This window comes from Cyprinus carpio, chromosome A19 (genome assembly GCF_018340385.1).
Source record: "Cyprinus carpio isolate SPL01 chromosome A19, ASM1834038v1, whole genome shotgun sequence".
In the NCBI taxonomy this organism is placed as follows: domain Eukaryota; kingdom Metazoa; phylum Chordata; class Actinopteri; order Cypriniformes; family Cyprinidae; genus Cyprinus; species Cyprinus carpio.
This window is the reverse complement of record NC_056590.1, coordinates 15,208,832-15,317,618: the sequence shown is the minus strand read 5'-3', so window position 1 is coordinate 15,317,618 and position 108,787 is coordinate 15,208,832. Positions and strand designations below refer to the sequence as shown.

Here is a 108,787-nt window from a genome sequence, read left to right as displayed (position 1 = left end):
AAGAATAAAGACATATTTTAAGGGCATATTATTACAATTATTATTATTTCAAAATGTATATTTAACTGTGATTAACCTGTAATTCATTAATAACATTAATAAAATGAATAATTGCTTCTATTACCCTCATTTGTAAGTCGCTTTGGATAAAAGCATCTTCTAAATAATTAAACGTAAATGTATAAATTATACAATACATTTTATGAAGTTGTACCAAGGCCATCTGAGAGTGTGGGGTCCATGTGTCAGAAAATATTCCCCTTTAAACCAAAATAAAGTTCAGTAACAAAGAGCACAGACTGACAGTGAATTGTCCATGAGTTTTTATTTAACCTTAAGTACAAATTGAAAAAAGTAAATAAAAAAACAAAACAAAAAACAAATTAAAACAGGCAATATAACCAACATGAAAGATGCAATGCTAATAAATTAACTCGCCTGACTGTGAGCAAATCTCTCATATTGTAAAAAAAAAAAAAATCTGAATAAAATACATCGTAAGGCCATAAAAACTTAACAACCGCCGTTTTTTTATTTTTTAAATTTTTGTTTGTTGAAAACACCCGACTTGGTTTTCATTAAATACTCCTAAAACAGTTCAGTCTTCTGTTAAGGACAACCACCAACAAACTGGATTATAGTTTTATTTTCCTTGACAGTCACCACTGGCAAGCTCAGTGCAACATGAGTAGCTACTACAATGTTGAATTTTCAGTAATGAAAATGTAAAAACTTTTTTTTTTTTGTGAAAGTATTTTTTCCCTTTTCTTTAAAAAATTAAACCTAAAAAAAACAAAACTAGGAGGAAATCGCAACTCCATATCTTAGTCCTCAGTGATGTAAGCAGCACTTAAAATTTATACACATTACCAGAGCAACCCTGTACGTATCAAACTCCCACAGCTGAAGAAACTGAAATGTAAGGCTTTTCTTCATCTGACATCATCCATTTATCTGTCCTTTCCTTCTGTCACTCCAACAAAGGCTCAAGTATTAAAGACATTTACAAGTTTATGTACAAAAAGGTGATTTTCTTACGTTTCTTTAAAACAATGATACTTCTGCAAAAAGGAAAAGACAGAACAAAATAAAACAATAATAACAATAAAAGAAAAAAATGGACTTGTATTTCACATTTTACACCCTCTGAATAGTGGCTCTAAATTGACATTAGACATCAGAACAAAGGAGAAAATAAAAAGTCAAAAACACAAAATATAATAATTACAATAATATAATATAATAATTAATGTTAACTGGTACAGATGAATCGAAGTCTGGAAGAATGGAATGTTGAAACGATTGCACATCTAGAAGCGGAGAAAGCCTCTGGCTTCTTCCGTCCTGTGGGATAAGAAGGCTAGCGAACAGCACTTCTTTTTATTATCTTTTTTTTGTATTGATATACGAAAACAAAACAAACAAACAAACAAAAAGAAAAAACAACAGCACCAAAATAAAGAAAGATCTCCATGCTAAACATCAGGCACAGTTATCGCTCGTAAGCGTCAGCGTGGGAGGAACCCCTCTCACTGCCGGGACAGGACCCACTCATTCAATCCCTAACACCCACTTCCTCAAGTACAGCCCGACCCGCTGCCAAGGAAACCAATGTTCCCCCGAATCCACAGAAGAAAGTGTGAAATTAAAACCAGTCGAAATAAAAACAAACAGTACTTCCTCTTCTTTAGAGTCTTCCTCTAAAACAAGCAAAATTTCAAGTGTTTACTGTCTTTAGAGCTGCGTCTTCCGCAGAGGAGCTGCATGGGGACTAAATGAATTCAGATCAAAACAAATGTGATGTCATAAAACAAAATGAAACAAAACAAGCTTAAACACACACACACACAAAACAAAAACAAAACAAAACAAAAAAAAAAGCAAACACCAAAACTAAACCAAAATGAAACAATAAACAAAAACAAAACAAAACAAACACTAAAACAAAAAAAAACTATAAACAAAAAAAACACCAAAACAAAAAGCAAAGCAAACAGCAAAACAAAACCCAAATGAAACAATGAACACAAACAAAATAAAACAAAAGGTTCTTGGGCAGCTCCATCGAGCACCAACATTCGAAGGAAAGGGGCCTGGAAAAACGAGGAGAGAAGCACCCATTTGTCCCAAGGTTCACAGTTCAGGAGGAGCGTGTGTGTGCAGTCAATGGGGCCGAAGACGAGGAGGAAGAGGGTTCAAGCAGAAAGGATGACATCATACTCACACCTTTCAGTGAAATGCACACCTGGGACCATATCTCTTAATGCTATCAAACATCTGGTGAATACAAACTAGTGCGCTAGTGCAAAAAAGGCAGCCTCCTTTCCACACAGGAAACTCTGCCCTGCTATGTGGGTGATCAAAGACACAAATGATATGAAGAGAGGGAGAGGAAATCGATTGGTTGACGTAGGCGGCCGGGCGGTGTTTCTCACGAGACAGCAGCGGCGGTGGCACTTTTGGACAGGTGGGTCGGCAGGTGGGTCAGGGACAGCTCCATGGTGGATCTCTTGCGGGGGCCACGCTTGGCGGGCGGTTTGGTGGGGCTGGAGCCGTTACAGCCGTCTGCTGCGCTTCTCACCAGGGCTTTACCACACACCTGATTCACCAAACTGTTGATCTGCTCCTGAGGGAACAAACAGAGACAAAGACAGTGAGAGACCATTGTGAAAAAGGTGACATGACATACTTTGTTATTGCAGTCCTTGTCAATCCCTTTGGCTAATTTTTTGAAACAGTCTCAGCATTCAAACTGTGAATGCAATTGTCTAAAGTAGCAAACCAAAACAATTCATTTATGCTTCAAAACCCAGTTATTTTGTCAGTAAAAGAACCGAAATTTATATATATATATATATATATAAATTTCATTTTTGTTCTACTTTATTGTCTACTTTACACTAAGTTTGAAACAATGTTTTTTTCATTTTTGTTCTACTTTATTGTCTACTTTACACTAAGTTTGAAACAATGTTTTTGAAAGAAGTCTCTTATGGGCACCAAGACTGTATTTATTTGATTAAAAAATGCACTATAAACAATTATTTTGAATAATATTTCGCAATATTACTGTTTTCAATTTGAATATATTTTTAAAATGTAATTTATTCCTGTGATCAAAGCTGAATTTTCAGCATCATTACTCCAGTCTTCAGTGTCTCTTGATCCTTCAGAAATCATTCTGATATGCTGATTTGGTGTTTAATTGTATTGATTGTTAATGGTGCTCAATTAATACATTTTTTATTATCAGTGTTTTTGCTGCTTAACATTTTTGTGTAAACTGTGACATGTTTTTTAGGATTCTTGGTTAAACTGAAAGTTCACAAGAACAGCATTTATTTGAAATAGAAATCTTTTCATTTGAGAATCGAACAAAAGCAAACGACAAAAACTGTAATACAACACTGAACCCACATTAACTCTTTTGCATGTGGACATATGTTTCCCAAACGTTTTTCACTATGCCAGAGCACAATATATTTTATGAAGGGACAGCAACAGTCCATTTAGGAGGGTTGTTGAACCCTGAAGGGTCCTTTAAGCAGAAGCATCTCAACAGCTCCCCCTGCAGGCATGTTTCTTATCATGTGTCTTACCTCATCATAGCGGTACATCATCTTGAGGCCTCGGCAGCTTTTGTGTTTCTCCACATAGTGCAGCGCACACTCCAGACAGAAAACCACATTTTCATTCTCCTGCACCACCTGCAGCATTAACAACAACCATTAGCTCAATTAAAATCATTTTCAACGCTCAGTAATTCTTCTGTCAGTGATGACTGAATGTGAATTATCAGCACTGGAGGTAAATTACAGCTGTGACCCAAATCTAGAACTGTGTAGAACACAAGATTATACAGTACAATGCACACAGACAAAACTACTATGAAACTCAGTGTTTTACTAAGAAAAAAGCACATTAAATAACACTGTAGTATAGATTTAATACATATACTGTAGGCGTTACTGTGATTTGTAGTATAGTGCAGTATTGCATAGATCAGTGGTTCTTAACCTTGTTGACACCAAGGCCCACATTGTCAAAGACAACATTATAGACTGTACTGACTTCTAAAGTACACTATAGTTTTTACACTAAGCATACTATTCATCCTAAATAGTGAAATGAATCGGTGCATCCGACAGCATGTTGAGAATAGTGTGTCAAATGCTTTGTTGGTAAAGTATATACTATGTTGAGATCTACAGTACAGTTTAAACTGAGCTGAATCTCACCATAGATAGGTAGCAGAGGTGCTGGCACGTTTGGCAGCGTCTCTCGGATGACTCCAGCGCCAGCCACTTGCGGGGTTTCTTCCTGGTGTCAGCGGGTGATTGGTTGTTGTCGTGAGTGCAGTAGCGTGCGGAGGAGAGCAGCCCTGCTTCATACAGATCCTGCCTTTGCTTCATCTCTATGTTCCTGTAGGACAGGAGCATTCAATTCCAGTTAGAGGACCACGATTTCCTTGCCAGGTCCAGACAATACTTTTTTTTGGAATAGTTTTTAATTTTATTCTGGGCAGCAGTAATGCTTTGTAAAAGAAAAAAATCCTAAAGAGTCAAAACAGTCATCAGAGATGAGGATATTGGGCTCCCAAAACCAAAGCAGTGGTGTCTGAGAATTTAATGAGTTGGGCCGAACATCGGGGTGGGTTTCCAGTGCTCACCTGAGATCTTTGAGAAGATTAGAGATTGTACTGAGCACAAGTCTGTTTTCTCGTTTGGCCTCGGCTGTGGCGATCTGGTAAAGTAGCTTCTCCATAGAGAAGGGTTTTGCTATGTGCCTGCATTTCAGGTCCTGCAAGACAAGAGCAAACATGTAGAGCGTCTTCTTAACATCTCCTACTGAATGTCTATAGGTCCAACAGGCGGATGTGGAAATGTGAAAGACTCACCTTAGCAGCCTCGTAGCCCAGGTTCATCCACTGTGGTGTGGCAAAGTGCACAGTTTCAGACACACTGTAGCCACAGCACACCCTGGACACGAACGCACCGGGGAAGACCACCACAAACTCTCCGCTCTGCTGGACCGTACGGTGGACCTTGATCCCCTCACGACAAAGCACCTCTGGAGAAATCTGGAGAAAAGCAGAGACATGCATGTTTATGTTCTGTGGATGCAATGAAATACAACTGCAAATGCTATTTTTATTTACAATATCTTACCATAATGTTCTTCTCCAGCATTTCCAGTCCCGGCGTGCCGTTGGCCTGTAGCAGTGTGTGCACCACTTTATCAAGCTTAGTCTTTTCCTCAGCAGGAATAGAATACCTGCAATGGGACGGGCAGAATTTCCTGTCAGTGTCATTATTTGGTTGACATAAGACAACAGCGCTGTCTGCCGGCTTCTAAACCAGCTTTGTTGCCATGGAAACAGGCCTTGGCTTTATTATGAGTCATGCACATAAAAAAACAAAAGCAAAAAACAAACAAACAGCTGATGCTCACATATGTGGAATGCACAGTGTAAGTGACTGCGTGTTTTACAGAGTACTGCGCCCACTAGAGGAGCTGATCTTTACAACACAGCTGAGTTAGGAAAGACATTAGCAAAATGTACAATTTTACACTGAGATGACATTTAGTCAACAGTGTTACTGTTAACAAACTATTAAAAATTATTTTGGCAATCAAAATAAAATAAAATAAAATAACTTGGCAACTAACTGAAATAAGTAAGTTTAAGATGAAGTACTAAAATTACTAAAACTGATAAAAATCACAAAAACACAACAAAATTACTTAAACTTTAAAATGAAAACTGAAAAATAAAAACACATTCATAATGTTTTTAAATAATACTAAAATTACACGGAATGTATCTAGAAATAAATAATGAACAAGATTCAAAACAAAATGCAATTGTATACAAAGGAACAATCTATTTGTAAATTGTACAATGTTGTACAATTTGTTACGTTTTTGGACCTTTGATAGTTATATATATAAAAAAAAAAAAAAAAGGTAAATGGTAAAAAATATTTGTTATTATTGAAATATCATATAATTAATTATACAATATGTAAAATATCTATTTCATTATGTAAAACAGTAACATGACCAATGTACACTGTATCAGCAATATTTAAAATTTCATGAAAATAATATATATATATATATATATATGTGTATAGATATATATATATATATATGTGTGTATATATATATATATATATATACTGTATATGTGTGTGAGTGTGTGTGTGTGTGTGTGTGTGTGTGTGTGTGTTATATCCAAATATTTAATCATAAAAAAAATCAACAAAAATTAAATACACAAAATATATTAGACAGTACCTGTAAAAATGAATGTATCTAATGTTGTTACACACATCATCTAACAGCCCAGTGCTGGTTTATGGGGCACGTTCAATTCAATTATTTTAATTCATTAATCAATTTCTAAATTCATTTCTAGACAGTACCTGGGAACAAACACTCACCAAATGCAATCAGCACCAGTGTGTAAGTAATCAATGTATGGAAGGCGGTTTTGGTCTTGTGACCAGCATGAGGTAGAAAAGACCATGCCGATGTTCAGCCAGGGAATAGTCACCCCTGTGAGAGAGAAAGAGAAAGAGAGACAGAGAGGGGGTGATGACTTATTCAGCAAAGGAGCTTTACATGATGTGGAGAGAAGTGTACTTCCTGCTACTGACAACAACAGTGGACTCACCAGGCACAGCACCAAGATGGCGCAGAATGGATCCAGAGTTATTGGGAAGGACATTGAGGTTCCATCCATGCCTGCAGCGACAGAGAGAAAAAGGTAGCTTATAATAGCATCATTTTTATAAACGGCAATACATCCTCCCATCATGCCTTTAATTCATCTCAAATGAAAGCAGCTCTTACTTGGAGAAGGGTTCGGACTTGCATACAGGGAAGCCGCTTCCATGTGTGTTTGTGTCCACTTTCCCATAATGCACTGCTACATGGCAGTCCCTCTGCTCCACTATCCGCCAATAATCTTGCTATATAAAGAAAAGCAGGACAGATGGAGATGAAGAGAAAAGGCAGGAAATAAGGAAAGGATACAAGGATACAACCGTCACAGGATATGCTTATAAAATATGAAACTCAGAAAGTACATGCTATTTAAAGACAATTTGTCTTAGAGCAGCTATTATTATACCTCAGAAATACTGGTCACTAGGGTCGACATTTTACACCAATAATGTAGTAACATATTACACTGTACACATTTACATCTGGCGAATGGTTAAAATACAGGAAGTGGTTTGTGTGTACCTCAACTTCAGCAGCCCCAGGCTCTTTGTTGAAGCACATCATCATAGTATTTCTTGCTATTCTGTAAAAGGTGGTCAAAGATACCGATCTCCCCTGGAAAAAAAACAATAAACAGTAAGAAAAATGGCAAAATAATCAGTTTATTTGGTAGCCATCTCTCAAAAGCAAGCTTACAATAACATGACATCTGTCAAATTACTATTAAGTTCTGTCTTATGGTACCATAAATGTGGCTTCTCCTGCTTAAATTAAGGCTAAAACTTGTTTTTATGAGTTGGTTGAGGTGATAGACGTGCTTTTTGTTATCTTTTATTTGAATGGCAGTACTTTCTTTCCGTCTTATAAATAACTATCAAGAGAAGTGTTGCAGTTTTACCCAGTCATTGTTTCCCAAGTTGTCCATCACAAATTACCACACAACCTGAAAAATGCTCACTCTTCGCACTGATAACTATAGACAGAGACAATTTCCAGGTACCGCACTGGAGATGAAGAAAGTGCAGTGTGTGTGTGTGTGTGTGTGAGGAGCTGAGCTGTGACCTATATTCAGAAACCATTCTGTGAAGAGGCCCACTCTCACCGTCCCGCCCAGTAGAGTGTGTTACCTCAGACAACAACACCCAGACAGACAGACGGGGTGCTATAAGAGACAGCAGGGTATTTTTATAGGGCTGGTGAGGCAGAAGGAGTCACCTTACATAGACTATAGCTAAGACCTCAGACTCACGTACACCAGGAGCTGAGGGCCTGGGAACAAACCCTCTCACGCAACAGCCACTCTCACCGATACCACCCACCCAGTCACAGTTCTCTCTTTCCTTTACCACCAGTCCTCTCTCAAACACAAGAACCACACAAACTCTGCCCCATTTTTCTGCTTCACTTTTTATATTGTAATCTACATATGTTCAACTGCAGCATGCTAACCAAAATTAAACCTCACAAGTGACTGAATTTAAACACTCTTTATGGGCAGCAGACAGGCTGTGCGAAAAGTGCTCTTCACCTGAACCACACACACAAAAAAGTTATTTAATTTGACAGCTGATTCTAAAACAGCATCATGCTAGCATGCTAAGCTAATAAATTGACATTCTAATCAACACAAATGCATTGCATACATAAATGCTACGTATGTTTTAAAACAAAATGTATAAAATGAAAAGTCTCTGTAGATAAATGCACAGACAAAAAAAAACAAAAAAAAAACGTGCATACACTACTGAGACTAATTGTGGCCGAGATGGGATCTCAGAGCACTATAATTTAGCTTCAAGTCGGGAGCACGCCTATGATGTCTAAAACATTGCCTAGGCAGGCAACTCAATAGAGTTTGTAATAGATATATGTTGTTTTGTACCTCTAAATCTGTCTGAGGAACAAAATAGACCCTCATACTGAAGCTTAGCAAGTCATAGCTCTGAAATGAAGCTCAGATCTGTGATGCAGAGCACAGCATAGAGACACATCCATCAACCAACATCGGCAGCATTAAAACCCAAAACACATCACGTATTGAGCCTTCCTCCTTTTTTTCCCAGCAGTGTGGCTCTGTGTTCAGTGTACACGCAAACATAGTCATCACGCTTGAAATTCTGGCACATTCTCTGGCAGCTCAGCGGTGAGCTCTCTATGCTCTTTCTAAACACTTCATTACCTGAGGAAATGGCACATCTGCCAGTCTGAGTGAATATAGTGAATAAAAGAAGTTTGACACATAAAACTGCCAATTCCAAAAGGAAACACAATGACGTTAAGTTGTTGATGAGCTTTATGACTGCCATTATCAAAGCAGTAGGTGCATCTATCACATCCCTTACCTTGTATATACATTTGTGCTGGTCACTGAGAACACCTTCATCTTCTGCCTCCTCTTCTGTCTCATCAATGTCCACTTTTTCCCCTTTCTTTTCCTGAGCAAACAGTCTGCGGCGGCCGGCCTGCCGGTGGGTGTCTGGCTCTTTGTGATTGCGGAACCCATTGCGGTGGTTGAGGCCGGTGAGCCCATTCTTGGGTTCGTAACGGGGAAGAGCCAGAGTCCGCTGGCCATTATCCAAGTGGCCCTCCAGGGGTCCCCGTTTGCGTTCCAGAGCTTCCTTTTCTGCCAGCACCTCCTGCTCCAGTTGCCGGTGCTCTTCGGTAGAGAGCAAGTCATAAGAGAGCAGGTACTGTAGGTAGGCCTCCTGGAGCTTGGCCAGACGGTCCTGTGCTGATTTGGGAATGCGAAGCAGGTCGGCCAACCGACTCCATTTTTTTAGGTCCATCACCTGCTGCATTCCACCCATGTCGCAGACCAGCACGGAAAAACGAGCCAGATCTACTTCACAGCCACCTGAAGGGGCGACAATGAGAGGGAAGAGATGATTGTGAATGTTTAATGCACTGTACATTTGGAAAGTATATTAAGAGTTAATGTATCGTTTCCAAACATAACTCAACTAAACCACTGGACACACTGTACCATCAGCTGCCAAATGAGTATTGACAGCTCCAGAATTAAAATTCATTACATTTCACAGCTCATTAATTCTCTAAATATGTTAGCAGAAAAATGGTGTGGCATCTTTATTTGTCTTTTGAAACATAAAAAAAAACATAACGACTGGAGAAAGTGAGCTAAGGAACTGAGGAAGCGTGAGCACCAACAAAGTGTTTAAAACTCTCGCAGGAATTATTGCAGCATACTGGCGGCATTCTAACAGGCTCAATAAACATTTATTTCAACCGTATATTCTGACTGGAGCCTCAAACAGCACACAGGATTCTGAAGTAAAGCAATGGTGCAGGGCTGCTTTAAAACCTCGTAAACTTAACTGTGCTCGACAAGTTCTGGAGAAATGGGTTTTTGGGGATTGGTTTGACATATGGTTTACCAACTCCTGGCAGACAAGAGACTTGACAACATATCTTAAGATTGGACCATGAGACTGTTCACTGGTCGGGTTTACATACAAATTGTCTCTCACCCCTTTATTCACAAAAAAAAACATTGACAGGCTGATATGCAATTATATTTCACATGCACAGGGCAACAGAGCTACAGTAATTTCTGCAACTGTAACTGAAGTGCATGAATGGGCAATGGCGCTCCTGAAGGGCCACTGTTTGCAAACATATGAAGCCCACACCAGTCTAAAAATTATCCTGAGAAGTTATCTTGTTTAGATTGTTCAGGTAGGTTTGATTAGAGTTGGAGCTAAAATCTGCAGTGCACTGACCCCTCCATAAGCAGAGTTGCCCTATAACAGGGTTCCTCAAATCCAACCCTGGAGGGTGACAGCCCTGCAGAGCTTAACTCCAATCCCAAACATACATACTGGAGCAAGCTAAATAAGGTCTTCAGAGTTATTAGAAAATTGCAGGTAGGAAAAGTTTGTGCTAAAACTGTGGACCTGTAGATTTAAGGAACTCTATACCAACAAAAGCAGTTGTAATCATAAAGTTTTAAGTGGACTCACCTATAAGCGGTGGCTCGTCCATTGAGATGCCCTGAGATTTGAGGTGCTTCTTAATGCAGGCCAGTTTCTGAACATTGGGGCCCCAGCGCCGACCCAGCTTGTGGATGCGCTGAACCTGTGTCACAAAACGCATATCGTCGTTGAGTTTGCACTCTGGCCTCCAGTCAGGAGGAGGCAACACTCTACACAGTCCAGACGACTCTGCCCGTTCCCGAACTGAGTCAAGGTACACCAAAGGGTCCTGAAACTCCCTGGAGCTGGGCTTGAAAATGGGCACCTCCCCCAGGGACCCCCACCCTGCCCTTCTCCTCTCCCGTTCCCTGTCTCTGTCCGGCCGAGGTGGAGGCGTGTGTGTGGGCTCTGCTGGTTTGAAGGATTTGCTGGCTGAGGTAGTGGATGTGGTTCGGTTGAGGGCCGGGTTAGTTTGGGCCCTCTGCTGTGCTTGTCTGATGAACATCAGTTTGCCAGCAGAGGCGCGTTTGGGTCGCAGCCGTGCTGGCTCAGGGGTAGCGGCGTTCTGGGGCATGGCTGGGGAGGCAGGAGCAGCAGGGGGTGACGGAGGAGGGGCAGGACCCATTTTGTGAGTAGGGAAGGCAGCCATTTCAGTGATACTGTGTGCAATAGTGACGGTGTTAGGGGACTTGAACTGACCCAGGGCCTTCTTGCTGCGAGTTTCCAGTGGGCTAGTCTGCAGTTTAGCTTTCTTAACTTCAGAAACAGGCAGCTTAGTCTTAACCTCGTCACTCTCAGTTCCAGCTCCAAGAATCGTAATGGCATCACTTCTGCGTTTAGAGTTCCGCAGTCCCTGCCGCACTTGCCGGCCATCTTCTTCCTCTTCCCTGGCACTGTGGCGTCCATTGAGCCTGCCATTAGGCCGACCCCCGTTAGTCATCTTATGCACCCCGTTCGATAATAGCACCTGTTTGCGGGTTTTTGCATTGATACTTTGGGCTTTTCCTGAGTGAGAGAGCTGGGGCCGGCCACGGCCGTTGCTGGTTGGATGATGAGAATGATGGTGGTGGTTGTTGCTGCAAGCACGAAGTCCAGCAGAAGCAGCGTGCTTGCTGTGGTTGAGTTTGGCTTTCTTAACCAGTTCTCGTTTTGCTTTGGTGTAGGTGACGTGGCCCTTGGTCACGGTGGCTGTGTACTTCACAGTTTTAGACGGCAGATGGAAGTCTTTCGACTTTTTGGCACCAGCCTTATGCGTGCCGACTGATGATGCCCGTGTGAATCCATTTACTTTCGAGACCTAAAGTGAAAAGAAGATATCATCATGTTACATAAAGTGGATCAATGCAACTTACTAAGAAACTGTGAGAATTCTCAAACAGTCCCCTCAATCCTGACTGCAAAGAATAATCTCCTAATGTCTATTTGCATACTGAGTCAGTCACAGTGCATGTCTCGGCTCACACAATAACACAGACCACAACAGAGCTACAAAAACCCCAAACCAGAGAAAACAGCAGGGAAGAAAGAGGGAGGGGAAGTGTACTAGATAGAGGGAGAGAAGAGAGAGAGAAATGTTTTATTCAGTGCCAACAGCTGCAAAACAATCCTTAGAAGTAAAGTTTAATCATAAAATCCCATTCAAGTACCAATTCATAGTTGGCTTTATACAGCATAAAGTTTTTTCAAATTTGGCTTTAACGCCCCAAATAAAAGGAGCTGTGCTTTCAGCTGATCTGAGGCCTCCAATGTACTTCACAGCAGAGCAGATGCAGCTTGGGTTATGCCCGGCCTCTCATTGTTTAACAGCTGCCACGGGAATTAGACTATGCCAGGCTACAAACATATTCAGCCTCACTTTTCTCTTCACATTGTTTTCTTTGGCTCTGTTTTTATAGCAAGGCAGAAAGGATCTGATTTCCTATGTGTGTGATCTCACAAAGCCAAGAAAAGAAGATGCAGCCGGAGGGTTTTAGTGGGCTAAAACTCCAGGTGAAATAATCATGATGTGCTTCCTGACATCAGTAGACTCTCATTGCACGGGAAGGATGAGTTCTGACATTTGATTAAATTCCTCGACAAGCCTTTAATCAACCAATGCAATAGCACATGGATGATGCAGTCAGGTACGCAAAAATTGTTTTTTCTTTGCACATTTGTGGTGAATAGTATATAATGGTATTTATGGCAATGCCAATAGCTCTATGCTGGGTCTCTATCTCATTTCAACTAAAGGAAAAGTTAGGAGCTAAGAAAAAGTGACGACAGAAATTGTATTTAGTGGATGGTTTGATAAAAATCACATTTTTAAAATCTCTTTATCTTTATCTTTTTATGTGCTGCAGGAATGATGTTAATTACTGATTAATTAATGATGCTCCTAATAAAGTAACTGCCATATAATTATATTTTTACTTGCATTTGGCTTTTGACAAGTGCTAGCTACACAGAGTTTTTCCACCAAACAAAAGATTGCACAATTAAAATGGTGCTTTTGTCAAAATGTGAATTATAACACCTGATATAAAGGGGTTGGTTTAATTGTGCTGTTTTGATTTTTATGTGAAGCCTCTTGTGATGCATTCATGCTCTGTGAATAGGTCTTCTTTAGATGTTGTGCCACACCCTCTCACATCCCTCCCCATCCCTCCCACTTTATTTCTCTCTCTCTTTAAAGTCTCCAGATGCATTTAAATAACAGCGTCCAGACTGCAGTGATCTCTGGGCCAGAGGTTCGCTGACGGACAGATGAGGAGATTGCTGAGTGTTTTTGAAGTAAGACATCGGCTGTATTGTATTCCTATCAGGTGCAGCAAAACAACAAAGAGAGGCTATTAAAAGATAAGGGGGACTGAAATGTGACTCTCCATCAATCGCTTCCCCTTGTCTGCGCTTAAAAAAAAAACAGCAGGAGGGAGAGGGGGAGAATATAAAAGAAAGCGACAGACTCCAGCCCCAGAGGCAGGCATGATGGATGCTCTCTGCAGGTAGAGTAAGCAAATGTAGCATGATGTCAGCTGCGGCCATGTCTATGTAGTCCCCCGTCATCGCACCCACCCCCTTTTGAAATAACACGTCAGTGGTCTACGGCACGCCCCATCCCATCTGCAGGGCTCTGAGAGTGCAGAATGTGATCATAATGATAATCCCACTCAGCATAACGTGCCGGATGCTGAGTAGAGCTTGTGCGGCGACACGTAGTGCAATGAGTGCTGCGACCACTAGAGGGCTCACTGATCCCAGAACACTGCCCGAGGGTGCAGACGAGCCCTGCCATATGCTGCCAGCTATTATAAAGACTGCCTGAAAATGTGGAGGAGAGAGAGAAACCACATAGGCAAGAGAACACAGGTCACTGACCTGTCCCCGTGGGCAACCTCTTGAAACCAGGGGAAACAGAGCAGGCTAGAAGAAACAAGGAAGGAGGCAAGCAAAGAGAATGGAAGGAAGGATGGAACAGTTAAAAGGCAGCTGACCAAAGACGTGCAATCAAATTGGCTTAACAGCCAGTAACAAAAATAAGAGAACACACACAGACAGAGGCCAGGCCAGCTCTCTGAAGTGGATCGTGGTCGCATGTGAGCATGAGGGAAGACAGATGACATCATGTGTTGCTATAGGCCAGCTGCAGCATAGCAAAAGATTTAACTGAGAACATCTGCAGAGCTGCAGCCCACACTTCACACACACACTACACAGTGTACAGTGTCAATGAAATGTAGGTTTGCTTCCTTTTTATGTTTTACTGTAAATATTATTTATTTATTTATTTAAATGGAGAAGGGGGGTGGGGTTCAACCCACTTTCTCTTTTGAAACAAACACAGCCAAGTACCCACCTCTTAAAAGGACAAGAAAACTTCAAAGACAAAACCAAAATATCAAAAAGACACATTCATAACTGCAATGGATAAAATGAAACAAATAAATAGAATGTAACTCGGGATAACAATGCATGAGATCTCTCTTCTTCCCAGATCAAGTTATTTTTTTTCCTAAAAAATAAATAAAAGGAATAAATTCCAATTAAACAATGAAGTATAAACCCTTATTCAGCTCATGTGCAATGGATCATGCTCACGCCAGAGCTCTTCAACACATAAACACCCTTCAGAAAATTTGCTTTTAGAGAGAGAGAGGGGTCAACAGCTGTCTAATAGATTCTCACAGTATTGTGGATCATGCTGCATCTATCAGTGCTGTTTATTGTTTTAAGTATATGAGTGGCAATGTGCTTATGTGTTATGTGTGTGTCAGCATAATAACAGACTTTATCTGACTCAAGGGTTTAATGTTGGGTCAGTCATTGCAGTTAAACTGTTAAACCGCCACTGCTTCATGCCGATTCATCAGAAAGATTAAAACAGGAGTTCTCAAGCTAAGCCCACACTTCTCATTTTGTATATATATAAAAAAAGTCTGAGCAAATTTTACAAGAAGATTTGTACACTTTTTTATGAAAACATTTAAAAATATATTCTCCTGTATTTCACACAAAGAAGAAAGTCATACAGGTTTGGAATGGGGTCAGTAATTGAATTTTCATATTTGAGTGAACTATCCCTCATCTGTGACTTTTTTTTTTTTTTTTTGAGCTCATCTTTGCCTCTGGATCATGTTACAGTCTATATTTTAAACACATGAAGCTGCATGATTTATTTTTAGATATCTAACTTGTACAACCCCAAGGCAGAGAATCTCAAGATTAAAGTGTCAATGGCATAAAAAAGAGAGAAAGAAAGAGAGAAACTGAGAGGCTGATGAGTTGAGAGGTGATCTGTCTCTCCCTGCTCTCTGAGGTTCATTGTGCACTTAATCAGTTTTGGTGCACTCAAAGACGACATGCTCATTAGTATCGGAGATGATGGTGGTCTGATTGTCTGCAAGCCACACTGGGATGGATGTTCCCTCCTAACCGGCAGATCCAGTATAATTCTCACTGTGTAATATGACTTAATGTGGCCAATCACTGCACTCTATGACCCACCTTCCCATGATCCCTGCTCATACTGACACGAGATGGACATGAAGGGTTGTACCTGCTTGCGGAGTTCCTCTGCGGCTCGTCTGTAGTTGTGGCCGTTGGTGTTTTGGCTCTTGGCTGTGGCCGCAGTGTGCTTGTGGGAGATCTCACCAGATGCATCACATCCCTCACTGCGATCTCTTCCCGCAGATGACTCTCTGCCTCTGGATCTGGGAGTGAGCTCTTTGTCCTTGTGTACCTTAAGGCCATTCAATACTGCAGGAAAAAAAATAAATAAATATATATATATATATATATATATATATATATATATATATATATATATATATATATATATATATATATAAAAAAAAAACACAGGGTTAATAAATTACACAAAATAATATTTTTTAATTGCAAAGATAAATCAAAATATTGCATTGCATTTTCTTGTCAGTTACATTTTTCATTCAATTCTTGCATCCTATATAGCTTTCTGGGTGACATGCTAGATTTGCACACTGTATGCATGTCCTACAGTATCCCATGATGCAATGCACTCAAACTGACATTCTATTTCTAGTGTGAAGGATGAACCAGATGGATGGCTAAAACATGGGATTGATAATGCTAAATAATCATTCAGTACTTTGATGCCATGTGACGACAAAGTAGCATACTACTGTTATACACATTTATTATGAGTGCAATGCCACAAAATGCACAGTCTACAGCTGCAACAGAAACAAAACCGTTACAGAGAAAGAGCTCTGACAGACATGGGAGTGACAGAAATGCACAGACAAAAAACAATTGTCAGCACTTTTGAACTTATAAGTCCTGAGCAAGTTGAAATCAAGTGTAGACTTAACTATTTACATTTATCAAAGCAATATGCAAAACAAAACAAAACTTAAACACAAAACAAAAGACCAAAAGCCAAACCAAACAAAACAATAAGAACAACACAAAACAAAACGAAGAACAACACAAAACAAAAAAGCCAAAATAAATAAATAATAATAATAATAAACTTGCTCCCTTTCATCTGTGAGTTTGTTTTGAGTTAGTTTTTAATGCATTAGTACATGTACTTTCTCTACAGATAATGCTGAAAGAAAAAAAAACCGTGTTCTGCGTTTTTGGACAGGGTAGTCTGTCTGATATCAGGCCCTCTGGACAGCTCTAATTAAGACATATTCAAACTGCTCTATGTATTTATGACTGCTCACTTTAATTTTACAGTGTTTAAATATCAACAGGAGGCAGAGCATGTCAGCGAGGTAGAAACGGATGGGCTTTCGTACTGTAAGGCTTGGAACTGCTACCGACAGCTGAACTCAATAAAAGGTGTTTAATTTAGAAATGTAAACACGCCTCTGGGTTACTGAGGTTCAGCGAATGAAAGCCGAGCACTGTGGTCTCTCCCACTCTGAGACACACACAGAGAGAGAGAGACTGGGGCATTGCCTGTGCTCCATATTAAAGTGTCACTTCTGACATGGGCCAACTCAGACAATGGGCTGCGTCCAGGCACCGGATAGGTTGAGGATAGGCAGCATGAGAGACAGAGAGAGAGAGAGAGAGAGAGAGAGAGAGAGAGCAATGTGGGCCAGGGGCTTTTTTATATATAGATGCCAGCTTGATGTTCTGATTAAAGACACTTTAACCCACTCAATTTGACAGGCGCTTGGCTTTCAATTATCTGCTGACAGACTATTTTTATTTGATACCATGTTTCATTAAGGCACGCTCCCATAATCCCTTGCTGCCCCTCTTTAAACTCACACAGCATCTATTGGGAGCATCAACGAAGTGTTCAAACTGTCTTACAAGGCTGTCTTTCCTTCATTTGTTGTGGGGGTGTGTGAGTGTGTGTAGCGTACAGCGACGTGTTGCCCACCGTTACTCTGCACAGCTGTGAGCTGAATGCATAAACACCTTGTTACTGCCTTCCCTACTAAAGTGATAATTGGAGTGGAAAGATGGAAGCGTCATGTCCCACTCCAACACAACATTCCCATCTCAACACAAGAAGCAGCAAGTCTCTCTCTCTCTCTCTTCATATGTACAGCTTGCACAAGACATTTACACTATTGTTCAAAAGTTTGGGGTCGGTAGGATTATTTTTAATGTTTTTGAGTCTTGCATACTCACAAAAACTGTATTTGCTTCAACAAAAATACTTGAAATTAAAAAAGGTGAATATTTTGTTTAATAATGTTTCAAATAAAAGTTTTCTATTCTAATATATTTGTAATTTATTCTTATGATGCAAAGCTGAATTTTCAGCATCATTACTCCTGTCCTCACGGTCACTAGATCCTTCAGAAATGATTCATCATTTCGAGAATCATTTATTATCATTATGAATGTTGAAAAGTGAGTGCTGCTTAATATTTTTGTGAAAATGGAGATACATTTGGTTTTTCAAGGTTCTTTGATGAAGAGAAAGTTCAAAAGAACATAATTTATTTCAAAAAGCTACCGTTTATAAATGTATTCACTGTCAATTTTACCAATTTATTGCATGTTTGCGGAATGAAAAATTTAATTTCTGTAAGAAAGAAGAAGAAAAAAGAACTTTTAACAGTGGTGTATATTGACTAGGTAGAATAGGTTAATATAAGAGCTGGACTAATTAATTGCCTTTTATTTGCTATTTTAAGATTATAGGCCATTTTGAGCAATTTGTCTCAAGTCTGAACTTGTTTTCACTCTTAATTCTTACCGAATCCGTTAATCTTGCCAGACGGTTTACCCTTCTTGGGCGTAGACTGGCATGATGTAGATGCCACACTGGGTGGTTTCTCTTCCTCAGTTTCATCTTCATCATCCAGATCCTCCTCATCCTGAGAGCAGCCGAAGTAGGCCATGTTACCGGGTAATGCCGGTGAGCCTGAGAGGCGAGAGAGAAACAGATACAGAAAGTGTTAAAGGAAGCCGCAGACCCAGTGCATTAACTGAGCAGTGGCCAAAGAAAATGGGATAAACCGGCACAACTCTGTAATCTCAGTTTCTACTGCAACCGTAATCCTCTCAAAATCAGCTGCTGCTCTGGATGAGATTAGAGACTGTTGCAGCCTAAGAATCCTAAATACATTACACTCCTCTGTTTCTGTGTGTGGAGATCTGGAGCCACGAGTGAATGCGTCTAACTGCCTTTTCTCTTCAAGAGAAACTATGTTTTAAAACACACCAGCTGATAACCAGCAGCATACTGCAAGATTACAGCCCCATGTGAGGAGGACCATAATAAACCACTGCTTCTGGATCAGACAAAGCTTGAAAGCTGAAAAGTTTTGTGCGATACACAAACAAACAAATAATAATAATGGCATGAAACAAAAACAAAACCAAAACACAAAACCAAATCAAACAAAAAAACTAACAAAATAAATTTAAACTAAACTAAACAAACAAAAACAAAACCAAATCAAACAAAAACAAAGCCAAAACCAAATCAAACAAATACAAAACAAAACAAAAACAAATCAAACAAGAACAAATCAATTAATCAGTCAGTCAGTCTCTGTCAGTCTAACTATATTGTTTTATTTTTTCAATCGCTCTCTCTCTCTCTCTCTCTCTCTCTCTCTCTCTCTCTAAACACAGTTTTAATTAATTCCAACTTATTTAATTAATTATATACTTATTATTAATGTATTAACCAATGTGTTTAAACCTGCACTACTGCATGTCTGTGATTCGTCCGGACCACACCGGGCAACAATTATCATTATAGTGCTGTTCTCCGCCAGCCTCATGAATGAAACATGAGTGCGAATGTGCACTCGTTAACTCTCTATTAACGTGAAGCTGCAGCCGGCGCGGCTGCGGTGGTGATGTCACTGCGTACATGCAGCATTTGACATGCCACATTAATGCTTATGGTCTGTGTGACAACATTTATAATAGCAATGGAGACAGGTTGACTGTTTAGGGAACAAATAAAATGACTGACAGAAGTACAAACTTAATGAGGTGCTATTAAATGGATGGCTGTAAAAGGGCTGAGAGACGTAGATGGCCAGAACACTGAGTCACTGGAGTTCACATGAGAGTGTTGAAATGGTTTCTTGTTACTGCTCACTAAAATGGTAACCCTTTACAATAAGGTTTCATTTGTTAACATTAGTTTACTGCATTAATTATCATTAACTTACAGTATAAAATACTTCTAAAGCATTTATTAATTTTAGTTAATATGAATTTCAACATTTACTAATTAAGACCTGTATCTGTTAATATTATTTCACGGACCTGTACTAACATGAATTAACAATGATCAGTTGTATTTTTATTAACTAACATAAACAGAGATATTAATAAATAAATACTATAACAACTGCATTGGTCGTTGTTTATTAATATTAGTTCATGCATTAACTAACATTAACAAATATAAAAATATTCAAAATACTTTATAAAAATAAATTAAAGTTATACAGAAATAGAAAAAAATTACAAATGTTTAAAAAAGCACATAGAAATACTAAAATTATAATAAAAACAAATATGAAAATATAAAAAGTAAAAAAAAGAAAAAAAGCTTATATAGAATATTATACTAATACAGAGCAAAACAAAGCAAATACATAATAATTACTACATAAAAACAACACTAAAATAATGCCTTTACCTTAAAAAACATCAAATAATAAAATAAAATAAAATAAAATAAAATAAAATAAAATAAAATAAAATAAAATAAAACCTTACATATATTTGAGTTAATAAGAATCAATGTAATATTGTTTATGTTATTGCACCTAATTTATAAAAATCAACCAATTAAAATCGGATATTAGCCAATAAAAGGATTCTTACTGGTAGAAAACTGATAAAATGTTGAGGTAAAATATATAAATAATCTGAAATATTTACTCTGATACCCTCATATTCACCTCATACTCCAAGGATTATCAGTCATATAGTACAATGCCATTTGTGAGTTCAGAAAGAACTCCTAATAAAGACATGGCTAATAAATTCAACTGGCTAACATTTAAAACAGGATTACAGCCTACAGGACTACAGATTCGAAACAAAGCCACTTTGATGGTTACTCCATATGGCACCAGATAAACAAATATTACAGGATCAACTTTCAGTCTTAACACAATTCAGTCATAAACAAACAAACCAGGCACCTCAAGTTATTAAGAAAATGGCTGCCATTATCATTACCTCTCATTACTCTCATACTGTGGAAGTAAAAGGTCAAAAAGCCAATAGCTCACAGACCTGAAGGTCATCCAGGGTCATGAAAGGGGGTGGGAAACCGCTGAGCTTTCCCCATTTTTCCCCCACCTTTAGATTTGACTATATCTGTTTCATACTCCCCCCGAATGAGTCCCCGGTTCAGGCTCTCCCCACAGTGAGGTTTACTGAGTGCCCCAGGGAATGCTGGGTAGGGTGTAGCCCAACTAAAGCTCACAATCACTGGCGTCAGGGGTGCACAAACTGGATTTTTGATTGCAATCATGCATTGTCTGTCATGCCTTCTTCCCTCAAAGAAGGGAAGAAATCTAAATCTGTCATCTCCCGCAGAGAAAGAAAATAAAAAAACAGACCATTCCCAATCTCCAATTATGCATACTCTCATATTCACAGGCTGACACAGATCATAATTAAAGATGAAGGCATCCATTACAATTGTCATTTTTAATTCAAGCACAGACATAATTAAAACTGAAGTGTTCTACTCCAGATGCTCTTCTTTTGTCCCGTTTTATAAAGCCAAAGAGGTTCAAATTAAATCTCAAGGAGAACCAATCAAAATCTGGCTGAGTAGCAGCTCTTGCTCTGATTGGATGGCTGGTTGCCGTGCGGACTGTTTTGATCAGACACATGGTTAGAGGGAGTGAGGAAGTATCTTCAAAGAGATAGTTCACCCACAAATAAAAATTCTGTCATTTCCTCAGCCTCATGTCGTTCCAGACCAGAATGACTTTCTTTCTTTCATGGAACACGGAACAAAAGGTGAGAGCTTTAAAAAAAACTTTCCCGCTCTTTTCCATAGACTACAAATAAACATACCCATGTGAGAAAGAAGTGTGCTTAACTGTAATGTGTACTTGTAACGTACTTAAAATCTTAAACATATTAATAAATAAATAAAATTAAGCACAATTAAGCACACATTTAAAAATGTACTTTGTCAAATAAAAAAAAATAAAAAAAAAGTTTTTACCTAAATTACATTTTCAATAATTGTTTTAATATTGTTTTTAAGCTTTAAAGTACACTTAAACTGATGTGTTGACTAACATACTAAAGCACATGCAAATTACTTGATCATAATTGAAACTGTATGCTTTCCAATATTACTTTCAAAATTAATATATTTTATTTATATATTTAACCTCATCACCACAAATGTGTGATTAAAAAAAGTTACACATTAGAACCATAATATACATACAAAAAAAAAAACATTTTCATTCAAATGCTTTTAATATGAAATTAAATGTAAACAAAAATAAAATTCAATTCAAACGCTTTTAATACTAAATAAAAACAATCTATACAAAACTAACAATAAACACATTAAGTGTCTGTAAACATTACATTCAATTCACACATAAGTATAATCTTTTAAAGCATGCTATTTCTGTATATAAATAATCTTTAAAAAACTGCTAAAATGCACATCTCACATGTCCCACATGATTTGCGTGCTAATTCCAAATCATTACATAATAATTTAAAGTTAATATTAACTGAAAACTGTCTCATTGTCCATTACGCACATGCTGTACACATTTGGCATAGTGTCACTGATGTCAAACTGACTTTCAGTGAACAACTTCACTCCACATTGAAAAACAAAGTCATACATGTTTGAAAAAGCATGAGGGTGAGTAAATGATGAGAAGGTGATTTGTATCCCTTTTATAGGTGTACGGGTCGCCCAGGTTGAGATATTGACCCAAGGTTGTCAGGGATCCTGTCACCTTACACGGCAGTAGAGTGGAGGGCACTACTGTACATCCCCTCTATGTGACGGTATATGGTAGTGTGTAATGCACTAGAGTGCGGCGAGAGAGGAGAATAAGAGGGGACATTAAAAACATTGTCTCTGGGCTGCGGCGGCAGCAAGAATGCGAGGGGATTATGGATTATATCTCCTCTAATTTACATTCCTGAATGTCTGCAAATCCATTAAACCAGTTTGCCCTATGCTTGAGGAGTCGCCGGGAGAATTTAATCAGCCTGCCGCCCCACCGCCAAGCCGCACACGTCAGCGCACTTAATTGAATTGAAATCAGCTATCTTTGTTCTTTCATAGCACACAGCGCCAGTACAACAGCTTCACGCCGACACACGTGGCTGTGGTTTGAATGCGGCTGCCGTGGCTCGAGAGACGTAAATAAGGACTTTAGGACAATCAACGATATCCAAGAGACACAGGAATTGAACTAAATACTCATGAGGACATTCAAAGGGACATAAAAATTCAGTTACAGCTGCCTGTTATGTAACACGGGCAATAGAGTACGTTATTCATTTACCCATATCTCCTTACCTACTCGAGTTCACATCATGAGTCAGGGTTTCAGCATGTTTAAGGAAACAATTTAATAATGCTTTTTAATAATAAGTTAATACACATTTTGTGTACACAAAATAAAAATAAATAATTTAAAACATTTAGCAAATTAAAAAAAAATGTTTTATTATATGTTTTAGCACCATATTTATTTGGTAAAAAAAAAAAAAATTCTATATAGATTTGATGGAATATAATAATATGTGTGCCAGTATATAAATCCAAATTAATTTAACAGCAATATTTACCTACACACTAAAACATTTTATCTCATGTGTAGTACAAGGTTACAGAGGGATTTCTGCTAACAGTTTTCACATAAACAATTCACTGGAACAGTTCACTGAAATGTGTAATATGAAAAGAAAAACTGATTCTCAAAAATGACTTTCCAGCTCTATCTGTGGAGGAGAATTACAATAAGAAATGTCTTCTATCATTAAGACCTCCAAAATAATGTTTAAGACCATTAAGACTACTAATGTTGAGATTTTATATACTATTAAAGACACCGAGGACTTACAGGCCATAGAGGATATCACATGCATGGATTTCATCTGCAAAGATGTCTCGATTGTTTTAAATCTTTATGTGTGTGTAGTAGATTTCCCTCAGACTGCTCAAATACATGTACAGTACATACACATGCAGGAACTTTCCTCCTGCATTGTGTTTAATTCCTGCATTGTGTCTGCAGCCCATTACTTAACATCTAATGACTTTATATCTCAAAAGGTAGAGTCCAAGAGATTTTTTTTTTTTTTTTTTTTAAGACAGAAAAACTTTTCTTTTGAGAAAACCGTCAGAGATTTCACAACGTCACATTAATCACAGCCTGCACTCCACTCTACACGCACACGGCGGTCTGGTTAAATACTTTCTCTGTGTCAGATAAAAGCTGCGTTTCGCTGGCAGTCAGCCATAACTGAGCTATTGTAGGACTGCCCATTTGACCCTGGCTATATTTACCCAGAATCCATTGATCTGTATTTACCCATCCTCTCTATCTCAACCCCTCCGAAAGATCAACACTGTCTGCTCATGACCGGCTCTCCTGATGCCTGGAACAGACATGCCAAAGTAAAGAGCCCTCTGGAAGATATTGAATGTCAATTCTTTATAAGATAAACCGACACATGATGTGATAACAACTCTCTACTTCTCATAACACCAGTGTACTGTAATGCTATTTGGACAACATTACGCTCCACACAGACTGGCCTCAGCAGGGGAGTATCATTTATAAATCATACCACTAGGAGGCTGGTGTATGGTTAGTGAGGTGCGGCCCATCATCTAATTACCGCTGTGGAAAAAAACAGCTATGAGAGTCACTGAGAGTTGAGGCTGATACGTAACACCCTAAAAGCATGGTTTTGGCCTCTCCCTGACCTCACACACCTGGCCAAGTCAAGTTACAGCCAAGTCCGAGAAGACCTGAGCTGACCCGTTTGTGTACATATGGGGCATAACGCATCTGATACAGCTAGCTAATGTTTCATACGGCACCGTTACTCACACAATCACCTGATAAAGTGATTAAAAGACTACTTTTATAGAATGCAATGGCCATAAATTTTGGCCCATGGACATTTTGTTTTTGGAAAGCATGTTAAAGGATATTTCTGGGCTGCTATTCTGAAATCCCAGGGAGGAAGGAAAGTTTATACTGAAATGAGGCAGTCTAAACCATCTCCCGCAAGGTTTAAGTATTATGTTGTAAAAACTCCGGCCAACGAATAAATTCAAGGTCCAGCAAGCTTTCATTTTTTAGGTTTTTGAATGGTACAAACGGAACATTCTGCTTCCACTTTTCCTACCTTTTACACATCTCAGGACATGCATGAAATGGGAAAGAAACATTTCTTTAAAAAAAAAAAAAATTAAATAAAATTTGAAAAACTGCAGACTACACTTCTGATCCTAGTAAATGAATTTAAAGAGTCAAATAAATACTTATGTTCAATAAAAAGGCCCTCACATAAAGTCTACAAACAGCTGAGAGTAGACAATCAAAATCTATTGACATTTTTGCAGTTTCTGGCCTGATTTGAGAGGAAAATACACAGAATGGATTGAAATGTGTTAAACGTCTAAAACCAAGTTCTAATTGAGCTGAAAACATTAAATATTTTATAAATTCATTTGAAAGTGATAGGGTAATAGGGTTAATAATGTAAATAATGTTTAGTTTCTTGCACAGACTAATTACTTTGCTTCATAAGACCCAGATTCTGCATGAATTGGCAGTGAGGCTCCATGTTACCCTGAAGACTTTAGTTTTAACTGTTCTGTGGTTAAATATTTAAGCTTCACTCTATAGAAACACTGTGTACTAACCTTGAAAGTAGGAGGTACCCATAAATCCCATGTGAAAGGCATAGCCTGGTTCATGAGAGGTGGGTGTGTTTGTTGAAGTGTGTGTCCGTGGCACTTCAGGCTGATAACACCTTCATTATTCAACATGAAACGGCTGGTGTGATACCTCCTAACTTTGAAAGTCAATGTTTGTTCAGTAAGTGCACTGGAGTTCAGGTGCCATGAAGGCCACCTCCACCTCTGCCATAACACCAGACAACGGTGCTGTGGTTTAGATCATTTACCTGGACACCAGGTGAGCAGGACAGAGGTGTCAGGCGAAGGCTGTATGAAAGGTTATTATCATTACAAAAACAAAAATAAGTTATCAGTTTTTATAACTAAACTAAAAACTGAAGTTCACAAAATGACACAAACAAAAAGCAAACAAATGAACAAAAGGTGAAAGAATAAATAAAATAAACAAAAATACTACTTCATATTTTTAGTCAATGCTGAGTCGTCTGATTTAATTAATTTCCCAAACCTGAATTATGACTATGACATGTGATGTTCAGGGGGCAAGTAAATCTAACACTGATGAAACAAGAATAATTAACTGCAAAAAGAATATTGGTTACAGCATATAATGGCTCAGCTCACTTTGTGAAACGCTGCAAAGCCAACACAAAACACATTAGTCTTGTTTAGTTGATCTGAACTGTATAGGGTCTAAACAGCCTCAAAAATAACTCCTGAATATTTTCCAATTAGTCATGCTGTAAACTTGGCAAATTCAGTGACTAGTTGCTCCTTAGAGTGGATTCTGTCCATGCTGCTGGAAACCCTATAATGATGGTAGTTACAATTTACTGCTAAATGTAGCGGCAATCACACATTTATAGCACATTTAATTGCCCGCAAGGACTGCAGTGCACCATGTTAATTCTTCAACTTTGATTGTATTATTTTGTTTGTAATGGTGCAGTTTCTAATAATGCATCGTAGTCAGTACATATTGTGTTGCTATATTAGAAGAAATTACTAAAATTATCCTGGAACAAGAACAAAAAATAAATGCATGCACCATTAAAACCAAGTATAACTTCTTTTTAAAAATAAATAAATAAATAAATAAATAAAAAGGGTCAAAACTATAACAAATCTGTAGGCGAGGAAGGAGAGACATTGAAAAATGAGGCAATACCTCGAAGACATATGAATGTGAGGAAGTCTTCTGTCTTGGGCTTGCGTCTGGAGAGGAATGTGATATGTGTGAGCGGCATGGGCCGAGAAGGGTCAGACATCTTCACCGGCGTGGTGCTGGGAGAGTTGGGTTGAGACTGAGCAAACTTCCTCTGTGCATGCAGTCTGGGCCTAAGAGAGAGAATGGAAACAATAGATTTTAAATATGCTTGTGTTCCATCATATAATGGAGAGTTTATGGGCACATTAGAAAAACTTTTCTTCTGAAAATCCCCACTTGGCACTGGGACTCGGATAATGCTGCCCAGAGCAATAAATTCATCTTAACGCATTTGCTCTTGTGATGGTAAAACTCCACTCGGGGCTTGCTGTTGCCATGACTAATTCAGTCGATCTGGAACCCATTCAAACACGTTTTTGGTCTGATTAGCACACAAGAGCTGCTACTTCTGATAGTTATCCAAATGCTGTTAACTGTCTTGAGGACTGGAACAATACAGGCTACAAATTCAGAGACATTCACCCATGTTTAACCTAGTTAAACTGATGAAAAACTGTGAAAATGGGTAAAATATGGAAAGGTGGCCTTAAGGTTTCGATGGTGCATCATTTATTTATTTATTTATTTAAAGTTTTCATAAAAATCTAACAATGTTTCCAAGAAGGGAAACAGCTAAGAAACCTTATACAAGAATATTTTTTATAATGGACCTCTTCTGTCTGTCAGGTATGGATGTCCCTTTCCACTATGGAATAAATCAATCAATAAAAAGAGAAAAATTCTGAGAAAAAAAACCCCAGAATTTTAAGATATAAAGGTAGAATAATGAGACTTGCAATTCTGAGAAAATTCTCAGAAAAATTCTGAGCAGCAGCTGATTACTGATAAATGCTACTAAGGATAAATCAAATTGCCAACTTTCAAGGCCTCTCACACTCACTCATCACAGCTTCTCTTGGAGACGTCTAAATCTCTGACTCCACATTTCAGTTCAACTCTCCCCATGAAACAGCATGGAATACTAAAAACAGTGGAAAGTCGTACGCCTCAATTCCTCCTCCACCCTCCGCATGCTGCCAGAGGAGGCACGCGTGTACGCACTTTCCATTTCAGCAGCATTTACCCACACGCACTCCCATCAGTCCAAGCCTGATGTTTGCTGCCAAATATGTTCTCCTCACACACAGTAAAAAAATAAATAAATAAGGGGGATGGGTAAAAGACAAACATCATTCACTCCTTTACAAATTAATCTCATTCAATCAGAGGACCGTGCCTGAGATGGCATGCCAAACCCCAGCAGCTTTGACAAATCCGCAACGGCATCGCTAATCAATTCTCACCAGTGCTGTGTTCAGCAGACAGATTGTTTCTCTCTTTTTTCTTTTACAGTCTCTCATGGCTGTGACTGATGGCACAGGCACCGCCACTATGCAGCAAAAAAAAAATAAAAAAAAATGGAGAAACTCTGCAACTTCTGTTCACATCTATTTGATGTCAAGCAAAAACAGACACTCTGGCTTGAAATCTTAAATTTGTGGTTCAAAAAACATTACTGAAGCAATTATTGAAGTAATTGTAAGACACTCCTTTTTGTAATCCCAAAGGTCCGAATGCCAGGAATAAAGCTATAGATGAAAAACTACCAAATTGTGATGGTGAATGCTGAGGATCTGGCGATTAAAAGTGCTGAAGTCTGGAAGAAGACAAAGGGGGAGAAAAATCCTCACAGACTTGGATATTAACAAGAAATTACAATGAACTGTAGTTTATTTACAGGGGAAAAAATTTAAGTGTACAAAAGAATAAAACACAACAAACTTGTTATGTTTCAAAAAGACACATAATCACTCTCTAAACTGGCATCATCTGTTCAAATGAGGTGTGCAGCTCCACACCCAAACACTGACTTTAATTAATGGAGATTACACATGCAAAAGGTTCATCATAACATTGGAGATCACTGGAGGACTAGATGACAGATGAATGAGATTTCAGCCAACAAACACAAGAGTAAAAACCCTAGCCTTTAAAACGTTGCTGCTAGATATTCAACAAAGCACTTACAAGCCAGCCAGCTGCCCCATTACTTATTGATTGCTAAAGTGTTTCAGGCAGAGGTGTAACCTCATTTAGATTGGTACAGGGGAGAATTCATACTTTGCAGGAGAAATAAAGAAAACAATCTTTTTTTTCTCGCAATGGTTTTCATAAGAAACCTAAATATTTTTAGGAGCTGAAAACTGCTGCTTTAGAAGTATTTACGCGACTAAGCACCATAGTTGTTCTGATGCAGCTGTTCAAGAAAAAAAATAGATCCAGTAAAACAACGAAGGATGTCACGGTTCATCGAGTCAGTCTAGACTGCTCTGAATCTCAGAGACGGCCTGCTTTTATTGGACAATTTATCCTATCTGTTCCTCATTACAGGGTATAATGGCCAACTGTTTGGCATGCAAGCATCCAGTGACAGAGATAGAGGTGCATGCTGGGATAGCAGACATGACCGTAATAACTACACAATATACAGAGAGCATTTTGAAATTTAATGCATGTCTGTTACCACATCTATATAGTCTAAACACCCTCACATGATATAAACTCAAATAGATGAGGGAGACACACAATACGTTTAGTTCACACAGGAATGGGAAAATTTCCTGGGATATTGTTTGGCTTCATGCAAATGAGTGAGTTCTTTGAAAAGAGAATGACTATGATAACATCTGATGACTCTTATACTCTTAAAACGAAATACATTAATAGATTGCTCTGTTCCAAAACCTAGCGAGTTCCCTAAACAGCTTTTAAAGGCATTGTAGGCACTCAAAATGCAAATGCTGTTCCAAAAGGTAGGAAGCAACATTATTCTACTTTCTAAGATACCTAATTTTGGCCAAATTCTAAGACAGAAACCGAGAATCTTTTGGGAGACAATCACAGAATGCATTGCACCGAACTCAATGAAGACAAATATATGTATTTCTTCAAATGCTGAAAAGTCTTGACAAAAATAGTAGCATCCCATTAAATTGGACTTTTCTAGCCTCCTTGCTAAATTCAAACTTTATTGGAATCATACGAGTCAAATGCTATTCATGTGGCACAAGGCATTATTGCATATGTAGAGTCTTCAATTCAGCACCTTGTGAAGGTTCGTTAGAAGGCAGTGACCTAAGTAGGCAGCACATAAACTTGTTAGGTTTTAGAGAGTTACAGTGTTTTCAAGCTCTACATATTTTCCCAGGACTATCTGCATGAGTTGTGGCTGTCCCAAATTATAACGTGTCTGTACAAATTCATGATGCGCTCCAAATAAAACCAGGCTCCAAACAAACTTTGTTTCAACTTCAAGACTCTCCTGTCAACCAGGGAACAATGATATATTGAACCTTCTGTATTTCTCAGAGAGAGGCTGTCTGTAAATTGCAACATGAGTGATGAAGGGTGGAGATGGGATCTAACCACATCCTCCAGACAGGATGGGTAAAGAGGGGCCATGAGAATGACTGATCTGGGCATTCCGGTTCCGCTGGTCTTAACCTTCCTCAGTGGGCGAGAGACACCGCAACACAATAGCCCCATGGAGCTTCCCAGCCTGTGCACTCCTTAATGGGACAGATATGGGTTCTCTTACAATGCTAGTCTTTTAACAAGAAGCTCATGCATAATTTACAGCTGATAAAAACCACAACGGGGTAAGGTCACTCCAGGAACTAGGGCTCTGATCCTATTACCATTTAGCTCATGGTGAAAACCCATGATGAAGACCTGTGACTAAGGTCAATTTTAAAGGGTAATGGGTGCATTTATGTTAATCTCTCTAATTGTATAAACAGAAATGACTAGAAGGCATCCAGGAATTTCAATATTTCCACCTCCAGTGTAAAAGTGTAATCCTCCAAATCCGCCTCTAGCTTCTATGTATCTTTCCCTCCAAATTCTGCCACTGTTTTCAAAATATCTACCTGCAAATTTGCCTCCAGTTTAATGCATTTGTTTACAAATCAGCCTACAGTTTAGGGTATCTATACAACAAATCAGCTTACAGCCTTCAAGTTACCACTTCCAACCGATTGGTCTATAGTTTTCAAGGTCTATGCCTCCAAGTCAGTCTACAGATTTCAAGTTACCACCTCCAACCAACTGGTCTTTAGTTTTCCAGGTCTATTCCTCCAAGTCAGTCTACAGATTTCAAGTTCTATGCCTCCAAGTTGGTCAACAGTTTTCAAGGTCTATGCCTCCAAAATCAGTCTACGGATTTTAAGGCCTATGCTTCCAAGTTGGTCAACAGTTGTCAAGGTATCTGCCTCCAAATCAGTCTCGGATTTCAAGTTACTGCCTGAAATGTACTCTACCATTCTCAAGGTCTATGCCTCCGACTCTACAGCAGAGGTCTTCAACTTTGCTTCTGGAGACTCACTGCCCTGCAGAGTTTACCTCCAGTTCTAATCAAACACACCTAAAACAGCTAACCAAGGTCTTAAGGATCACTAGGTTGGAAATAAATTTTGCAGGAAAGTGGGTCTCCAGGAGCAGGGTTGAAGACCTAGGGTCAGTAGTTTTGGTCCAATGTACCTGCATCCAATCTGCCTTAAGTTTTTATTGTATCTGCATTCAAATGATGTTTCCAGTGTCAAAGTACAGTATCTGCCTCAAGTTTCAATGCATCTGCCTCCAGCTTCTGTGGTGCTTAAGATACAGGTACAACAAAGGGGTCAGAGTAAATCAGACCTCCTGTAGATCAGCCCAGCTGGAGAGAGCCAGAGAGAAGTGGAGTGAAAAAGCGAATGGGCAGTCAAGTGAAACAACAAAAAGGGGGGAAAAGCGAAGGACGAACACCTGCTGGGAGGTGCAGAGGGAGGTATTATGGCAGGATGTCCCAATTCATCCTCCTCTAATCCCTGTGCCTCGCCCTTCAAAAAACACCAAGCTCTGATGTTACATGTGGAGCTCTTCTGTATCATTGATTAGCTTTCAGGACAACGGCAAGAGAGAGGAGTTGGGTTTGATCCATTGGAAAGGAAACAGTGACTGGATCCTTGGGGCTCATAGGAGGTTAAGAAAGGTGGGGTGACAAAATGCTTTGGTAACCTTTATGTTACATTTCTTTACATGCAACAGCTGTTGTGAGCTGGAGTGAGGAATCAAAGGACACAATGTGATGATTATAAATGAAATATATGGATGAGATCTAATATCATGGTGGCATGTAGGAACACACATGGTTACTGGTTTACATTGCATGCAATTACATGAAGCATGTTCATGTTTAATCATTTGCATGTTGAAAAGTTTTCCAAAGTTTCCTCCACTTGATCTGCCTCCAATCACAGGAGGCAGTCACAACCTCTAACATTAAATAACCAAAGCTGTCCCTTGTGCATCAGCAGTAGAATCTTAAACACAAGCCTCTTCTGAGTGGCCAGTTGTGTTCTTTGATCTCTGTTGGTGTGATGTGAAATATTTGGTAATGTGATCTCTCTCCACAGTCCTGAGTATACAGCATGAAGTTCAAGTAAAATTGGTACTGCATGCACTCTGGGATTCTAGTGTGTGCAGTTGTTTTTAAGGCTGACTCACCTCTAAAAGAGCACCAAATTGTGCCAAACAGGAGAAGTTGGGGGGCTTCCACAAACAAAAGCACATTGGCGGTGCCAGGGGTAAAAGGGACAACCCCTCAGATGTCAGCACCTTCCCTCCCCCCTCAAGATCCCACAGCATCAAAGCATTCCACAGCGGCTGGAGTCACTCCTAATCTCAACAGCAGGCTCTAGCTCTCCCCGGATCAGATGAGTGGAGCAGGGGAGAAGCTCGCAGGGAGGGAGAAAGAGATGAATGATTGCAGGAGAGAGATGGATGGAGCCGTGAAGAGAGGGCAGGCACTGATAGACCCCGGGGGCAGAGATGTTTGAGTTTTAAGAGGGAAGAGTGGGGAGGAGGGGTGTATAAACCCTTTGTGTGCAACACTGATTCATTCGGTCTGTTTTCAGTCATATGCATGTATTAACATGGAGGCAACTTTAAGATAACAGGATGAAAAGCACAGCCCTCATGGATCCAACAAGGTGATATATAGAAAAAGAATGATCTAAATAACAGTAAGTAAAGGTATATTTTGATGTGTTGGTATGATATCTCAGACTCAGAGTCCATAGAGAGACATTTTAGATTAGATTAGATTTAGATTAATTTGGACAAAACTGTAATTTGGGCCTCATCTTAAGCCTTACTTTACTGATAAATCCTATAATCTTTCGATATTCTGAAAATGACCATACCATGATGTGATGCTATGCTGTGACTGCCAAATAGACGTTCTTAATGCTTAGCATACGCAACACTGCTTTGTGCTGTTTGTGTAATATGCCATCTATTTGGCTTGCATTTTTAGAGCTAAACAAGCACTGTAGACTGACTGTGATCTCTAACATAGTTTACTTAGTTTCTAATAGTTCAAATCTGCTCAGTACACATCCCATCATCGTTAAATCCATCTTCCATCATGTCCAGCTGCTCTGTTCTATAAAGGCTTCAGTAAAATTGAACACACACAAACAATTGTCAATCAAAAAAAAATTTTTTTTATTCTCTCTCTCTCTCTCTCTCTCTCTCTCTCTCTCTCTCTCTCTCTCTCTCTATATATATATATAAACGAAGGGAAGGGTGAAAATATTTTATAATGTATGATGACTGTTTGACAATTTTTCAGTCAAACATATTTCATTCTCTCGCTGACTTGCTGTTTCTAGTACACATGCTAACTCTCTCTCTCCCGCTCCCTTTTTTGCTCTCTGCTAAAGCTAAACAGCTCCAGATGGGCCACATGGTCCTGATAAACTCTCCCAGCAGCCTCTGCCAGTGCAGAGCAGCTGGCTCTGAGAGCGCGGTGAAGAGCCAGCGGCACATGTGCCGAGCAGCCCACGGCAGCCAAGAGAGCGCAGGGGGATCCCTGATTCTGGGTCATTCATGAGCCTGCTCTAATAAACAGTGCTGAAATGATAATCGCTACAAAACTGTGACAAAGCAGAACCACAAAGCGTGGATTGGGTTAGATGGTCAATAAAAAATTGAGTAAATATTTGTGAACGAATTGTTCTTTTAAATTAGCTCTTTGTAATGATTGAGTCAATTTGCAAAGCATTTCTAAATCACTCATCTGTAACAGTTTTATTTGAAAGTAAAACTGTGAGGTGGAAAACACAAAGTGTGGTGATTTAATTTTATTTGAGAGAACATTCAGTATTATATGTTTTTGAAAGAAGTCTCTTATGTGCACCAAGGCTGGATTTATTTGAAGAAATATACAGTAAAAACAGTAATATTGTGAAATATTATTACAATTCTTTTTCTATTTGAATATATTTTACAATGTAATTTATTCCTGTGATGCAGTGCTGGATTTTCAGCATCATTACTCCAGTCTACAGTTTCACATGGTCCTTCAGAATTCATTCTAATAGGCTGATTTGATGCTCAAGAAACATTTATTATTATCAATTATGAAAACAGTTTTTGCAGCTTAATATTTTTGTGGAAAATTATATATATATTTTTTAATTTACATAATAAAATTTTCTATAAAAATTTTTTAAAAAAATCTTAAAAATTACTTTACATACACCAAAAATACTCCAAAAAGTATTAATAGAAAAAATATACAGGTCTTTACAGTTATTTTCGATACTCCAAAAAGTATAAATAGAAAAAATAAATTGTAAAAAAAATCATGCTGACCCCAAACTTTTAAAAGGTAATGTAAATGTTAACTAAATCTCAAATATTTCCCATTTTATTCCTCTGAGACAATAATGAGATCTGAGACACTGAGATCCAGTAAAAAGTCTAGTGAAAGAAAATAAACTACCAACATTCAAACAAAAAACAAAATTGATTTTGATGTCCTTCACCTGAGGAGCACTCTATTTTAGACATGCACAAAAAACTTTGGACCTGCAAACACAATCCAGCTTATTTTTGGATTTTGGTATTGGACTGACTTTTAACCTTGCACCCTACCGATCTGCCTTCATATATCAGCTCATTAGTCAGTTGTGACCAAGGACGTGGGGTCACAGAGGTCACGAGGAGAAAAATACAAACCTGACCCCTCAGCGGTCAACTATAAATACCAACATTCATCACAAAAAAATTACATTAACATGCACCTCAGGAGAATAACAATATGGATTTTTGAAACACAAAGCTCTTAGCATCTAAACACACTTAGATATTCAATTATAAAGGTAGACATCTTTAAGCCATCATGTTTTAGTTTAAGTGCACTGCAGCACCACAAAACATTCAACCACTAAAAGCCTGATATCAGCTGTCTTCTCTCAGCACCACACTAATTTTACATCAGCTTCTAAGAACATTAGCCTGGCAGTAAGAAACTTAAAGCAGCTGTAAGCCTTGCTAACTTCTTCCCATTACTGCTCTCCAAAGCTCCAGAACATTTGACAAATGCTTTCTGATTGGCTGTCAATAATCCTTTATTTTATATATTTATTTATTTAATTTACTTTTTTTTTCCTATGGCAGCTTTACAGTCAAATTAAAAATTATATAAAATAAACTTTTAAAATACATATTGTATTGCAGTTAGCTGCCAAAGCAACATAAAAATTTTTTACTAAAACAACTAAAATTTAAAAACAATTTACTGTGTGCACATTTCAATCATAAATTAAATTTCATATATTTTTCTGTTCTACCTACCCTTTTGGGTTTTTTTGGTTTCAGGAATATCTGTTTCACTCTGAACATGTCACAGCACCGAAATAAAATGGGCTGGAAAAAACGTTTCACAATGATTTGTCTGGAAACATGCAGAGGCCAAGTCAAATCTCAGTCAACATCATATTTCAAACTGTAAATATAAAAGAGCAGCGCTTGACCAAGAACAGTAATACATTCTGTCATTTAAACCCAGCTAAGTGTAAAACCAGAAACTCCTGAATTTTCATTTCAGCCATAAACTGTGTTTTCTATTTACAGGCCTATTTTATAAATCCGTAGCTTTAAATGCAATGGTAAGTGTGTTTACATGATTTATGGGCTTCTGGAGTTATTTATAACCGAAGCAGCACTCACATTCACTCTGGGAGGTGTTACTATAAAGTTCCTGCGTGATGATGCGTTTCCAGAACTGCTGCTGGACAGATGCCCACAGGACACCAGTCTGCATACTTAATGCAGTCGCTTATGATTTCATTGAAGGCCACTGAAGGCTGTTTTGTTGCGTAATTGAAAACGTGAGCTGCTGAGGCTGTGGAGGGGAAAGAAAGAAACAGAGAGAGATACCAGCACTCCTAAAAAATCCCTGTCTAAATCCCGTGCACCCACTTAAGATGTTTGTCACTCTTTATACAGGGCTGCAACTTAACCCAGCCAGTGTGGTTTAACAATAGAGCAGACGTGTTGTGCTCAGACAGGTGGTCTAGACTGGCACCGAGCCAGACGCTGAGGGCCCAAGCCACCCTCCCCTCTGTTTTAACACTTACGTCTATCCCTCATGTATGATGTCACACATACACACCAAAACACTCACACACACCTCTGCTCCACATCTCAGAGCTCCTATAAAACCCCACAACAAAAAAATGAAGAAAGGAGCTTTTCATGCACAAAATCAGACTCAGAGATTTCTGCTGGATCATCTCTAGTGTTTTGCCTACTGGTATAAAGTCTGATCCAGTTTGGCTTGAACTGCCGCCTTAAACAGAAAGAGACCATCTGTCTTTATTTACTCACCCTCATGACCATCCAAACCTATATGACTTTCATTCTTCTGAGGCACACAAAAGAAGACATTTAGATAATTGTCTCAGTGGGGTTTTTTGTCTATACAATGGAAGTCAATGGTCACCAAAATTGTTTGCTTACCAACATTCTTCAAAGTATATTCCTTTGTTTTCTACAGAATTAGGAACAACATGAGGGGGAGTAAATAATGACAATTTTCATTTTTGAGTGAACTATCTCTTTAAGAATAGATAAATCTTAATTATACCACAATAAATGCAGCAAATTGGTAGATATGGTAGCATTTTATTCAGAACAAAATGATAGATGCAAACCTCAGTACAGGCAATACCAAAATAAAAAGTGTGACATTTAAAAAAAAACAAACAAACATGTGTGGTCAGTTTGCATCAGTCTAGACACAGCACTTCACGGATAAAAAACTAAATATGACGTATCTCAAACTAAGACTAGTTCTTCTTGGCTAATCACAGCAGCCTGGCACCTTGTGATCACAACTTTGTTGTACAGTAGACTGACAAAAACCTGAGCAACATGAATCCTGGAATCTGCATAAAGTCAGCCAATCAGATTGAACTTTTCGGTGTTTGTTGTCAATACACATCATATGGTCCATGAAGACTAAGACTGTATCTCTAACTTGCAGCCAGACCACTGTGGGGAATCACAAATGGATTTTTGGAATTCTGGATTAACCTGATGAATAACCTATGTACGAACCCGAGAATTCAAACACGCATGTGCACATACATGCACATGGACGCACACACACACACTTGGAGGAGATGCTGCAGGAACACACACTCTCACACAACCTACACTACCATTCAAATGTCTGAGGTCTCAAAGCTTTTTTTTTTTTTGGTAAAGGAATTAATATTTTTTATTCATCAAGGATGCATAAAATTGAAAAGCGATAGTAAAGTCATTGATAAAGCTACAAAAGAACTAGAATTAAAACTGTTATTTTAAACTTCAAAATTCTATTCAAAGAATCCTGAAGAAAATGTAGATTGGTTTCCACAATAATCAAATAATAATCAGCACAACTGTTTTTTAACAATGATAATAAGAAACATTTCTTACTAACTTCTTAATAATAAGAATAAAAAACATTTCTTTATAATAACAAACATGAGACTCTGAAGACTGGATAAGAGCAGCACAGGCATTCGGATAAATTTCTTTTTAAATATCTTTTTGTGTTACAGAGAAGAAGAAAAAATAATTTGTGTTTGGAACAACATGAGGGTGAGCAAATGACTAGATTTTAATTTTTGGATGAACTATCCCTTTAAGAGCAGTGTTCATAACTCAGAGGTATTGCCAAAATAAACCCAAAACACAGCTAATGGAGCATGGCTGCCATTCAACACAGCTTTCAACTTGGCAAAAGACAGCAATCAGAGCGACCGCAAAAGCATATATAGAAAAGCATACATGCAGAGGTGAATTCATCTCACTTAAACTATCAGTAACATTAAAATGACATGCCCTAACACACTTGAGATTATGGCCCACTGCTTCTACTTATCCAGCCTCAGCCAATCGGCAGCCACGATTGTCTGCTGTGCAAATACCTCAACCTGAGTCCTCAAACACAGGACATTCCTGCTCTGTGAATCAGCTGGAGTTTGGAGCCAAACGGCCTACCTGAGAGTCGTCTTCTCACGCTATACCTCTCAATTCATCTCTGCGTATGGCTCTAAAAACATGAGTCACACTCCAATCATGCTTAATCACCTCACTCGTCGCAGATATTGATCTGCCGTACCATTAGAGTGGATTGTGTAGTATAGTATGTAGCGCAACCAGCAGATTTAGAGGAAAATCAATACAGCTATTATAAAGCTATGTGTACTGAACGCATGATCGGCCATATCTGCATGAACAGAGGCATTTTAAAGTGGATGGGAGACAGAAAAAAAAGGAGCATGCAATGTGTATACTCTGCATAGTATCTTCTCCCAAAATCCTGTGATGGCAAAGCTGAATTTTTAGCATCATTACTCCAGTTTTCAGTGTCACATGATCCGTCAGAAATCATTCTAATATGCTGATTTGCTGCTCAAGAAACACTGTATTTCATATATTTCTCAATTTAAGCACTAATATAAGCATAAAGTGGAAAAAAAGTCCAAATTGCGAGATATAAAGTCAGAATTCTCCCTTTTTTTCAGAGTTTGTATCTCACAGTTTTGAGTTTAAATCTGGCAAAGAAAAATGACAGAATTAAGAGACCAAAAGTAACAATTATTTATTTACATAATAATTTATTTATTATTCTGTGGTGGAAACTGGCTTCTTGAATACATGCATATAACTTGACAAAACCTTTGAGTGTTATATTGTAACACTTAACCTGGGTGCAATGTGCTGCCATGGCAAGGCTGTAGTTTAATGTCTATAGAGTTGCACTGGTGAACATTGACACAAATAGTGTGAAAGGGCCTTAAGAAACACACTAGAATTTTTTCTTAACACACCAAGAGTAAAGAAATAGTGTAAAGGTGGCACTGGCCCAACACAAAAGAGTAGTTTGGCAGCAACTGCACAGCCACTAGACAAACAATTGGAACGATCCTCTCTTTAAGAAGAGTTCTCAAACAAGTAAACACAAATATAAGCTAAAAAGACAGGCCTCTTCAGCACCTGCCATGTTTGGTGCCCCCCTTGTCTCTTCTAACTGGGGTTTTGTGTGTATTCAGCACATCTAGGCAACTGCGATTTTAATCGAGGAATGGGAAGTTGCCATTTTGACACTTGGCAGAACTTGGAGGCCTCTCTATTTCTCAATCCTGGGAATGCAAACAGCAATCGTCTCCCAAACGGCTTTCCACATCCCTCCTCCTGCAACCTGGCCAACCCCTGCACCTGTGCCTCTGTCTGTCTCTCCTCCCGTTCCTTCTCTGTCTTTCTTTACTGTAGGCCAGGTGTGAGAGATGTTGGCACTGCCTCAATCAGACGCCTTGTTGTCATCTTATGCAGGCAGCAGATGCCTAAGAAGTTGCCCATCATGCACACACACCCAAGCACACAAACTTCCAACACATGCAAAAATCCAATAGAGCACCAAATATTGGGAAAGGAGTGATTAATTAAAGGAAAAGCTGTATTATTATATTATTCAATTAAATTCTGCCCTAGGTCTTCTCAGCTCACAAGAGAAGTAATGATGTCATGTTTGTGAACAAATCACTATTTTGAGTTAGAATGATTCATTCGTTAATCAAAATGATGAGTTTCTTGAATTCAACTCACTGATTCAATGATCTGATAAGTAGCTCCCCAAGTAACATCTCACAGGAAGAGAGGAATACAACAACTGTAACATCTGTGTGTTCCTCACAGAAATCTTTTTTTTTTTTTGTGTCTCTGTCATTTTGAAGCTTGAAAGTTGAAATTCATTCTAATTGCATGAAAAAATTCCGACATTTTTCAAAAATTATCCTTCTGTTTTTTTGAAGAAAGAAGTCATGCAGGTTTAGATCAACATGAGGGAGAGTACATGCAAACTTTTATTTTTGAGTGAACTGTCCCTTTAAAAGCCCGCTCTTGTGTGCAGGCAGAGCAAAGCTCTCAATGGCCCACAATGCTTTACCGTTTATACTGCATCTGCTGCTCTCTACTTCTTTGTGCTTACTTAAATCTCTGCACTGCCCGTCTCGCCTCTTTCACCTCCCACTCACTCCACGTAAAGCTGTTCTAATGATGATGTCTCCAGGACATCGCTCCGATTAATGATTATAAGAGGGTATTAAGTGACAGGTAAACCAGCAGCAGGTGCTTTATGCCTGCACACACACGCCGTCTCTCTCAATCTCCCATAGGTGCTTGCGGCTTGACAGAAGGTCTCTGTGAATGTTTCTTTCAGGAGGGGGTTGAAACGGACATCTGCTGGGGTCTGGCCGCTGTGGTGTGGAAGCGCTGCGTTGTGTGCCGTTTGTTGGGCGCTGGGCAGCGGCGTCTGCGCTCAGAGCTGTTTTGTTCCCTTGATTAATTCAGACTCTCCAGAGGAAGAAAAGCCTCTTCAGTGGGCCTACGCAACTGTTTATAAAGGGGTTTATGGCACGCCATGAAAGTTGTGCCATTAAACAGCGGGCTTGATGAATAGGTCTTCCATAATGCTAATGCCACCCATCTATATGAATGTGTGATTGAGCATTGACAGTGGCCATACACTCAGACCAAAGTCAAATCCTGTTTGATAGGAGATGAGTGACTTAAAAATGAATAACACGGCAAAGAGCTCAAATACCCAGTTATAATGCCAAGTGCAACATAAAAAAAGGGAGTTAGAATAAGGCTAACGCTGAGACAGCTGCCATGTAGGTAAAATACATAATTTTTAATAATTTTTTATCAGTACTTTTCAACATTGTATGAAATATATTTACTGTCGAAATTTCTACATCAGCCATCTCGGACGATTTTATTTCATTGCACTTTCTCCATTGCGTTTTGGGACTGGATTGACTGTGAAGTATAGAATGCATAATGTTCTCAAACGACTTTGATCCATTCACAAATTGGACATGACTACATCTCTCATAAACGCAATAAAGAGAACTAGTGTCGAGTTCAAGTCTTTAAGCAATTGAGTTAAAGTGGGAGACCTTTATTATCAAGGTCTTAATTTTATGTTGTTACTTATTTTTGACAGTATTTTCTTATTTTTGAAGGTATTCAATTGTACTCAATAAAAAGTCCAAGATTTCAATGTCAAGCTCAAATCCACCCAAGTGCATCTGAGTCTTAATTTATTCATAATTGCAGTCCGAGTCCAAGCACCCCAACTCTAATAAGAGCTATGGTGGATATTAAAGAAAAATTACTTAAAGTTTGCCCTGTTTATCTAACAAAGCTATCAGATCGCTTCAAAAGACTTGGAATAGTGTAAGAGTCTACTACTTTTATGATGCTTTTTTGTCGTTTTTGAAACTTGAAAGCTTCAATCTTCATCCATTGTAAATTCAGGGAAAGGAACAACCAGTATATTATTCTCAATTTCTCCTCAGAAGAGTACCACAGAAGAAATAAAGCCATATGGATTTAAAACAATGCTCTAATGATGAGAGAAATTTCCTTTTGGCTGAACTATTCCTTTGAGTCCTACAATTCCAATAAATATCACACACAATACAAAACAGGATGCTTTGCAAGAGTCCAAACCCAACCAGGACATTTGATGAAAAATATGAATCAACAGAGACCACCGAAAGTGTATTACAAGCTCAGTATGGCAGAGGAAATTAGCAGTTTATTATTTTTCTATTGAAAAAGACCCGTCACTGGTTTTTCTCACCATTTTCCAGGCAGCGTCGGCCTCAAAGGCACAGCTCAAAAAAAAAAATAAATAAAACAATTTTGTCTATTATGCTTCTTCTCAAAGCAGCTTGAATCCTCTCTCTCTCTCTCTTCAGAGCTTTTCCAAATCACAGATTACAACATCCTAAGAAATTAGATGCTGAATGGTTAATTACTGACTGCACTTGGACATATTAACTCTGCTGCTTATAATTAATCATTAAAAATGTTTAAGCATGTCTTAAAGTGACTAATTAAAACCAACCATGACAGCAATTCATTTCAAAGAATTACCACTTGTTATAAGGTCCTCCGACTCCTTTTAATGAAACCGTTTTTTTTTTTTTAAGCTTTTTTTTATTATTCTGACTGTCATTTTCTGCTAAATAAAGCCAGAAATAGAAACAAATGGGGAAATTAAAAACAGGAAGGCTGACATATTCAGTAAGTGAAACATCTCAGTCTGAGAAAACCACGCTAATAATGCCATCCGTTTTCATACTCTCTTCTTCAGCTGTCTTTGAAAGTGCAGTCTCAGCTCGAGTTACCCGCCAGGGTATCCAACCAACTCTTTAACATTGACCTCTGAGAGAGCAAGAGTGGGTCACTCACCTCTTTTTGGCTGGGCAGTCCTCTGAGTACTCGCTGCTTCCATCTGTACTCTGAGAGCAAGACCCGTCCCCTTTATGTCCTCCTTTAGACACACATCCATTCAGCTGCCTGTTTGACAAGGAAGCTGTAGAGAAAGATAGAAACAGCAAAAACCTGAGAAACAGTAACAACCTCCTGATGCAGCATGTCAAGTAATCAAGTTTAAGATGAAATGTCATCACCACAGTGTGGTTTTGCTTTAATAATGCAATGCAACACTGAAATGGAGTATGAGCAAATGGAAAAAGAAAGATGGTTTACTTCAAAGTGCAACCATAGACAGAGAGAGAAAGATGGAGGCTGAAAAGTGACGACTTAAACTTAACATTCAGTGTGAATTAGTTGTTGGTAGACTTTGTTTTGATGCAAATTTTTACATTAAAAAAGTTTAAACTGAAACACTCTGGTCTGCAGTAAGTGGGATTTCAACAAATAAGGTTCACACTTTATTTTAACAGGTCCAATTCCTGCTATTAACAAACCATCAACTATGATTTTGCCTCAATAAATTCCTAATTGGCTGCTTATTAATATTTAGTAAGGTAGTTGTTAAGTTTAGGTATTGAGTAGGATTAGGGATGTAGAATATGGTCATGCAGAATACGTTCTATAAAAACAAAAATAAACAGGCCAATATGTTAATAATAGGCATGCTAATAAGCAACTAGTTAATAGTGAGAATTGGTCCCTACTAAAGTGTTATCCAAATAAGTTAGCAAAGAAAAGTGAAAATAATTAATTAAATATTTTGCATTAAAAGAAAGATATTTATTCTGGTTTCTGGACAGTCCGGTGAGTTACACCCGGTGTGAACAGCATTTAAAACAAGGAAACCTGTAACGCAATGTCTAAAGAGCTCTGGATGTTAACACTAGAACATCCGGAATTACGGAGTTAAATCTGCATTTATACAGCTCAGCTAATTTAATTTCTGTGTTTAGTAACATTCATTAAGCGGATATCCAGAATCATCAAACACTCCCAGAGCTGGACCTCAAATCTCCAAAAACAGCTGCAGAACAGAGACTACAATAAAGCTGCATTCCAACACATACATGAAAAGCTATAAAAATGCTTCTCTCTCATATACGGACCAATATGGCTGGACTTCAAAGCATCCAAGCAAAGTCCTAAGAGGTCTATTCTCATGGGACAAAACATTGTCTTTGAGAAAATTGAACCGTTTAACTCCAAAAAGAAAAGCAGAAAACAACGTGTCCTATAGTCAAAACTGGTCATTTAAAACAACTCTTCGATTGCAAGAGCAAACAAGCTCGTGAGCCGCTGCCTTCATCACAACATGGGAAGCCAAAACCCGAGAGAGCCGGCCAAGCCAAGCCGACGTGGGTGGAGAGGGATCAGATGTAAACAGCTTAACGCAGGCTGCTCGCTTCCCGCGCCGTTTTTTACATATGTTGGTCTCACTTGAGTGGCTGTGTGAAAGACAGTCAGAGTCCAGCGGAGCCAAATGTCCTGTCTCTCTCTCTCTCTCTCACTCTGTTTCTCTCTCTCTCTACAGGCCGGGAGAGCATGTGAGGGTTTATCAACTGTCTGTCCTTCAGGGCCTCTAATCATATTTATGCATGTTTAACTAAGCCCATCACCTCGCTGCGTTCACCTCCTGGTTTACACAGAGAGCGAGATGTAACTTGAGCAGTGTGGTGTTATGATGTGTGACCCAATAGTTAATTCTGAATACAAACCAATGGAGAAATATGGTATATGAGTGTCCAATCACAGATCAGATGCTCAGAGTGTAATTGTAACAACACAAAACACATCTACACTGAATTATGACAAATACTTATTGTACTCAATCTGTTGTCTGATCGATAGTTTATATATATATATATATATATATATATATATATATATATATATATATATATATATATATATATATATATATATATATATATTAACAAGTATTATTCTAAAACCATTCAGGTCGTAGTTTACGTCTTTTTGCTGGGAATAGTGAAAAGAGAACGTAAGAATAGATTTACTGGAATGAAGTTTTACTTGATTATCCAAACACAATTTCTTTAGATTCATGATAAATTATGACTATCAAATATGATCATCTATCTTTTGAGGAATGTTTATTTGTTCACTGTATTGCATTGCATTACATTTTGACCCCCACAAAAACTACACGGCTTTGAACATAAAAGTAAGCATTCAAATATCATCTTACTAAGAAGGAAATATAGAGTGACAGCTGATAGCTATATGCATTTTATGTAAGCTAGGGTGACCAAACGTGCCATTTTCCCAGGACACGTCTTGGCCAGGATTTCTATATTGCCTAAAATATCCATGTTTTGGCTTTGTTTGCGCTGTGCAGACCAATTGTTGTATGACAAAGAACCGTGAGAGCTCTAGAGAGCAGACGGCTTCTTGTGCTTTTGAATCGCTCTCACGGTACTTTGATGTCATACACCCAATCGTTATGCTCAGTGCTGCTTCAAGTCCAACACTAATATCTACACGTATTTGCATCGTTTTGACCGTTTTCTGTAGATCCCACCTTCTCAGCACCACGATTGGTCGATTACGTACAATGTCTGCATGTTATTGGTCAAACGATCATTACCTTCATTAAGTATGAAAACAGGAAACCAAAGCTGAAACCTGGATATTTTAGGCAATATAGAAATCCTGGCCAGACCGTGTCCTGGCAAAATGGCATGTTTGGTCACCCTATATAAGCAGTCTGCTATGAAATTTTTGTAAATTATGACTGCTTGACTAATATTGCAAGTGGGCTCTTGTGCGAAAATAAATGTTACATAAAGCATACGTCTCCTTTAATAAGAGCATGTCTGGCCTGTGGTGGCAGACGCAGTTGCTTTGGCCAAAATAGGCTGTTTTTGTCCCCTTAAAGCTGCCTCAAAATGGACGCCAGTGCCACATTGTTTGGAACACAAAAGCTAAAAACACGTCCCCTGACGGTCCCCTTTTGTCTGCTCTGCCAGCTGAGCTGGGAAACGATGGGCTTCAGGAGCAGGGCAGCCAAGTAGTGATCTGCAGCCACATGGAGTTTGGTTCCCTCAGCCTCTCCATTACTCATGGATCTGTGCATTGACTGTAATGAGCTTCATTTCAGATGGTCTGAGATTATGGAAACAAAACAAAAATCATACAAAACGAAATGCAGAAAAACCAAACCGACCCCCCCCCCCCCCAAAAAACATAACACTGTCCTTATATACAGTTGTCAAAAAGTCACAATCTGGAAGAGTGGTTTAGCAAGGGAGAAAAAAAAGCTGACACAATGAAAAACAAGATGATGATAGAGCAGAAAAAAGTTTGTATACAGACCAATAATTTTTTTAAAAGAAACTGCTAATGCGGCTCTCGCTCCATAACTCCTCCCATCTTGTGTTGTTGACTGATTTCTCTTGAGCAGTAAAAATCATCAGTGATTGCTAACACACAGACAGAACCTAAATCTGACGCTGATCCTTTCGAGTTAAAACACGCTTTGCTTGTGTCTGTTGAGCATTTGCATCTGTGAACAAAGTCTTCATGCATCACCCTTCGTTAAACACCCTGTGTTCAAAGGGATTAGCGTTACCTGAGGTAGCAACGCAACGTAACACATACAATAACAAGAAAACAAGATTAAGGGCTGTTGTCATAAAAGCTTATCATCAGTTTAATAGTTTATTCAAAGAGTGTATATCTAACCACCTGCTGTAGTGTCAACAGAAACCCCTTCAGCTTGAGTCTCGCTGCATGTTTATATGTGGAGCGAGAGGTTTGTGTTTGAACTCCTGCTGTTTTTAGAGTCACTGGGATGAGATTACCTGTCACCAGCCGACCACATGGCAGCTACTCTGATGTTGAGAAATTTGTTTGCAAACAAAATAAGGTTGTGAGAGAATACAGGCCATTTAATATGCTGTTCGTGGGCATCAATCATTTAGCAGACGAAACATAGACAAAGTTTGAAAATATCTAAAGTCTTTCAAAAATATTTACATTAGACAACAAACTGTTGTTAAAATAAGACCTGAGCTAGGACATTAAAAGTGACATGAAACAGCGTTTGCAACAATTTCACCTATGTGATCTCAAATATTTGTGTAACAGGACACTTAGTCTGTAATTTGTTATTTTAATACATTATGGTATACAAAGTGGACTATTTCTCACAGCCTTGTTTCATTCACATCAATTAAATTATGCAGTCTACACTAAGTAAAGAGAAGCGTCCTATCACTCCTGACATGAGCTATCAATTGGTGAAAGGTAATAGTCTCATTTCTGTTGTATTTTTTTATGTTCGTTTCTGTTTCCCAATTGAGTGATAAAATGGAAAAGCCCACATCAAGAGGAGGCTTTCCCCCTCGTCTCTGTCTGGCTGTGCAGACTCATATGTATGAGGCCTGTTCTTTGTTCCCTGTAGTGACTCAGAGCTCTTTTTAGTGAAAGCTCTGGCTTTCTGAAGCCGTGTGAAGTGAAGTCCCAGACTGTCAGACACACAGCTATCAGACGACTTCCAGAGCTCTGAAGTAACCTGGATCATATGGCACTTTTACACATATACTCACTGGAAACTTCCTTAGGAGCTTCCTTTGACAAAACAAAAGTAGATCAAATCAAATCAAACCAATCTTTGCACTGTACTCAAAGAGAAAGTGCTAAATCAATGTCTGGGTTTTGGCTTTGTTTTGCTATCGATGTTCTCTCTATGGTCCTCATACATTGCATATGCACATATTTGTATTGCTTTGACTGTTCTCTGTAGATCCCAACTTCTGGCATGTCACGACTGGTCGATTATGTACGATGCAGGCACGCTATCGGTCAAACTATTTTTCAGTCATTACCTTCAGCCAGTATGAAAACAATAGAAAAACAAAGCTAAATCCTTGACATTTTAGGCAATTTAGAAATCCTGGCCAAGACATGTTCAGGAAAAAGAGGATATATGGTCACCCTATATAAAAGTGCTGGTAACACACTTGTCCAGCAGGTGAAAAACTGAACAAAAACGTGCCTGTGTACAGTTTACCAAGCTATTACCCTGAGTGTTTCAATGCTTTGTGAAGAAAAGAATGAAAAACTCTGAAAGTGTGTCTTACCATTAGGCCCTTTTCCTCCGTTGCTGAGGTCGTCACAGAGCTGGCGCTTTTGAGCGCTCTTGAACTCCTTCAGCGAGAGATAGAGCACCTTCCGCACCACTCGCTCCTCCGACCAGGGCATCCCATCGTTATCATCCTGTAAAGAGAAAGCAGATAAGCACTATTGTAGAAAACTCATCAGCACTCAAGACACTGACAAACTTAAATGCAACTGCTTGAGGAAACAAATAAAATCAATCTACAGCACTTTTCATGTAACGAGATCACACTTAAATTCACACAAACACACACTTCCCTGCCAAATATCAAATGCTGTTATTGTGATGGTTCATGATGACTTCATTTTCCCTCTACTCTAGTATCAATGACTTGTTTGATCTTGGACTATTTCAAAAACTGCATCACCTTTTAGAGAGATTTTAAGAATGGAACAAAGAAAACAAGGTCTTCCATTCCAAATAAATTACAGTTTCCTTTCCAGACAACAGTCCTTGATAACAATTCTGAATCTATCTATAGAATAATTTTCCACACAGGTCAGGTTCTCACAGGAGTTCTATAAATAACAAAAGTGTGCTGTAGGAGTTGTTAATTTTATTCATTAAACCATTTTTAATAAATAGTAGTAGTGCACTAGTCAAAAACAAAAGCAATTTAAATATAAATATTAAATTAAAAAGAGAAGATAAAAAGAAACATGTTTAAATACAGCGAGTATGTAAGTTCTATCAGTGGAATTCATCTGTAGATGAGGTTAAAGACACTGATGGTAGCAAATAACCGCATTATGTTGACATTCAAAGAGCCAGTTAAAATGTTATTTCCCACACAGACAATAACAGTTTCCTCTCTCTCTCTCTTTCTCTCTCGGAGCACTCGTCTCGAGAGGGGAACTACAGACATTCCTGTGCTGTGGTGGTGGGGGAGTTGTGTTTCTCACAGTTACTGTACTGAAGGAGAAGCACACCCGTTAGACAGCTACAAAAACTCAAAAATAGTAACAAAGTAATGAAGCCTTCTACATGTGAATAAAAGAGTCAAAAAGAAGACAATGCCACATGATAAAAAAAAAAGTCTAACCTTGGTTAATTGTTACTAAACTTAATCCTGGAAAGAGATCTCCGCATGTGATGTTTTAATGCCAGAAAATAATAATAATAATAATAATAAATTGTTCTGGAAACGCAAGTGGTGTTTGCCTGTGCAAAACTTGCCTCCACAGTGCTAGGTGGTTTTCAAAGTGATTCTAAGCCTTTGCGAAGGACCAAAGGCACATTGGGCCTAAATATTTGAATTGCATATAAATGTATTTGAATTGCAAATAAACTTTCCAACCATTTCCAACTATTTTCCTGTTTGACTCTATAAAGCTGCTTTGACACAACCAGTATTGTATAAAGCACAATACAAATAAAGGTGACTTGACATCGACCACAGTTTTAACAAACGGATAAACTTAACATGATGCATATTTGTCAGGCATACATAAATTAAACATGTACATTTCTGTAACAGTACCAACACACTGGATGTTTTAAATGCACAATAACTAAGTTTATATTTATCATCGATATATCCAATTTGTTTCAATTTCATACATGAATAATGCTTGTTCCACAGCTAGTCGTGTTTTAACCATGTTCTTTTTCTATTTAACTGAATGAATGTATTTGTTTTCACAATAAATTGATTTATACTGATTCTAAGCAAGTAAAGTCATTCAGTATTGTATAGTATTGTATTGTAATTTGAACGGTTATTTAAATAAATTCAAATAGTTCATAATAAATTATATCATGACATTTTTGAGAGCTGAAACCATACCTGTTTATTTCCAGTTTAATTTATGTAAGATGTATGCACTTAGTTTATGTTAAAATTGTGTAATACAAATGGATAAAGGAATTTTAGGTCTAAATATTGTGTCTCTCTCTCTCTCTCTTTGAGTTCTCGAAAAAATTTTTAAAACATATCAAGTCAATGAACTGCAAGGTTTGAGGTATCATTTATGATTGTTTCACAGAGTATAATACTTAAGGTTACAAAATTATTAAAATCCTTATCACTAAGTTACTAAAACAGTAAACACTTCCTCAAGCATCACTAACAGTAAAAGTTCCTGCGCTACACATGACTTTTGTCCATTTAATGATTTTGAGACCTAAAACTGGACAAATCTGGAGGAATTGCCCAATTAGAAGCTAGGGTTTGCATGGTGGCATTGTCTCCTGAGGGGTTAAGCAGAAGGTGGGGCTTAGGGAAACAAAAGGCATGGGAGTGTGTGCGTGTGCGAGTTCCTGTGCGGGGGCTGACACTGACAGGTAAACATCAGATCTCCCAACAGACATGTCAACACACACACACACACACACACACCTCGAGACTGCTCTACGCACTGATGCGCTGCAGAAGCCTGACAGCGGCTGATTGGGCGTATGGTGTGTGAAACCACCAGAGCACCTCGTTAGAGACACACACACCTGCAGACGTGAACGCACGCACAGACAGACAGAGCACAGCTCAAAATAGCCTGCATGCAAAGCCGCAGCTCAACCACAGAGCTGTTCTCACATACACCAGAATAAGCAAGCGATACAATGCGTCAGTTTTGAGAATTAACTACATATTATTGCTATAATGCAGCGCGCTTGGGTCCTTTGCCAAGAGACGGCAATAATTTCAGCGTACGAGTGCGCGTAGAGCGCTCCGCGCAGACGGCGAGGTGGGCTGAAGCGCTCAGAGGCGTGATGCTGTCACTGGATCCCAGGAGCACAATCCAGCAGGCTGCCGTGTAGGCAGCAATTACCCCGCGCTCACTATCACCTCGCGGTCTGGCGCCGTGCCAGCGCTGTTCTCTGGATAGAGTAGGTTCTCACACACCTCTCCCTCTAAAAAAAATTATAAAACAAAACAAACTCCTCTTTCAACCATGAACACTTTGCCTTGAAGTTTGTTTTCTTTTTTCCCTTTCCACCCTCCTCTCCGTCCCCCCTTCCCTCAAAGCTTGGCAAGCCGCCACAATTATTTCCTTCTTGCGCTACATATAGCATTCCAGCTCGGGGGAAAAATGCTGTGCTGGATACTGGCGTCAACAGAGCTGTAGGAGCGCAGCACAGCTCGCTAGCCTGCAATAAAAACCACGATCAGAAGAATGGAACAGTCATATTACTAGGGATGCATCGACCAACAGATCGGTATCGGCCGATATATGTTAATTTTTACTGTCATCGTTATTGACCCGAGAAGAACATTTGGACGATTTCTTAAAGCCAATAAAAAATGCATTATTTTCTTCTGAGAGACTTCAGATGCACACCGTTCACCATGATGGTTTGGAACTGCTTGAAATATGATTGCAATACAGTTAAGAGCAACATGTGCTGGGCAAGTCTGTCATATAGGCTACATAAAACTATAATGAGAACATCACTGCAAAATAATGTTATAGGTTTTTTTTGCGCGTAATTGATACAGGAAAGCACATCCACAAACCTTCAAGGCTGTCACAGTTAAGTTTGCTTGTGCATTTGTGGTGTTTTGTGCAATTGTATGTTGTCCTACTGTGTTTATTCTATGCACATATGTCTGATTTATCTAATACTGAATGCTTTTGGTTAAGTTAATAGAGAGTTAATAAAGCACAGTTTACCAGTAATCATCTTCAGCTCAGCTCATGCAGCTCAAACAGCATAGAATTAATGAATAGCGATTATGATTGGGGCTGTCATATAACATTATAATGAGAACACTATTATAATAAAACGTTGTGAATTTTTTGGTTTAATTCACCATGTTTTGGTGTATTGTTATGAGAAGAGAGCATCCACCTAATTTAGTTAGAGTTCACTTGTGCATTTCCCTGTTGAAAAAAAAAAAAACAGCATATGCTCGTTAGGTATGTTTTGAAGCATGGCTGCTGGTTTAAGATGGTCTTAGCAGGTCATGAGCTGGTTTAAGCTGGTCATGTGCTGGTCCTAAGCAACTAGCTCCTGCTTCAGGACCAGCTTAGGACCAGCATATGACCAGCTTTAACCAGCATAAACCAGCAGTCATGCTTCAAAACATACCTAACCAGCATATGCTATTGTTTTCATCAAATAGTCATCCAGCGTCATGTCAGAACAGTTTGAAGAGAATCTTGCTGAGCAAGTAAGTTGTTTAATTAAACTATCAACATGTTTATAGCTAGCTAACTGAACAACATATCTGATTCAACAGAATTTGAAGGTCACTCCATTGCACACTGGGTTGCCACAATAATGCAACAATGCAATGCGTGTTAAAATATACTCGACACTCTAGTTTAATCAGTTATACCTTCTAGAAAGAAACTGCATAGAAACTGGAGTGATGAAACTTTCTGGTGCACGCATGTGAAGCATTATTCACAAATGCTATCAAATGAAGTATACTTTGAAAAGCAATACGTTCAGTTTAAACAGAAGTACAATTTGGACTTAAGAATCAAATACAAGAAGCTAATCTGCCCATAACATGCACAAACACATACACACACACAAACTTGTCAAACTAAATGTGTCACAAAGACAAGCATCAGAAAGCTGCTTCTGGCAGTTAGCGTGACAATGCCAGGCTCATTCATATACTGGCAGAGCTGGTTGGCAGCACCGGTACTCAGATGTGACGAGACACCGAAAGCTGGCACCAGCTAAGAGACGCCACTTACCCACAGCACACGTATGAACACTCACCCTGCCTCCCAAAACCCCTCTGCCCCATCCCAAAGGAGCTCGGAGCCTCATTAATGAGCACCAGGAGCACATGGGTGTGTGACAGAGCGAGGAGAAGTGTCTCTCGTTCACAAACACTCATGCATACACACACCCATCACATAGATGGCCCAAGTGGGACTCAGGGCTCCTAACATACTTAAAGCATTCCAAATGAGGGAATACACAATGAGGATGCAAGATCCCCACCAGTCTATGAGACACCAGACATGTGACATTACTTGCTCTAAATGCAAAGTTTCTTTTCGAAAAGGTTTAGAAAGCCAACGGAGGCTAAACTGAATACAGAGCATCTGTCTGTAACCACCATTGAACATGCATTTCCTGTACAGCCTGAGAAACTTCCCTTTTTATTACAATCTTTTGTGCAAACATCCCCTCCAGACAGGTTGTTCAGCAGCATTAGCAAACCATGAGTGTGACTAAACTTTGCACCACGTGCACACACCACAATAGATAAGGTAAAGGTCTGTTGGCCTTTAAAGACTGACTAGTTGATTAACGAAGTTGACTAATTTTAACCTTTCTGATCATGCTTTAGCGTGTTAACGGTAACAATCAGACAACAATCCACCAAGCATGCATCCCCTTGTTTCCACAATAAAACAACTTAACATTTTCCGGAAAAACTTTAATGAAATGGCTCTAAAAAATGGTGCATCCATTAAGTACATCAGGCATCCAGAGTGTAGCAATTATCCAATTATCCAACACAGTCTTTGCCTTAGAAACCTGAAATCTTTACATCTACCAAGGTTTCAGTCAATCATATTGTAAAGAGAATGTACTGTACATCATACCGACACTGAAAGGAGCATGAGCAAACAAAAGATAAATTCCTTTATTTGCATGTGGGAAGTTCATACTGAACGTCTTCTTTCCCAGATGAATACGTAATGACAATGGATTCATTAGCAGGCAGGCAGTCCATACTCTCGCGAGAGGCTCTTTTAGAAGAGTACTGGAAGCCTGTTCGTATGAACGATGCTAAATATAGTCACACAGTCCTGGATTTCATCAACAAAGAATGTAGGCCACGTGCTAACCATGATCTTTCTCTTAACATCAAAAAAATTTGTTATAACACAAATTCCTTGAAAAATTCAAAGCAAGAGAGGGGGAAAACAAGGATAGGAGAGATGGCCTTCAAGAGCAAAAATATTAAAGCACTTCTTCCTTTCTCTACACATGTCCTCCAGATGCTGGAGGAGGAAAAGAAACAAGCACACACAGCGGTATTTGCCAGAGATTTGGGTCAGCACTGCAGAGCGTAAGTCTGTGCGTGCTGGGTTTGCCGTAAGCTGATTGAAGGTGATTGGTTGGAGAGCGAAGCATGGCTAGAGTCAGCCATGACAAGAAAGTGCTTTTGTTTTGTTTGTTCTGAGTAAAATCCATATAGGGGACAAGAGAGAGAAAGAGAGGTTGTCCGGTGTGGGAGGCCAACAGAGGCAGCACATTACACCCTCTACCTCAGTGCATTGGAATGTCTGCGCAACACGACCACTGCAGAGCCAAGGGTCCTTAGGGTCTGTCCTTTTAAAAAGTATTACTTTCTCTCCTGGGCTCCCACTTTAACCCCTTTGCAACTGACAATAACAAGATGAGATCACTCCCATTGCAATCACAGAGTGCACTGAAACCAAGACTTACTTAGCTGGATCGTGATCCTCGGGAAGCAATTTGAAACCTTGCATTTTTGCTCATAGTTAAGCATCCACACTGTGGCAGAATACATGGCTTCCTTTAAAAGCTCATCAATGGAGAAATTTACTTTTAGAAATAAGTCTTTCAATATGAGTCAGGAACTACTCAAACATTTTGAGGATCAAGTGGAAAGGGGGAAGTGTAGGCCCAAGAACTCTCAAGGTACTCATACCTGCTCAAATTTAAAGATCCGTGATTCCTTGAAAGTCATTCTGTCCTGTAGGTATGCTTGCAGGGTGGTGAAAACAATTCTGTGTGTCAAGACAGAAACACTGTTATTTTCTCTCTCTGTTCCGCTGATCAGCTCGTCACTGGCGATGTGCCGCAGGCAGTCCACAGATGGACAGCACAACCAAGCTCGACATGCTTGAGTGACAATTTGCCATCACCAGTCATTGGCGTCAAGTGAGAAACAACGGCCAAAATGAAATAGTTTTATAAGAGAGCTGTGTGTTTTGTTTTTACAGAAATAAAATAAATGCCAGGCTGAATTGCAGGTTATTGGAGAGAGCTGGCCACCTTCAGAGCTACAGCTGGCCCAATAAAAAGAGGCTTTAACAACAAAACTCTACACACAATGGCCCTGGACTGGGGCCCCACTTCTGCTAGCGAACGAGGCCAGGCTTTTGCTGATGAATTAACACAACAGATCTGTACAACAGCGGCCTCAGAAAAAGCAGATAGGATTGCAAGAGAGATAAAATGTGAGAGGAAAACAAGATGGGAAGAAATACAGCCAGAGAGATACGGCATCTAGACAACGTTTGAGATTATGCTTAGTCGTATGGCAGTAAATCAAAGATTGTATAGGCCAGGGGTTTCCAATCCTGTTCCTGAAGGGCTACCTTACTACAACTTTTAGTTCTAAACCTAACTTAACACACCTGAACCAGCTAATCAAGGTCTGCCAGGCTATATCCGAAAACACCCCATATACCCTCATTCACTGTTCCCTACCTCAGTCACTCTACCTCAGGTGCAATTTTGGACACAGCCCTGACTTTTCTGTTATCAGTTATCCTCTTGTCATTCCAAACCCATAAGACTCATTCAAATTCCTCACACTAATGACCTTGCTTAGAGTTATACAACATTATCATATAACACAATTCAAAATTTTCCACTACTTTACTATTACTACAAGCAATTGATTCATTTATTTAAAGGGGTCATATGATGCAATTTCAATTTTTCCTGTCTTTTTGGAGTGTTACAAGCTCTTGGTGCATAAAGAAGATCTGTAAAGTTGCAAAGACTAAAGTCTCAAACCCAAAGAGATATTCTTTATAAAAGTTAAGACTCGTACACGCCCTCCTAAAACGCCTCATTTAAACATGCCCCACATGTCTATGTCACAATGTGGGAAGATTTGCATAACGCCTAAATGTTCACGCAAAGAAAGAAGGCATAACTTTTATGCTCGCTGTTGCTGCTGCTGGAGACGCTGTGTCTGGTCTTCCAAAAGAGGACACAATTAGAAATCAGTGGTTAAGTTGTATACAACAATGTTCCAGAACCCAAATATTCAGATGTGTTCAGTGCATTTTACGGAGAACTGTTTCCTGATCCTGGGAGAGTAGACTACAATGCCGGCTGTTCTGATTCACAGTCTGTAAGTAGCCTACGTTTACATATTTAAAGGATTTGCCACTGGCATTTCAAAAACGAGTTTTGAGCAGTGTAGAGTACCGCTTGTTGTTTGTCGTTTCTCCGATCACAAATGTAGACATGGTTTTATGTTTGCGTGGCGCGATGCAACCCAATGTGTAAAAAGACAGTATAAGTCAGCGTTTCTCAATTCCAGTCCTTGCGCCCCCCTGCTCTGCACATTTTGTATGTTTCTCTTATGTCTTCAGACAATTGTTCTATTCAAACATTAGCGCCCTGCGAAGTAGACATCACAGGATATTACACCATAATTCCAGTTCGAAGGGAACGGATATGTTACATTGAAAGTGCATTGAAGTGTGCGAGACGTGAATTTAAATTGTATTTATTTACAGAGGTATATGATGTCACACTTGTCTGTGTGTGAAGATGTTGTGAAGCGTAAATCCGTGAATGAAGTTCCGAAGTGAAGTAAACTTCAACAGATTTCCACTGCTCAGGGAGTAGGGAGCAATGAATACTGTGTAGGGACCATGTCAATCGGAACACAGTTCATGCACAGAGCTCACTTCTAACGAGCTGATTATCTGAATCAGGTGTGTTAACAAAGAGAGACATGCAAAATATGCAGAGCTGGGGGGCACAAGGACTGGAACTGAGAACCACTAGTATTGTCATTATAATCCGTAATTATGTCCCCACTGGATGCAACAAATGCTCGTTTATTACGGGTTTTTGTCTCGGCACTCCGGGACACACAGCATCACAGTATAGTAAGGGGCGTAACATTTCCGTCACACGCTTGAGGTATTCGGCCAATCACAATGCACTGGATAGCTGGCCAATCAGCATACACCTATATTTTCAGAACGATGAGCTTTGTAAAAATCGATGCGTTTCAGAAAGGCGGGGCATAGAGGAGAAACAATAATGTACAGTATGTGGAAAATAATGCTATTTTTGAAACTGGGCCCAAACCAAACTTCCTTTAAAAGCTTACTTAGACACATAAAGAGGGTTAGTTCAATCTAACTCTCTGTTGTGGTTCATGAAATGTCTTAACGGCCTAGTAGAGCTAAATGAAGGATATTAATGCAGGGTAACTCTAACCAAACACTCTCCTTCAGTGTGAGTCTGAGCAGGCCTGATATCTGTCACAGCCTGCAGGAGACCACACACCTAAAGAAGCATGCAAGCATGCAAGGACCATTTGTTTAAAGGGATAACACCATACAGTCAGGAGCAATTAGGAATGACCAAAATTAAACCATACTGCAGAAACAGGAAGGAGAGCTCTGAATCAGCTTGGAGAGCATGTGGTCCTCCTGAACTTTCTCAAATCAAACAGTTCAGTGACTTCCCGACCTGGACACGAATGATTGTTTATTTGATGAAGGAATTTTGGTGTCTGAGGTAACATTCAACTTAGCACAATGGCCTTGTGACCAAGCTCCTCAAATGTGATGTCATATCATTTGACTAAAGAGAATTCAAGACCATAAGTCTACTCTCCTACACACACAGAATGCAAACCAGCTACTCAGAAAAGACGGTAATTACAAGGAGAAGGCTAAATGAGTTTTCCACACAGGCATGTAGAAACGGCTCCAAAGTTTCCCAAAAGGGTTGAAGAACCCAAACCAGGTTAACTTGATCTAATAAAATAGCTGAGTCTTTGAAGACACCAACCACACTGCAGTTTCTTTTTTCCTACCTTTCCCACAAAATTTACATTTTGGACAGCATGACCGCAGAATTCAGAGCAAAATTTGCCTGCTCAACTTTACCACAGAGCAAATGAGATTGGCATCAGTTATTTTGTGGGACCAATTTTATATATTTGAGATAAATCAGGTAGGCCCAGATGGGATCTGCTGAGTTTTTTTCCACATTTTGTAAGGTGATTTTGGGGAAAATGCATTTCAAAATTTGATTAATCAAAACAGCTAATTTTGGGGAAGTGCAGCACTTGTGTAAATGATGACTATTCAATTTCTGCTGAAATCGACATGACTTTCTGTAGATTTCAGCATGTGCAGATTTTTAACGTTTAGTCATGTACTCACAAACCACACAGAGTGTTCAAGAGCAGATCATGTGTGTTTAAAGTGAACAGAATACCACACACACACACACACAGATGAGCAAAGTGTGTGAGTGTTGTTGAAAAAGGAAGCGGCATGTGACTAGGAGGAAACCCCACACATTAGACGTGGTAAAGCATGAGAGATCTCAGAGCTCACAGTCTTACTGGATCAATACACTCAACACCAGCAGAATGAGAGAAGATTATAATGCAGCTTTCTCTGACTAACACACACACACACCTCAGTTCTTTAAAAGCAAAAGATTACTCATAGCACAGATACGTTTCCATAGAACATCAACGTAATGTTTTTACAAAGCATTCGTGTTTTCACTAACGACACTACTGTGGCTGTTGTTACTTTGGAACAAATGTAGCTGTTGCTAAGGTTTGGTCACTTATTAATGTTAAGGCAGGGCTTAGCAAACAGTCAACCAACCAAGTACGGCCAAGAAATCCAAACACACACACACACACAAAGTTGTGTCCTCATGTGGTCACCGTAGGGGGTTAAAGTCTGTCTGACTCTGCCTGTGTGTGTGTGTGTGTGAGATGACATTTGTGGAGAAAACGCCCTGTGGAGATGGTGCAGAGATCAGCCTTATGAAACTGGAGAGTTCCTGCGGAACTGTGTGAAGTCTTAATGCGGCTCTGCTAAACACGTTTACAGCACCACACCGCAACCAAACACTCCCAGGCCCCCACCTCTCCACCCCTTTAACACCACTTTTCCTCAATTTATAAAACCTCTCCTTCACATTCTGCATTTCTTTCTTTTGATGAGAGATCATCTAATGGATCTGATAGGTCGCCCCACAGCCTGTGCAAGCCTTTAATAAATAAACGCAGAGATTGCTCCACTGCCGCAGCAGTTTGAGAGGAACAAAGCAGAAATCAAGGAATGTAATCAGCACGGAGGGATTTTAGAGGAAATGCAACTCTTGTTTCTCCTGGGTGGCACAGGAAGATGTATACAAACCCACAACAGCCATGCCACCCACCCTAACACAAACACACACAGATGGAAGGAAAACAGATTTTCAAGTGTGTGAACCAGTTTGAAGGCGGAGCTTCATTGACTGACAAAAGCATCATGCCGATTCAGCTTCCAAAAACATTTGGCTGAAATGCCCCCTAAAATACTAAAAAGAAGACTAAGCAAAAACAAAACAAAATTTAAAAAAAACAAAAAAACTTTATTTTTTATTTTTCTGAAAGACATTGGAAAGTGCCCACTAAAAATAAAAATTAGACAAAACAAAAACGTTTTGCTGGAAAATGCCCTGTAAAAAAATAAAAAAATAAATAAATAAATAAATAAGGAAACATTTAGCTAGAACGCGTTGTTAAATGCACCCTAAAAAACAAAAACAAACATTAGGGCATTTTTGTTCATTAGCTGCTTCTAAATGGTACTTATTACCAGCTGGTGGACCTGGTTTTGACCTGGTATAGCATCTGGGTCACGCTGGGTAAAGCAGCTACAACACTTTGAACCACAAAAGATTCCAAAAACAGGTTTGATCTTGCAACATCTGCAGCTTCCAGAGCTGTCAACTTTAATCTCCCTTCATGTATCCTATACGCCTTTTTCAGTTTGGGCCTCTGAAGATCACGTGTAGAGCTAGCGGAAGCTCTTAATGCTAAAACACACACAGACAAACATGAGTTTCTCTGAGTCATATGTAAGAGTTTAAGATCTTAAGGTGGAGGGGGGTTTGAGGAATCTGTGCAAGGAAACACATGGTTTTGCTAACATCAGTGTAACTACAGAGAAGAAGTCAGAACAAGTAAACAAGCATGCTCATAACTGCTTAGCAAAAGTCAGCTGTTAAAACACTCCTTCACTTACAAAGTTTATTATTCTCAGAAAGAAAGAGTCAAAATAAAATTCTAAATCCTCCACAAAGCAATTTCAATTGCATGCTAATCAGGAATATATTATGTTCTTGAGATCACAGTCTTCACTGGGTCTTCAAAAGCTGCTGAAAGGACAAGGACTTCAGAAAAGTACTTCACCTAAGGGACTCGGAGCGCTTCAAAAGCAATCCATATCATGCACAATCAATATGTTCGTGCTGGACAGCGTATGTCAGGCTAAGTGACATACAAATTTTAAAAAATTACACAAATTGAGCAAAATAAAACCAACACTAAAATAAATTCACCAAGAAAATATTGGCCATTGTGAAAATTTGGCTTTAAAATTACATTTCACCTTTCCTCCAAATGACTTCCCCCCCAGATAAGTGAGTAATAAGCGAGTGTCGTGCTCAGAGGAACATGTCTTACACGCACTTCTCCGTGGCCCTGACCTCTGCTCCTCTCAGTATCTCCATTCGTCCCCTCATTTGCTCTTTGTGACTCTGGTGTAATTGACCAAAGTTAGCTTGTTACCTCAGTATCAGCGCCTGCCAACTGGAGGAGTGCCAGAAGCACTGTGTGTGTGAGTGTGAGTGTGTGTGTGTGGGTGGGTGTGAGGACGTGAGGTGACAGTAAAGCAGGTTTCTGCTGACACTGGCCAAACCTGACTCAGACAGTCGAAAGAAATGTCTCTGCTAAAATATCCCAATCCCATTTACAGAGTAATAACAGAAGAACTGGACCTTTATTTCAGTCTATAAACCACAGTCATAAAGTGGATGAAATATGCTCATAAACTCATAACCACTGCAAATCTACCAAATTATCGGTTGATTCTGACAGTTCGGTGCTAAAACACTGGGGAATTCACTTTTTAACATGAATGACAACTTTAGACAACTGTAAAAGATCTCTCCGTTAACAAGTGTCAGCAAAATCCAAGAACATGCCACTTCAAATCAACATTCTCAAGATGTCTGGTAACTCTAGTTGAAGCTCTTGTACAGGGGCATTTTCTAACTGCATTTTGCACTATTTTTAGACCTAGGTTTGCAAGTGGTGTTTATAATAAAAATATATACTTATGACAGTTTTATATACATCTAAAGCTGTTTTTTCTCTTCTGTATTCATGACAAAGCAAAGGTCACTGTATCAGCCAGTCATTATTGTTAACAGACTGAAGCAAGTAGAAATAGTTTTCCTTAACTGAAATAAAGCTGGAATAAAAATATTAGATGGAAAGACTGAAACAGAAAGGAAAGTTACCTTGGCTAAAAATTCAATACTATTATACATGTATGTGTAAATGTGTGTATGTTGCCAAATATCTAGTTAGTGTGTGATGCTAGTGAGTTAATTCGTTAGCTGCTCTGACAAATTCAGTAAGAATTTCATTAGGCTGATGTAAGCATGTTTTCATTTATCTCATCCCACTTAATTCAGACAGCAAGCACAACATAATTCAAGTAAAGCAATTTTCTTTGCTGCTGACATCAACCTCTGTAGGTCGCAGTGTGCCAGCAGGCAAATCTGAAGTCAAAACTTCAGGGCCACGACAATGTTATCTGATAAACAACCCAGAATCTGAGGAAGAAAACTCAGTTTTGTCTCCTCTAATGCTCAGCATTTAGATCTAAAAGTGCTTAAGTAAGCCATTTCGTTTTGGGGTGAATTTTGAGAAAAACATTTTGAAATGAGGAGAGAGAAGAGCTGCAGACAGACAGAGCGAGGACAATGTGTGCCCTGTATGTGGCTGAGAGGCCTGCGAGCGCGTCACGGCATGCGAGAATCAGCTCCTCTACTCACAGCTGCTGTAAATATTTTCCAAACCATTGGCAAAAAAGCAGCAACTGCAGAGCTGAGAGAGCTAGCTAACACCACGGTGTCACTCAGTGAGGGTTTTATGGCACCGGGGTAACAAAGCACCACGTCCTGGGATGCCCTCCTGAGGTTGGCACGACCTCGTCAGATTTCTCTCTCTGAGACACACAGAGGTGTTTATGCCAGGCCACACTCCTGACTCATGCGCTGGGAGACAAACTGGACAGCTGGGTGCTGAATGCTGAGAGACGGCACGTTATAAACTCACGAGACTGACACAGACCATCTGACTTCAGAGATCATCAACTTACTCTGTAACGCAAAAAACAGATCTCAACTGATCTTAAAGGAGAATACTCTAGTGGAAAACCAGCTAAAACTATTGGAGCAAGAGTCGTATGGTTTCTAGTAAGTCCAAACTGGTAATATTTGGTCAAAAAACAAAAGAGAGAGAGAGACAGTGTGAACCACCAGACCACCCTGGACTAGCAAAAATCTAGCTAACATAGTCAAAAATTTATTTTTTATTTTTTTGCATTACAGATGATTATTTGTTTCTTTGTTTGTTTGTTTGTTTTTGAAAATTCTGCTATTTTCATTGAATTTAACTTATTTCGCACAGCAGCATTTGTGACATTTTGAAGTTAACCTTAATATTCAGCTGGAATAATATAGATTTCACTTGACTTTAAAATAAATAAATAATTAATAATAATAATAAAAAGATTCCCAAATAGGTTCACAAACAGTACCAGGTCTATTTGCTCAACCATAAACATTAAGGATGCACTACGCAAGTCCAGCCCAACCCTAGAGAAACATTATGCCAACCTTCTCTCTGAACAGTCTCTTCCTCTCTCTCTCCTCCATTTTCTCTCTCACTCCACCTCTAACAAGCTTCATAAATATACATCAGCTCTGTTATTTGGACACCTTGGCAGAGTGAGTGGTGCTTTAAATGTCAGGGAGTAACAAGCGCTCCCTTCAGGAGCGTTTCCCCGCTTCATCACCTACATGCCTGGCACGCCGCATCACACCAGGCCACATGTCAATCACAAGACAAAGAAGAGGGCAAGTCGGCCCGGCGTCTGAGGCACCTAAAACACTCTTCTGTTTATGGAGGAAACATTACACCTCTGAGACATGCAGCAAACACACAGGAGACAAGAAGAAATGTGAGCAATATATCAGATAGGCTGATGTGGTATGACAATATATGTATTTATAATTATATAAATATAATTGTATAATATAATATATAATAAATATAATTTAAAAAAAATATATTTCAACATCTTAGTTAAAATACACATTATATACAGGCATTTCATCAGTCATCATCACCCATCCTGCTCTGCATATTGGTTTAACAGCAACGCTGGCATTGTTGTCAGTGTGCCAGGCAAAGAACGATTATTATCCTGCAATAAACACACGATGAACACCTTTCACAAATATTACCTCCCCGACATCCTAATTACTTGATTAGCCTTACCAATAATTAGCTCAGGAACATCTACTCTCCATGACCTCTATTTTCAAATGCAAATGAGTCTGCTTTATGTGATAGTTACAGCTGCCACAGAAGAGTTTTACAGCACAGGACTCCAGTGTCATTGAATAACTCGTAAGTAAGCAGAGGGTTAAATGGTTATGATCCTAGTCATAGATGTCTGAGATCAACTAAGCTTTCCTGTTCCCTATAGTCCACCATGTGCACACACACACACTCCATAACCACATCTACACCCTCCATTCTGTCCTTTACGAGCGATGTAATTAAATTCTCCCCTGCCCCATCAACCCAGCGCAGGTCAGACGGCAGAAGCACCAGCCAGATCCCGTAGAGTTCCTGTGTGCCGCACGCACACACACACACACACACACACACACACACACACACACACACACACAGACAGATGTGAAGTATTTCCTGACTAACACACAACAAACATGCTAGCAGTTTCTATTATTCACCCTGGATACATATGGGCCAGCATTAATTGAGAGCAACAGGGGTCGAGGTAAACATATGTCAACCATTAAACACACACACACACACACACACACACACACACACACACACACACACACACACACACACACACACACACATACACACACACACACACAAACCATTAGCAAATGGGCAACAATTTTTCTTAATAAAAACAATCTGAGGCAAGACTAAATACACATTAAAACCAGTCTTGAATAACTCAGCTGCTCTTCTACATTGAGCTGTAGTGCTCATGTTGGCATAACTGTTAGATTGAATCCAGCTAGCAACACTTTCCCAGTCCTGTTCCCCCTCTTTTCTCATCATTTCCTGTTGTCTCTTTCACTGCCCTGGTGATATGTGATTTAAAAAAAAAAAAAAAAAAAAAAAAAAAAATATTATAAATTAAAACAAAACTTTAAAAAAAGACTACCCCCACCACCCTGCCAGCAAAATACCAAAACAAATAAAACACAAACCAACACAAATACAAAAAAAAAAAAAAAAAAAAAAACACCAGAAACAAACAAAAAACAAAGACAAAAAACAAATAAAAAAAAAGCCCAGCACATATCAAAACCCAATAAACAAAACCAAATATCAAACACATATCGGAACTAAAGACTAACAAAACAAACTAAAACAAAAACATGACAAAAACAACAACAAAAATATTTTAAACAAAATACTACTTTCTTGTATTTAAACTAATCAGTTACAGATACAAAGCTATACAGCTTAAGGCAACTTTACAATTAATATTTTACAATATACACAATATAACTTTTACAAATAAGTCATGGGCAACTAGAGATTTCATGACTATTAATAAAGCTGACATCAAACATACCAGACAGGAACAAACCAAAAACATTATTGATCCAACCATAAAAAAAGCCCAATATGACTGAATGGAGCAAATGAATAATTTTACGATAGAAATGCTCGAACATAAAAAGGCTTGTACTGGGTGAGAGGGGGCATGTTGCGGCAGCTCATATCGCCGCTGTGGCCATTTTATTATCACAAACCAAAGAGATGGCTTTATTCTCTCTCACATAAACCCAATCCAGTCAAAGTAATTACAGTTACAAGACATGACAAACAAATTCACAGCATGCCATGTGCTGTGATATATAAAGCTATGTGGAGAAGCACATGAAATTCACAGCATGCCATGTGCTGTGATATATAAAGCTATTTTGCCATGTGCTGTGATATATAAAGCTATGTGGAGAAGCATTTGAACAACGCAAGACGGAGAGAGGAAAAAAAAAACACAAGAGGAGAGTGAAACGAAAGGATTGTCCCCGATACATTAAAACTATGTGGCTGTTAAAACTCAAAGAACTTCCTCTAATTACATAAAAACAAATTAAAGCCATACTAATACATTAAATTATATTTGTATTTATCTTGGGGGCAAGTGATTAATGACAACATTTATGAACTTGGTCTAAGGCCATACTAATACATTAAATTATATTTGTATTTATCTTGGGGGCAAGTGATTAATGACAACATTTTCATTTTGGGGTGGAGTATCCCTTTAAGCAAATGTGTGTTGCAAACAAAGCGTGATTAAGCAGAGAGGAAGTAGCAGTCACGCTCATGTTGGGGTGTCCATGCGTGGGTGTGAGAGGTCAGGGCAGCCAGGTGGTCCTGGTGTTAGAGGTCACGCCCACCAGACAGCTTGTGGCGAATAGCTAAGCTCCAGTGCTCAAAAGGCCTGTCAATCAAGATTGATTATGAGGAGTGGATGAATTTGCCCCTCCCCTCCAGGCTGATCTCACCCCCACCACGGCCCTCTCTTCATCCCCTGCTAAAGAAAAGAGCCTTTGCATGACAAAGTGGTGTGGATTTCATGAAGAAAGAAAGAAAAGAAAGAGAAAATGAAATAAAGAATCCCTTCGGGGTCCCACAATCCCCCATACATCCCAAAAGGATGGACTTTAGAATAATTTAGAATAACTTTTTGAGAAACAACTACAGTGAGACAAATGTGGTGCAAATGTGTGATTAGCATATGATGCACACACACACACACGTCGTTTGGTCCTCTCTGATCTACTACTAAACCAATTACTATAACACTGAGTTTGAATCGTGCCAAAGCCCCCTGACAAGAGCGATTATGCTCACCTTTAGAAAAAAAAAAAAAAAAAAAAAAAAAACTGTGCTTAATTAATACCAGCATGCAAAGGCAAGTCAGGCCTGACTCAGATTCTGTCAGCCTCTTCCCTGGTAACATTAAGAAATAACCGTACTAAAAGAAATTTAGGTTTCACTGAAGAACAACAGGCAAAGTTATTGCTATTAGTGCTGCCAAAATGTGTTCTTACTTTTAAAAAGTGTACTACATCAATAATATACTTTCAAAATATAAATACTTAAGTGTGAACTGAATGTGATGTTTTTGAACACTTAACTGCATGTTAATTGCAATTAACTTAAAATGCATTATAGTTTACATTAATAATAAACAATGAGTGCTTTAAAGTACTTACAGGACCCAGTTAAGTAAATCCTTATATGTAATTTCATAATCATATTGTCTATGAAATATGTTTAAAGTCCACTGCCAAATATACTGACAAGCATTTATGATCAACTAAATTATACTGTAATCTCATTTCTATTGAAACTTTTATGTCTTGTATTTAAATTTATTTATAATAAATTCTTAACTTTAAATGTAATATAGAATAATACTGCAGTTAAAATTTATAAATCAAATATGCTTTAGTATTTTATGCAACACATTAAAACCGGACAAAAATATTAAAACTATTTAAAATGTACTTTAAAGTCAAACTTTTAATTTGACATTATTACAAAGTGCTCCTTTTAAACATTAAGAAAAGAGAAAGTGTAATCTATTAAGTATGCTTAAGTGCCCTTTTATTTCATTAACATTATCGTTACATTACATTTTAATATTTGATGTACTTTTTATAATATTTCTAATATTTGAAGTACACCATTTCAAATATGTTTAATGTTTAAAGTACACTACAAGTTCACATATAATACCATTAAGTACACTTTTTTTCCCCACGAGAAAAGTGATACCTCTTCTTAGCGAATTGTATGATTTGAGGGATCATTCAGGTCTGTCTGCTGAATTTTCATGTGAGTAATAACAGTTAAGATGCTTGCCCTAGCAAACACTGCTAATTCAAGAAGTTTACATATTCTGGACAGAGCTCTCATTCAGTGCATCAATAAATGAACAGGCCAGTGATGCCATGTTCTGGTGGTTATGAATGACTGGTGGTGCAGACCTTGACTTCCTCTATCTGAGGTTCTTCTGGAGAAAAGCCCTTCCAAACAACATCCTTTCCAACATGTGCCGGAAAGAACCAGTGAACACAAAAAATTGAGTGATATGGTCGACAATGACCAGAATGGCCGGACCTCATCATTCATTTCATTTTTATCTATTGTTTTTCCCCCATCTCCTTCCTCAAGGGTGTAAAAAGAGACTGTCGTTGTCATTCTAGCTCACGTGACCTCTGACCCCTCTTATCTGGAGCTGAACGTTGAGTGAAGATTGGTGTCAGAGCTTAAATATTCCACATTTAAACAATGCTTACACACATGCATGTGTGCTTTAAGATTTTATTTGTGAGTAGCTGCTAAACCACCAACGGAAATGAGATGTCCTGACAAGCTTTTCCATAAACCCGTCTTGTCAACCACCCACAATTCCCTAAAATGTACAAAAGTAGTCCAAAATATTAGCTCTAAAGTTGATTTACAATGCAAAAACTCTTTCGTTCTCCTTCTCAAAGACCCTCTCTGTGCGTCCCTTTCTCTCAGTTGCACACTGGTATTATTCCACAGCAGTGGCTGTTGGCAGCAAGGCAAAGCCAGTAGCAGGATAAGCAGTCCACAGCCGTACCAGTGTGCTTTCCACTCGCTCGCAGGTGTCGCGCATAGCTGCCATCTTTTTCACGACAGGGAGGGCTGAAAGCCTGCAGTGTTCAAGAGTGCAAAATGAGAATGAGGCTGTCAATATCTGGACAAGAGTGACACGTCCACATCGCTTCTGGGTTTTAAGTTTTTTAAGCCAATGAGAATGTTTATTGTAAAGACTGGGCTGTAATTATTTTTGTTAGTGTAAATTAATGAGGTTGATTCAGTGATGTTAAACAATATTTTTGACTTGAATAAAACTATATAGTGAATTTAGAGTTTTAGGCTACTTTTTTTTTTTTTTTTTTTTTTTTTCAAAGCAGAAAGAGAAACCACTTTCTGCTTGTGCTCTTGGCAAGACCGAAACAAACCAGACCCTGCAGAGCTGACAGGACTTCAAAGTGCTGAGCTACGTCTCTGCCGCCACGTGCCCCATTCTGATGCGTGTTTGTGCAGCTGCGGATTCCTCTGCTTTAAACTTAAAATCAGTGGAAAAGATCTTTCCAAATTCTGACAGCAGGATCTCAAACGGAAACTCTACCTGGTCAAAACACATCAGGTATCTAAGTGACTAAAAAGAGACCAAAACACAGGAATGTCAAGACTATAACCTATAGCAGTTAGTACACATAATCTAAAGCACTGAACCGCAAAGAACGTGTGCATCATTTCCTGATACCTACATTTGTGTAGGTGTGAGTGAGCAGAGTTGATCTTGCATAGGAGAGACCATCTGATAATATGGCAGTATGTAAACAACCTGCCAAACCAGTCCAGGCACAGGCTCAATGTCAAGGGAAACTGGGCAAGTGTGCAAAATAATATGCAAAATAAATAGCTAATAAAGTCCAAAATGAAATAAAATAAACACACAACAGTCTCAAACATGTTTCCTGGTATTGGTTGGACAAGCAGATAGTCCCGTCCCAAACTCATGTTATTGGTTAACCTAATGTTGCTACGTTGGGCTGGTCATGATGTTCGAACAAAAAGGAGCAATACACATTTCTACAGAAGTAATCGTTGTTGTATCCACCTCATTTGTAATATAAGATTGGCCATTTGCAACTTGAATGTGAAATTGACACTAATATTGCAAAACTGGTATTTCTTAACATATTGTGATTATAAACACTGGCTTGTACAGCAAATTATTATTTTTTTTTTTTACATTTGTACCATTTACTGCACTTTGCTATTTAATAGCTATTTAATGTTCTGAAAGTGTCACATTTACACCATTCTGAGTATCTCAGTACCTGAAACTAAATGATTATTTAATGTTTTGAACTATTCCATTGTTTAGAACTGGATATTTAAACTCGAAATTGTAGCCATTACCTCAGTATTAGTGTTCTTGGCACTTAAAACAATAACGAATAAAAACAAACCTAAAACCCCTCCCCAAACACATACAAACACGGAGTTATTCAACTGTACTACCACTTTATCTTGTCAAACCAGTATAGCCTACTACTGATGTAGCGATGTGTCCTACTGATGTGTGTCCTGGTCTGTGCGTCACTGTAAACCACGAACAAATAGCACATGGATGAAGCACATGCCATTCCCATTAAATTCACACGTTAGTTGCTGGAATGCCTCGGCGTGATGTGACACGTTGATTCATGAGCGCAGTCGAAGCCAAACGTTGTGGATGAGGCCAGCATCTGTCAGCTGAAATCATATAGGGTTAGCTCCCTGTGTGCTGGGTACATGAAGGCCTATAGGGCCTTTCGCACCGCTTTAGTTCCAGAATTAAATGTACAGTACTAAAGCACTGGGACGATTTTGCGCGAACTATTTCTCAGTACCAATTAAAGGGTTGCATTCGCACTGACAGTGTGTACTAGGAAGTGATGTAAGCCAGTCGACAGTGATGTCATTTGTGCGCGGCGTTCAACAATGCAAACAAAAAATAACAATGTTAACAACATGAGGATGGAGGACGCTGTGTCTCGTGGGTTTCACAATAATGGACATGGAATTACATCACGGGTAGTACCAGTTGTGCTGGTTAGACCCTGCTCCAGAGTAGGAGCTAATTTGGTTCTCGAAAAAGGCAGTCCGGTACTAAAATCGCACCCAGTTCCGGCGGTGCGAAAACGCTAAAAAGTGGGTAGTTCCACAATTAGTTCTGGTACTATGATAAGGTTCCCGCAGTGCGAAAGGCCCTTATACAACCTTCTCTATCATTGAGAGGAGTCTATTTTAGAAATAAACCAGTCTGAAATAAAAAGATGAGGTGAATAATGTGTGTTGAGCTACAGCCTACAGATGATTTACATCTCTGCTACAGCCTACAGATGATTTACATCTCTGTGTTTTAGGATAGGAAGCCTACAGATGATTTACATCTCTGTGTTTTAGGATAGGATTGGACAAAGACCCTTGTTCTAGGTTAAATGCAATGTTTATCTACAATTAAAGATGTTTGTACCCTATCAAGCAAATCACAACCAGTAGTGCTCATGAGTTGGGTCCACATAATTGTACTCTGCGAGGCATTTAATAATTCAAATTCATTCATGATTTATTCCTGACCATAAAACAGTTTCATTTCCTTTGTTTTTTCTTTTTCTTTTAATTTTTTTAATGCAACCAAACTTCACGATAACTTCCCTTTGTTCTCTAACTGAGCTCACAGTAGACAAAGGGAAATTGTATGCCAGGCTATAAAAAAAAAAACCTTGGGGGAAATTGTATGCCAGGCTATATATAATCCAGCTTTGCTCATGCAGTTCTAAAAAAATAAATGGCAGAAATATGACAAGCATTCAATACCCCGTGAGACGGCAAAGCAGAGTCATGTTGGTACCTTGTCAATTTCCATTACAGAAAGGGTGCCACCACCGCTCAAATACAAAAAAAACCTCAAATACAAAAAGAACCTCTGTTTACGACTGAAGAGAAAATGCTGCCCTCCACATACATTACTCATGGATCCATTTTACTAGGAACAGTTTTCAAGATATAGCAGAACATCTTGGTGCTCATACTTTAGAGCACTGCAATGACAACGTATTTTTGTAGGCCAACCTCCAAGCTAGCGTCACCCTGGTTTCTTCGACAAAAACCCAGTAGGATTTTTCCACTGGCTTTTGGATTATTGCAGAAAATAAGCTCTGTGACCAACAAAAGTTTATTACTCTGTAGGTTAGTGTGCAAGAGCACAATTATAAAAACAATGAGGCTGTAAAAGTGACTACTGAGTGGATGAGTTTAGCTCTGTAGTCCCATTTAGCCACTTGTTATATTTATAGTATGTCGTATAATAAAAGATGATAATGTGTTAACCACAGACCTTCATTTCAGGCATTTCATAACTGAGCTGAAAGTGCTAAGGTTTAGCCTACAAAAACACGTCATCCCTGCAGCACTCTACTGACTGTTGTTTTCATAAAAAACCAAACACTGGTAACAAGGGGTAAACGAGGTGAAAAATGACATGCAAATATTAAACTCCAAATTAACGACAAACCACCACTAGTTTTTAATGGTTCAGTCACACTCCCGGTTAAACCGCAGCCTAACCATAATCCAGATCTAACAAGCCTAGAAACTGTATTTACACTGATGGTTTTGTATATGTACAAGCTCCTCCCCTTTCCACAATGCTCCACTGTGCCAGACATCATCCCGCGGGGGTCACTTGGGATACTCGACTCCCAGATTTCCTGTCCACAATTACGCTAGCCAATAATGTGGCCGGCGCCTGCCAGGACTGTAGGCGCTCCCTCTCTCTCAGTCTGTCCTGCCAGTCTTTTAAAGAGTACCGTTCTGCTGATGGTGCACTGGGGTGAGGGGAGGGTGCTTTAGAAAAACAGCCATCTATTCAGCCTGGCCCGGAGACAAGGTCTAAATAAACAAAAAACACCAGAAAAAAAAAAAAACAAATCAAAAAAAACATCTCCCATGGAAGGAAGGGAAAGACAGCCAGGCAGGGATGGGATGGAAGGATTGGGCTGAGCTCAGTATTAGAAATGATTGAGACACTGTTAAAACTCAAAGAGATGGACAGACAAAAGAGGAAAGATGAGTTTATCCATCTTCCTGCTGAAATAGAGGAACTTGGCTTCTTGAGAAGGCCTGATATAGATGCTTGAATCAGATTGAGGTCATCAACCCACATCCTCTCTAGTACATATGCCAATACACATGCCAATATCTCTCATTCCCAGATTGCTCTGTGCTCCACAGGATCATGTGCAGACAAATTAATAAATAACTGCCTTTGTCGGGACAATGAATGGAGCCTGAAAGAAAATCATGATACATGATACATTTGAGTTTACTATTAAATTATATGAAAGGCTATGTATAGGAGGTTGGGGACAAAAAAAGATCAGGTTGGACTTAAAATGTATAACAGATTAATCATTCTTTTAAATTCAAATTTGTGAAGTGGTTTATTCGACTGATAGAACTGACTTGACAAATAATGCTACATGAGGTAGAGATGCTATATTCTAAAAAAAGAACATAGTAACATAACCACTGTTGGAAAACATTTTAATAACATGAATTTACACTACCATTTAGTACAGGGCGGTTTGATCAAAATGTTTTTTTTTTTTTTTTTTAATCATGATTTTTCCTTGACTGTGCCTTTATACGACTTTATACGAATGCATGAAACAGTTGTGTATGCAGTTAACAGGGATCTCCTCTCAATTAATTACACTTTTACATTGTTTAGCCACTTGTACTGATATGAAGTTTTCTTTTTGTAATTCATACTGTGTGTAATTCAAATTACCAGTATATTGCCCAGCACTACTACAGTTCAAAAGTTTAGCGTCAGCGGGAAATTATAATTTTTTCTTAATTGATCAAATGTGGCAATAAATACATTCATAATACTACAAATGCTTGTATTTCAAATACATTATGTTCTTCTGAAAAACAAATTATCATGGTTTATGCACAAATATTAAGCAGCATAACATTGATAATAATTACTGTTTCTTGAGCAGCAAATCAGCATATTATACTGCTTTCTGAAGAATAATGTTACACTGAAGATTGGAGTAATGATGCTGAAAATTCAGCTTTGATCAGCAGTATTGCAGTAGTATTTCACAGTATTAGTTTTAACTGTATTTTTGATCAAATAAATGCAACTAAGGTGAACATTAAATACTTTCAAAAACACTGAAAGAAAACTGTACAATCTTTAAATGCAGTGTACATTAAAGCCCCAATGATTCAGTTATCAATATATTGCATTATACAGCTAGATCAATAACTAAATTATGAATTAGTCATTAACAGTACCATTGTCACTGTCTGCCTGGTCTAAACTGAAACGAGCCCTTGTTGATGTGATTCAGGTAATAACAGACAGGATCCTGAGCTAGAAACGGAGAGTTAACATTGTGAGAGAGACAGCAGATACAGAAAGCAAAGTGCTTTATTAGCCCTCCTTCCAACCCCTCTCTCTCTCTCACAGACATACACACACACACACACACACACACACACACACACACACACACACACACACACACACACACACACACACACACACACACACACACCCTCACCTAATTTAGCCCAGGCATGACAGCATGTCAGTCTGCAAAAGAGGAAGGAAGTGCTAAAAGAAAGACAGAGAGAGAAAGAGCCAACTGCAGGTCATAAGACAGGCACACCGGTCCTGTTAATGAAAGACAGGGAGGAAAGGGATAGCTCACCCAAAAAAAAAAAAAGAGAATTCAGTCATTATTTATTCCCTCACATCATTTCAAATCTGTGAATAAATCAGTCTGAATTGCAAACAATATTTTCAGTCTGATTTGTACACTGGATTAATCACTTAATTGAAATAAAATAATAACATAATAATATATATTATTTAATTGATATGGTTCTTAACTTTGACTCACTGCCACTATGATTTGGTCATAGCAATTAACAGCAAAGTAATTGAGTGAGTAAATTATTATAAGATTTACACAGAGAGAAAAACAGAGTATGAAAAACTGAGAGGTGGCCTTGAAATAAGTCAATACTTTATCTAGGTGAGCGTGCAGAAATTCTAGAGGGAAAATCATGGGACGCAGCGAAAAGAAAAAAAAAAAGTGAGAAAAGAAATGCTTAGAATTCAGGAAGAACTGTAAGTCTCAATGAAAACACAAAGTGGAGACAATACAAGAAAATAAAAAGGACAGGGAGAAGGAGGTCAGGGTAGAAGAACACATCTTCTCCAGTACACACAGTCACTGCAGCTTAATCAAAGCCTCTTAAAATAGCTGCACTGTTATTCCGAAGAGTGTCTGGCAACCTTTTCCCTACAAATTTACTTCTTCAGCATGCTGGCCTGCACCACACACTAACCAAGAAACACCTCTACGGTCAGCTCTAGCTGGGCAAAGCTGATCAATGGCGCTGATACACGAACAGGATTAAAGTCTGTCCCTTAAGCCAGGAAGGTCACCGCAAATAATCTGGCATTGATTATTCTTAATATCCCAGCTGAGCTGGCGGGAACAGTCGTGCTAATGTCAGCTGATTACGGTGCGCAAACAAATCCCATCCTGTCCTGTGCTACTCCATACTCGATCGACTTGCATGAACAGCCACATCTCATACAGACCTCTATAAAGGACCTGAGGTCCAAGATAGTGAAAGAACATGAGACTGAGAGAGAAAGTGATATTGAGTGGATTAAATCTGTAAATGATTGGATTTTCTGCTAATGCTAATGTAACAGTTTATGTAATGTATTCATGGAAGGTTTCAGCTGTTTACACAAAAGTTTATACTAGAGAACGCTGTGAATCTACTGATTCCAAAAGGGGTGGTGCTTTGCAAGACCATGCTAATGCCAATTATAACTGCATATGAGTGTGTTTGTGTAACACTTATAAAAATGCTAAAAAGACCTGTGAAAGTTCTTACTGTTACCAACAGTCAGCTTCTGTTTCTTTTGTTGCAGACTTTGCTAAAAATTAACATAACAAATAATGCAATGATTTCATAAAAAAACTTTTAACATGTTTTATATCACTAAAGGACACACACACATACTCACAAAAAAAAAAAAAAGTTAATATTGTGGAATTATACAAAAATCAACCACACCAAATTATTTTTCTAAATTTGTCATCAGTGTCTCACAAGACAGGCGTCAGAGAAAATCTTCAGTACACAAACAGGATCACATAAACCTGCTGAAACTCAATCTACACCTTCTAAACTGCCAGGAATCTCACAGAAACAAAAGCAGTTCAAAAGGTACAGCTACAACCCCATTAAGATAAAAGAAAGCCTGTAATTATGTTCTCTACTTCTGTTTGGAAACTCCGCTTTGATTGCATTCAAAGATATAGGCACAGTGTTCCCAATAATACAAACCCACTTTACGCACATTAAAACGCAGTCTGGCATGAGGCTGCCAGGATGTGATATATGAATATGTGAGAACTTCCAGACAAGCCGATGCAGGCAGCAGTGTTCCTGATGCGCATCCAGACGAAATGACGCTATATCAGAATAATGGCAGCACTGTGAATTATAGAAGCATCTGATACCTCCATGATTACAGGACTCAAATAACATGAGCTGGCACAGACCACTTCCGCTCTTATACATTACACAAACACACACTCAGTTTCTCTCACACAAACAAACACACCTGAAAACACCCATTAAAAACACCGCTTCAAATTCTGCCAATCAGCCATAAAATATTAACCGTTTTACACAGTAAATCTGAGCGCTGGGCTAAAAACCCTACTCAACTCCATATCATTCATGAATGGCTGATGAATAGGCAGTGCCACTGTTCTCAGACCAGCCTGAGACCTAATCTAAACCAATGACAGACACAGACTCTAAACCAGCCCTTAGAGAAAATATCTGGCTCTATCAGTAAAACGCAGATGCTCTAGAAGTCTCAATCCAGTGAGTGTCTAATGGAGGGAGAAAAGTCCTCAGAGGAGTGAGCAATGGCCCGATGCATTAGATCCACTCACCCTTAACAAACACACTCACACAGGCCTTAAAAATACAGAGTTTCTGTGCCTACACACTTGGAAGACTTCCTTGTGTGGTAATGGGTGAAGACTGTAGCTATTAATGTGTTTGTACAACCGGTTACTGTATCTTAGCTCATGTTGTCCCAGTTTGCAATGATGTTTGTCCTCACAGATGTCATCAGTTTAGGGTGTATTCACACCAGGAAAGTCCGCTAGTTCACTTGCTTTGGTCCGGACCAAATACAATGTTGATTTTTTTTTTTTTTTTTTGGTGTGGTTTGCTTTCACACTGCCCATTTTGCAAGTGAACCAGAAATTGTAAACAAAACCACACATATGTGAAGGTCATCCATTCATTGGACAGAAATTTTCAAGCGTTCCAGAGTTCGTTTGGAACCGGACCGACACCGCCTCTTCAGATGGATCTCGGTGTGGTTGTTTGGTCCACACCCGAGTGTGATTGTTGTATTCACACCTGCCCAAAACGTCCGCACCAAGGGGTGAAATGAACTTGAGTTTGATTCAATCGAACCAAACAAGACAGGTGTGAATACACCCTTAGTCTCCTCAAGACACAAATGGCACTTTTCCACTGCATGGTACGGCACGGCTCACTTTTGGAGGGTTTTCCACTGTGTACAGTACCTGGTACCTGGTACTTTTTTAGTACCACCTCGGCTGAGGTTCTAAGCGAGCTGAACTGTTACCAAGCTGATCAATGATTTGCCGGAAAGAATCGTCACTACCTGCGTCATTGAACTTGCAACACGTGAAACTAGACCCGTTAGATTAAATCAGCACAGCCAGCAAGGATCGAACGCAACTCTTTTTTTTGAACGAGCGCACATGTTTTTATAGAACAAAATAATGGCTGTTGCGTGGTCTGTTGAGGAAGTGAAGACGTTCCTCTCATTGATAGCAAAGAAGCTGATCCAGCGAGAGCTTGATGGGATGATGCGGAATGGAAAAGTTTTTCAGGAGGTCGCGGCAGTAGAGTCTATAATCCCACCCACTCTAAAGATGCAAAAAACTTACTATACGGTAATTTGAGGGTTACCTTCTGAATGCAGACGTTCTGAAGAAGTAGTGAGGTTTGAGGGAATGGTTGAGGGTTACCTTCTGAATGCATATCATTCTGTGATGTTCTTCCACTGAAATTAAGAGTAGCCAATTTAAAAAGGAGTGCAGGACAACATTAAACTTGGTGCAAGTTGTTCTTTATACAGTTATAAAAGTAGTGAGGTTTGAGGGAATGGTTAACCACACAGAGAAATAAGAAGTAGTGAGGTTTGAGGGAATGGTTAACCACACAGAGAAATAATGAGGAGAACTCTTAAAACATTTCAGTTCTCACCACTCTCTCATGTTACCCAGCCTTAAGTGGTGTTCGCCTGGCCCTGACAAGGGGCCATGGAAGAAATAAAAGACATGAAAGTAGAATGTGAAAGAGCAGAAATGTATAAAGCAGAAAGGAGAATGATGGAGACCGAAGAAAAACAGATGAGAATCTATCAGAGAACAATGATGCATAGGGAAAGAACAAGAGAGAGAAGGAAAGAGAGAGTAAGAATGAATTTGCCTTCCTGTAGTTAAAATAGTAGAGCATGCCGCTGGCAATGCTAATGTCATATATTCTATTCCCAGGGACTGCAAGAACTGATAAGACATGTACCTTAAATGCAATGTAAGTTGCTTTGGATAAAAGCGTCTGCCGAATGCATGAATGTAGAATGAGGGAGAATTATGGAGAATGCCAAGCAGAGCTTGTCCATAACCTCGTACTTGCTCTCCACTATCAAGTGCCAGTTTAAACACATCTAAGCTTGCCCGTTTCCAGAAACATGTAAAGCTGCTTTTCTCATAGAGGAGGTATCTTGGACAAGCTCCTGTCCACAGACACTTTGGCTGAAGATGCACAGAATGCATGTTCTAAAATACATCTGAGCTCAAACATCCTCTGTTCACTTTTCACTCAACCCAAGCCTACTTTTTAGCCTACAGCTCTGCCTTACTGCACCGCTACTGTGTGGAGCTGGCATGGTTAAAAGAACCGTGTGGGCTTAAACATACATTCACTCATCACAGGGGCTTTTTCCTGTGGGGTGGGTAAATAAATGACTATGATTAAGTGAAACGCTGTCTCCAGGTGGCCATGGGTGAATTCACTGTACTTACTCAGTCATTAAAGTTGCATATGACCAGTATGGAGCTGGCATGACACAGATCCCCATTCAAGATTTGCCAGGCTTTTGTCCAATTAGTACCACTGCCTGACCGGACTCCTCAGTCCTTTTCCCAACACTATAATTCTGTCCACCCAGATGTCTTTCTCCCAGTCACCCTTACTCAAGCTCCACCACAACCTGGGATCAACCCACCCAGGGACAGCATATGGGTGGTCTGCTCGATTGCTTCATGCAGACTTCCCCTTATAAACAAGTGGAGATACTAGCAGTAATCAAGGCATAGCCTCAAACCCTTAACCACATCATACAATCATTTCTATGATACTAATGAGTCATATCACTGAAGAGGTCCTAAAAACATCTTGTGATGAGTCAAAGAACAGTAGTGAAAGCTTGTGTCTGAATGCACGGGAAAACATCCTCCAGTTGATGTCATAGAAATAAATTACAAGGTTCAACATCCGGAAACACATTTTCCCCTTTTGCTAACAAGTACTGGCATAACACATTAACTGAGCAGGGACTTTATTGCTTTATTGAAACTATTAGATGTTTTTCAAACAAAGTCATGACTCATAACCGGTAATTGTCATGATCAAACTACACTGCACATGCAACAAAAGGATAGATTATCAGGAAAAATGTTTGCCCCATCAAAAACCCAAAATTTCAATAACCAGAAAAAACCCAAACAAAGAATAAGAAAAACAATATGAGCACCCCCATGTGGCTGCAATGAACCCTCGATGCACCATTTTGGTAAGTGCGCAATGGTGCGGACTTCAAAATAGAGATCTAGGCCTTGCAACATACTTTCAACAATTCCTTAGAAGAAATTTTAGATAAATTTTTACACTAAATATCATTTGTGCTATTGATATTTGTGTTACTACTGTCCACTCAAGAGGAACATTTACGAGCTTTCATACAGTCTTTACCGATGGCTTGCATCCACACCATGCACGGCTCCCGAAGGGTGGATCCAACTCTAACTTCCCTAAATCACACATTTCCTCCTCATGCCCACCAGACCTCTAAGTCCAATGCTCACAAAAGTGTTTTGAGTAACAACAGCCCAACAAAAACCCATCTTTCAATGTCCCGAAAGGTCGCTAACCAGGTATAAGTGAAACAGAGAAGCAGAATGCTCACAAAAGTGTTTGGAGTTGGAACTGGACTCCAAACATTGGCCTTATTGGCCAGACACAAACATCAAAATCAAGTCTCATGATCAAGACTAGCCATTAAGAAGTCTGTAATTAGGTAAAATCAATTGTCTTTGTTTTTTCTTCTTTCTAAACTAAAATATGCTGTGTGCCACTATAGGGGCTAAAGGAAGCTTTTTTTAAACCATACATGAGGTCAAGGATAGTATACCAAGACATTCTTGAGGTTACCCTGACACACTCTAAACTCATTCCAGACATTCCTAAAGCCAGATGTAGCCTTTGAACACAGACTAGCATCAAATACAGAAGAGTGAAAAGGAACGCTGAACAACATGTGACCAGCTCATTCCTTGTAGTGTAAACTGACACAGTGACACTGGAGGTGTGATAAAGAGTCGGTCAAATAAATAACACCATCACTGTAGTGTCTTGACTAATTGGATTATTTTCTCACAAGCTCTCCTCTCACACTATCCCTCCCCCGCACATGTACATTAAAACACATCTCACACCATCAGTACCAGACAGTCTTCTGAGTTGAGGTAAACTGAGCATGAGAGCTCTATTACCCTACTAAATAAAGTAACAGGAGCCGGGTTTCCTCCACTGCTGCTGAGGGTCAGCTGTACCTGCTTCTAAGTCAACAGGACATCAAAATTTATCCCGTTTACTTAAATGCACATTTCCGTATTTCTGCACACGATTCATTGCAATTACTTGCACCACCTCAGAAATAACTTTCCTTTTCAGCTGATGTCACCAAGTCTGCTCACATTTAACCAACATAACTGTTATAAGATATCTCATATACTTGGCAAGAGTTTATAGAGAAGTTGTAAAATGTTATCATGCATGCTTCTTTTGTGCTGACTTTTTTGACTTGGCATTGGCAGGCTTTCACAGGAAGCATGGTAAAGGGATGACCCGATGCTCCTTCACAAAAAATAAATAAATAAAACATTTCACAATTGGGATGGGATAACACACTGTCTGAGTTACAGAGCAGTAACCAGGTGTATGGTGAGACCTGGCCCAAATATCTGTTATTCTGAGAGCATTCAGTGATCTCTGCCACTGTCTTACAGGAACCAGTGGACACAGCCTGGGATTTTAGATGTCCAGATATTCTGGTCACATGGTTGGCTTGCACACACAGCTCTCAGAGAAGTATTAATAGTACTCCCTAGCTGTTCCCCTGATGTGCCAAAGCCTCAAAGTCCCAACCCTCAAAAAGATTTTTCTCACTACAACAAAAGCTTGCTGTGAAAGCGGGATAAAATGAAGATTTAGGAAAGGATTCCAACAAGTCACGACTCGCGGCTCAATTTTCAGGGCTCAAGCATGAGAAGATGCAAGGGTCTTAGACTAGTGCAAGAGGAGAATAGACCTGTAATAAACCAGACCACCAGTATAGCGAAACAGCCCGGATTTCTCACCAAAGACACTGCACTATTCAGTAGGCCAAGCCAGAGGAGGAAACGAATCACACATATCAGCCATCCTTCCCATCCAGACTTCTCCCTCCTTCAGCGGGAGGAACTACTGAGTTCTCTGCTGGGAACCGAGCCCACAGTGTTCCCATTGTAAGAGCCAGTCACCCACATTTGACTGAGAGAGAAACTTGACACAAATGCTCTTATTCTGCAAGGACGTGGAAAGAAAAGAATGATGGGGATGACGGGGGTAGACGGATGCAGCGTCACCACTGGTTAAACCTCTGAACCCTAAGTGGAAGGGAGCTGGCCAAGGTACGAGGGGGATTGTGGGAAAAGGGACTGCTGTCTGGAGAGTGGTGATTGTAAACTGGTGGTAGCAAGGGGACAATAACCAACATCCATTACAGCAGCTGGATTTGGACAGAACATGATAGCATCACTTCTGATTAACCCAGGGTGGGAGGGAAAACTACTGATGTGTATGCAAAATACTATATCATAAAGAAATTATTATTTTATTATTTTTTATTATTTTGGAGGCATCCTACTCCAAAATTTAATGACTCATATGAGAAGGTTAAAAAAGCCTTAGCATATAAAACCCAAAAGTTTACCCAACCTTGTTCGGAAACTGTATTACGCAGACTGAGATCCATTTAGACATTTCCCCCAACGTGGGCCTCCTAGAAAAATCAATGAAACGCCAGGAAGCGGTACTGATAAGATTCCGCGATTCAGCTGCGTGCATGAGCCTTTCATCATGTTTACTCCTACTCACTTCCACCTAAACACGTGTAACTACTTTTTAATCAGCTAATGCACAGCGGCAATGAACGCTTCTGTGAGAGGTTTTGAAACTTCACAAATCACGGTGAAAATAACGGTGGCCAAAAAATTGTGTCAAAGTAAAAATGGTACAAAAACATCCAGGAAGCTGTGTAATTTTACAGTTGGCATGGTGCGCCTTTCTAACATTTTATGCTAACATATTCCCTTGCCCCATTTAATTTTATACATGAATAGAAACTCATAACAGGGTTCACTGAGACTGTGACTCATTAAAGACACGCACACTGCAATGATACACCTGAATCCTGGTGTATACAAGAAAAGTTGTTTTGTTTTGGTCATCAAAAACAAAATGGCAACATATATTTCTGAAATGAAACTGATCTCAGAACAGACAACACTGACTTCCTGGTAAATGTCACAGGCAGGGAAGCACAGAGGGAAACCCCATTTCTTTAGTGTAGCTAAAAGCAGGCTAACTTTAAATACCCTTCACTCCACATACACTCACCATCAGAGGTACAAATTTACAGTGAACCACAGACTAATTTTAGCCAAGTCAACAAAACAGAGATGATTAAAAACAACCATTTTTCCAGAATATCCTCTCTTCTAGAGTACTATAGGAGCTGTAAATAGGATGGCATACATTTCAATGAAGGTTAGGTGTTTTGATTAACATTTGAAACTAGCTCAGAATTTTAATTGAGTGATAACAATGAGGTGATGCACAACAACATTTCAATACAACAAAGAGGGGGAAGGGTTCTACAGGAAGCACAGAATGTTTCTCCCAAATTACAGGCAATCGCAACTACTAACACCAGGCTGTATTTAAATATCCAGGTTAAGCAGAGATTTCATTCAGGTGCAGGTGACTCAGACAATTTCACTTAGAGGAAACGGTTACTGTAATAGAGAAGCAGTTTGAAAACTGAGGGAGGGGGAAACACAGCTATCAATGCTCAGAATTTAGCGTCATCCCCCACTCTCTCCTTTTAACAGTATAATGTGGGGTCATGACGGGGGGATAATAAGAAAAATCTGAATGACATATTTTGAGGTATGAACTCATAAATCAAAACTACTGAGAAGACTTGGGCATTGTGAGGAAACTAGATTTTTAAGTTTGCTGCTGAAAGCATGAGTGACCCTCGTCTGTGCAAAAGTCAACATCATAATGCTAAGGCATTGTAATGCGGTTGATAAGATTTTCTTTTATTTTGCATGTTGCTAAGTTACTAAGATATTCTAGGATATTGCTAGTGTAAAAAGATCAAAAGACCTTTCCTTTAAGTCTCTAGATGTGACTCTGGTCCCTCCTTCAATAGATAAATACGTCTATGGAAAGTTCCTGTTATTTTTCTATGAAAGTTAATTGTAACATCAAGCTTTCTGTATGTGCAAAAGTTTAACTCACTTACTCTCTACACACACTGAGCCTTTGATTTGGGTGCATTTATAACTCCCGTCACCACCGCGTAAAGATAAGTGTTTTTATTGGCGTCAAATGAACTGAATGAACAATGTTTATGTGGACATTTAAAGAAATTTCCAACAATGGCAGATGGTTTGGCATGGGGCAAAAGTGTTGAGTGTCAAAGAAAAAGAAAAAAAAAGACGAGGCAAGGAAGCAAAATTGATTTTTAAGTCGCTAACAGTGAGGCCAACAAACAGGCAATTTTGCAATATGAGAATTGGCAGGAATTTCAAAGTTTGCTGCGGCATTCAGCTCAACAAAAATAAGATGCTGAAAATGGCACAGCATCAAAGTATCCTTTAATACATGTCAAATAAGGAACAGTACATGCTAAAAGGGAGAATTATTTGAACTGTAAAAATTATGGCCTCTGGCTCAAACACTGTGTTCTTGGATTAAGCACCTGTGCCTTAACCAATTTTTGTTCGAACTGAAATATTGGCATACTTTACAGTATATACACAATACTGCCAACTATTTTTACAATGCTCATTTCTGAATAATAAACATTTCAAACAGCCTCATTGGGGTCACTTGAGCTTGTCCAGTTATCATCTCTAAAATTTTACTTTTTCATGACTCATCTAATAATGTGCTAAAACTTTAACCTAAAAATCACAGCTGACATTGTTTCTGGTTCATTACACATTAGAAATGAAACGTGCAATTCAAGTGCATTTGCATTGTGGGATAAAGAATTTTGGACAGTGCACTCTGGTTCTTTGCATACTTTGCATTGTATTCATACTGTACACTGCAGAAAAATGGTAGCATTTTTAACACAGCCCTTGTGTGCAACTGCTTCTTAGTCTTCTCTGGGTGGAGTGATGGGCCTGTCATCATGGCTCTTATCGCTTCAGGCTCTGTATTCTTCTTCCTCTATTTCTCTTTCTCTTGGTGAGCTGCAACAAAGAAGCCCCCCGCGCCCCCTATGAGTAGGGGAGAGGTGTTAACAGCAGCCTGACAGGAAGAGAGCCGTCAGAGGCCATCTTAAATTCAGCTCTGACTACAGGCGGCAACTATCTGCATTTGTGCAAGCAAATCATTCTTTTATAACATGGATCCTTGTACTTGAATTCACACCAGCACTTCCGTAAAACCATTCTTCCCAGCACATTTTTTTCTTTTCCTCAGGAAATGGTTTATGGCACGGCTATGCATCAGTGCTTGGAGGGACCTTGAATGGGTCTCTCAATGCATGATCTTACAGTCCCATTAGGAGAAAGAGAAGGAGAATGAAAAAAAAAAAACACCATTTTGGTTTTCCTGTTCAGGGAAATTAAAGAAAAACTGGTGTTGTATTTTGTGGCTTTAATTATTGCATATGCTAATGTTTAATTTAAGAAAAACTGCAAGTTAATTGTATGTGCTCCAATGCGTTGAGCCACAGTGCTCATATAGGCAATGAAAGTTCAAATCCAGCTTGCAACATCTCCTGCTCCTGTTTTCCTCTCGCCATTTTCTTTCCTATTCTCACTGCTCCTATAAAAAGTGTCAAAAGACCAAAAAGATATATTCTTAAAGACTCATTAAGCAAATAAAATACACTACAAGGACACATATGTAATACAAAGCAATTAATTCCAAAATCCAGGTACTTCCAACCCATTAATAAAATCTGTCCAAGGAACTGATTCTTTGTCCTTACCAGTGATGCCTAAAAACTGATAGCGTTCAATGTCCATGATGTTAACCACGGTGGTTTCCATCATAACAGGTTCAGCTCTATGATATTAACTGGACGTTATCGTTAAGAGTGCAAGAGCGACTGAAGCTCTCATGTTACAGGATGTCTCTACACAGTCATGCACGGTTGACCTGACAGTTAGCCGCCCCACCTGCCAATGCAGATACCACCGCTTAGACCCACCAGATTGCCTTGCAACGTTGAAGAAAAGGAGGGTTGGTTTGTCCACATTCTCTCTTATTTTAGCATTATAACTTCTTTTGTTGGAGAAGTCATGGGAAAACACCAAGAATTAGTGCAATCTGTCCAATCTTTCCCTGACAGACGAAAAACAAGCAGGCCCTGAAAGTGTGCCAGTCATCTCCCAGAAGAATCCATCAAGAAAAAACCTCAAAACCTCCACACTCTATTTTCATCTGCTATAGGCCTCAATTTAGCCATCAGTAAAAATACACTGAAGGAAGGCTTTATGACTTTTCTTCAAAATAGACCTTCAGTGTGTCATCCTGACTGTAATGATCTGGTCTCCTGCCAAGAGAACAGCATATGAACACAATAGGAGCGGGAATCCACTTAAATCACAAACCCTAGTCAAACTTCACATCTGAGGAAGATTTCCAAAAAGAATAACTGGCAGGTATAGTTAAAAATGCATAAATCACTTATTATTATTGCTCATACTTGGGGTTGGAGATGTCTATCTAACCTAACCATTAAACTTTAGTGCACAACTCATTTTGCACCATTTGTGCCTTAGACACTAATGTTTCCTCAACTTGCACTACTTGAGAAGTGTGCATTACTTGAGAAGTGTGCTTTATGTGACCAGGTGATATTTTGCCTGGAATAACTAAAAATGGAAATTCTGTGTTTGAATGAGGGGCCTGAACAAAAGAGACACAGTGACCAAAAATAAAAGACAGAAAGACGAGAACAAAAACTAACCAGTGTGTGGGTAACACTTACTCCTCTACACACATGCCTCTCTGCATCCATTTCCTGTAATGCAATATTGTGCATTACGGGAATTATTTGGCCATTATTTTGCTAGCATTGATTGAACATTGAGCATTGATTGCAGTGTTCTAAACTGCATCTAAACTGCTTTGCTTTTGCATGGTAAACACCCACAAAAAGGTCAACTAGTTCAAGGGCAGCAGCCCACCACATTTCCAGGAACTGGGATAACGTCAACGCTCAGCACAAATTTGATTTGCGCTTTTCAGGCACTTCGTCAAGCATGAAAGATTGAGCCATTGTGACCATTGTGTCACCAAAGTGCTTGGTTGATTTACAGTCTTTCCGCATGAGAGGGGTTGATGGTTTGTGCACTGCACACCTTACACAACATCAAGGGGGCAACTCATGAAAAAAGAGACACTGCAGATGTGAGCCAACCGTGTCATTCAGACTGAAAACAGGCAGAGAAAGATGACCAGTCAAACAGAGACAACATTATTACATTACATCATATTACAGTGCATTAGCTGGAGGAAGAGGACAAACTGGCAGAATAATACACAGCCAGAAAGAGTTAGTCTGAAAACTGATCCCAAGTTTGGAAGGGGTGCTCCTCTACTGGATTTCAATGCCACTGGTCTGTGGCTGACAAACCACTAGCGATTACCTGCTATTAGTTGACCACCTTTATTTTAAGGATTGTAAATAGCATCTGTACAAAATCAACCACAGCCAGGCAGGTTTTTTTTTTTTTTTGCATGTTTCTTAAAATACACTCTGATCAATGTTTTAATTGCATTTTATATATATACATTTATAAATAATAATTAAAAAAAGACCTTAATTCATGCTTTGCTAAACCTAAGCTAAAAATCCCTAAGCCAAACAAACAAACAAAGAGAAAAAACTTTTATTTCACTGTCTATAGCTATGCTTTTATACTAACAATTTTAAAGACATCCCTGCTGGTTTAATCTGGTTTATTTGATTTATAGGACATCAGGTGCTGACAAAACAGCTAAAACTAGCTTTTAACTGGTTTGTCTGATTTACAGGACACCCCTTCTGACAAAACAGGCTAAAACCAGCCTAAGATGGTTTGCTGGTCTTAGCTGGTTTAATCTGGCTAAGCTTAAATTGTTTTAAGGAATGTAATAACGTCATTCAGATCACATACATCAAACAGTGATTTTGCATTTCTAAAGAGGAATTGAACAGATTTCCCCTAAATTTATTTCAGCCAATGGAGTAGCTCTAGAGTCCTAGATGGACTTGATTCAATTGTCAGACCAACCTTTTTCTGGCAAAAGCTCTAAAATCTGATTGGATAAGGTACAAAGTGATTATACAACAGCCAACATATGCAAATTACTTAGTGGAGAAAGTTTTATTTTAATGATGAAGATTATTATTATTATATGCATTATCACCCCTTTAGATTGTCATTACTATAGGAAAGCAATAAGCCATACAAGGCGATTTATTACAAAGATTTTAGCACAGTAAAGCGCTATGTGTGCCTAACAATACCCTTTAGTCTTGGTAAAATCACTGATGCACAGTCCTCATGGTTAATTGCTTTAATAAGCATTATTAGACACATACAAACAGGATTGGGAGTCAGATTTATTAGTGCAGAGTCTGTCAAAGAATAATAAAGTCAGATATGGGAGTTCAACGCATGTTCACTTTCTCAATCTTTCATTGCAAGATGCAGGGGAGGTGACAGATTGGCGGCAGCTTGAAGTTCAAGGGGTTAACGGGGGCTCAGAAGGCAGGCAGAGAGTAAGGCGAACTGACAGTGAGATAAGATTACCAGTTACTCCGGTGCTGAGGGATGCAACCACAGCAGAAAGTGACAGTTGATAAGAGCAGAGCGGCCGGGTGACCACAGACAGGCACTGCGCAAGACCTGCTGTCTCTACACCGCACCAAAAAAAAAAAAAAAAAAAAAAAAAAAAAAAGAGTAGCATGCAAAAAATAACAAATAAGAGCTCTCTTTGATTGCATTCACCGGTCATCATGTAGTACAAGAATGGTGCACCAATGCAAAACATCAGCTCAGTAGTTGACATTAAATAAAGATTTTTGTTAAAAATAACATATTTGCATGGTTAAAATTATTTTTAAACAAACAAATTGATGATAAATCATTTGAAATGGTGGCTGGTGCCTGTGAGCCCGTTTTGAACATGTATGTTCCATTAAGGCAGGCTAAATTAATGGAAAAGCATGATATTATATTATCACTAATTATCACACCATGCAGCAAAAAATCCATACAGGTCTGAGAGGAAAATAGATCATAATGTGCGAGCCCCCCATTTAACACACACGCTACAGCCAACAAAGCCTCCGCTGTTTTCCTCCTACCAAACCTGCTTTTTTTAGGCCGATTAGGCCGCGTGGGCCTCAGACAGGCAGCCAGGTGTTAGAAGCTCGCTCAGGGCATTTTTCGGATCAAACTAAACCCATTCTTGCAAGCAGGTCACTGCCCAAATCGCAGCAATTAAGAAATGATTTTCACTTCATGGATTGCTGTTACTTTCTCACAGATGTTTCCCTTCCCAGCCTGTCAGCAGGGAGGCACTGGAAAGGGCAGCGCAAGAAAACATAAAAAAAGAAAAGAACAATAAAAGGATTTTTTTTTTTTTTTTTTTTTTTAAATGGTGAGCAGGAAAGTATCATGTGCAATATGAAAAAAGATCCCTGGCAGATGTAAGGGAAAAAAAAGCACTAAATAAATTCACCGTTCTCTTGTATTCTGTGAACATATTTCATGGGGTGGAGGGGAGATTTCACATTAGTAGGATTACATCAAAATTCAAGAACAAAACTTCAAAAAGGTGAAGCATTTACATCCCTTATTTTAATTTTAACATATATAGCTGCTGACTTGAAATTTTCAAGGCCAAAAACGGGTGATTTCCCACATCTGTGCATGAATGAGGCGGCATAAAAACAGAAGTCGTTCTTTTTCTCTTCGCCTATCACTGAGACTTTCCACAGGAAGGAGCCAGCGGAGAATCTCTGGCCCTCAACAGACACTAAATACGAGACTATGACTAATTTGACGTTTCAGCGAAATATTCACAAGAAATTTTGACACCATTCATTCCAGCTAAATTACAGCAGTTGAAATGAACGGCTGACTAAATCAGTAAATTCTACCTTTTGTGTGTACATTAAAACACGCTTACTGGAAACATGACGCTTTCACTCAATATTACTGCATTTACCATGTCCGGAGTGACATTCTCATCTAAGTGTTTGCTCATAAATCTGTCAGCACATCTGTGAGCCAAATTCACCTCGGTTCCCGCCAGTCCGCATGAATTTATTTGTCTTGAGATTTTTAATGGAGTTAACTTTCCAACAGGTAATGTTTTGGTTTGAGGTTCAACAACCAGTTTGACTTTTGGCACCATATGCACAATACATGAGGGTGAGTAAATAATAAGAATTTTCATATTTGGGTGAACTATCCCTTTAAGTGTGGCTTTTAGACCCCCACAACTCCTGTTATTCTTATCCTGATAGAAGTAGCTATAGAAGCAGCTACGGCCTTCAAACTCAAACTTGCAGAAACCGATAAGAGCATGCAAATCCAATGAGAGCAAGGCTTATTCAAGTGGCACTCTCAGAGACCATAGAGCAGCCGAGAGATGATAAAAATGGGAAGGCAGGAAGAGCAAAGGCGCTTGCAGCACACGTCTGCCAGCAGACAAAACTAACAGACGCAGCCATTAACCATGAGTCTGGACTAAAGCATCACTTATCAGCAGCAGAATCAATATCAGCTCAGCCTTGCTGTTGAGGACCTTCATAAAAACAGACGGCATTATGCACACTAGCATTTAGTGTTAACATGCACGTTTGCATTTGTGTGCGAATGGGTCCCATTAAAACAAACCTCAGTCACCCTGGTCATATGAGCTCCTGGGCTTTTTTGGAAATGAGAGTTTTGCTTCATTCACATGTTGCAAAAAAAAAAAAAAAAAGCACTTGTGGATTTGCTGAAAATATCTGATTCATGAGCGAGCAGTTAAGAAGCTTGTTCCGTCTCGTCCAAAGCAGCCAGTGCTCATTATGAGCTCTCAGCATCCGCCGAGCACCACTATTTTCAGACACTCAAGTGGAGATTAAAAAAAAAAAAAACAGAGAGACGCCGTGTTCTGGCACTGTGGTGGTTACTATGGAAACATAGTGGCTAGGCCCCTCTCATGGCATAGTGCATGTGTGATCAATGTTCTATTTTTTTTTTTTTTTTTTTTTTTTTTTTTGAAGACACTGGTTTTTAGTCACTATGGAGATTTCAAATTATAGTTTCAATTGTATTTACTTCTAAAGTGATTGTTCAGCATTAATAAATTTGAAACTTCTGTCTTGAATTAACAGTAAGTAGCACATTTAGAAAAGCAAATTTCCAACCTGACAATAAATGAGAGAATTGAAAAATTCTCTCAAAAACTATAAAATTTTATACAACACCGTGCCAAAAGAACACTAAAACATAACACTTATAAGATCATATTGTTGTAAAAAAAAATGATTTAAATTCAGATCAAAATTAGTCACCATGTCTGTAACTCAATCTGATACTGGATTTAATTATATTATCTAGATCCTGTCATATTTGTCCTTGACTGTCAAAAGGTTTTGTGGGTTAAACAAGAGACCGTCATTTAATCTATAGGCAGGTTTGCATTTCAGTGTTGGACACCAGAGATTCTTGCAATGAGTGTCAGCTTATGCTAAAAACAATGTAGGTGCTACAATGCCTCTAGACATAAAACAGGAAAATGGTGATTATGTGTTTCTTTGAAATGTCCACCACTATGATCATTCAAAAGGAACATGCAATTGTGGAAATTGTGCAATTGTGCAAATTCCAAAAATCTGCTAGCAAAATGGGATATAATGCCTTTATCCAATGACCCATTATATGGACCACTGAAAGTAATTTATGAAAAAAAAAAAACATACATACACGGATTTATAAATGAGAGAAGCACACAAATGGCAAATTAAGATCCATGAGATCTTTTAAATTGAAAAAAAAAAGAAGGAAAGAAAACTTTACAAATGCTAAATACCAAATTTACCCCAAAACTGTGTATATTAGTACCTTAGAGTAGCCATTTACACCCTTACATTACTACTATGTACCTTTTGTACACAATAAAGGTACAATTTTAGCACATTTTGTCAGAGATTGTAAGGTTAAACATTTGTAGAATCCTAAAACAGTAAAAATAATTGGCAAAATTAGACTTTACTAACAACTGGATTGGTGTCTACATAAATAGATCACAATTTATTTGCAATTATAAAGTATCTGTTTACAATTTAAAAATATGTAACATTATAAAAGAGCAAAAGGCCATTTTCAATAGCCATACCCACAATTTCTCAGATAATTAATTTTTCGTACAAAAAGCATATCATTTCTATTGAAACTTTGTGTGACTAGCATGCATCAACAAGATGCCATGTGTTACTATTTACACTTGGGTGCAAACATTATCTACACTATTTACTCTGTGTAAATAACATCTATCTTCTATTACACTTAGTGTAAATAACTGCCGTCCAATATAAAACCCATCAAAGCACCCATATCTTCAAACATAACCGGTCCAAAAAGCATACTCTTTCCAAACTTCAATTACAATCCATTTCCTGTAATTTTCTGTGATCTGTAGCATTAGCGAGCCATATATAGCTCAATCACACAGATGTGGAAATGAGGAGGATGAATTCACATGGGTGAAGCTTAAGCTGCTGGAGAGCATTTCCAAAGTTTCCTCTGGCACTATCAAAAACCCAACCAAAAGAAACCACCAGGCTGAACATCAAGCAACATCAAGCACGGCGGTCTGGCAATCCAGACAGGCCCCAAAACAAATGATTAATGCTGTATATACAAAGCTGAATGCACACAGTGTAAATAGCTGTTTCCACTGTACTGATGTCTTCACAAAGAACTCGGACAAACAACATCTCAAATGTACATCTGATAGCCCTTGGTCTAAAATAGTAGCACTGGGCAAGATAAAGCACACTTTCTTGTCAAGGCAAGTCAAACACTGCACGACTGCATGTCTTGCTAGGGTCCTCAATACTAAACAAAATGACTAACCCCAGTGTCAGGCCTATGAGAGGCCCCACTGGCATCTCCTCAAGCAGCTGAACTTGCACAAAAGCAGCCACATGGCTCCCAGTGGCACACATCTCTCCGGCTAACGAGAGATGCAGCACTGAATTACAAATGTTCTGGCTGGAGGGTTAGCGTACCTAAAATAGGGCTGCACGATTAATCGAATACGGTTGAGATGTGCATCTTGTCAGTAAAGCCAGTTTTGTAATCAGTAGTAAATCTCCATCACATGCTTTCAGATGGAGCACCGTTTACTACACAGAGCTGTAGTTCACTGACAAGCTATGCAAAATCGCGTTCATAATCGCGCAATTATAAAATCGTGAGCAAGAAATCATTCTGCGATCATAAAAGCTGTTTGCGTAGCTTGTCAGTGTACTACAGCTCTGTGTAGTAAATGCTGCTCCATCTGAAAGCATGTGAAAATACCACATTTAATAACATGTTTTTACTCCAAACTCACTTCATAACATCAGACGAGTTTTAAATAAATCCTTCTGTGAGATGATGTACACAGAATAAGGCACACAACATATTTCATAGTACTCTAAGCAGTGATAAAGGTTATGTCAATTAGCATTGCATTATTATATAATTTATTATAAAAATTATAATAAAACGTACTCAGATAAACTATATATTGTCATAGTCGTGTGTTAATTAGTCATGTTGAATCAATGAAAACAGTTAAATCCTCTGTTTAATCAGCAAACACTATAGGGATTTCCTGGATTTTTTTTTTTTTTTTTTGCAAGGCATATTTGGAGTTTCAGTGCAAGAGTGCCCTCTAGCTTTCAGATGGAGATTTACTGCAGATCACAGAACCGTGCTTCACTGAAAGATACGCATGACAATCGCAGCTTCTGCCTAATCGCGATTTATCGCCTTCGCGATTTGATTTCGATTAATTGTGCAGCCCTTACCCAAAGACACTTCCATTATGTCGCATTACGTCCATCTAAAAGTGCTCTCACTCGCTTTCGCTAACACACACACATACATACAAAAACCACATAGGCTGATTTTTAAAAGCCTGAAATCATTACGGTATAAGCCACTTCCACATTACAGTAAATGTTTTCAATATGGCTGCTTTCACAACATACTGCCGATTCCAGTCTGCACCTAATCAGCGTATTCGGAACATATCAGATAATATACTGCCATTCCAAAGACTAATGGCCAAATGATTCATAAAAACAGAAAGAGGAAAGACAAAAACAGCTCCAGAGAACAGAACAGTCTGTCAGCGTCATGGAGGGGAACACAGTTGTGAAAGGGAAGTACCGCTGCCAAGGGTTCTGGCTGTTGCTGCCACATCTTTGACACATGTCAACATTCACAACAACATCAGTGAGGTTACCCTTCCTTGAGCCAACAAAACACAAAGGAACTGAGAAAGCGTGTCTGGAAATACAAATTGAAAGGGGAACAAATCATTGTACACCCTTGATGTACTAATTATGGCATTACCCAGGAATTGGGATGTAATAAAAATGACCAATACTAAAGAATACTATAAGGAAATCTCTATTGGAATTTCTTCTATGGTTTAGATAGTTCAAGCGATGGAGTTCTCAATTTCAACACTTCTGGTATAGCTTTAGTCAGACAGTAAAATGGTCGCCAAAATTGTAGAGTGAAACCAGCTTAACTTCTGCTTTACAGAAATATCTAGTTCTACCCTTTTGAGGTCCAGATCTAGACCAAGACCGAACCCTGAAATCTAGACACAGTCCAAATTTAGTGGTTTATTGCAGTGTTAAAAAGACACTTTTTTTTATAGCAGCCATGTAGGCAACTGTACTTCTTACAACAAATTTTCTATAATAGTGAAGACAACCACTTTAGTAGATGTTGTAATTCTACCAAATTTTCTGAAATAGTGCTAACCTGTGGTGAATGTCATTATTATCTTTATGGTGTGGTCACATTTACCATTGTACAGCAGACTTTTGTTTGGCAAAATTTAGTCATTTCAATGGGAATCCACACTAAGAGCCACACTAAGGACCTAAGGTTTCTACTTAGGCTTATGATGCTTTCGGGGAACGCAGTGCAGGTTAACTGACTCATAACCAAACAATCAAAGTGTATGAATCGAATCACAACACGAACTTCCGAGTATCCAAACTCGCACATTGTACACCTGCCTTAAGCTGGAAACTGACAGCGGCCTTGTATGAGACCTTAAGCCAAGATCCAGATGTAGACCAACGCTTCACATTTCTGACCCAAAACAATACAGCAATTCGGGAGATGAAGACCAAAAGCCACATTTATGTGGTCATTGCAGTTGTGCTGATACAGTCTTCCATCAACGTCTAAGCCCCGTCCAGTGCATGATTTACATCATCCACCATAACTCACTCACCACATTGCACGAGAAAGACTCCATCTGATACTCTGCCCTCTTATCTCATCATAATACAAACTACAGGACAGAGGAATGAAAAACATTCTTTCTGAGCGCAACACTTACCACTTATCAAAGCACTGCTGCACCTGCTTTTATGTCAGCAGAGCAAATTCCTCGCATTACGTGGGCACATTCGCATATGTAACCGCCCGTGTTTGCTGACGTGGGCGTGCATCCTGTGCAGTCGCATATTGACCAAGGAGCTCGGCTGGATCACATATGACTGTAAAGGTCGATAAGCAAAAGATCACATTGCATAATTCACCAAGCCAGAGACGCAACAGCCATAAAGGAGAATGGCAACACTTATCCGTGACTGCACCAGGCTAGATTCTCGTAAATGGTGTCGTGAGGTGAAGCATCGTATCTTGGCAGAAGACTATGGCAAGCTGCTTTGAGAAAATTCCCTTGTGAAAAATTCAAAGGATAAACATAAAATGAATAAGTGGCCACTCATGCCAGCTTTGCCGAAGTGTCCTGGCATTTTACATCAAGAGATTTGCACAGTCGCTGCTAAAATCCAGTTTGTAAAAAGGTTTGTAAATGATACACATCTGTCAACAATGTGCGACCCTAAAAGACCTGCATACACACATTTACACAAATGAATGCACATTAAAATTACAATTACGATAGAAAAAGAAAAAAATCAAGTTATAACACAGCCAATTAACAAATACTGCTGATATTCTCTCTCCTACTATCAATCAAATATGTAATTGCTTTCCTCTGACGTTTCTGATTATATCCTTTGCAACTAACTTGTTCAAATAAATCACTTGCATGCTTATTATATGTATCAGAAATAAAAAAGCATTTTTTTTTATCATTGCAGCATTTATATTATTCTTATCTACTGTTTCTATGATGAAGTCAGTCAAGTCACCTTTATAGTGCTTCATACAATACAGATCACAGTATTAAACAGAAACAGAATCAATTACATAAACTCTATATTCAGATTCTGTAAAATTTACTCCGTTCATCCGATCCAGCGATCTTTTTAGGATATTAAGTGTGTTGTATCTAGAACAGACTAGTTCACGACCCTTTAATAACAAACTCACAAAATTAACTCGGCCCTTTTATAGCAGCTGGCCTCCTGTGGTATGATCCATGAATTTTGCCATGTCACATTCTTGGAAAATTCAGGGGGGAAAAGAAAACCATTTGCATTAAAACACAGGGTTAAATGAAGCACAGTGGCGCTAGCGGCAGGCGCTGAAACACAAACATACAATCTCTCACACGCTCACACGCAGAGCCTCGCAGCTTTCTCCTCACAAATGGACGAGGTGCCTACATTTACATTGCAAAGCTGGAGGACTCGGAGCGGGGGAAGGGGTCAGAGGGAGGGCTCAGTGAGCCTTGGCCCTGCTCTCTATTTTTGTTTCCAGCTTTTTTTGTGCATCACACACTGCAATGGATTTTTCAACTTGGCCCTCATCAGTTGCACGCCTGATGAAACAAACACTGACAGCTTCTTTACATTTGTAAAGGCCCCTACAGCAGCTGTGCCTATCTCACCACACGTCTATGAATCAGGGACTGGCCCCAGCTGGGCCTGCAGAGCGAGAGAGAGAGAGAGAGAGAGAGAGAGAGAGGGATAGGGAGAAAAAGAGAGTAAGAATAGCCATGGGTAGCCCCCCGTTCCCCTCGCACCATGTGCCATGTTCACTTCAACAGAACAAGAACACAAACGCGAGCTCCGGCTGCATTCATTAGCCAAAGTCCGAAATCAAAACCAGCGTAACTCTTAGCTTTAAAAACAGCCCTCAAAAATAATTATACAGAGAAGTTGCTTCAGACAGTGTCAAGATGGCCTTGTTTAGAGAAGCCATTAAAGGAGCTCGTCTGAAAGCAGAAGTGCCTACTTGCGCCCCTTCTGCTTTCCACACATGTCTATCAATCAGGGACGGTCTAATTGCATTTCCTTGTTTGCTCTTATTAACATCTATTATCATATTTTTTTTCTCCCTCTCTCGTTTTCCACTAAATGAATTTTAATAATATTCACAGCACATGTGAAGGAAAATGGGGTAATAAATAATAATAAATAAATAAAAAATCCCTTGCACTCATGTTCCAGGGGATATGGTTCAGCCAAGCATGTATAATTGTCTTACGCTAATTAAGGGAAGGCTGAATCCAAGGGGCCAAGAGTTGTGCAGGCCCCCGGGGACAGATCCTTCAGGTTGTTTTTGTTGTTTGCCTGACCAGATTTTAGCACAGCTGCCAGCACTGCACAGATGTGACATGAACAGCCATGTTCTGAACGGTTCCGGTCCATTCCACACGATCTACACAGAGGATCATGACCCTGACCATACTGACATGTGGTCAGTACGAGCTGTAGCAGATCCCTGTCCAACATGTAACCATACACAGATCAGTGAATGCCAAATAGATAAAATGTTATTATATTACCTGACCATGTTAAAAAGGGGGGGGGGGGACCTAAATACATATACAGAGTATATGTATATTAATAAACTTTATGATGAATTTACATTTACTACAAATTACTATTAATTACATAGATAAGGTTTCAAATGATCCCAAACTATAGATTAATTCATAAACATTGAACTGAGCATAAGCAGAAATATATATACTAATTTTTATTACTTCTCTTTTTTTTTTTTTACTTCCAATACATTTCTAGGTCTCAATGACGTTGGGTTTCCTGTATATACATTTCCTTTTCTTATAATTTAAAATAAATAATATTGGTGATAAACCAGAGAACCATGTTTATGTGCTTTTCTCCAATGCAACCAAAGCTTATCCTGACAACCTTTTGAAAAATTATTTTAAGAATGCGCAATTGTTTTAACTGAATCATTCTTCTTAAAGTCACCACGTGGTGGGATAGACTACTTTTGTCATCACTTTCATTTCCCTCGTCAGTGAACAAAAGTAATTCCGTCACACTGCTGCATTAACAATACGAGACGGCTTAAGTTGAACAAAAGCACGCAAAGATAGACAATTCCCATCACCTTTATGGAAAGCGATAAGATGTCATGAGCATTGCCGATAAAGTGCGTGGAAACTGCCCCCGTGGTGCGTCATCATAACCTAAACCCTCGCAATATCTGTTTCACTCATTTTAACCTGTTGCTGATGGACTAAAACATATTCAGTAAGACATTTAAAGCGGAAAGATAATTCCCAGGTAGCAAAATGTTGTTCTTGGGGGAAGGAAAAAAAAAAGTTAAATGAGGTCACGTGACAAACCAAATTGGTTGCACGAGCTAACCCTTTCACGCGCCAGCGGGAATTTATTTCTCGGCGCTGGCTTGGTTTGATAGGAAAATAAAGTAAGGACATGAGCGATAAAGGAAGTAACAACAGTCTCGCAAACTACGACAAAAGAAACTCTTCCTCAACTACAGGTAAAGCTCTGGAAAACTCGGGCTAAGAGTCAGTCAGTTCTTTGAGGGTTAACTGATACGAGGTTTGCTCGGCCGTCTCTGAGGAGACTCGGGCTTTTGTTATGGTAGTCTTGCTTAATTCCGCTCCCGAGGAGACCAAATCACTAGCCAGAAAGTTCAAGCCCTATAAAGTCCCCGGTTCTCCAGTTATACTACGACAAGTTCGCCGGTTCACTAACCCATCGTGCTGGAGACACGGTAAAATGGTCGCTTTGCTTTAAACGCGAACCTCTGCAATGCGACTGGTTATATCCCACTATAAATGACACCCAATGCGTTTAATCTAATAAGTTGTGTATTATTAATATTTAACCAGTTTAAACAATAAAACGTGCAGAAACTCTCCGAGAAAAAGCAAGCAAAAAAGAGTTTCAGCCACAGTAATACCCACAATGCTGGCTGCTGTTCAAGCTAATGTTTTCGAGTCGAGCATTGTGCTTAAATTGAAAAAACTTAAGACAATTCACTCTTCTGAATCTTAAATAAATTTACACTACATCGGCCACCACTTTGGAGTCGTCTCAGTCGTCAAGAGCAGAGGAAATGCTTTCCTTGCACAGTTTGAAAACATTTAAGAGCCCATTGCTTACACTTGAAGAAGAACGAGTTACACCCGAGATAAACAAATCAAATATGCCAGGGGAACTGGGATAGTTGCTTTTATACCACGTATTCCTGCAGAATTCAGTTCGGGGAAACAAATCCCGGAATAAAAGAGGGCGATATGGTTGTCCTCGCGGCTTTGAGACGGAAAGCAATGAAGAGCAAACAAAGCCGTTCTGATCACAATGATGTTTTAACGCTGGAGTTTGTTTGGTACTAAAAAACCCAAAACAAAACGCGTCCAGGTTTGCAAATGAGTTCTGTAAGCTAACAGCTGTTGTGCAAAACATAAACATCCCCAATGAGGATACCAGGGGAAAAGCGAGGAAGATCTACGTCTGTGCAACTACAGAAAAAAACCATTTAAATATATTCAAGTGTTGTGCACGTAGTGCGGTGCATTTACGCCTGGTTTTCAAATCCAGACTAAATAAAACAAGAGCCATCCATGGTCAAAGTTTACGCATTTAACATCAACACAAGCGCGAGACCATGGAACAAACTTAAGGTCAGCCGCATACAAACAATCGCTACTTACGTATTTCTTGTGAATGATATTCCTCTTAGGTCTTTCCTTGCTCATTCTGCAAAAAAAAATTAATTATTAATTAAAGAAACAACACACGAATTAACTTACTGACTCCATCCATTCTTTTCCCCCCGGAGCAATGCGATTTAAATCCCCTGTAGTTCGCTTGGCTGTGCAGAATTCCCTCTTCGATCGCTGATGATTCCTGGTAGAATCGTGGAATTACCCAAAATCAGGGATCCATCGCCAAGGGTAAAGGGAAAAATAAACAATCACATCGGCATACCATAGTTAAAACCATCAGCCACAATAACTTCCATCAGTGATGTTCATCCCGGCTCTTTAAAAGCATGTAGGTTTATTCAAATGAGGATGTAAATGTTCGGTGGGGAGTTACATCTTGTTTTGAAAAGGCTTATCAGAGGAGCGGATGAAATAAATAAAAAACTAAAAAAGGAAAAGGGTTCGTGGTACGTTTTGGCTGGAGCTAGCAGACGGTGAGTGAACTCTCCAGCAGCACCACATCTGATTCTGAACACAAGGCGAAGCTTCTTTCTTTAAGCAGCCTCACACCCCGACAGCACGCTCAGCGGTAACTTTAAAAGGACGCCTGCCTTAAGGGAGCGTCGCAAAATGACCCCACGGGGTCACAAAAACGAACACTAGTCTACTTCAAAGTTACTGGATAAAAGAATGGGATATTCAGTCAACAGCATTGATTCAGTGTGAAGAAGGAAGAGCGGTTAAACATTTTCCAGCTCCAATGGATACAAGACAGCTGACAGATGCAGGTTTTGAGCAGTTTTAAGCAGCGTTAGGAATTCTCACTCGCCCCTTTGTAAGACTCCTCTGCTCTCTAGAGATGTTTGTGTTCATCGTGGGGGGTGGGGGGACACGGTCTGTTTCTTTTCTCCACGGTAGACCTGTTTTCATATTTAAACAGTTTTGACTAATTGTTAAAAAACATTTTACTATTTATAATTAAAAGCGACATTTACCTAACACAGTACTGTGTAATGTTACTAGTAAAACTCCCTAAACAAGTAGATTCTTTTCAACTGTAGTGTACAACACTAAATGACATTAACATCTTTCCCAAACAGTTGCTCATTAATGAGTTGATAGTTCTGACTATATTCCCTGATTTTGTATCTATACTTTTATATATTTCTTGGTTGAATGCTTTTCAGTCGAACTCTTAGAAGGGCCAACATGCCAAAGCAAACACTGCAAGATAGAGGATGTTGGTGTGCACACATTTTAAAGGCTCACAGTTACTTGTTCTTTGCACTGTTTGTGTGTACTTTAAACAAGTAATACCAGATTTTGTTAGGCAATTATTAAATCATTCTTTACCATGGTTGATTTTGCATGATTTCCAAAGGTAATTCTGTAACTACTTTGAGCCAGTGTTATTTTAGTATCACTGAGATACTATTATAGTTTGTATTAATATTTTGAATCAGTTAATACTTGAATGTATCCTTTTTTAACTTGTTACATTTATAATGATTTTTTTTTGTCTGTTATTTTTAGTAGTTTTAGTTATGTTAGTACATCAAGTTAAACTAAATTAAAATGAGAAATGTTACATTTGCAACTAGCTGAAATAAAACTTATTTTTTTTGTATTTTATATTATTCAGTTGATGTTTATGTTATGTAAGTAATGGAAATATTTTATATATTTAATTTTGTTTTTTTATTTTTCAATTTAGTTTTAATTAATTATAATAACTCTTCTTGGGGCCTGTCTAAAGAGCATCGGTGGGCACATGATCTGAGGGTTTCTTATTCACCGACTGAAAAAATGCAAAAACTGTGAAGGTGAGTGTTAGTGTGCATTAGACGTAAGGTTTATTAAATTAACACACTTCTGGTAATTGAACAAAAAGTGAAATGAATCTGTAGAAATGAGTCACAATCAGATCTTGAAACAATGACAGGAATCTGAGAGGACTGCTTAAGTAATTCACAAAACAAGTTTGTCACACCAAACAAGAATATTCACATTTTTTGTCATCATGGGTGATAATGGAATAACCCTTGCATAGAAACTAAATCATGACAGATGAAGATAAACCTGGCATTTATTTATAAAGATGCACCATTTAGCATCTGTGTGTGCATAATCCAAGATCTTAGCCTACAACTTAACTCTATTCAGAGCTGCTTTCCAGTTTAAGGTTATAATAATGTCTAAATGTTTTTATATTATAATGAAAGTATATTTTATAAAAGTTTATTTATTTAGGTAGGTGCATAGATGACTTTAGTCTGTTATATCACAGGCCTGAGAGTTTGTGTTTAACCTGAAGCAGTAATAAAGCTGTTTAGCAATCATGAGATCTCATTTTTAGTTATCATGGGTGATAATGGAATAACCCTTGCATAGAAACTAAATCATGACAGATGAAGATAAACCTGGCCTTTATTTATAAAGATGCACCATTTAGCATCTGTGTGTGCATAAACCAAGATCTTAGCCTACGACTTAACTCTATCCAGAGCTGCTTTCCAGTTTAAGGTTATGATAATGTCTAAATGTTTTTATATTACAATGAAAGTATATTTTATAAAAGTTTATTTATTTAGGTAGGTGTATAGATGACTTTAGTTTGTTATATCACAGGCCTGAGAGTTTGTGTTTAACCTGAAGCAGTAATAAAGCTGTTTAGCAATCATGAGATCTCATTTTTAGTTATTACTTGTAAAAGGTGTCAATGTTGTCTTAATGTGTTGTACATAAAACATGTTTGTGCTGGTGTAGCTTTATCGTCCATATATACTAGTAATATGAGAAATTTGATTCGTGCTGTAGAGTTGTTGTACAAATGGTGATCAAAGCCTCAACTTGCCCATGAATTGCATGAACAGGGATCATGGTGGATCAATACATAAAAGATGAATAATTTAATTTCAACCTGGTGTTTCACAGATATCACATTGCATAGTTTAGCTTTCCAAATTTAAATGGAGCACATTTAATGGTCTTGGCAGCACACCGCCATGTTTGATCAATAATAAATTGTAGGGAGAACATGATTACATGAGTAGTTCTGTTAATTTTTATTTGGAAGTGACACCAGATACAGGGAGAAAAAAACAGACAGAGGAAAAGTGAAACATAAGTACTTCCTGTCCTTGCAGCAGCTGCAATTTTGCCAATGCACGTTTCTTGACAAGTTCTTAACTGTATAGGATTGATATAAAGATATAAAGGATTTAACAAAGTGTATGGCCACACATTGCCTTCAGAACAGCTTCAGGAACTCTGGTTTACTCCATGCACTTATGAACTCATGGAAAATGTAAATGAATTTTGTTATGACCGGGATGGGATTTGACTGTTCTTGAGTTTTTTATTTATTTATATTTATTTATTTATTGACTGTGGACTGTTTAACTTGGGTTTGTTGTCATTCTGACAGAGTTTTTACAGCATCACTTTAAAGAACCATCAGTCATCCTGGAGTTCACATGGCCTTTGGCCATGTTAATAGAGATTCCAAACAGGGAACTAGTACATGATATCACATCAAAGGAAATTGAACCACTAGCCATTGCATGTAAATGCTACACATAGTTGTAAAGAAGCGCCATTCTGCTGTAGTAACCCCTGCAACATGACTGGCCAATAATTACATATACATATTCACATACATTGATGCATTTCAATATGGCTCTAGTTTGAGGAAGATGTTAATGTGCTGTAAGGCCAGAACACAGAACTATCCAACCACAACAAGACACTGACATGTAGAAAAAAAGGCCTTGAGGTCAACATTACATTTACATAAAAATTAAAAAAGTTCACAAGATAATTATAATGACTTATTCATAAAATATAAACAAATTTTGGCATGAAAGATGACATTAGATTATTAAATTGAGTATTGGCCCAGTGCACTGTGATGTCTTCATTTTGATTCTCATAGGAATGTATTTGAGTGGGAGGATTTTATATGGCTGTCTTTTAGAGAGAACTCTCTTATGGCTTGGGTGAACCATTAAAATGTCTCAAGAAAACACTCACTTCAAAGCAGTCTTTTCTTTTTAAAATCCTTTTAACCCTTAGGTGCATTTGTTAACAGCAAAGGAACAGTACAATTCGTATTAAAGGCACCATTTCTGAGAAAACTCTTCAAGAATCAAATATACTATGAAAATGTAAAAAGAAACATTAGATTGATTGAATCATTTTTAAGCCATGCAGAGTTTTCTGCTAAGCGCCTTTGTCACAGCAGACAGAACAGTTGTTTTCGGGGAACACCAATGTCATTTTCTCCCCCTTTTGTTGCTTGTAGTTTGCTGTGGTCTCTAGGGCTGCCCAGACTCTGTTGTGAGTGACATTTAAACCCAACAGAATCAATAAGACAGACTGCTTTGGGCCTCCCAGGTACTGCTGCAATAGAGCCAGCTACACGCGCACACACACAGTCACACCCAAAGGAGTGTTCTTCCAACATTCTGGTTGCAGCACATTGCATCCTCACCGCATAGTTACATTTTTTTTTTTATCAAAAGTTGCCACTGTGACACTGCACAGACCTGGTAATCCAAAGCTTAAGCGTGGTGTTACTGCCTGTATGTGTGTTTACGGCGGCTGTAGCCACAGGGCTCAGTGAAGGACAAGCCAGCCATTGATTAAAGCTTTCACTCTTGATAGAACTAATTGTGCGATGAGGCTGAGCAGACTGGCTAATTCAGGTTGATGTTCGCTGACCGGGAGCAAGGTGAATTACAGTGACTGAATCAAGATTGATTTATGAGCTAAGCATAAAATCTATATTCATGTTAAAAGATTAAATTGAAATAAATTCCGGCATAAATCAGGATCTCCTTGAAGCACAACTTTTTTGTAGGGAAATATGTCATCAGTATTTGTGGGTGTCTATAATTAGACAATACATTTTAATTTTGCAAAATGTCATATTGGGAGGCAAACTGTTGCTTTGAGTAGCATGTTCAGTGTTCACGTTAGAGAAGGAGAAGGCATCCTTTGAGTAGAGCTCAACTCCTGTAGACTGCAATTAGAGGGTAAAGCTGACATGGGAGGGGGTGTTTGTTACTATTTAAAGTCACTTTCCCTCAGAAATGCAAAAACAAGATGAGTTTTTCTGGTGTGTAAGAAGGTCATAGTTGCAATGATGCAGTGCTGAGACTGAACTCTCTTGGCTCTTTTCATTAAAATAGTGTTATCCCTCCCCCCCCTTACCAGGCCCTTACCTTCTACTGAGAGCAGTCAAGATCACAAACATGCTGGGTTTTTACAACTCTGCTCCCCAGCACGGGGACTCCAATTGCAGTGTATGGTAATTGGACACCTTGAGAAAAAATCCCCTCTGGAAATATACTCACCTTGGATGAAATGAAATGTAAACATTTGTAATTGTGAGCTAAGGTTGCTCTGCAAAACCAAAAAGGTTTCTATAATACAATATTAAATGCACTCATACAGCCATGCTGTTATATTTATCAGAAAAAAAAAAAAAAAAATAGGGCTTGTTATGGTTGCTTTAATCCTTCACAAAAGTTAATTTACCAAGTACATTATTGATGGTACTTGGGAAACATAAATCAACATTATCTACATGTAAAGCTTAAGTGCAGGACAGTTTTTACATGATCAGTAAAGAGGGAAGGAGTGTCAGTCATATCTCTAATGTTAGATCCTCCAGGAAAACACAGCTTGCTAGTGTTGTCTCCTAGAAACAGTTGATCATGCCTTTTATGAAGAAAATTGCTTATGACTCAGCTGACATTCTGTAAATTTTCTAAATAATTGCGTAACTAGACAAATAACGGAGGGATCTTTGTCTAAAGACATCAACACACCATGTTCCTAACCAGATAAAATGCAACAAATTTCTAGCAATGGTGAGTAATTTGTCTCTGTTGAAAGTGAAAATGCAGCAATCACAGCCAAGTACATTTAACGTTTAATATGTAATGATGACAGGGATTTTTTTTTAAGTAAGGAGAAGGGGATGCCCAGCACAGTGCTGCAGTAACAGAAAACAAAGAAAACTGACAAAATGTCATTTGGACAGTAAGAACAAAATCTCAGATTTAAGTCCACATTGAAAGAAAATTAACCCTATTGATTTTGTAAATGAATGTTATTGATCTTATTATTAAGGATTCTTTAAATGTCTAATAAAAATATAACTCCAGTAAAACATCCAATAAAAACAAAAGACGCCTCTCTGCCAGACCAAAAAAAAAAAAAAAAAGATCTGTTGGTACTTCCTTTCCTCAGGAATTTAACATGGAGGAGATGCCTTAATTGTTTTACGGCATTATTTCTGTTAGTAAAAAAAAAAAAAAAAGAGTGCACATCAATTAGGCCAAAAAAGTTCAATGTGGGTGCTCTACCACACAAAAAAAATTAGAACAAAACATCAAAGTAGGCACACCACTGCTCCAGAGAAAGAGAAATATTTAATATTGTTCTCACCACAGGTGACGTTTCAACCGTAAACGCTCTTCATCAGACAATGAACATACATGACAATGCCCTTTTATACAAACACTAAATCACATGATTGCCCACAAAAAAAAAGGCAGGGCAATCAACAAATCATGTAAGAAAAGGGCAAAAAAGCAAATCACATAAAAGTGAGAGCAGCAATGAATTACAAGCACAAATACATTTCACTAAATACCTGACTGCAAAATGTATATTTCTCTATCGCTGGAGCTGTGATGTGCCTACTTTTTGATGTTTTGTTCTTATTTTTGTGTGGTTAGAACAAAGCAGCCACATTGAGCTTTTTTGGCCTAATTGATGTGCACTCTTGGACTGTTTTTTGTTTAACACTTAATTGATGCTGCACTCTGAGTGACTCCAGATTTATTGGATTAATTGGACACACTTGTACTGCTTGAGGATGGCTGCTTCACACGCTGATCTGTCCAAAACGTTTGAATTCTCTGAGGAGGAGATTTCTCGTATTCTCACTAAAGATTCTTTGTTTAAGGATCTACCTTCCAACAGTAGGAATGCTAGTTTTTTAACTTCCAGATTGATGAAACTTCAAGAGAAAGAAACTAGGGTCTACCTACATGGGGTAACTCTTGAGTGACTAAGAGGATCCCCAGAGGTCTTCGCATTGTTTAGATCCCCATCATTGGCAAAGACAAAGAGAACTTTTTACAGTGGAGATGCTGGTACTCAGATGCCATTGAATAGTGCTTATGTGGGTGACAATGGTGAGACAGAAACAGTTAAAACCCCTTTTAGTGGTAAATCTACATTTGTTCCTCCCATCAATAGGAATTTTTCTCTTGACACATATTGCAGACTTGTCAAACACGCGGTTGAATCGTTATTGAAACACAAAAGAGAGTTCAAACTTTTGCATTATCTTACAGATGGGCAAAGAAATGAATTGGAAGCCCTTCGTAAAGATAAATTTGTAGTTATTAAAAGTGCGGATAAAACAGGGGCCGTTGTTATATTGGGTAGACATGCTTATGAAACAGAGATACAAAGACAACTTTCTGTTACTTCTTTTTATGAGAAATTGAATTACAATCCTGTATCCTCATTTAAAACATCAGTTTATGATTCTTTGAAACAACTGTTAGAGCACGGCTGTATTACCAAAGCTGAGTTTGTTTATGTGGGTTGAACATCCAGCACCGGCTGTTATATAAACGCTGCCCAAAATTCATAAGGCTTATAAAGATGTTCCACCTGGTAGACCAGTTGTGTCAGCCATTGGATCTTTGACTGAGAAATTTCTGTGTTCATAAATTGTTTGTTCTTTGCCTTCTTACATCAGCGATACAATGTAATTTATTGAGATTATTCGAGCTGCACAATTGTCTTCGACTTTCATTCTTTTAGTCACAATGGATGTTGAAGCTTTATATACTAATGTCCCTTTTGAAGGGGGTTTACAATCAGCAGAGTATTGTTTAAATCAACGTTGTTATCAGGTCCCTAATACTGCTTGTTTAACTGATCTCATGAAACTGCTTACTCATAACTATTTTTTTTGTTTGGATCTGATTTCTTTTTGCAGATTTCTGAAGTTAGCATGGTCTCTAAAATGGCTCCAAGTTTTGCTATTTTGTGGGCTGTTTGAAGAACAGTTTGTATTCAGTCAAGCATTTAATCCATTTATTAAATATACTGTGGAGGAAACGTTACATAGATGACATCTTTTTTTATTTGGAGTGGCACAGATTCTCAGCTTGCAGAATTTCATGAATTAGTTAATGCAAGCAGTGATGCTTTGACATTCACTATGGATCCTCAGCTAGATCAAATAAATTTTTTAGATGTTAATGTGATTCTGATGGAAACTGGACTTGTAAATAGCCTATATCGTAAAACTACCGATCGTAATATGCTCTTACATGGATTATCATATCACCCTGTTCCTTTGAAACATTCTCTTACTATTTCCCAATTTAGTCGGATTCACAGAATCTGTAGCAGAGAGGAGGACTATCAGCAGCAAGCCAAGATCTTGGCAGACAGGTTCATCCAAGCTGCCGCCGCACGTTTCAGCAATATTTCTCAACAAGATTGTCTGATTAAGAGATCTAAATGTAAAGAGCAGCATGTTAATTGTTTTATTCGTTATTCCCCTTTGGCAAAAAACATTGATGGTATTATTCAGAAATATTGGCACATTGTTGAGAGTGATCCCAAGTTGCAATCAATTTTTGATAAATCACCTAGGGTGGTCTATAAGAGACCTCCTAATTTGCGCAACATGCTGGTTAGGGCAGATCCGTCAGTTCCCCAACCAACACATTTCTTGAGTCATATACCTTTTGGTAATTTCAAGTGTGGTAACTGTCAACAATGTAATTTTACGTATAAAACGCAAACATTTTATCATTCCTCTTCTGGTAAAACTTTTAAGATTCCAGGAACGATTTGTTGCACTGTCCTTGTGGACTGGGCTATGTGGGGAAAACAAGTAGACAACTTAAAACTCGTATTGGTGAACATAGATGTGCCATTATGCACCATGACCCTAGAAGTCCAGTAGCACAACATTTTTCCAAGTTTAAACATTCGGTTTCGACGCTACAATATATTTGAATCAAATAAATAACATAAAATAAAAGATGATATACAAACACAATCTACTATACTAAAAGCATATCATATTGTATACTATACTTTGAATACTTTATCTCCTAATGGTCTCAATGAAGATTTTGATATTCAGGTATTTAGTTAAATGTATCTTGTAACTCATTGCTGCTCTCACTTCTATGTGATTTGCTTTTTGGCCCTTTTCTTACGATTTGTTGATTGCTCTGCTTTGTGTGTGTGTGTGTGTGTGTGTGTGTGTGTGTGTGTGTGTGTGTGTGTGTGTGTGTGTGTGTGTGTGTGTGTGTGTATATAAGGGCGTTGTCATGTATGTTGATTGTCTGATGAAGAGCGTTTAAGCTCGAAACGTCACCTGTAGTGAGAACATAATTAAATATTTCTCTATCTCTGTAGCTGTGGTGTTTTGTTATTTCTCTTTTTTTAAATTTTACTTTTTGCCTCATCTTGCTAATGGCAGGTGAATTGAGTAAAATGTACAAGGAAGACATTTTAATACTACAATTCCATCTGTGACCTAACTTTAGCCACTCAACTTAACAGAAGCCCCTCCAAATGATCTCTGCCAGATTAATGAACGGATTCCACCCACACAAGTAATGGGACCGGCTGCCTGTCAGGAAGCATGTTGAGCCTGTAAGAGTGACTCATCTGGGTCAGATTGTCCTACAGGTGGGTGTTTGGGTAAATGGCCCCCTCAGCTCTCCCAATCTGAGCCCGAGTCCTTTCATGGCTCTGGACACCTGCATCAGGCACAAAGGCCAGCTTGAGCTTTTGTTGGAGTTAGGAGAGAGAGAGAGAGAGAGGGAAAGGAGAGAGAAGAAGGGGGTTGGGGTGTTTCTGACCTCAGCCACAAAGTAACACAAATGGGCAATGGGCAGACCACAGCTGGAGAGAAGAGTGATGGACACCAGTGTGGGTGGTCCGAGAGAAAAAGAGAGGGGGTAAAGAGACCACTAATGATTAGAACAGCCAAGAAAACTTTAAAGTACAGTATCTGATGGAAACCTTTATAGGCTTCAGTGCCAGAGAACTCCAGGTCATGATTAAGTGTGTGACTGTATGCATATCAAAGCTAAGGACAAATTATATACTTGTTACACCATAATTGGGTCAATATAGCAGGCTTTCTAATGTGCGCATTCTGTTACAGGTTAATCTTTTGTAACCAGATATAGCATGTTTAAGCTATTTTTTTTTTTCTTGGTCAAATACTTTCACACCAGCTTAATATGGAGAGACAACTATAAGTAAGCCAGTTGTAGGTGGATTTCCCTGAAAAGTAAACCCTGATGTGCTATCAAAACATTGCTTTGTTTGTTTGAGTATCCCAACCTACCCGAGAAAGCAACATTGACTCAACCAGTGTCATAACTTTATGGCAAGGCCATTTGTTTTCCCGACCAATGGCAGGCTGAGAAAGTATTTGGAATAGCAATATGGTAAATGCCACTCAGAACACCTATGCAACAGCATAGAAACACACTAAAATTATGAATTTATTCCCACATTAATTTAAATTGTGGCTACAATTTAAGTTAAACAAGGGAACAAATTAAGTTGTGGTCCACATACTAACAAATGAAGGGAAAAAACAATTAATTATAATATCAGTTAT

General features: G+C 38.8%; 1 protein-coding gene and 1 long non-coding RNA gene across 2 annotated transcripts; both read right to left on the bottom strand.

Moving 5' to 3' along the window:
- Positions 1-2,025: 2,025 nt before the first annotated feature.
- On the bottom strand, positions 2,026-98,160 carry LOC109093762 (protein Jumonji-like). The gene is made up of 18 exons (XM_042776727.1): positions 98,101-98,160; positions 47,503-47,638; positions 42,371-42,494; positions 26,684-26,853; positions 18,355-18,522; positions 15,700-15,899; positions 10,713-11,961; positions 9,075-9,586; positions 7,255-7,347; positions 6,859-6,977; positions 6,680-6,750; positions 6,447-6,561; positions 5,169-5,274; positions 4,898-5,080; positions 4,670-4,800; positions 4,239-4,422; positions 3,600-3,707; positions 2,026-2,626 (listed from the first exon to the last, which is right to left on the bottom strand). Exons 1-18 carry the CDS (start codon positions 98,143-98,145, stop codon positions 2,432-2,434), a joined length of 3,909 nt encoding a protein of 1,302 aa, XP_042632661.1. The 5' UTR covers positions 98,146-98,160; the 3' UTR covers positions 2,026-2,431.
- A 61-nt stretch (positions 98,161-98,221) lies between these two features.
- LOC122148816 lies at positions 98,222-98,935 on the bottom strand. Its single transcript, XR_006162639.1, has 2 exons — positions 98,378-98,935; positions 98,222-98,296 (listed from the first exon to the last, which is right to left on the bottom strand). It is a non-coding gene; the product is annotated as an uncharacterized LOC122148816 (long non-coding RNA).
- Positions 98,936-108,787: the final 9,852 nt, after the last annotated feature.

Coding starts and splice junctions, on each gene's coding strand:
- LOC109093762 (XM_042776727.1), bottom strand. CDS start 98,145: ATGAGCAAGGAAAGACCTAAGAGGAATATCATTCACAAGAAATAC. Junction 15,900..18,354: donor TGGCAAGATTAACGGATTCG/GTAAGAATTAAG, acceptor TTTTTCCTGCAG/TATTGAATGGCCTTAAGGTA. Junction 5,081..5,168: donor TGCTGGAGAAGAACATTATG/GTAAGATATTGT, acceptor GCTTTTCTCCAG/ATTTCTCCAGAGGTGCTTTG.